General features: G+C 40.2%; 1 long non-coding RNA gene across 2 annotated transcripts; it reads right to left on the bottom strand.

Annotated features, from left to right (window-relative positions):
* Positions 1 to 49,496: 49,496 nt before the first annotated feature.
* LOC134153645 (uncharacterized) lies at positions 49,497 to 108,166 on the bottom strand. Of its 2 annotated transcripts, none has more exons than XR_009961189.1 (6): positions 108,017 to 108,166; positions 100,789 to 100,944; positions 100,185 to 100,256; positions 99,616 to 99,809; positions 96,006 to 96,097; positions 49,497 to 49,912 (listed from the first exon to the last, which is right to left on the bottom strand). It is a non-coding gene; the product is annotated as an uncharacterized LOC134153645 (long non-coding RNA). The 2 variants fall into 2 exon arrangements; XR_009961190.1 differs by lacking the exon at positions 49,497 to 49,912 and adding an exon at positions 60,812 to 61,220.
* Positions 108,167 to 144,179: the final 36,013 nt, after the last annotated feature.

The following is a 144,179-nucleotide window of genomic DNA, read 5'->3' as shown; positions in this document are numbered from 1 at the left end:
CCTCCTCTAAAAGTACATTCAAATTAACAGGCTTAGAATTTCAAGAGAAAAGTGAGGAAAGCTAAGTATTCTACAGTGTCAACCAAACATTGTCACTCTCATAAAAATTTATATATTTCATAAGAGTCTTGACTATGTCGTGGTATAGTTCAGCTTTTGGAAAATCAGTGAGAAATGGCCGAAACAAAGCCATTCCAATACTTTCTTTGTTACATATATTTTTTTATATATATATATATATTTATGTATACACACACACACACACACACACACACACACACGTCTATATTCCCCCCACTACCTTCCAAGCTTTCTAGTGTTTTCCTCTCATGCAGATCAAGTTACATGGGCTGATGAAATGTACCTGTTTTATTTTCCTACAGCTAGTTCACACTTCACAGAACCTCTGCAAAACAAACACAAAACTGAATTCACAGCTGGACATTATGCAGGCTGATTTCTGTGACTGTTTCAAGAACTACATTAAAAGAACTTTTTAAGATTGCAGGGTCAAGCCTACAAGTGTTCAGACAATGCAAGAAAAGATTTATTTGTAGGCCAGCCTTTACAAGCAGGCATGTTGTTAACAGTCATTATGTTGCATACTTTCACTAAATGATCGGTTACTATTTTCTTGCACGTGCCCCATCCTTGTGCATTTGAACCAAGCAGGCTCAGCTAAGGGCAGTCTTCTGTTTTTACTTTCTTTTTTGGAAGTTCAGGGTGGTAACTGACAAGAAAGCAGAGCAATGCTGAGTGGACCCTGGTTGGCCTTTCCCTGGCTATGGCTTGCACATGTCCCAGTAGCAAGCAGCAGTCTCTCAGTGCAGCCAAAGTCTCCAAGAAGACTGCTAGTAAGTTAAGAGGTTTTTGCTGAGTACAGAAAAAACAAAAGCACTGTACCCTGGCCTTTGAAGGAATTTTTCACAGTGTTAGCAGCAGTGCGGGTAGCGTGCCGGCTACAGCAAGGCACACCTGGCGTATGAGAAGAACCTCACCAAAACAAGGAGACACAGGAACTCCTTGAAAGCGTCTGTAAAAACGCTTTCAAAAACATTTGTTATTATGGATGTATATCTTCAGCTAGCATTCTGAAAAACTCTCGAGCACTTTAAAAAAAAATTTAAACGAAAAAAACTTTCAAACAAAGAGACAACATGAAGGAAGTATATGAAACATTGAAAATTTCAAGCCAAACAATTCCTGCTTGGCAAGGTTAAAAGCAACTGACAACAGGGTCTTATGTAAAGATAATATTAGGCAATCTTAACTAGACACTGCTAACTGAACGACCTCTAATTTAAAGCAGAGTTCTGATAAACACCTACTCTACTGCACAAAAGTCAGTTTTACTTGTCTTGCAAACAGCACCAGAAGACTTGCAGAACTCCTTCACTTTGACATTTCATTTTCACTTTGGATAAAAAGATGTCACTTGGTGATGTGACAGCAGTGCCGTGTATTATATCTGCAGCATCACTGGCTTTGTCAAATCAACATGGATAATTCAAGGCAACTGCCTTCCTCTTTTAAAATACTGCTATGTCTAGGTTTAATTTTATTTCTTGCTTACCAAAATATTTCTCTATGGGAAAAGGGATGTTAGGGCCACTGCAAATTTCAGATTTCAGGAGATGCTTGAAGGAGATATTCCTCTGCAAAGTAAGAAAAATGTTTGTGGCTCAACCTTAATTTCTTGATTGTAAAAGAAATACTGCTGAGACACTTGAAAGACATTTTTACCATCATCGTTATTCCAGTAATGGACATTAAATATCATAGATATTATTACTTGTAACAAGCTTGTTTTCTCCACTGTATATCCACAGCATCAACAATTTTCCTTGTATTTTTATCTAAATACTTCCATGGCTTCTATTACTGCAACGTGTGATAACTTCATAACAAAGTATTACCAAATGCTCACCTTTCTTGAGGGAGTGTTGAAGAACAGTGAGATTAAATGACTCCCTAACGGTCACACAAACAGGCTGCCACACCTAAAAGTGAGTGCAGAGTCCCCAGTTCCCATTCCAAAAACCTTACGACAGTATTATCTTTCCTAATTATTATACCTAAAGGTAACATACAGTTTTCCTCTAAAGGTATGTTCTGTGTTTATATTCTAGTATGTCACAGGAGTAACTACCCTAGACTGAGAACTCATTGTGGTAGATTTTGTCCAAAATGAACATGAAAATATATAAAAATATATAGGAGGTCAACAGATGAAGATAGCTACAGTGGGAAAAAGACAAAGAAAAAAATAAAAGATATAAGGAGGAAGGAGAAGAAAACAATACAGCAATGTTGGCAGTTTTCACACATCAGCCGCTCAGCCATCAAAACGGTTCCTGTAGGTACCATGATAAAGAAGAGTTTTAAGTAAAAATTTGTAGAGATGAGGTAGCTGCTAATGGGCAGCTCGTCTCAGGTATATGCAGCTGCACAGGGAAAGCATAAAGGCTCCCTTTTGAAGATTTAAAACACCAAAGGTCTAAGCTGGCAGATTTGGTTGATTAGAGATGGGAGATGTTATCTTAGTGATACATCTTCTCGTGAATGAGAGGTGATGGGTAGAACAGGTCTGAAGGGTCTTGTAAATGAAGGTAAGTAGCTTATATCCAATATGCTAAAGAAGGAGGAATTAGTGGAGTGATACTAACCGAAAGGAGACGCATTCAAAGTGACAGGTAAGAAGGGTGACTGTGAGTGAGACAAGGCAGCCTTTGTACCCACCAAAGAGCAGAATGCCTGCTGTAAGGCACAAGATGTGAAGAGCCTGATCAACAGTTTAGGGTGCATAAATGAACAACGAGAAACATTCATGTAATATATGATGTGAAAAAAATGATCGAGATTAAGTCATAACCTGGAATTAAGTTTGTTAAGAAAGTTGGAGCTAATGCCCACTGCAGTGAGTGGTTTTCTATTGTGATTGACCAAACAGCTAATAGCAGAAGCTCAGTGAATGGTAGGTTTAAGTATTCTGTTTTAGGCACATAGACTCAACCTGAGAACTAGATATCTGCTATGGGATTTCAGAGACAGGCTTAGACCCCAGGTCACAGGGACGGCAATACATGTGGGTCGCAATGTCGATCTACTTGTCCTTAGTATAGAGAACATAGCTGAGTTTGGTCTGCAAAAGAGAAGAGCAAGATGCCAATGAAAATGAAAGCACTAGCTTTCTATTCCATCTATATGCTTGTATATGTGTATCCATAAGAATATTAGATGGCCTTTTGAGTCACACCATCAGTATCCTGTTTCTGGGGAAGGCCAGAAACATATATAATTGGACTTAAATTGGGTTCCTGATCTGAACTCAAACAGAGCATTGGATTACAAGTCCAAAAGGAAGAACTTCCAAGGTGCTTTATGTTGATCTAATTTTACACTGAATTCTACAGTGAATCTTCCTCTGACTTTTATACGAACAGAACTAAAGCAGATTCTACCTTTTAAAAATCGTATCCATCTTGAACTACAAGGTGAGGGAGATATAATGGTAACAAGATATATCAATAGCCTGTTCTTTTCAGGTGCATTAATGTAAATAAGAAGCATGCGCAAAGCTAGTAGAGTTATATATATGAGTAAGAGAAGAATGCAATATACAGGTAATTAATCCATACCCTGCAGTCTTTGAAATCTGATTACCTTCCTCTGAAAATTTATGAAGAAGTTATTTTGGAGTGACATTTTTTAAAAATGATTTTTCCATGGATTTCAGTTACTCTTCAGAGGACTGCAGTATTTTATGATTATATTAGAGAAAATTAGATGAAGATTTACATTAGTGCTCTGCTCCTCCCCTCCCACCCCCCACCACATCCCTTTACTTCCTTTTCCCACACAGCAAAATCTTTGAAACTCCATTCAGAAATACTCAGAAGTTGGCTGGGTATTTTGATTTAAAGCATGGCAGAGTTGTCTGTATATTACACACTGCAGACTTAAGAGGGGGAGCTACAGCCATTGGACAAAGGGCCGTGGCGTCCTAGCAGCAAAAGACTGCTTGTCACTAGTCCAGAGGGCCAAATACTGAGGGGACAAACACTGGCTACTGTCACAAGGTAAACAGCCCTAAGTCCTCCTTAGATGCTCAAGCCTTTATTGATTTATGGGGCTGGCTACATACTTTTTTTAGGGGAACAGCCCACGCCTCCCCTTTATTGCCAATGCAAACATTCCCTTAATGTGTGACTATATATTAGGAACATATAAGCAAATGCCAGTCACATCCAAAAATCTGTCCTGCATATTTCATCAGTTTTAATCAAGGTTTATAAACCCTGCCATGCCACTGAATAGCACCTTAATATGCTGGAAGCTGCATGGAAACCATGAGAACATGTGAGGAATCAGGTGTTACTCACCAAGGCTAAGGGCTCAAGGAGCTGGCTCACTGGAAGTGACTTTGTATTATACCATAAGCTTACATAGATAGGGGAGTCCTCTAGGAAGATCAATAATTTCCACAAGGTACCATAACAGGTTGGTGTTGCTAAACAACTGGACTGTGTTAGCTTAGAGTGTACACAAGCCCTTCAATAAATTAAAGATCATGGTTTTAGCTGTTTATGGTAGATAAAACATAAATCTAATCTAAGCATCTAGGAAATTCCAGCTTTCACTATATCAACATCAGAAAGAGCATTTATGATTGTTGTCACACAAACACACAAAAAGAAAGAAATAGAAGAAGCTCAGCCTCACTAACATTGAGAGACTTAAAGCTTTTATATCCTTCAGTCTTTTTTCCTTTGTGATTTCTGTGGAATTTTCATTTCCAAAGATATTATGCTACTTGCTTTCAAAGGAATTCAATATTTTCATTCAGAAAGTAATTTCACAGCAAAGTAACAGACAGCAATGTCCTGGGTATTCATTTTCTGAGCCAATCTTTCAAAATCAGTTTGTGTTGCAAGAAGCAGAGAAGACATGAAGAGGTATAAATCCTGTACATACGGGCTTCTACAACCCTCCTCCTCCACTCTTCTCCAAGCACAGGCTGCGGTGATGCCTGTGCAGACAGCGTATGAAAAGACGTATGAGGTGTTCAAAGAGGAGAGCTCTGAATTCCTGCAGCTGAATGCAACCTACAGACACTGAGCCTGAGCCCAGCACAGGGTTATGGCTACATCACTCCTACCTGCAGTGAAAGTCACATCACCATCACAATAATTCAGTTTATTTTCTCCTCATTGTTTTAGAAATTAGAGGGGAAAGCTGGGAATCTAAGGTAAAAGGAGATGAGATGACTTACTTCCTTGGTTACTTCTGTGCAGATAAAAAGCTAATCCTGATAAAACCAACTCTGAAATCCTTCCAACCCATGTAAAGTCAAGGTCACATGTTATTAGACAACCAAGGTTAAAGCCACACAATTTTCTGAACCAAAAAAGATGGCCGGGGGGGGGGAGGGGAGGAGGTTATAAGGAGGAAGGATCATCTCCCTCCTCTACCCGCAATCTTCAATGTGTTTCAGGAAAAGAAAAACATTAGAAACCTTCCTTGTTTTTCATGAGAGGTCCAGTGTGCACTGAGAACGAGGTGGACAAATAAGGTCCTGCACACCCCTTTGTTTTGCGAAGCAGACAAGCTCCACGACCTTGAGGATGACAACGCTTGTTCCTCACACAAAGATAAAGCTGGCCAGTGCCTGCGCTTCCCCCCTCCCCTCGCCCAACCACAAGCAGAACAGGCACGGATGCCGAACAAAGAAACAGCACAGAACAGCAACAAGCGTTGTGAGCATTACGTTCGGATTAGAGGACATTCAGAGTCTGCAAAAGTTCCTTTAGAATAAGCACAAGCCCATTTTAAATGAGGAAGGGGTCCTTTCTCTCTCCCTTTTTTGGTTTATATTGTTAATCTTTCTTCCTGGATGACTCCTCACAAATGCTTTTTGTTTTCTTCTGTGGTTTTACGTGCCAGGACTATAAGGAGGAAAGGAGGCCCTTTCTTGGCGAGCTTTCAAATCACTTCCATAGGAGACATACACCCTGTTGCCATCTCTCTAAGGGTATAAATTAAAGGAGTGATGAGCAGTCCAGAGCAATTCAAATGCTGGTAAAGCTTAGGTCCTTCTCTAGCCCCTGGTTACAGTGAACACTCTGGCATCTGCTGCACAGGCTCAGCTTGAGGAATAAAGCCACACACGGGAAGAAGTGGATGAGCAGAAAGCCTGCATTTGCATTGCATCATCCCATGATGAAACAGGAATAGCTAATTATAATACAGCACGTAAGGAGAAAGTAATTACTGACAATTCCCATAGCAACAAGGTTGCCTTTGATATATATGTATACCTATACGTACATACTTTGAGTAAAGCCATTGTTTCAGAGAGGCAGATATTTTATGTTGTTTACAAACCTTTTGCCAGAGTGAGCGTTACTAAGATGACATTTTTTTTCAATTTATCTATTTTCCTCCCTTATACATATTTAGGCAAATAAAAATGATTCTGTACAGACACAGCACACATGCCAGCTTCACATTTTCTGCAGATAACTTGTTTTCATTCAGCTTAAAGTGCACCATATCATTTCCAACCATTTATTCCAAATGAAAAAGTTTTGAAGATGCCTGACATAGTTGCCTGTTTCTAAAATACCTATGGACGTTTCCAAACATCTACCTAAGAAAATCCACAAAATACACAGTAAAAACTTTATATAAAAAACTGCAATTTAAAGTTTTCTTTTTATTTCTCTGATATTTCTAAAACTGTTTCACCTCCTTTCCTGCCTTTTCTTCACAGATTATGCAGTTGCCATGTATCTTGCAACTAGGCATCTCCTAATACCATAAAGTCAAGCTTGTCATTCAGACAAGAGTTAAATTTACATGGGATGAGATTTGGATTCCCAGTTCTAGATGAGAACATCTTCCCTCCAGATGGACACATGGAAAGTAGCTGCCACTGCCAGAAGTCCAAGCTAAAGCCCAACAACAGCTGATCCACCACTTTTCATGAGACCTTGATGAAGCCCCTGATACTTTGCACTACAACTCCAAGAATCAGGATCTGCTGATAATTCCTCTCGTGTTTTATTATTTATTATTATGACTTCTTTCTTATCCACTTATACACAGAGGCCAAAGGCAGTTTGATACCTCATCTCCCTTGACAGGACACAAATACAGGTTTTAACAGTTATGTGAATTGTTTATATACTTATCTTGATTAAATCCAACTAGTTTGTCAAGCTGTCTCCAGATTTATCTCCACCCTATGTGTCCATCACAGTGCATTCATATCAATACAGATAACAGAAGAATTACTTTTCAAAGAAAATAAAATAAATTAGACTTTGAACAAAGTAAATTATTTTGTCAAGATGAAGGCACAAATTCCTGATATACTCTTTGCTGGTTTCTACCATCTTCATCCATACAAATGCCTACATGACTCATGACGAGGAAGAAATTAAATAAATGGCAAAGATCTTCAGAAACTGGCAGTGGCTTGGGATAGCTACATCAAAATGCTGACAGGTACCCTTCCTTTTCTGAAAGCCAGCTGAAAAAAGACCTGAATACTTACTGAAAATCTGACTCTTAAAACATATCTTGATTCAATCACCCCTAAATTGAGGATCCATTAAAGGGGAGGTTCTTTCTTTTCTTTATTTTAAATCTTGATCACATGATTTCTCTGTCATCAATGTGCTCTCAAAACTGGATGTTAGAGTCTTCTCATCATCATCGAAATCCACTTCCATGTACTTAAATGCTACACCTATGCTTCCCTGGAAACCTTTTGACTTCACATTTCTGAAGAATTCCCTTCCCAACATTTTTATTTCTAGGTGGCTGTTGTTGTTTATCAGAGTTTAATGTGTGTTACTAAGCAGAAACAATTACATGAGGGAGGCCAGAAGCATGTTAACTACAAAAAACAGTTGTCATAAACACTCTGCATCTTAATGCAGAGCTTCAGTCTTTACGTAAGATTAATTAAAGAGCAGATGTTCTGTCATACTTTGCATTAGGTATGGTTATCTTTGAGATTCTAGCTCTTCCGTTTGCTGTGTTTTAATTTGCATTATTATGCATTTTAAGCCTGAGGCATGAGTAGTCAAGTGGTAAACATTAGATATACAGAACAATATTTCCAAAATGCACCTTCACTATTAGGATGGCTAATATAATTCTATTCTATTTTAAGCCAGATCCCCCCTCCCTTTTTCATTTCCTTTTGACATGTTACATGGAAAGAAGACAGACCAGTAGAAAAAGACAGACAGACAGACAGACAGATGTATTCTGTATGAGTGCATGCATTTATACATACAAGCAATAGGAACGTGAAGGGCTTTGTGTAAAGCAAGCCATATGTAGGACGTTAACTGTACGTATCAGATAGTGCTGCTGAAATTCTTTATCTTACATATGGAAGAAGCTTCCACTGAATTCTCTGCATTTTTCTAGAGGTTTGCATACCAGCTACATGAAGACACTTCTGCTTTTGTTGTTTTGAATCTGAGGCTCCAAACTGAAGTCTCATTTTCTAAATGCAACTGCTGGAAATTGATGTCTGAAAACTTTTCAAGCAGTGATCAAAGTCTGATGTGAATTAATTTGTCATCATAACAGAGCACTGCTTACAAGTCATTTCAGGCTGGATTTCAGCAAAGGCAATAGATATCTAGGTTGACAATTTCATTTAAAAGGATAGAAAGCCATACACTTTTCTTTCATTGGTATCTTGATTTAATGAACATACAAACACATCATCACCATATGTTCTAAATATCAGCTTCAGTGCTTGTTCTTAAGAAACATCTTGGAAAAATGCCAATGAGAGGAGCTTGGAAGAAGCTTGAAAACGTTTTGAGACATATTGCTGCAGCTTGGGAAAGCAAATCCACTGGTGACTAATTACTCAAGAATTTAATTTGAATAGCAATGTCAATAAATTGCCAATAAATACTTAATAGATATATAATAACAGAGTTCATGTTGAAGATAACAAAGCAGTTAGTGATAGTGACTGGTTTTCCTAATGCCTATGAAACATTAATCTCTATGGCGAGTCATAAATATGTGATGAAAATGTCACACACTTCCTCATTTCACAACACCTAGATAAGGTGTTACCAAAAATAACCCTGCAAGTCACAGAGACCTGTTCTTTATGCCCAGAAAAGTATGTTCCAATGAACTACCCCCCTCTACAACTTCCACCTCTGTTTTTCTCTCACACACACACAACACACACACACACACACACACACACACATATCTCTTCCCACTTTTCCCATCCTTAAGATCTCTGTAGTTTTGGTTCTGCTTTTTCCTGTTTGTGAATGTCCCTTACTTATCATTGATTAGTGTGGCAATTATTTATGTGAAATGACTCATCAACCAAGGCCTCCACTGCTGGCTTTTGCTAACAGGGTCCTTTTAAGCTCCAGCAGTTTTCTTTTTTTAGCCAGTTTTTCTTCCACAGCAGGAAACTCAGTGAGCCTGAAATAAGAAAAGTGCTGACAAAGATGTCAGAACTTAACCAAGGCCCTTAAGACAAGGTAGTCAAATAGTCAAGATATGGTTTTATTTCCAAAGAGCTGTTTCTATTCCTTGGCTGAGACAATAATTATTGAGCAACCCTTCAGGTTCACCCACATTCTGTGCTCTCATGTTTCTTATTTGTTTTTTTCCTTCCATTTGATGTGTACCTGGTTTTTCAGTTAATGATGTGATGGAGGTGGTGGTGGAGTATTAGCAATGAATTTCAATGAAATGCTTTGTTCTAAACAGTAAAATATATTTTAGATGCACTTAGCAGCCTAAGGTGTTGGCAATACGAAACAAAGCCTTATGCCTCTAGGTGGCCAATTCAAAGCCATTCCAGATGAATTATTAATAAAAGCCACAACTCCTGCATGACTGTTCAGGAGACAGCAGGAAGTGGCTTGGGGTTTTTAACACATTAGCCTCTAGTGGACAGGTTAGCAAAACAAATCAAGACACCTAATGCACCACTGACTGCCTTACTGAGGGAAGCCCTGTGTAAACTGACAAGGCATCCCTGACTATTTCTGCCCAGGACTGCTGGTCCTCACTGTTATTTTGTGAAGGTAATTAAAAGCTTTAGACATATCCCTAAGTCAAAGGCTATTCTAGTCCGCAGTGCTAATTGCAGTAATGAACTCCCCCAAAGTATACTTCCTTTTATTTTTCATCTACAAGTGCATCATGGATTAATTTCTGGACCTCACAGTATTTAACAGATGATGTAGGACTCTGTCAGCAGCACCTGAGAATAAAGATTAGAAAGTAAGATACCTTACCACTCAACCAAACTACAGTTCCTTGGGCAGGCATGCGATGCAGTCAGAGATCATTGACACTGGAGAGCATACCATGGCTCTGGAAGTCATCCCAAGAAATTCCCAAGGGCTTCAAGCTCACCCTTCCCTGCCTGTCCTCGGGAGATCAACTTGCTCACAGAAGGAGAACAAACATCAAACAGTTCTGTAGTCAGAGGACCTCTGAGTCTACCTGTGGACAGACTGCTCTGGAAGATAAGTCTTTTCTCTTTTAAGTTCCACTTTGAATAAACACATAAAAAGAGAAAGTAGATGTCAATAGATGTAAAACTAGAAACAGTCAAAACAAGAATAATCATCAGCTTCTGCAATAGCTCTGACAGTGCAACTGGACATGGTAGAAAAGAGGGTGAAAAGCATTTGTGGAATACTTTCTCCTCTGATGTTTAGGTTCCAGGATATTACTTTCAACCAACATAGGATGATTAGGATATTTCTTGCCCAAAACTGTATCCCAAACACCATTTTTGTTTGTTTGTTTTAATAAGCACAGCATGATATCCCAAGAAGGCTGGAGCTCAAGCTCTAGAACTCAAGTTTTAAACAAGCTGAGTCTTTCACATGCAAAAGCAAAGAACATTACACTGCCTTTTGCACTCCGAGCGTGAGTTAAGCTCTGTCTAGACGCTGCATATACTTTAGTCAGACTTGTGCTAGGATCCTTTAAGATCTCAAAAGCCAAAGAGACAGATTAGTACTTGCATGGGAGAACTACTTAAAAGGCTGAGCAGCTCAGCTACAAGTACAATCAAAACAGCTAACTTTTAGTTTAGTTTCTATTACTGGCTCAACAATGTGTTCTGCAGGTTTACTCTCAACATTATTCTTAGGATTTCCTAAGAGAATAAAAGAAGTATTGTAAAAAAGTAAAAAAAAAATAAAAAATAAAAAGTAGGGGAAGGAAAAAAGGAAAAAAGAAAAAGAAAAAAGAAATAAGAAAGAAATGAGAGAAAAATAGGAAATAAAAAAGAAAAGAAAAATAGAAAAAGAAAGAAAGAAGGAAAAAGGAAAAAAGAATAAGGAAAAAAAAGGGAAGGGAGAAAGGGGAGAAGGAAAAGGAGAAAGGGGAAAGGGAAAGGGGAAAGGGGAAATGGGCAATGGGAAAGGAGAAACAGGAAAACAGAAAGGGGAAAAGGGAAGGGGAAGGGGAAGAGAAGAAATGACGATGGAATCATGTTAGCATCTAATTCAAAAGCAAATACCAACCTTGAACTCAGATAAGTCTATCTCAAGGTACTTTTAGGACATGCCATAATCTCACTAATACTTAAAGTTTGCAAAGTGACAGTGCATGCAACAATCTGACAAATGTTCATCCTTTCTAGTACATTTTATCTGGTAAAAATAAGACAGAGAGTGGCTGCGTAGGTAAATGACTGCAAAGTTTTTGCGGTCGAAGAGTCATACAGATGATACTGGGAGGTGAGAACTGCTCATAGTCTTTAGCATTCCGTCATAGCAAAACTATGTCAATTCAGCATTGGAGGGAAAACACACCGTACTGTTACAGCTTTGCCAAGGGAAAAGAACATTCTGGCTTCCCTGAGCCATTTATATGAGCACTTCTCTGCCACAGTTACAGGGGACTGTTGGTGACTTTCCATTTGGGGCCGAGGGGAGGGAGGCAACCAAAGCCTCTTTCCAACAGTGTAGTAGCCTGGCCAAGTTAAACTACGCACTACATCCCAATATACAATAAGCAGCAATCCTGGTTGTTTACCAGTTCCAGTGCTCACTTTGAGAAGTAATTCATTTCAGAAGTGAATGGCACCGCTTGGGCCTCCATTCTCTACTGGAGATCATGGGCTTCTTTTTCTCCTCACAACCCATTTTCAAACCAATAGTTTCATTAAGTGGCTACACTAGTCATATACATACATATATATATATATATTTATATATTTATATATATTTATATATATTTAAGTCAGAACAATCTTTTCTTCATCCTCTATGCCTCATGCAAGAAGTTTTTGAGAGACTGGTTGCAACAGGCATGCTTGTTACAGGAGCTTTCTGAGGTACCAACAGGTATCAGGACATCTCTCTGTCAGACTCAAAGAAGACAGGGGATGAGACAGTCTCAACAAACAAAAAAAAAAAAAAAAAAAAAAAAGAGAGAGAGAGAGAAACAAAGGATGGAAAAACAGTATTGCCACCACTATTATATTTTGGTGGGGAAAAGATGTTTTCAGACAGGAAGAGTGTCCATGAGGTGAGAAAGCTGCACAGAGATAGCTTTGAACAAACCATCTCAGAAATGTGAAACAAGCCATGCTAATGTTGCAAATGTGATAACATATTCCTCATATTGAGCTCAATGGTTTCCCTACTAAAACGATCACACACTACTAGAAGGAAAGGTAGCTTACATACCACCACCCAATGCTGTCTTTGCCAGGAAGACATAGCAGAATGACAGAGCTAAACACTGGGCATTCAGGATATAATAGAGCTGAAAATGATGCCATGTCTGGCAGCTCCACTGTAATGCTTTAACCACAATGTCATTCCTTTTCTCAAATGATTTAAATAGAGAGAAGAAAAGCAAATTACATTCAAAATTTCATGTATGCCCTGTGTGCAGCAAGTGAGAAGGAAAAGATGGTAAGGACAGAGAGAGCGTGAACAGAACTTCATCTTCCTGAAATGTTAGCTGCCCTATTACCTTTTCAAGACCTCTTGATGGAAACAGTAACCTATTATTATACTCTTCTCTGCAGCTATTAATGTAAGCTTGAGCTGACTCATCTCCAATATTTCTCTAGTATCTATTATGTATGTGTAAGAAGCACTCTTAATGTGTAGGAAAAAAAAAAAAGTTGCATTAACTTTCTGTTGAGGAGATTTTACCCTTAGTGATTGCATTAACCTGCAAGAAAGAACAGCAAACTCTATGTGGTCCGCTGGTCCACTCCACTGCTGTAACCCATCCCCATGCTGCCCTGAGAGAGCAAAAGACCACTTGTAACAACTGCAGCAAAAATACGAAGACCAGAGGTATAAATTATTTTGAAGACCACAGATATAAATTATTTTGAAGCTGCTTTCTCCTGGGACCAGGTTGAAAACAGTAAGGAGAGAAAGTCAAGTCATACAGAGCATGTGAGGAAAATGAGTGAGAATCTGAAGCAGGCAGAAGTTTGAAGGGGATGAACTTGTATAGAAGACTATGGGTGGAAGAAAATGTGACAGCTCTGCTGATGTTTAGTAAGGCAGAAGGCCTGACTCAGAGCCAGGTTTTGGTGTTATAAAGGACAGATTCAAAGCCAAGAGGAGAGTAGCAGAAAATACGAGTAACAGGTCTGGTACTCCAGCAGACGTAAAGCATACAGGCATACATCCAGAACCTCATGTAAACTCATTACTAAATCATTAAATTATAGGAGTCATAGAAGAGTTTGACCAGGTGCATCTTCTGAAAAGTTTCTCCTAGCCAAATCTTTAACAATATTTTTACTACAGTGGTATTTTGCCACTTCCGGGAGTAGTGTTTTGCCTCAGAGTGCTCCCTCACAGTTTTTTAAATACTATGGTCAGAAATCCCCAGTATCTTGGGTTTTTTCCAGTTTCTTCAGAGGTTAAAAGACAATTGACTTCACTGAGAGCTGAGGACTTTGAATTTCACAGAGATACTGCAATTTCTACCTGAAGAGGTGATAACTTTTTACATGAAAAGGTCACTATTGCTTTACAAAATGGAAATCAAGGCACAGAGAGATGATGTAATATGCCTCAGGTGACAGAAATGCCACTAAGTAGAGCTAGTAAGAGAATTCAAATCTCCCAGTAGTCTTATGCTCTGACTACTTGCTGTTGCACTCCACTTCCAAGAAAAAAACATATGAATACAAAACACATTGTAACCCACACTTAAGCAAGAGTAAGTGAGAAAGCAATTTTTTTAAGTTCCAGACATATTAAAGCCACAAGACAAGGGAAACTTCTCCCAAATCAGCCATTTTTCTATTGGTGTGAAAGGTTCAAAATTGTCCATGCACTGTTCTGCACAGCAATCCTCACAGCATAGATCGCCTTCAGGTAAATGCTGGACTGATGCCAAGGCACCAGCTTTAGTTAAAACCTGATGAATGACTTCATCAAGAAGAGGAGGTAGCATGTCTGGCTTGGTTGTCCCTTTCTCAACAGGAACCACCTAGTCTCCTTTGTTGTGCTGTTTCCATCTGGGACACACGTGGAGAAATGTGGAAGTCTGGAAGGCTGTTATCTCTCGCATTGGCTTGCTTGATTCTCCTAGTTTCAGTGATGCCCTATTTACTACTTTTTTTCCTCACCCTGGTGATCATTTATTTCTTTTGTTTATGGGCAAAACAGCAGCAGAGTACTCTGAATGATAACACAGCTAATCAAATTTACTGTTAGGCGATCCTGAAATAATACCCTTCACCAAGAGGAGCTGAACAAGTGAATGCACACATAAACATGATGCAACATTTGGGCTGCAGACTGAGTTACATACTTCAGTATAAGTGAAAATCTGGTTTCTAAAATATCATTAAAGGTAAGTTTTTCCAAATTACTCCAAGCTGTGGAAAACTTGTGGAGAGCAGCTTGTGCTTTAGAAGGTAGACAGCGGTGGGTGAGTTTGGGATAGAAGGAAACATGAAATATTTGCATCCAGCTCTCCACTCCCCTATCTTCCTCATGATTACCCAAATGCCAAGAACTGCTGCTGATTCACCCAGTTATTATCTGACACACAGGCATGTGGAGATACATACCTACCCTTCCTTGCTTCAGTGACTGTGTGCTCAAGCCTCAATAGCACTGTAAGTCCGACTTTTGCCATTAAATAATAGGGGTCTGAATAGATAATGAAATTTGTTAGGCTTATCTAAGTCATGTCATGGACATATGCAATTCCCGACATAGCTCAGATGTGTTTCATTTCACTAGGACGTTTCTCTCTATTAAAGAGGAAAAAATCTCACGGCTGGCAACCAGCCAGCTGCACTGCACCTGAGTTCATATGCTAAAGATGATTTGCATACCTTCTCCCTATGTGACTATAGAACTGGATTTGCGGGCCCTTGTGTTTAAATGACCATCCAGTCTTTAGGTCTATGGCAGTTTTAGGGTGCTCCGTTTTGACCACCGTTGGCTATGAAAACACTTCTAAATTCTTTCATTTTGAAAGATTATTACGTACTGGTTAAGTATCTTGGCCCAGAGGGGGGGGGGGGTCTCTAGCTAAGACATCAACTTTTTTTGCCACAGATGTTATGATAGAATTTAGAAACATGGATTAGACTGAAAAAGGACCTTTATATTTTTGAAATATACATCCTGATTTCCATTGATCCTATTATGGATTTTCATAGTCAATTAACACATCATTCAGCTACTGAACCAAGAAAATAAAGCAGAGTGCTATACACAACAAATGCCTATGTGTCAGGAAGTACCACCAGGTTATCTGCTGAGGAGTTCAAACATTAAGAATAAGCAATATTTTCTTAACAAGAAAACATGCACTATGAAGCAGAAGAAGTGCCTTCTGCATCTCCATGTAAGTTGTAAAGAAATATTGCCCATGGCAGGTAGTCATGATGGAAGGAGAGTCAGTCAGTTTTTAACTACTATAGCAATACTGCAGCTATCTTGATTTACACCAGCTGAGGATCTGAACACAGAGATCCCCAAGATCTGCCAAAAGCTCAAACTTCTTTTGTTCTTCCTTCAAAACATTTTTTGTGGGAGAGAAAGGCAGTTTCCAGGCATTTTGCCATAGTAATGGCAAGGGTCCACCAGGAAAAAATTCAGGATGTTGTCCTAGGAGTGCAATCACACTTTTTTCCCTTCCTTTCCTTTCCTTTCCTTTTCTTTTTCTATCTTTTTTTTCTTTTCTTTCTTTCTTTTTTTCTTTTTTCTTTTTTTTTTTTTTTTTTTTTTTTTTTTGCCATTAAATGTTATTTTTGCATGCAGGAATGGCCACAGTAAGCCCAGGATCAGTTTTGGGAACACTCACAGACATGTCAATCTTTGCACATGATTACTCACAGAGTAGGAATGTATTATGTAACTCCTGTCTTTGTCTGAAGTCATTCCGTCCTCTGATTATTTAGTGAAGACTCTCAGATGTCCTTTCTCTTCTCCATTTGCAGTTTCTTTCACCCTTGGACTTCTCTAGCACAACTATGAGCTTTCCAGAGGAAGAAGACCAGGCAGATATTTTTTGGAAGTGATCAGTGTTTATTACTATAGGAGATGGAGAAGTTACTCTTGAGCAAAAAGAGCTGATAGTCTTTGCTTATGAGTTGGTTATATGTTCCTGCAATAATCTTCAGCAGGAAACAAATGCAGGTAAAATCACAGGAAAATCTGCCCTATTTGAGAAGTCTTGTATCAAAACTCTTGTATGAGGTACAGAGGCTTCAGGGAGACAAATTATGTCCAAAAAAGGACAATCATCAGCCATACCACAGCTGTATTCTCAAGCATGGATATCAGCGTGTACATAGTCAGAGGCTTGTTCCTTCTGCAATTCTTAATATTACTGTAAATTAGCATATGGTAATGCTATTTCTCTTATTAGACACTTGTTATGTTTTGCCCTGTAGCTGTGATTAGGGAAAGAAAAGGAGGATGAGCTCAAAACCTGTTTTTCCCCCAACTAGGTTAATGCAAACACCATCCAAGTAGTGCTTAAAAACAAGCCATTTTAGAGCAGGCATAATATTCCATGCCTATTATTAAAATACTCAAGCTCCTGCTGAAGAGATTAATAGGGCTGAACCAGCAAGAAAGAAATCTCATAATGCACTTCTTTGCAGGGATTCTGAATCCACGTCGCATTCTTCATCAAGGCAGGTGAAGAAATTACTTCGTTACAATGCCTTTGTTAAAGCAGCCCCTTTGTTAAACCCTACCCGGTTCTGAATGGTGTGTGTTTAACACATTCACTTGTTTCACACATACAGGCAAACACGTAAGTATAAAGGGAGGAGAACCATTGCAGAGACAGGTGGCCACGTACAAGTATTTATACGAATATCAGCTTCTCTCCAAACAAGTGTCATATCTGTTTCCATAAACACAGTGCAGATTGCTGGTGACTGAAAGTTATTATCTTCCTGAGGCTGCTGGGTAGCAAAAGCATCAATCCAGCTGATGTGAGACAGAGAATATTCAGGCTTACCCGCAGAGGCTGGGAACACAGCATTCCTAAAAAGACATCTTATGTCTCTGCACCCCGTATCTCACCACCACAACTGGAACCCATGTCTGCAGCTTTGGCAAGCCATTTCATTTTTGTTCTGTAGCCAAGGAAGGATTTTGGTCTTGCTATTGCTGTCATGCTAGCAACTTGCATGATCACCCAAGATAGTGCAAATAAATGTAACTTAATATCTCCTCAGGAGATTATTATAGAACTATTATGCTTGAAATTAGGCTCAATGATACATTTTGCATCAGATGCATACAATCAAAGCACAGACTTGTCAGCAAAGCCAGTTTCAGATGAAGCATAGTAATACTGAGCTGGAAAAGCTCTTTTTATCAGCAATCATTTTGTGTGGATAGTGAGATACTCCAGCCAGCCAGCCATATATCATGAACATCAGTTACCACACACACACACACACACACACACACACACACACACACAGAGGAACACACAAACATACACACACACAAACACAGAGCTGACTTGCTAATTGTCTGATAAAATCTGGATAGTTCATAACCAAGTGATTTCAGCAGCTGCCAAAAAAGAAAAATCATACCATTGCAAGATATTTCAGCAGAAAAACAGAGCATGAATAGAAAGCAGGATTCAGCTCAAAAACAAGTAACTTCAAAAGTCCTTCCTTGGATGAAAAATGTGAAGTCTCTTGAAATTACTATCTAAAAACTGCAATTGGAGAAGTTGCATGTCAAGCTTTAGAGAAGTGTAGAAGACAGTAAAACAATTCTGTAAACAACTTGTTTTTGATACTCAGAGAGCCTTTCCTTCCTGACATATCACTACATGTATCACTACATGAAAGTGACTCCAGGCTCTTGCTGTATAGTATATATACCTTGGAGTCCTACCAGATTTCCATGTTGGCTCCAGCTATAGCTTGGAGGTTCATTCAAAGACTAGAGCACATTTTCCTGGCAGCTTGGATAAGAGTTTCTCCCTTGACTGTTATCACCTGATAACCTGCCTTAACCTTACCTTATTTGGAGTTTGTCAGCATTTTTACACCATAGACAATAGCAGAATGGGAGGTGTCTTTAACTAAGTTGGGGAGAGGGCTGGGGAAGGAGAGGGGTGCTAGTTGATTTACTCTGCCTACTAAACTACACATGATGATGGCATGCCAAGTGGCACATCTGCACAGAGAAGTTACAGCTACTGGGAGAGACAGCTCCATCTCTGAGAGCACAAATTGCAAATTCCTAGATACACCCTTGATTAACACCGGTTTCATGTTGCAAATCAAGCATTGAAACACGGAACAGAGTCAGGACAACCTTCATGGAGTAACTTGCAATCTGCATGAGAGCCTGACATAGTTTTCTTCCTAGTTAGATGCACTTAGATGTTAAGCCCTAAGTTTGCCCCACTGCATCTATTTCTCTCTCCAGTGATTCAGAGAATATCTCCCGCCTTCTTGTTGCAAGAGAATTTTGTTCTCAGGGACATTTCTCTACTTTGTAACCACCATTCATTTCCATGCTGGCAAAAAAGTGACTCCATTTTAGTTCTCTCCCTTAATGCCAGATTGGCCTGATATTTTTGTTTTTCTGAAAAGCAGTTTTTTAAAAAATCAGGTTATAGAAAACAATGTCTCTTACACATGTCAGACTGACACATCGTGCTCCACATTGTGACATGTCCCACCCAGTTCCATCAGTCCACTTTACATCACCATTGTCAAGTAATGGGATGTGACTGATAAGAATAGATAAGAGGTTGGGAAATTTCCAAATGCAAGAGGTTTTTTCTCTCTTAACCAAAACATAAAAACTTCAGACCAACCAAACACACAAAAAAAAAGCAGGGAAAAAATCACAACTGAATACCAGCTCCATCTACATAACTATAATTAAAAAAAAAATAAGTAAGAAAGAGGTTCCCTCTTCTTTTTCCACAGTGATCCAGTTTCTCTTAATCTTTGCAAAGACAATTATACAACCCAGTATGAATTCAACCATGCCATGTGCAGCCTGCTTGTCTCACTCACACATATATTAGAAGCAGACCGCTTTGGCATAGCACTAAGTATTCCACAAACTCATCCCATTTGCTAGTTTAATCCTCATCAATACTGCTATCCTCCATGCTCCACCTCCTTCTCTGAAAAGAAATGCAAATGAATGAGATTTATAGCCTGGGATGTTTTCAAGTTTTCAAACAAGGTGGGGCTTCCACGGCTCCTTCTGCCACACTGAATGAGGAGCCTTCAGTCGCAAATTCCTTTGACTGAGCAACTGTGCATGAGTGTCAGTAGTGCTTCCCAGGAGCACCAGCATCCTCCATCCCCTCCTTTGCTGGATTAGTAGCACTTTTCAAAGCCTTCTGGCGATGCTTGGTCCCTTGCTGTGCAACCAAGCGACGCAGGACTCATCTGTAATCAGGACAGACTCTTCTACTTGTGTTAACTTCTGCCTAGATTTACAAACACCACTGTGAGCAAGTGCAAGACAGTCACCTCTTCAAACTCACCCACTCTTCTGTGGTCAAAAGTCCAGTCCCTGCTCAAGCCTCCTCAGAGCGCTCTTTAACTTTTCTTCACTTTCTAGGGTTTCTAGGGACTAGCAACAGCTGGCCTTGTGGTGAGTAGCTCTCAGTCTGTTCGAAAATAACTAAACCACCCTAGCATGACACAAAGATGGTGTTGTAAGTAGAGCTCTCTCTTAAACCTCAAAGGAGATTTTCATGGGTTTCCTCCACTCCTGGGTATCTGGGGCCTTATTACTTTTCTTCCTAGAAGACTGTGGACATGGGGAAGGACAAATAGTCAGTAATATGTCACTGCCTCGACAAACCTCCACAGCTGGTGGGGATGTGTTGCCTGAAATGACCTGGTAAGGTAACACAAACCCAGTGAAACTGTTTCAGGGTGCCAGTACAAATCCCTTAACATAGTCATGAAGATAAACTGTAATCACACAAAGTAAATTTCATGGTCTCCATCCTCTTCAAATGCTCAGATGTCCACATCATAAAAATAAGCAGTGCTAATTGGCACCTACCTCAGCAGCGAGCCCAATGATTAGAAAGACATGGCGAATGAACTCCAAGCTTGAGGTGATACCTCTAGGTCACAGATGAGCAAAAATTGGCAAGGCAAGAGAAACAGCCACTTCTTCTACCTGCTCTGTTGATGAAAAAAGGACTTTATATTCCAAAACTGTCAGTCTAGCTTTTTCCCCCCAGCGGCATGAGTTTCCCTAATAAATAGAAATTAAATTTGTCAAATTTCAAGCTGTTTGGAACGGAGCTTGGCTCTATTTTAATGGCCTCTTTAAAAAGGAGCAAGAGGTATAATGGATAGTCTCGGTGTTACCTTGTTAACAAGCTTCCATTGCTGATAATGGACACCCTCATACACCGTGGAGAACAAAGGGCATCAGGTCCGCACGCACTGGGCAAGGAGAGGGCTGGCGGACTGAAACCTTCCACTTACTTTGCATCCTCTCTTAACTATTTCTACCTGTATTTCCAAGAAACTTTTCAGATGTCAGGAGGCAAAAATGACAGCATACACAGGGAGGGACAAGGAGCAGCATCAGACATAAGTAAAAGGCATTGTAACGAACAAAGGATTTGCTGAATTTTTAGAGAAGAGTAAATGCAAGTTTCATGGAGACGGAACAAAAATGGCTCTAAAGGAGCAGAAGGCATCTTCATATCTGCTTGTCTCAAACAAAGAAAACTAAACCTTGAAGAAATTATGAGGTGGAGTTTCTTAAGAAATTTGTGAGATAACTAGAAACAGGAAAGAGAGGACAGCCGCAGACAATAAACTGTGATGTATTTCAGATGCAAGCAGTTCTCTTACTGTGCCATTACCACTGCAAGGTATGCATCCATAACTTCTGACAGAGTGAAATACAGAGCAGCAATATCACCTCTGAATCCTCTCTTTACTTCTGTTGCAAAATCCACTGAGCACAGCTGTGTCTTTACAGGAGTCATAATCATAACATTGCAGAGGAAGAAAATGGGGAATTTTTGATCAGTGGAAGATCAGAGCCCCAGGAGAACCAAATTACAGCTAAGGTTTAAAGAAACATGCAGTGCAGAAGGACCTCATTAATTGGCAATGACAGAAAGATGAGGTTTGGGGATTATTGGTAACCAGCTAAAAACAAGTGCAAGCCCCACCAATGCCAAGAAGAGAGAGATTTGCATCAGATTCTGTCCCTAGCCTGTGTGGCCACCATTGACAAATATCAGCAGGAAGTCTCAGGTCCTCCACTATTTGAGATGAAAGCTGATGACCGCATCATAAGGCAATTTCAATTATTAAAAATGCAGGTTAGTCTATTATAGATATGTGTTGAGAGACAGAATGAAAAAGCGTAGGTATTGATTAAGCATTTGTAACAGAAATACAGCAGTACCTGAATGCAGCTGACTTCTGGATGAAATAGCATTACTCTCCACTACAGGCCTAATCTTTGTGTTTGTAAGTTCCACAAAATGGTATATGCTTAAATTCATCCCCTTTTTACAAGCTCTTAAGACAGTATTTGTCTTGCAGAGGTGTTGTCTTCAATAGTCATTAGCAGAGCCTTGCATCCGAAAGTTGGCCAGAAATACCAGTGTATTCAAAGAAAACATTTTGATCAATGCAGATTACTCTCTCCTTAATCTGTAAAGGCTTGATTGTGACTTCTGCTTTACTGGGGTGACTCTTGGAGAATCATTTCAGCCAAGCATATAAGAATGAGTACTGCTTATTCAGGAAAGAATTAAAGTAAGCTTCACAGAAATGTATTTAGCTTTTGCCAAGCAGCTATACAGTGCTTTGAGGTGTGAAATTATACCCATTGCAGAGCAGAGCAGGAAGAGAAGGTTTACCCCCTGGGGCAGGTGCAAGGTAGGTAGACCTCAGCCTTTTTTGTCTGGAAGGAAAACAGGACTCAGCCTGCAAGCAAGCAAATGTTATTGTCAGAGGAGAGCAGGGAATGAGAGGGAAGGAAGCAGGAGGGAAGAAAACACTGAAAAGCTAAGCATCAGGGAGAAATTTCCCCCTGACCAGTCAGTCTCCTCAAACCAAGAAAAAGCAACACAAATATCAAACCTATACTGTTCCCCACCCTGTAAAAGAAGATTTCTCGTCCTCATGTTTCTTTTCTTCCAAACTATTTTGCTGCTATGTTCTTCACTCACCTGTTCATCATGCAAAGCTTCGCAGGGCAGGCACGACCAGTTCCAACCAACTTGGAAACAGAGGAGATGCCTTTGATTGATAGAAAATGTTTTCTCTCGAAATTATTATTCTGTTCATCATGCCACAAGGATGCCCCAGTTAGAAGAATGTGCCTGAATAGATCAATGACCAGCTAGGACATTATGGTTAGTGCTCCACAATGCAGGCATTCAAAGCCTCTCAGTGACAACAGAGAACAGACTTGAATTTTCTGATCTAAGCACTCAAACTTTCCTGCTCTCAAATTAAAGGAGAACCTTCACTGCCTGCTAGCTTTGAAGACCCGGGAATGTTGGGAGGAACAGAGCTGTCTGAAAATTTCTTCTACTCACAGCTTGAAATGACTGTGCTGATGAAGCTGGGTCCAGACCCTGCTGGAGAGGGGATCTACATTGCAGGCCAGGGTGTGGTACCCTGTATAGAAAAGATCTGAGGGGCTGGCCAAGAAATACAAAATAAGATACTGTTTGCTCATTTTTTTGGAATAATTCCTGGGCATCACAGCAAAGCCATAAGTTATTTGACCTACTGGTTGTTTCCAAAGAAATCCCAGAAGTATTCTCTACCTCCCTAAATACATGCATCCCTCGACTGGGCCCAGTGGCACAGTATTAGAGATCCATTTACTATGCTAAATTTGACAACAGCCATTCCATTTGCTCCTAAGCTTCCACTCCTTGAAGGATTTTATTGCTAAGAAAGACAATTATACCGTCATTTCTTAATAATCATCATTTTTCCCTGGGTACCACCAGTTTTACTGTGTTTGTTGGTAAGATGATGTTTTCATTGTACGTAACAGTAAACATGGACAGTAGCTATTTTAGAAGTTAGCTCTCTCTGATAGAATATTAAGAGGTCTGTGTAGTTCTACCACACAACCCAAGGTATTTCTCCAAAGCTGCAGAATGGTTAGTAATTTTTTAGATTAGGAGTGACTATAAGCTGTGCGAATAAAATATTTTCCTGTTTACTTTGAAAAATTTTTAAAAACAAACAAGCAAACCTTCAAGTTGGCTGAGTTTGTCAAGTTACTGGAGATCAGTTAGCTGAATGCGAGTCACTGGAAACAGTTGAGTAAATATTTAAGAAGATCAAATGGAGGAACATTTGGTACAGCACAGCTTGCTGAAAGATTGCAAAGATACCAGCATGTTTCAGGAGAGGCAGGTCATGCCTCAGAAAATTGCTGGAATTCTTTGAATGCGCTGTATTGCCACCAGGACAGACAAGGGAAATAGAGTGGACTTCGTTTTTCAAAGTATTTGACAAAGTTCCTTGCTTGAGGTTAATGACCTAAGGAGCCAAGGCACAGAACAGAAGAAAAGTTGCTGGAGTGAAAATTGACTTCAGGGCAAAAACTACAAGGAAACTGTAAATATAATTTGTGAGGTGGGAAGAAAGTTGCTAGTGCGTTAACAGGTGAAAAAATGTAGGGTCCTTGCTGTGTAATTATTGTTATAATAGCCTTCTCTTTTTTTTCTTTTCTCCCTTTTCTTAGTCTAAGTGCCTGCTTAAAAGGTACGGGATTCATAGCCTGTAGTCTGCACAACTCTTCTTTTAATCCGCAGGACAGGTGGTACCTATATACCTGCGAACAAGGCTGCTCCCACGCACCAACCTGGAGCGGGTGTGAGGAGATCTGAAGGGGCTACCTTATTCCCCATGACCGTTCAGCCTCTTCCCTCATGGCTCCATTTGCCATTGGAGGGGCCAGCACCAAATCCAGGTCGGCCCCTGGGTCCCTGGCAGCCCTTCTCAGCCACGTCCTGCAAGAAGTAGGGGTGTCACCTTGCACAGATTGCCCAAAGGTCAGGATTTCTCACAGTGTCCTGCGACAAGTAAGCAGATTGTAGCCCTGATCATATATCATTTTAATTCCAGATTTTCAAAAAATATGTGAGTTTATAGTTAAAAAAGAGAGATGCTCTCAAGCACTTTGTACTTCAAATCAAAAAAACTTGCAAACAATAATGTTTTCACCACTCTCAGTGCGAACTAACAAGCAGCCCACAGATGATTTTCTTCAGAAGAAACGTTGAAAGTACAAAATTATATGAAGCAAACAGGAAAAAAAGAAGACTGGAGACAAATTTCAGTAAATTTGGTAAACAGAGGGGTGTACTGGATATTGAGATATCCATTCCTAAATAGCTCATAAGTGATGAATTGGACATTTTAATGACTTTCAATAGAAGATAACTGGAGAATCAGTTGACACAGATAGCTACTGGACCCAACTGCTTGTATTACATTATAAATGCAATTTCTAACACCACTTGCTGATACAATGATTATACCATTTACAATAGCTTGTTACGTGTGTCTCCAACATGATCTATTAATCCTCTATTAACCATCTAAAATGATTTATAAATGGACCATGAATACTGTGGGAATAACATTGCATTCCTATACTCAATTCCCCTACCCATCACTTCTCAATATCTAGTGCTTTGGGACCTGTGTCCTGACTCCAAAATCAGAGGCAAAACCAGGGACATGAAGAATGCAGACTCATGTCTTTGGTGCAGAAAGACATCTGTTTCTTCTGACTAGCCATACAGGTAATGCATGGAGGGATTTAAAGCACCTGCAGAATGTGGACTGGTAAATTGTAAATGCACCTTAGTCCAGGTATACAGCATATAAACAGAATAATGTCTAGAAGCAAAGAATAAAAAGCATCAATATTCGCTGAAATGGCAATGCTACATTTTATAGTACAGCAGAGAGATTTGGGAGCACTTGAAGAAAAATCCCTCGAGCCCTCAGCCCTATATACAGCACTGTATAGCTGGAGTGAAAAAAAGGCAAATGCAATTCTGTGTTATAGTGCAGGAGCACAATATAAATCAAGGGAGGTGGTAGTAGTGTAAATGTTGTATTTATAATGGAAATGCTGATACAACCCCTAACTTACCCAGGCACTGGCAGAAGCTGCCATAATGTGGCTGGATATCATTTAAGCAGTGTTTGCAGAACTGATCACTGTATCCTAGAAGGAACACCCTGTTCTTGCTCTTGAAGAAGCAAATCGCTGCCTATGAATCAACTTGAATGGCTAAATACATATTGTGTATGCCTAACCTGAAGAGAAAAAAAAATCATTATTCTGATACTGTATTTGTTCTTTACATTTCAAAAGGTGGAGGAAGCAATCAAATCCACAGTAGTTTCTTCTTCTTCAGTAAGTTATATTAAAAAACTCATTTGTTTCAGGATTTATTGATCTGAATTGACAGTGAAGTTCACAAATTCATATAAAAGAGCCCCATGTCATTATAAGGCCATTTAAAGATTCTGTGGTTCAGAATTCATAAAAAAAAATGTTTCCACGGAACATTAAAAAAAATAATGAATAAGAGGGAAAACTTTTGAGAATAGGTAGCACAGATTACTTTTCTCTGGTATCATATGTGATTTACCAGATAGAGCCAGGATTTCTTGTTTTATTTTTTGTAAGAGATGTTGAATATTTGTAGCTTAACAAAATCAGTAAGTATACAATAAGTATTGAGGAGATACGGTAGGTTAGACTAGAATCTATTGATGTTCCTGGAGTTAAATTGTGAATGAGATATGGTTAAATTTGATTCAAGTGAGAATGTTAAAAATAGCTAAAAATAACTTTTGTAACTAAAAATCACAGCATTTTCAACTTAAAATTTAGTATTTTTATTTCCCTGTTAACGATGTAAGGGTTTTCACAAGAAAATCTCTGTGCTATTGAGGAAATCAAGGCATGAAGATTAAAAATCAGATTTCTTTAAAATGATTCAGACACCTAAAGAAAAAGAAGCACCCAGATATATTTTCAGATGTATTTAGGCACCCAATTTGAGAGTAATTATACAGCTGGAGAACTTCAAAAACATCATTATGTGCCTGACATCTATGCAAAAGAAGTCTAGCCCTAAGTTGCTTATCGAAGATCACACAGCAGGTCGAAGGAAGAGCAGAGAATACAACTCAGCGGCTCTGAGATCTCTCCCCTGACTGCAATGGGATGGTCTGTCCAACAGACAGAGAATAGACAGAGAGGATCTAAAAGTTACCATGGAGAGAAAAGCATTAAAACAAAACGGCTTTGTATCTGAGGGACACATTCAACAGTTCACACATTTCAGATAAGGCTTATGGACCCACGGGAAGACAAAAAGCCTGCACCGTGCTGCCTGCATCCAAGGCGTTTCGTTTTCTGGAGCTGTCCCGCAAGGCAACTGCCCTGGCTGGGATGTGGCCCTCAGCTTCATGGCAGTATGTTCCCTGCCCTCCCACGTGGGGCCACCACAGGTCCTGAGCAGCTCTCCTCAGTAAGAGACAACCAGAAGTGTACAGAAATAAAGGGCAGCAGTCAGACAGACTAGCTAACGAGCTGGACCAACACAAGAGTGAATACAAGAACAGAGCTTCTTACAAAGGCAATAAAGTTTGGAGAAGATATTCCCATGAAATCATTAAAAAAAAAAAAAAAAACAATTTAAGGATCAGGTGCAGAAGAGTGTCTGATGGAAGATAACTACCATTCCTATGCTCCTCACTTTCTTTCTCTACCAAATCTAGGGGAAAAAAAAATATCCATATCTCTTGATCTGAACACTAACTGCCCTACCTCTTTCACAAGAACATAAATTCTGCATCCCACTTAGGGACATGAAAAGGCTAGATTAGGTGGTGTTTAGTTTCTCCAGACGTTTCTAAGAACTGAATTAGCACACTGTGGGCTGCAGAATGCAGTGTGGCATGAATGTTGCTGGTGCAAACTTTGTCTCTTCCCATCTGTCCTTAAATTTTACATGAAATGAATGCACTGTAGAAAGAGAAGACCAAAACCACAGGAATTTATCTTAAGCAAAAATGAAGAAAGTGTGAAGAACTCCTTTGCTATAGATGAAGTGCAAAGTCAAAAGACTACCTCCCATCCTTGATTTTACTTCCTGATTTTGTCTTTGATTGAGAAAACCTGCGTTTTCAATGCAGGAACTTAGGGAACAGACTTTGGATCTATGCCATACAGCTTTTCTTTCTTGTCTGCCAGATGTGATCAAGTTTCTTTACAAAAACTCCATAGCAACCCCCAATCATAACATGAGAAGAAAAAAATGTGTAAGAGTTTACAGTCTGACCTAAGATTTCTAGATTTACCAGAAACACTGTGATACCTCCAAGTCGGAGAGGGTTACAGAGTGCTCTAATGAAGGATCAGAGTTCACATAGCTTAGTAGACACTGGGACTACATTCATCCTTAAAGTCAGGGAACTGCTTGTGCATATTACCAAACTAATGCCCAGAGTATTGCTAGGAGACAATTTAACGTGCTGAAGATATAGAAGAACTGAGGTATCACAGCCCATTTTCCATTAAAATTGATCTCTGTCTCTCTCTCTTTTTTTTTTTTTTTTTTTTTTTTTTGCATGGAGGACATTTATGACATCAGTGACTCACAAGAAAACAAGGTCTATGGAGATTATAATGCTCATAAAACAGTAAATCCTCTATTAACAGACAGGAATGGTGATAAATATTGTGCTTAAGTAGCATCTGATTTATACTGGGGAAATTGAGAAGGAAGAATAGAGATATGCAGCTCAGAGTCACTTGAGTTGTAACACAATCTCACAGTAACTGGAAATGTGAACTTCCCGACTGTATTTTCTGAGCTACTCTTGATTTTCACAAAGAAAGCTAGCTCTTAGTGCAGTGGATTGCAGCTCAGCTTTTTGCATAAAAATTCATGAGACAGTATCTATTTCAACTGTGTTATACAGCAGTAAAAGGGAGGGGAAAAAAAAAAAAGTTTAGCCCTACAACTCCGATAGGGTTCATTTTGAGTGATGATTGCAAACCAGCCGTGGAAATTACAGATGCTACTTGGTTCACTATTATTTTGCAGCATCTCCAGTAATCTTCAGTGATCATTTATAACAGCATGTCTGATGACTTTCAAAACGTAACTGGAAAGAATATGTCTGTGGAGAGTATGGCAACTCAAAGGAGAAATCAATCTTTGCTGCTCAGGGAGTCATCTTCATACCGTTGCTATCAGACAGACAGAAATTTCAACACACAGAAATAGGGCTGGGGGTGCTCCAAACCATTTCACCCTATTGTATCCAATGCAGTGGAGCGTATCAAGATAGATCATTCTGCTCCTTCTCTTCCACTGAAAGGTAAACGCAAAAGTGAACCAAGTTTAAAAGCAAACTTAATCAGTTACTTGCTGGTGGAAGAAGTAAATGGGGTTCTGGGTAAAGAGGTTCAGTTAGACCTGTACTATCAGCCTCCAGTGAAATGCAGAAGGTTGCCTTGCACCTGCACAGCGCTTCACTGGCTCCCACAGGTGGAGGGGTCTCTGCATGGTGCCAAGCATAGCGTCAGCTCCTGGGGTCCCTGTCCTTGCAGCCAGACCCTGTGCAATCACTTAGAGCAGCAAATGGAAGTGCTATGTGCAGGATACCAACCATCCGAGCTGCTTAGGACAAGGGCTGCCTTTTTGGGGTGGTCAGTGCACAGATAAAATGGGATCTTGATCTCTGATAGGTGCTGCTAGGCAATCTGGTAATTGCACCAAAACAGTCACATAGGAAAGCCTGAAATTTGGGTGAGGGCTCTTAGGATGGACACATTACCCTTCTTTTCTAAAAAAATGCAAAAGCAAGGCATAACTGTTGGTAACTATAAAACGTAAGCAGCTGTGGCGAATACCTCATCATAGACAGGGAATATCCTAACGTACTATGGTGGAAGTCCCCAGCAAAACAGAATAGAAATAAGTCATGAGTGTCTAGGATAATAAAAGTTGAGGTGACCCAAATAAAAAAAATTAATAATATTCATACAAAATATAATCAAGTAAGCTGTGGGAATGCCCTCCATTTAGGCCAGCTTTAAGAAAATGAAGGTTTAGGAACATGAATGAAAAGGCAAATATGGGGTTTTCTTAGACCAGCAGAGAGTTCACTTAGAACTTGGCACATCCATCAATAAGCAAAGGCAACAACCATGTTCAATCACTATCTGCTGGCTATTCTGTGGCCTGTACAAATGGACAGGGTGATCTCTCCTTCATTCATATTGGATGGATATCAACATCATGTGAGCCTCTGTATCACGCACCTACAGGAACAGCCAAGAGGCGCCAGACTGAACAGGAATGGAGATCTTCTTTCACTTTCAGGACAGAGCTAAAGCAAATATTCTTCTAAAGAGCAGAATAGGTAGCAGCAGTAGAAGAGAGAGGAAAGGACTTTGATAAAACTCACATGGTTGCTTAAGACCGTGGACACTTACATTATTTTCTGAGATTATTTACTTTTCTTTTACTTTTTACATCACTTACAGATGCTTTTTAACATCCAGCTTTACAGCTACAATAGTCTAAAGCCCTTACAACTAAGAAGATAATGAATCAACTTCTTTACTGAGCCAAAACCTTGTAAGATCAACCCCATCTCTCTAGTCCCGTCATCTGCCACATGTTTCTCTTCAGCTATGTCTTACGGTCAGCTTCTACTACAGTTCTGCAACTGACCGTATTTCACCTCCAAAACACCTCACTGAGGTTTGCCCTCTTGCTCTGTACCATAAGCTTGCTCTAAGTCACAGGCTCTGGCCAGATCTATGTCTTTATTTACTGCTTAATGCATCATACACCATATTGCTACTAGCCACTCATGTCCAAGACAAACACACTGTGTGCACACATACACATATCTTTTTCAAAGAATATATGAAGTGCAGGCCTAGCTAAATTGCGAGTTTCAATTTAAAACTAGCAATTTAAATGCACGTGTTTTTGTACCAGCGAACTGTAGCAAAAGTCCTAGCAGGTAGATGTCCTTTCATACAATAGAGTTTAAAAATAGCTTTATAATGCCCTTGTTGTGATGGCAAAAGCTTGGGCAAAGTATTATTAGGGCAGATATTGACAAAAGTTGTAGAGAAAATCTGCATCATACTACAGGAAACTGGAGAGTAGAAGGGCAGAAGAAGTAAAACATTTAACAAAGAAAAACTCCAACTTTTGCTTGCATTTAGACAATGTCTTCAGGAAGGAAAAGACTCTATTCAGGTATTAGTTTCATTTGGTTAAAAATTATTGTAAAAATATGGGAAATAAGGGTAAAAATGGGAAAAAGTATTTTTGGGGGGGAAACTGATTATGATGTTAGACCAAATTCATTCACTCCTTCTGTTTTGTCCTAGATAAGCAACCTTGTGAGACCTCCCAAGTGTAAAGCATTCAACCACAGTTTATTAGGAAGAAAGAGGAATGTGGAGGAGGACATTCAGGAACATCAGCAGGAATTCCTGTTAATTAATCCGTAGGAAAATGCTTTGCCGTTTTGTACAGTGATTACAAGAGAAACAGGATCCCAAATCTGCCATGTATTGATGAGTAGCATAGAGATAGGAATTCTCACTTCCTTCTTCCACACAGCAACTTCAGCCTGAGTTAGCTGGAGTAACTCTGATATTCATTTCCTACAGAAGCTGAATCCAGGATAGAAAAGCACCTGGGCTGATTTAAAGTCTTTTGAAACTCCTCCTGTAGCTCATCCCAGACAAGGTGCTGGAGTTACATCAGTGGAGAGGCTTTGATGCAGCTGCACTTGCAGAACACTAGGTTTGGTGACAGGAAAGCAGTCCTGATTCTGTGTGACTACATCAATGTTGTGGAGCAAGTGCATATGAAAATGCAAGGGCTGGCAAGGAGGGAATGAGCAAAGCCACCTCAGCACAAGCATCAGGAGCCAATTCATAGAAGTTATTGCTGCAATATTCTATGTCTAGTGCAAGAGGGTGCATTGGTTCACATGCAGAGTATGAGGAAGCATTCAAAGGCATATCTGCGTATTCTGTACTCAACAGCTGCATGAAAAGGTCAAATGAAAACTATTTATAGTTGCAGGTACTAAGTGCAGTACCTAATTGTGATGAATGATGGTTAAGAATGCAGATGGATAAAGCAACCATTTCCTGGAATTATGTACTTGTGCTTAATCATTTCTACTCATTGATTTCTTTACCCCACTTCTGTTTCTAAGAAGGTATTCTGCTAATACCTAAACAAGCTGTTTAGCTCCCATTGATGCTGAAACTGGTTTTCTCACCAGGATGTAGAATTTTAAAATTCTCCAGACCCCAAACTGGAGCCCTTACTTTGTGATAAAATTTGTACATCTATGTAAAACTCACTGTTCCCAACACTTCTAAAGCAGCAATGGGTATTATTCCTGGATAATTCTTGAAGGCCCAAAGGGGATATCATGAGGCCAGCCATGTTCAAAATATGTCTACACTGCAACTGGAAATCTGACCTCAACAGAAGGCTCCTAAAGACTCCTAAAGACAGCGTACCAATGCATCAAAAGGACAACAGTTTTAACACTAAATAGTTATCCAACAGCCTTCCCAAATAAAGCAATAAATTTGGAAATGGAATAGACTTATTTGGCTGAACACAAAAAATATATGTTTATACGTTTTGCCAAAGCTGTCCTCTTTATCATTTATCTCATGACATTTGATATTTCCTTGAAGTCTTAGCTCTAGCAGGAATGAAAGAGTTTTCATTTTTCATTAAAAAAAATCTTTCTTGCTTTATGGTCATGAAGAAAAAAATGAAAATAGAAACAGATTGTATTCCTGTACTCTAGGTTCAAGAAACCAGAATCCAAATAAAAAGAATTCTGTTCCATTACTTAAAAAAATAATAATAACAACTTAATATTTAAAGTTATACTGTGATTTTGGAGATCAGATTTATGATTTTGATGTCCTTTTCTGGCAACATTCTACTAGTTATCTGATAAACAAAGATCTAGTTCTAACACCATTTACATCCAAACACTCACACCTGCTCAGTAATTAGTTACTGCTTTAACTCCATCAGAAATGGTATCTGCTCTTGCCTATCTAGCATGCTTTCCAGAAGTATGTTCTTGCAGTCTCTAAACCCCATCCTCTTGCACTGAAGTTACGCAGGATTTAAGACAACAAAACTATTACCTCACTCCTTCTTCATATATCTCTTTAAAAACTCAGCCTGGAAAGCAGCTACTGTCTACGTAGCTGCTGCTCTTTGCCAGGTCTCCTTTCAAGATCCACCAACATCTCACACTCTCTTGTCCACTGACTCATTCTCTCTTATACCACTTAGGGTATGAATAAAAAAGTCACAGTCAAGTTATTACAGCTTAAGGAGTTCTCTCTTGTTAACTGAGACACATTCACCAATGTTATACACACTCGTCCCATAGGCAAGCTGCAATAAAACATTAGTTTAAATGGTCTTCACAGATGGAACTGTACCACGAGTTCTTCCACCTATCCCCTGCACCCTCCTGTTCAGGCAAACTGTTTATGGCATTGCTAGCCTCTGTGTCACATGTGTAAACCTTATTTCCATTCATGACTAGTATCTCTCCGAGCATCTGCAATAAACAGCAAAATAGCAGCTGAGGTATGGCCAGATCTCTCTGAATATGAGCACCCTCACTAAAACATGGAGCACCACCTGCTTGAAGAATATTCAGAAATACTAAAGTATACAAGGCCATGGCCTTAAAACTGATGGGCTTTCTGACAGCAGTAGAACAGAAGCAGAATAAATTCAGAATGTCACAGGCCCTATTGTGCGTCCAAAATTTCATTCCAACGTTCTGTGTTTTTCTGACTGGGCTTAGTATTATTCACATTGTAATTATTCACGCAGTTTGTAGTATATTGTAGACACTCACTGCACCTTGTGTTAATACATTAGCAATGAGACAAAAAAATCATCTTAATATTCATAGATGAACACTACAAGTGAATTGCTGACAGACTGTTTCCTGGGGTGGAAAAAATGGAGAAGTTTCTGTTTTATGGGTTGCCAGAGGGAATAGTTTCTAACGCACTACTCGTGCACTGAAGGAAAATGAAGATAGTCCCAAAAACAACACTCTTAGCTCAAGGTTTTCTGCTATTGAGTTATTGCTTTTATTTTATATACAATGCAAGAAAATGCTGATTATTATGATTCTTACGTTCTCTAAGAGAGACAGTAGCAATAAATAGAGTAGATAGGGAAACAAAGAAGAGACTTGTCACCAAATTTAGATCATAGCATTTCTATGGGTTGGGTAAGATAGGAATGATATTCTTTTGTCGCAGGCACTTAGATATTCCTGGTAACTGATAAGAGACTCAACATTTGACCATTCTGTTTACTCTTCTGTGGCCTTCCTTAAAATCTATAGATGATTTTTACTTTTTTGTAATGATTTTACAACACTTAGAGACTATTTAAAACACTTGAATATACTCCCAAACTAAACTACTCACATAGAGATGATTAAAACTCTGCTGCTGTACCATAGACCAGTCTGTCTTGTTACATCTTACCCATCAAGTGCCACTTTTGGGCAGGGCCATGCCTGAGTCAAGAGTCCTGCGAGATGTTATGGGGCGGCTTGAGACAGTGTCTTTCAGACCAGACAGCAAACTAAGGTCCATGACTACTTGTCATCATTATCGATCTCACTGAATTTTTCATAAGTTTAACTTGTGTTTGTTGTTGTCTTAATTAGCCAGATTCAAATGTGGGCAAAGATGCCCTGCCTGAGCTGATTGCTAAGTCCCATTCAGTGTAACATAGGATCCTAATCTGCTTGGTGGGGGGGAGGAACTTCAAGCAGTTTCCACATCCATTGGGAGGAGACGAGAAAAAGGTAAGGTACTATAACACACTGGAGAGTTTGGCTCACTATGGTGGCAGTTGCATAGCTTTAGTCAAACACTTCTCCATTGGCTTGATATTCTCATGTTTTTTAAAGGGAGCAACATAGCCACTTCTTCTTGCCTTTTCCCTTCAAAGCAGTGGGAACGCCAGATGCTGCCTCCCCAGCCCCCTGAGCTCAGGACTGAACCCAGCTTCCCTAGAAGCTAAACACGGCTCCTACAGAGACCTCTTCTCTGCAAGTAGCATTAAGATCCAGATAAAATAAGAAGCTCAGAAATGCACAATTTGCTGCGTCTGGTGTCTCCTTCCGCGAGCATTTGTGGTCAAAGTCCCAAAAGGATCGTCAGGAACTTCTCTCTACAGCCTGCAGTTTGTCCAGACCACACTGCATGTGCATACGAGCATGTGTGCCTCTGTTTTCCCCCTCCCCAGTCGAGTTTCTTTTGAACTTGGCTGTTCCTGCAGCCGGGAGCAGCTCCCTGCACCATGGAGGCACGTTGCTTTGTTGTTTCCTCTTACCCCCCTGGTCCTTCAACTCCCTCTCTCCCCTCTGTGTCTTTCCTGTAAGGCTCCTTTCAGTTAGTAAGCCCTAACACCAACACCTGGTTTCTTTGTTCTACTCCTGGGAAAATTCCTCCGTTCCTGGCCTCCTGCAGGGCACTTGGAGAAAACTGGCTTTTCCCAAGGCTTCAGCCATCCCATTGTTCTGTCCGGACCATGCCTATTCACCAGTTAATAGCCCTTAACAACTATCTCTTTCAAGAGCAGAGGGGAAGGTGCCACTCCCCTACTTCTTAACACAAGAAGCATGAGGCAGTACAGAGACAGAGATAGTGATTAGACATAAAAATAGACAGTTCATAAAGCTACAGTGGATTTCATAAGCTGCACACAGACAGATTCTCCCAAAGTATCAAAGTGATTATCTTTATTTCAAGTTTTTATTGCTTCATCTTGTTATTCAGTGGAGACTGATGTTTGAGTAAACATTCACAATTGGACATGGCTGAATCATATGAATCCTCCTCTAAACAGCTAAACATTACACAGTAAGAGAGTATACACTAAATCAGAAAGGGAAGTCCTGAGCAGAGGTTCCTGAACTGAACAAGGACATGGGTTATCTGGCTTCAGGTTCCTAGCTGTGCATGACCTTTGTCATTCAATATCTTCATGCTCGAGCTTTCATCTAGGGAAAAGACCTGGAAAAGGAGGAGAAATATATAATGGAGATGGAGAAGAGCAGGGGGGAATCAGAGCTGGTGGTGACACAGGAACATAGGTCAATAGAGTGTGGAAAGGTAGGAATTATAATCTCAAGAACTGATCAGAAAGAAAAGGGTATAGTTTACTTGCAGTTGCTTTGTCTGTCAGCTTGAAATTCTTACAGCTGCAGTTTCTCCTTCATGGAATACAACTTCCCTTTGGCACCATCAGTGGAGGCATCAGCTGGAATTTTCACCAGGGTCTGGCTCATCCAGAAACCGCGAAGAAGCGCTCCATCCATCCACATAGTCACACTCCCAGCTCAACAGAGCAAACTTGGTCCAGTGAATGAGACATCTGTAGCAAAAGCAACTCTAATGAGAAACTCTGTCATAGTCCATATGCTCTGAATGATCCGGGAAGACCATGGATGCAGCCCAAGTCACACAGAGGCAAAGGCAAACCCCACTGTACCAAATTAGCATGAGAGGCTTCAGGCTCATAGCAAATGAAAAAAAGATATGGCATCTGAACTACTGCTTTCCAAGAAACATAAAGCCTAGGTGGGAAGGCAATCAGTGTCGATTTCCCTATGCAAGGAAGATGGCTAAACACCAGGTCAGCTTGCAGCTCTTGACCCACATAAGGCTGTCAAACAACTTCAGGACAGCTTCCCTGACAGGGTTTTGCCCTGTACAAAGGCTATGCTGAAACGGGGCTACCAAGTAACTTGAGTTCACTCCTCTGGGATGCAGCAAGCTATTCAGGCCAATATCATCAGGCTACAGTCAGAGTCAGCTGCATGCCCAGCCCAGGCCCACTCTATAATAGACCCACTGTCACCTCTCTTGTGCCAGCTACTTCAACAGATCTCTGCTCTTCAAGGTGTCTAACTGAGCCCCATGGCTCTTGGTTGGCAGGAAAATAGGTCAGTCTGGAGCTGTTAGAGTGGTCTCGGACTGTGGAGGTCCAGGTTTAAGTCCGTGTCCTATTTTCTCCTGTTAACTTGGGCAGACCTTGTAATTTCTTTGTGCCTCAATTTCTCTATCTGGAAAATGGTGGTTATGACAGCGCTTCCACATCTAATGGAAAGGAGATCATTCAGAAGCACATACATGTACTTTGGGAGGAACTTCTTTGTGACCAAAGCCAATATCACCAAATATGAAAGTATGCCTAACACAAATAAACTTTCTTATGATGATTTGGTGTTAAGAAGAGTATTTTTTCCATGAATTTCTTGGGGTTGTAGAAATAATACATGGCCTTGCTAATCCTTCATAGACTAACTGGAGTGCAAAAATTCAGACTACATTTCAGATCTAGTATATACAGGGAAAATATGTTTCTATTTAAGATATTCATTTCTTTAGCATATCCATGCTAATATAGTATTAGCATTTGTATTAAGGACACCTGAATGCCCCAGCAGAAACCAGGCCCCTATGGTGCTGAGAACTGAATGTACACAGGGTTTAGAAATCACATTGGTTCCTTCTTTAGATGTCTTCAAACCGAATACTCAGAAGAAACATACATTCCCATTTTACAGCTGGGGTACTGAGGTACAAGGATGTTAAAAAATCATCGATGCTGGAAACTGATATGTAGATCTCTGTTTCTTAGTTCCATACTTAAGCAGTAAGTCTCTTCTTTGTCCCATATCTTTCCTTTGAAAGAACTTCAATTTTGTTAATTAGCAATAGGTAAGAATGACTTCAACAGTGATCAGAAAGAATGCACAAGTTATCACTGTAATAAAGGAATGGTGTATTACTCGTTAGCTGTAAAGCATATCTGTGTTTTTTCCCTGTCTTCCCTGTGTGTGGTTTATCAGATGTGTCAATGCATGTGTAGTATGTGTGCACTAACTATGAACTAAAGCCATTGCAGGTGTCATTTGACTAAAGTCATGATTATCTTTCTTTCTTTCTTTCTTTTTTTTTTTTTTTTTTTTGTAAATCATTACCATTTATTTGTAGGACTTAGTTAATAACTTCCTGTTTTCAGAAAGTGGATGCTCAGACTAGAAAAACGATTCCTGAATGTGGAGTTCCCCTCACTAAACAGCTGTGTATATTCCCAGGAAAGATCTTGGCAGATGGAACATGGGTTAGTACCTCCTCTGCAGAAATTTTGAAGTAAGCTGGAACCTGATGCAGCCTGCTCCTAATGGCATCATGATTTTCATGATAGACATATCTAAGTGCATATTGTGTAAATTTGTCTAGAAGCTAGGAACTCTGTCCAAGCTCATAGTGGGAAAAATACAGCTGGATACAGAGTGCAGTGTCTCATTTCTATAGATATTCTGCAAAGTCCAAGAAAAGCAGAGCACAAATGAAGGAAGGGCTTCTCAGTGCCCATCTCAGATTGTTGGGGACATGAGTGGGTGGCAAAAGTAGAGACACTGCAGACGTGAATGAAAACTACTTGTAAAGAGAAATTTCCAATAACTTCAATGGTCATTTGATAAGAAATCAGGAGAGGAGATGATCAGCAAAGACAACATTGTGAAAAAATTCAGAATTTCCTTTCTGTCTCTGTTACATTTTTAGTAATGTACCATAAAGACTGCAGCAGACAGCATTATTTCTTGATTATACAATATCATGTATCTATTTAAACTTTTTTTGTGGAAGACAGCATAGTAAATTATAGAACTATTCATTTTTCTGCTACTTCCAATTTTTTTCCCAGTCTCTCTCAGTTTACTGGTTTCAACGTCCATGATACAAGAACTTCACTTCAGCTTTCATTCAGAGGTTCTCATTAGAGTTCAAAAACAGCAAAAGGAAAAGTTTGGTCATGGGACAAAAATAAAAAGTCTGCAACTGGAATATATTTTGTGATAAAATTAAATCTATCTTTTTTTAAAGAAGTTTTCCCCCACTTTCAGTTTATCCAGAAAATGACAAGGTTTATTTGCTACAGGCTTCCTTCAACACAGGCTTTTTCTAACTGAGATATCAGGCTGTGATACATGACCTACTGTTGTTCAAACCAGGGACACCATCCCAAGATACATGCAAAAGCTGTGAATACATCTTCCAGACAGAGCTTCCTTCCCACAACACTGCTTTTTCCCCTCTCCGTATTGTGCTGCTGACCAAAAAATAGTTGGGAAAAAAAAAAAGCAAGTAATACTTGATTGACCCAGCAGAGGAACAGACCTCCTGGCACTTTTCCAGCAGCCCTGACATTGAGGTTATTACGGAAATCCAATCATATGGTTTACAATTAGGACTTGGGTTATCAAAATTATCGGCTTGTTTTTCACTATGACTCGGGTGAAAGGTGACAGAAAATGGAGAGCTAATAGAGAACCGGTAAATACAATTGGCAAGCATATGGGGCAAACCTCAGCAATTAAGAAATGACCACTGGGATTAGGTTCCTCAAGCCCTGTATTAGACATCTGACAATGGAGTTGAAACATGACTGACAGGATCATGACTGCACTGTTCAGAGCTTGGATCCTGTGAAGCCCCTAGCCAGATCACTGGCACAGAGGTAATTAAATAAATCATGCAGAAAAATGACATGTCCTTCACATCTGTGGCCACAGACATCATGGCATGCATGCAACAATGGGAGAAGATTCATCAAGCAAACCCAAGTCTATCCAACATTATGCAGCTCTAATGTCAGTCGGGCAGACACTAGAAAGTGCTAAAATAGCCCAATACTTCCCTAATCTTGTCTATCTACCTTCTAATTCCATCGTCTGCTGCCAACCAGAAAATCTGAGGTCAAACAACTTGATCATGTCTTCTGTCTGTCACTATTACCCAGGAAATGAGCAGAGTGAGGAGCTAATGAAGTACCTGCAATGTCAGTGAGGGGTGAGACTGCTACACACTTCCACAGGTTGCTCGCTTAGACTGGTCTTTTACAGGAATAGAGCATTCAAGAGTCAAACACCAGAGACATGCAATCACTCCATCAGGGAATATAAAACACTGAGTAAATGAGTGCAAACGTTGTGAGCAATTTGAAGAGGAAAAGAAGGCTGCATCCTCCCAAGTCTAAATTTGGTTTTGTTTGTTATCAACAATTAACTCTGTTCTAATTTACACCCGCTTAAGAACATCCAGGTCACAATCTATCTGCTCTTTGTGTGAGGAACAACATAGTATTCAAGATCCAAGTTTGTTTTTCATTTCTTTAAGCAACAGCTGACATAAACCCTTATTCCAGATTGTCTTTTAACATTCTGTAGAGGGATCATATATTCTGGGCACCAAACCAGCATCAACACTCCTGGGTGGGGGTGGCTGGTGAGAGGAGAAAGACAAGAGGAGGTATGAATATCTCACCAAAACAAAACAGCAGAACTTTCTGGCAGCTTCCCAAACTGCACATTCCTTGGTCTTCTGCAAGGCTGGAGATCCTACCAAAAAAGATTCCTTGAAATCTCAGATTTTCACAAACTCTGTCTTGATTTGATCTGAATACTGTGGAAAAGAATGCTTGTCCTGGTCATATAGAAATGTGTATTTTCATTACCAAGCAGAGGCAGAAGACATATACAGGGAATATGCCACCTATAAAAAAAAAGCTACTCACAATAGTAAGTTGAGCTACTCAGGCAACCCACCTGAGAAGAAATAATACCTTTCTTTGTGCAGAAATACAAAACATATATGGCCACACAGCTGAGATATATTCTTAAGCAAATAGCTATTGAAAAGAAAGCTGTGTAAAAGAATGCAACAGTTGGGCATTGAGGTTAATGTATTTGCCAGGGTTTCTACAGCAACACACTGAATTCAGTTTCAGTCATAATGAAATGGTCTCCTATTTTAACTATGTACAGACATACAGTTTATACGTCTCCTGCTTTCTGGCTTTTTGATTTTTGTTGCTTGTTTTCAGGGGGTATATATTTTACATTTTGCTAAGAAACTTCCTAGCAAAGAGATTAAAGAGGGTATGAGAATCAAACATAGAACTCGGTAACGTCACTAGCAATGTGGCAATGCATGGACTGATCACTCCAATGCATTTGCAACACAATGATTTTCTTCTAAAGGTGAATCAACTGGGCACAATGAGCTTGGAACTGCAAAATAGCAGTCACTTCAACCTCCTTCCTCCGGCCCAAAATCAGGATCTCTAAAGACCAGGTCAAGAGAACACTTCAAGCTGCATTTAACTTCGTGAAGGAACATTGTCCTATCTAAACTTCAGACTTTTTTGATTTCTAGGAATACTCAGCTGCCGTTTCAGACACGCAGTCCACATAAAACCATTCCAGATAAGCAACATATTAGCAGCATGTTTCTGAGATCGGCTGAGCTGAACACCCAACTGTAATCAAACAGGGTTTCCTCAAATACTTAAGGAGAGGTAAGATTATCAACAAAAGCACTACATAGAATGCTGTATCATCTAGAACAGAACCCCAGTAATTCCTTCTTCCTTGCTGCCTCATGCTGTCATGTTCAGTCCATGACACACCTACACACCTGCCTCCACCTCTAAGCTGTCCCACATGTCCCACAAAAATAACATTTTGTGCTGCGTACCTTCCACCAGGCAACACAATGCATCTCCTCCTCCATCTGCTCTTATTCATTATGTGGAGACATGTAACTGGTTACATTAGCACTAGTTCAGTCACACACACACAAATCCCTTTCTCTATTACAATAAATGTCTCATAAAAAATTACATACCCTGAATGGATTCAGCAGCAAAATAGCAGCTGTTGCATAGTTTGAGGGGTTTTATTTTTATCTTATTAATATGCTGATCAGATTCTTGTAATCAGAAGCAAGGGACATTAATCTCATAAAACATGTAAACTGTATTTTATTTGGGCAAAAAAGAAAAGTGTTGTCAAAGCTGTAGCTTCTTTTTTTTCTTGCTTTTTCAGTAGCTCCGACAGCATCTTCAGGTTGAGTCAAAAGTGACAGCAGGTCATACCATAGAATCATAGAATCAGTAAGGTTGGAAGGGACCTCTGGAGATCATCTAGTCCAACCTCCCTGCTCATGCAGGGTCACCTAGAACATGTTAGACAAGGTTGCATCCAGACGGGCCTTGAAGATCTCCAGAGAAGGAGACTCCACAGCCTCTCTGAGCAACCTGGTCCAGCGCTCCGTCACTCTCACAGTGAAGAAATTCCCCCTCACATTCAGGCGGAACTTCCTGTGCTTCAATTTCTGCCCATTGCCTCTTGTCCTGTCACATGGGACAACTGGAAAGAGTTTGTCCCCATCCCCTTGACACCCTCCCTTCAGGTACTTATAAGCCCAGACTGGTACAAGGAAAGGTAAAGGGACAGAGAGCTCTCTTTTAACCTGCTGTCCCATGGTTTGTCTCTTTTCCCAATCTGCAAAGCATTACTTGGTAATGTGAATTGCCTATGTGAATGGAATTGGTGGAAGCCTTTTCAACCACCTCACAAGAATCATCATTACAAAAGGTATCCCTGGTAAACAGAGCCAAACAAGGGATCTAAAAGTTTAGATCAGTGCCTGTCAAAGTGAGTGGAGCCCTTTTTCGCAACTACAAGTAAGGAGTGTATCATACTTTCAGACAAGAAATAGAGAGGCTGACTCCCTTTCATGGAAGATTTTTTCAGATGGTATGCACAGGAGCTTGGCAAGGAAATATGCCATAGCAGGAGCTATTTATTGGCAGGCAAGAGACTTGAGGCTGAGCATCAAGCGTCCAGAGATGGTGAAAACTAAAGCGAAACATTTTAAACAGGCTTGATATGGAGCAGGTAGCTATTTGGCACTTTCTGAAAATCATAACTTCTGCAGAGCAAAATGAACCAGATAGTCCTAGTTATATTAGTCAGTAACTAACCTAGGATAAAATAAAATAAAATAAAAGAATAACTTAAGGAGCCGTGGCTTTTTAAAATTAAATTCAACAAACAATTATATTTTATTGAGCTAAGAATATTGAGTTCTTTAGATGTTTTTACAGTTTAATCAATAATCTTCTTCAGGTTCATTAAAAACAAGAGTGAATATTTTAGAAATATGTATAGAGAGATCAGCAGTACAAGAAATACATGAGTTTTAAAAGTCAGAATGTTTTCCAGTGGTGAAATACAATTAAAGTTAATTAGGTCTTCTTGAGCTTGTCATACACATCTGAGGGAACAGAGCTCTTGCCATCTCTGTTACGGTTAATGAAGAGATGTATTTGCGATGATGATTATATCATCTGGTTTAAACTGATCCAACAGGATTTTTCATCTAATCTTCCATGAATAGATCCACTCACATGAGCGTGTATTTAGTGAGGCCAATTCAGCTGTATTCACAAAAAACAAATAACATTTAAAGAGGCTTGGAGGCAGTAGGTAGTTATGACCTTACTAACAACTGTTGAGCTGATGAAGCTAACAACTAAAACCTATGCTTGTGCTATTCCAAAATAAAGATTTTTTTCAGCTGTTTTTCTGTTTAGTTGATTTGTTGGTTTTGCTTATTTCCACAAGCTTCCATCGCTAAAGGTTGGGTATACATTTTAAGTTTATTGAAAAAATCTAGTCTATTAATCTTGGGCAGGATGGGAGCTTTGATATAGATGCCTCAGGAACCACTAGTTCTTTTTGAGATAAGTGGAGGTTTTTACTTACTTTTTTTTGAAGTACCTATAGCACTGGATTACACCCAAACTTGAGCATGACCTCCAACCATATACATTTTGGAGAACTAAGATTTGCCAGAAGTTAAATGAATGCTTTGGGTAAAAGACCATCCTGCACACACTTTGAGTCTTGACTCTTTCCCTAAGAACCTATTAGCTGTTAGAGGCAAGATACAAGGCTAGGTTTGCCCTCAGTCCTATCTGCCACCTTTACATTGTGTCATGTGAATTCAGACTGTGATTCCTGGTGCCTGATACGGCTGAGTAAGGAGCTCAACCAAAAGGAGAGTTAGGTGCCCCTGAGGACAGCCAAGGTTGTAGAGCTAACCTCGAACTGTAATACAGGTTACAAGACACAACAGCTTCTGCGGTCATAAAACTGTTCAGGTAGCAGACATAAATCTTCATCTGGTGTCAAGGTGTGACAAATCATGACTTTACAGTGAGTCTTTTTAATCATAATGCCTGTGTATTTCTTTTCACTTAACTCCTGAAGATTTAAATCATAGATAATGTAATACTCATTGGAAGCATATGTTGTAGTGCTCTAATTTCAGACTGGTCTCAGTGTCTTTCCTCCACATAAGTGTATATATGCACACACTTAAGTTTGTCTTTTTCTGTACATGTGTTCATCCTAAATAAAGAGTATATATATGCATAACCAGGAATACAAAATTTATTTGAAGTTAAAAATATAGTTTAGGATAGAGAGCAAGAATTAACTACAAGTTGCAGAAGCAGAGCATAGTCACCATTGACTGCCCTACACTGTTCTTTTTTTTTTTTTTTTCTTTCTTTCTTTGAATTACACCTCTAGACACAGAAAAAGAGTAGCTAAAGCTGAAGTAGCAAAATTTGAGCTGGTAAGATTTACTTGTGCATTCCTGTAGAAGCTGTTTTATATGTGATAACCCTGCAGAAAGGTCATTTATCCAAGATGGTCACTGAAATGAAAATTAGATGTTATGTATCACTTCTGTTGCAAATCAGTTATTACTGCTCTTGTTTACATGATGCTGATGAAAATTGCATGGTTAAATACCAATGCTGACCTTAGAAAGACAGTGCACGTTCTTCTTGAATCTCTAAATTATTTGGAAAATCTTGGTAAATCATCAAATAAAGGCCCAGTGATGACAGGTACAAAGGGATTTAAATTCAAACTTTGAGCTGTCACTTGCTACTCATACTGATGAGCACCAAAATTCTTATATGAGACATGATACATCTGAATCATTCCAGCTCAGATATTTGCAGATCTGGAAGACACAGCCTCAACACAGATGTTGAAGCCTTGCTCAAAAAGCTTCAGAGCAGCTAGATAAATCCAAGGCTTACTGATAAGAAAGAGCTTGTCAATCTGTTGACTCAGTTGATCAGTCAGCCTGCCAGATGTTGCTGATGACTATGGAAAACAGAAAAAGAATTGAAACCAGCATAAGATGGTTCCAAGAAGAACGATCTCACAAGTGATCACTTTGCACAGATATTTCATGAATAAATGTCCGTACAGAAACTTAAGAACGGTTTTCAGACATCAGCAGAAAAAAAAAAGGCTAATGAGGAAGTCAGATTCAAAGCAGACAGGAAGTGATTTTGAAACACATTAGATGGAGTTCATAACAGAAAGCTAGACACTAAGCTCTCTTTCCTGGGTGTTGACAGCAGTGGATAGATCATTATAAAAAGAAGAAACGCAGCTGCATGTAGAGGAATATCACTATATACATAGTATTGTGGCCTGCTGAAGCCATCCCTAGGCCACTTCTCTTCTTTCTTGGTGGAATAGTTTTGGTCCAAAGACAAACAAAGACAAAACAAGTGTTGTTTACAAGGCATTTGCAGAGTTTGTGAGATGTGCAAAACATAAAGGTGCAGAAAATCACAGAATTGAAGTAGTGTCCAATTTTTCAGAGATAGGAATAAGTTTCCGAAGGGGCAGGGGAGAATACGCAAACCTTAATTTCCAGAATGCAGTGGCAAATCACACAGTACAACAATCGACAATAATTTTGCATAGCCCAGAAGGAATTCACATTTTAACTTCCTTGGAGACTAGGAAAAAAACAGTTTGTAAAGGTAAATGGTATGACAATGTTCTCTGTATATCATGTATGAGCAGCTCTGCTTCAAATTAAGAATTTAAAATTATCTCATGAACTCCATGCTTGAAATAAAAGATAGTAATCAGTCATAAACACTGCTGAAAACCAGCAAGACCACATTTTGCTGACTATGAAAGAAAGATGGAGCTCTGAATCAGACTCATAAGATCCACTGACTTTTGCGGTGTAGCATAGCATGCTATCTTGGCCTTGACACATGAAGAGTACCAACCAGTCTGCACATCTTTTTGAATTCTATCAGTAGTTTTGCAGGAAAGTGAAAGACAACAGCTTTAAATCCTACACAAAAGCTCTCCAAATCTGGACAAATGTAAGAGCTTTCTTCTAGATCCTTCAGAAATTGCAGGAGTTAGCATACCATCTGGATATCCCTAAAATGCAGCAACAGATACTGAGGACTGCTGTTATCAGTTCTCTGTGCCAAAAAGGCATCTCCAGACTCCAAACTCCAAACAATTCCTTCTATGCAAGGATTGCATATTCCAGTCTTAAGTAAGTGCATTCACACAAGTATTTTGAGATGTGAACCCAGTCCCCTGGGTCTCAGAAGTTTTGATTGGACAACTGCTGCCAAAAAGAATTTGAAAATGCAATTGAACAATTGTATCAGCAGTGCCTAAAGCTGTCCATGGGCTTATGAAATGGAGTGATGTCCATGTCTACTACACCACTGCAGGTGTAGGCACCTGCTATGGGTTCACAAATGCGTGAAGGTATACCAGCTGTGGATCTATTCAAATCAAAGGCCTGAGAAAGAAGAGGAGGGGAGTGTGAACCTTTTCCATGAAGATTTGGAGGAAGAATAAAAATTATCACTATCTTTGAAAAGTACAGTTAGAATGGGCATTATCTGATGCAAATATCTAAAAAAAAAAGACATCACTACCAAAGCAACTATCCTAGTCTTCCTTTGAAAGGCATTTCTAACACGTACAATGTCTCATCCTAAGATAGACATCTAAAGTAGGTCAGTAGATTGTGCCCTAGAAAGACTTATTTCTCTCCGTGGACTATAAAAAGCAACCTAGATGCTTAGCTCAGATTTGGATATTTACAGTTAAGTGAGCTAAGATGCTTTCATCAAAGGAAAGTGCTGTTAGGTGCTTGGTTTTTTTAAACAGGGAAAGAAAGTGTTAGCTTATGGTTATACTAAGTATCTTCCTGACTAGTAAACAGTTAATGTGTTTTAATGAAAAAAACATAGTTTAATTAGATAAAAGGTTGATAAGTAGAATTCCCACTACACAGCTTTCATTGACTGAAAGATATCATATCTGAACAAAGTTTGCAAAAATATGTAATTCTAAGAGTATCACTATAACACAGTACTCAGAATTTGCAAAGATTCACTCATTTCTGTACTTATCGTGTGCTTTTTAAAAACTTTTATCAGAATGGGATTTTGTTTGCACTAATATCTAATGAACAGTAGAGGATGCACAAGGTATATAGGGATTCAACAGCACAAGGTGTCTTGCATAGCATAGGGCTCAACCTTGTGCAAAGTCCGTGTTTCCAGTAACTTGCATATCACACACACAGAGGATCTGTGAGAGGATTGTCCAGTTCACAAACCCGCTGGTGGGAAGGACTGAGACAGGGCACATTGCAGCCCCGTGTCATGGCCATTTGAATACTTTCTGTCATTTCCTCAGCTTTACCGTGCTCTTTTACCATCCAATATCCATACACATAATTGAACATTGGCAAGTTTTCCCTCAATACAAAAACCTGTCTCACGCAACATTAACATATCCTGCTCTCTATCCATTTCTATGGGCTTCTGAGATAGGCACTAAGATGAATTGTGTCGATCAGGCATTATTTGTCATTTTCCTGCTTGTCTGACTGAAATGTGTAAGTCAGAGGTTTCACTAGGAAAAAACTCATAAATGGCTGAAACACAAGCATCACTTTGTTCAACTGCAAAAGCCTGCTGATACCGAGTTTGCAGTGAAGGGCTCTGAAGCAACGAGTGAGCTTAACAGTACAGCATCACTAATGGGTTAAATAAGCAGGCAGGAAAGAAAAGTCTGATTTAATCAAAACTCCAGTAATCCTCAGAAAAGCATCCCTTTTAATAGACAGGTATGCAAAAGATGAATCCTTTTCCATTATTTGATAGCAATGAGGAGGCTAACAAGGGTGTCCAAAAAGAAATTAATATCATGAATTAGCAAGGTGACAGCTGCAGTTAGTATCTTATGCAAGACTGATCATGAACAACCTACAACCTGAAGACCAGAATACAGTTTTTTAAATTCCAACATTATTTCTACTTTGGCATACGGATGTGAAAACTGGAAATCTATCAGAGATAAAGGCAGATGTCTAAACACCTTTGAAAGGAAATGCCTAGAAAAATACTAGATATCAAATGGAATGAATTTATAACAAGTGCTGAGCTTCCTCAAACAGCTCAAGTCTTTTACTCTAAAATTATCAAGAAAGAAAATAGAATATCTGGACTAATCTTGAAACACTGGGGTAAAAAATCACATAAAAAGTGTGTAGGTGGTAAAACTGTCAGAGCAAAGAGGATTTAGAAATTGTAACCCGTCTCCAAAAGGGATGACTGAACATTCTTTACACCACAACTGGTGCTTGATATGGCAAGAAAGATTCAGATTCAAACCATGGAATAAAAATCAGAATCTCCTGAATTAATAGAAAAATGATATACAGATGACAGACAGACAGATAAGGAGAATATCCTCTCAGAAATTTATTCTCATAAGCTTGCTGGCAAACATGAGGGTAAAATATGTTCACAGAGAAATTGATCAGTTCACAAGTCAGTTGTGAATAGAAAAGTAACAAGTCCTTTTTCACAATGAATAATTTGTCTACTTTCAATATAAATCAATGTCTACTTTTTCAAAAACTGTATTATTTGTCCTTTAATTGAATAATGGAAATTGTTTTATAATCTTTTTTTTCTTTTTATTCAAGTAAAACAGCCAGTGAGACTAAATGGTAATGTATAGTAGAGAAAAAAATAGCTCATTGTTCTGATATAGAATGATAATTAATCTAAAATATCAACTCTTATTTCCTCTGAATGCATCACAGATATTAATATTTTGTTCTTTGAGCAGATACTTCTGCATCATTGGCTGCTCTGAAAAAAATAAAATAATCTAACCTTTTCCCTCCCTTCCTAATATAGAGTGTGAAGACATCTCTTTTTTAATTAAATGTTGAAAATATATGAAATCATTGAGATTTATATGGGCAGATTTGGCAGCCTTTTCATATTTACTTGGACTGTGAGGTATATTTTTTATGCCAGCCTCTATCAAAATAAGTATATAAACCATTTGTTATTTTAGTAAGTCATTTTTTATTAGACGTGGATCAGACACAGCTAATGTCAGTGGACCTATTCTCTGGCCATTTATAGTTGTGTAAATTAGGCATAACTCCACTGAAATCAGCAGAGTCACAGTGATGTAAAAACAGCAAGAGGAGAACTGGGTCCAGGTTGTTAATAATAACTGAGGTGTGTGAGTAAAATTACTCCTGTCAGTCAATTTCAGATTGGTCCTGTAAGTTGGGTCGGAATTATATTTTCCTTCTACAGCCTTATATTGTTTTTTCATTGGTAATAAGTTTTACACGCTTAAGTTGTTCCTTTTTAAATGTATTTTTGCCCTGCCAGTTGGCGGAGGGCTTGCACTGCAAAATTCAGATCCAGACCTAAATTCAGCTCATATTCCATTTTGCCCTGAATGAGACTTCTGGCTTGGCCTATCGTATAATTGAGAGTAAACCACAGTGTGTGGATTTGGATGTGGATCCAGCCTCAACTCCCCTGGAGTCTGGGATTCTTCTGATCCAGGGTTTTAGTTTCAAGCTCCTTGTAATTTCTGCTATTTAATATCTGCTAATCTTTTATTTTTATTTCTTTGTTTGTCTCTCATTTTAAACTTTAGAAATGTATTTGGAAAAATAGAAAGAGTCAAACAAATCTTTGCATATTTATTCCAACATCAGCTGACATCCGCAGAAAGATGACAGATAAAAAGTGGGTGGGAAACAGCTGCAGAGTAATTTTAAAATGCCCAGGGCCAAACAAAGGCAGTCAGACATTGCTCTGATGAGAGGAACTCAGCAGCCAGAATTTCCATCCTCAAGACAGCAAAATGCTTCCAGAAACTGTGCAGAACAAAGACATTTTCTGCAGGACGGTGCCAAGGCTGCTCTCCGCCTCCTCGACTTGCCCAAGGGGAGGGGAGTTGTAGAGGCACCAGGCACCTCAAGAAAGCAGTGGAGAAGGAGAGCAGCCCTCTGCCAGCAGGCTGCAACGGTGGTCACGCCTGCTCGGTGGCAGCAGCCACCATGGCTTTCCTAATCCTTTGCCCATAAGCAGGTCTCTGTGCTGCTAGAGGTGTGAGAGGCGCACTACGGCTGGACTGTCTTCTTCTTTCCTCTTTTCGAGAGCCATCTTTGCTTTCCCACAACTCGAAGTTCAGGGAGGTTGTCATAAACTGGAGGTGGTTTGGGGAAGAAAGGTGAGAAAGGGGAAAGCATCAGGAAACGTGCCTCATAGTTAAATAAATAAAGCCTTCCCTCCCCACCCCAAATAAAGACTTTGAGGGGATGGCTTAATCACAGCCCACAGCCACTTATGGGTAATAAAAACATGATTACCAGGGAGTTTCTGGACTAGAGACAAAGTCATAAGTTTAAGGTAGGACAAGGCAGGACAATTAATCACTAGACAAATGTATCAAATCTTGCTTTAAAGATTTCCAGTGAAAATACATTGCAGCTTAAGCAGAAATTTTAGGAAGTTCAACTGCTTATGTTGCAAAGGATTCAACCTGAGAGATTATAACAGGCTCTTCTGTCTTTGGAAATAAGGAGTCCAGTAATAAGTAACTAATATCATATTCCAGGCTCCTAAGGGTACATTTTGCAGGCAGGAACGTGACCTGGCTTTCTGAAGGATGCATGGCAAAACTATGCCCAGACCTGAAAAGACACCCCAACATTCCTGACAGGAACACTCTTTGCCACTGCTGTGTCTCATTCCCTTCTTGTCCTGCTCCTTTCGCACTTTTCTGTTTGCCCCCATGTCCCATTCTTCCTTGGCACTCCTCCTTGATTTCCCTTTTCTCTGCAATTCTTTTGTGGAGCCTTTCCAGTGCTGTGTTGATGTCTTCTGCAGATGCACTGGGATGCTGCATATCCTAAGGTATCAGGCTGCAGACTGCATTTTCCAGGAAAGACTTGGGAATGGTAAAGATTAGGGCCAGCAGCTGCAAGGAGCAGGAAATCTGCACCTGGTCTCGAGGTCAGAAATCAGCACCAAGCACCTGGAGCAGAGAGTCTCTGGAACAAGAGACTGGCTTGATCAGTCATATGACCATATTCATGGTCATAGGGTGAAGAGGGAAAAGTTTCCTGGCTGGTTGCCATTCCCATGGCAGAACATCAGTTGGCAGCAGCATCAAAAACAACCTTGCACAGCTGTCACTCAGAGAGAATGACATGAGGAACAAAGGCTGCCATAAAGCTGCATTTATAGCCTCCTTCTCTGACAATCCAGCTGCCCTGAAGCATCCCCCACAACTGTGGAAGATGTTGTCCCACCACTGACACCAGCTCAATCATTTTACTGTAATACTGCGATGGGAACTTGCCTGTCTGAGCACTTCACAATGCGTAGGAGCAACTTCACCATTGCATCTCATCATTTCCACAGATCATTTTTACCATAATATTCTGCAGTATGTATCTAAAATTTCAACCTTGTCTGTTGCTTTAAACAGTCACTTTTCCTCTATTTCTAAACTCTTAGGTCAGTTCTCTTCAAAGGAAGAACATATTAATAGCAACCTCTATATTCCCTCTAGGATGCTCTCAAGTCTTACTGTGTTTTTAATCTTTGCAGAGCCCAAAAACCAACCACATCACGTGATGTGAATACCAGTTTTTTTCTTTTCTTTATGGATCTGACTGGTTAGGAGTTCTGCAGAGATTAAAAACCCCATTCAATAAAATTATAGATTTGAAAAAGGTGCATCATGATATGATTAACAAGGGATTCAAAAGACAAGATAAAAAGGATACTCCTGAAATCCATAGAGTGGTACAAATCTACAGAATAAGTGGCAGCATTGACCTGCTCTCTAATAACAGTGAGAGATAAAAAAAACAACCTCATCAAAACCTGGAAGGCATTAGCAGCAGAAAGATTAGGCTGACATTTCTGGATTTCCAGCCTGCAAAGAGCTTGTTTAGTAGGTCTGAGACTACAGAATATGTAAAACTGTTAAAGTGGAAATCAATACCGTTTATTCTGGAGACAAGTTGCAGAATAATATTCGTGGTCATAGGGTGAAGAGGGAAAAGTTTCCTTCTGAATTGAGGGAACAAGAAGGACTTATAGCATATGACATTTGGAATTGCAATCTGTAAGCAGAGTGTCATGACTGGTATATCATTTACCATCTCTATCTTTATTTTTCTCAGTTTGCATTAAAGATACATTCAAAACTGACTTCCTAGGTTTTATTTTCATCTTGCTCTTCAAGCATGTTTTTCCTTCCAGCACACAGTAATATTTCTGGTTTGTTATATAACAGAATATTCTACCCTGGGAAAATATTTTTTTCTTCTTTTTATTTGGAAGTTTTCTCTCTTTCCCGTAAAGTTAACTTCTTTAGGGGGAAAACACAGTGAAATAGAAAAAAAAAATGATAGACAGGGCAAGATGCTTATTATTGCACTGCTTGTGTAGTCACAAGACAGTGCAATACTCTTGGTGTGTCACCACAGAAGGTAGCTCAGCCACTTGCTGTGGCTTTTTTCAGGCTAACATATGAGGAAGGCAATTAAGCTCATCAAGAGATGATAATTCTGTTCCATAGAAACTTCCAGTGTTTCAAATTATTTATCTTTTACAAAGGAGCAAGAGGAGAATATTTTCATGAAAGCCTGTAAGTGCCTGCTTTCAGGCATTCCTGATGACTGAAGTCCTCATACAAAGTTATCTCATTTTTATTATTACTCATTCCAGATCACTCAAAGCCAAAGATTTGTTTTCCTTTACTACAGGTGAGACATGATCTTTCTCTCCCACCTAATTTCCACACACACCCCCACCTCCATCTTTTCAGCTGAGACAAAGCAATGTGAATTTTACATCTAGGAGTCACTTTCATCAGACTCAGCTTCGAAACAGAGACTGAAATCCAGCTGTCACTTTACTGTAGCTACTCCTTACTTTTCTCTTTATTGAAACAAAAAAAAATGCAGTTTTATACCACAGTAAGTCCAGTAACTTTATTCCAGTAATTGCCAGACTAAAGCTGCACAAAAGAAAGAAGCATCAGGTGCACTGCACCATCAGTGATCAATATCCACAAGTTGTAGATTGTGGTACATATCTTTTAAAATAAATTAGGGTCTTTGAGCTAAAAGTTATTACATGCAATATTTACTTTGTTCATTCTCTAGTACAATCAAGACACTCTAATAGTCTAATAGTCCCCCATTTGTGTGCTGCATCTCCCACACACATAAGGGCACTCTCTCAAAGCATTAGTTACCATCATCAGCTGTTAATAGGTTATCTTTGTGCACTCATCACCTATAAGGGGGAAAATATCAATCAATACAAGCCCTACTACAGAGTGAGATTTCATCACAACTTTTGTGACACTTTTTAAAAGGGTATATAGTATAAACCAGGTAAATTTATCTTTAACGTGTGATGAATGCTTAGTTTCAAATCAGATCTATTTTAATTGAAGGAGGAGACAACTACAGCATTCCAGTACAGTTTTCCCTGTACTGCCATATCTCATTAACAAGACACAAAATTCTGAAAGCTTGGAACTTCCTTTTTACGGCCACTCAGTATCACACTTGATTGTCCTAGCCAGTTTTGGCTTTCCCAACACTCTGAGACTCTTGCAGTTGAATTACCCAATATTTTCCTGAGTAGCATCTGCAAAGAGGAAATCTTCAGCCTCCAGAAAGACTGGGAAGACAGACTGCTTCCTTACACGTGATTGCTTTTGTCAGCACATAAATCAGGCCCTGAGAGGCCTCAGTGAAGTGGTGTTGGTCCAGATCAAGTGCTTTGATCAGAGAGGAGGGGCCAATCCTTCTCAGTCTGGTTGAGAAAAACAGCAAGCTGGGAAAGCCCCAGGAGCCTGAGACTTTCCATTTTTTACAACTTTAAAGGTGTTTTTTGTCATAGCATAATGTCATCCGCAGACAATTCAATGAGAAATTGCAGAATCGTTTCAGATTGCACTAGTTAACTGCGCAAGATGGACATCACACATTGCAGACACAGCAGAAGGATCCCACAGGAGACTGTACAACGAAGAAATGTGCAATATCAGATAAATCCTCATAGGCAGAGGATTTGCTCTCACGGGATTTGAAAGAACTTTTGTTACTACTTATATTGCAGCAAAATCATTTTTTTTCCAGCTTTCTAGGGAGTCACAAAATATTTCTAATTCTCTGGAACATCCAAGGGTTCCCTTCTATATGTCAGTCAAGGATCGAAGCAATGAGGGAGCAGGTCTGGTGAACATCCTTGGAAGAAAGACCATTTATAGCAGGAAGAAGACAGCTGGTGAAGCACTGGAGGTCAGTCAGTGCACACGTGATTTTCATGTGAAGCTACAGCTGTCCCCTCTCTGAAAAATGGTTTCTTTACTAAAATTCTGCCTGGCTTAACAGGAGTCCTTGCTTTCTGTCAAGGATCATGAGGTAAACTCATGGCGTTTAGCAGGAACACCTCCCCTCCCAGACTTAGCATAAACATCCTCTAGTCCTCACATCTTCCAGTCCAAAGAGAACTGCTTTCAAAAGCTTACTTGACTACCATTTCTAATCAAAGCATATGAGTCCGTGTCAGAAAAGTCAAAGACCTTTGCAGAGTCTCTGGAACAAAAACAGCATTGATTTCACTGTTTTCCTCTTCAGCCTCAAGCTTCTCAGTCTTTCCTTTAGCAGCACCTTCAAGTGGGGCAGCCTTGACTGTCATCAGCTTGCAGGATCCCAGTTTGCCACTTAATTGTGTGGTATTCAGAGGTACTGAGCACCTGGAATTGCAGTGGAATTTAATGAGCGCCGTTGCTACTTCCTCACCTCTGAAAAGTCAGGCCCAGAAGACTTCTTTTGAAGATGTGAATTGCTATCCTCTACTCTGACTTTGTACATTATTTCTAAACAAGCATTTATCACTCCATATGGTCATAGCTTTTGCTTTTGAATGCTAAGTGTCCTGGTAAAAGCTGTCAATTTTAATCCAACTCATTCAATTTTAAAAGGGACAGGAATTATAATACTTCATAATTCCCTCTTAACTTCGTTCTACTCTATATCAGATATGAATTATTGACAGAATCACCCCAATCTGTCACATGTGATGAGGCATGGGATACCATGGGATAAATTAAATGGAGAACATAAGCGTAGAAGCATATGTCAGTGAATCTGAGAGAGAATTAATTTCCAATTCAGTGCATGAAACAAACAACAATGAAGAACATTATTAGGCTTTGTGACCTAATAGTAGTTCTAATACTGAAAGATTTGAATGAGGCATAACAGGGTAAACTAAAGACCCTTGTAAAAGTGTTTAAGAACACCCATACTCAAACATACACTTATATCCCAATAGCAAATATGATTTAAGGACCAGATTCTATGACTTCCAGTCATGCTGAATAGTACCTTCCCATCCATGAATGACTCCATTGAACCAATATGAATATTTGTGGAACAAGGTGCTATTCAGCTCAACTAAAGGAACCAGAATCCAGCCCAACATTAACAGTAAACAGGAAATTCTAGCAGCACACATCATAGTAATCAACATGAAAAAAGTGTGCATTCTCCAGCAGTTAGCATACTAAGATACGATAGCCATCCCTATACACCAGAAAACAACTACAGTATCCCCTATGGTGGTTAGCATATCATCTTCATTACATATTTGCATATAGGTATTGATTAGAGAGTATTAGAGCAAAAAGGGCTCCTGTGCTATGTATATACTACTGGATAGTGCCTGCCCCAAAAAGATCATGATCTAGTAGATTACCAAGATCAAATACATATAGGAGGAGGCCATGTGAAATGGTCATATGGTTAGTATCAGTATGGTTTGCAGGAAGCAAAATCTTCAAAATTTGTGCAGTGTCTAACCGCTCAAACTCCTACCTGTCAAATACCACCACATATTTTATGTGACAACCACCACTACAGCACTTTACAGGTGCTGTACCTCATATTACCAGATGATCAGTTGGGGAATCACCTGGCTTACGAGGTATCCCTCAGGCCTAGGCATTGCAAGTTTATGTTTAAAGACTTTTTGCATGTTGAAGTATTTCACAGTCATTGCCTGATTTGACTCTGGTAGGTGGCTGCCTAACTACTAGGCATTACAGTGTCAGACACACATTCAAGGACACAACACACTTGAAATTGTTAGGCATCAAATTACACTAAGAAAGAAACCAATAGCATAAATTACTGTAAAAGACAAAGAGATGGTTGATAGGTAAAAAAGAAATGAAAGCAAGAAAGAACATGAAAGCAAAAAGGTGTGAATCAGATTAAATTACAAGGGACAAAAGGGTCAAGCGTCCTTTCTCTCTCCAGTCAATCCTTCACTCTGAAAATAAAATATTAGCTCTATAGCCCACTGCTTCTTCTTGGAGTGACTTTGATGAGGGAGGAGATTTTTCACAGTAAAATTAGATGTGATTATAATGCTTTGAGAAAAAAAACATAGAAATGGAATGTATTCAAAAAAATACTATTAATATACAAAGGCTATTGAGGTCCTGGTGTATATATTAATTATAAATTATCATGGGTAATTTGGCTTGCATATTTTAAGAAGGGAAAAGAGAGAACATTGAAACTGGAAGAATATCTCTGAGCTACTGAATTTGTTCCTCTTCTTAGTTTACCTTAAGCTGACTAAGTGGCCTTAATTAACTAAGTGGTAATTAAGAACTTCAGAAAAAAGGTTGTAGTTATAGCTGTGGAGAGGAAAAGCTTATCAACAATTCAAGCAAGATATCTTCACACCCAAGAAAAGCCAGGGTCACTGAACTAGTTGCTGAAACAACAACAGGAACCAACAGTAAATGACAAAAGTAGAGGCAGTGAGCCAGCACACCTGAGATGTGAAAAAAATGACACTGCATACTCCATTGACTGTTAGGAGGAAAGCCAACAATACTGAAGAGTAATTTCATGAGTAAAATTAATTTTATTCCCATTTAAAATGGCAATTATTTCCTTAATGAAAGCAAAAAAAAAAAAAAAAAAAAATCCAAACATTCCAAAAATTTCCAAATAGTGAAATCTGCTTCTACCTTTTGCCAACAGACATGATAAGAATTGATAGACAGACAGACAACCATCCACATAAAGTTTTGTTATTTGACCATGGATGCTAGTAATATTACCTTCCACCAAATTGTAGTCAAAGCAGTGACTCCGATTACTCATGTAAATGATGTTGCAGATGTCCCACTAAGCCATTCAGGTCCCATTGCTGGGTCTCTATCCACCTGACATGCCTTTCAAAGCAATTGAAACTCCTTCCTGTAGAGTGAGATCCAGATAGTGGCCCACAGGCTTCCTGGAAAGCACATGTAGCTGGAAAATAAAGATGTGTGCAATGGTAGTAAAAGGCTATGCCGTGCTCTGAGGCACATGGCCGTTCTAGCTCTGCAGGTCTGTGTGCAGGACAATGTAATATCATACATCACATGTAGTACCAGACTGCAGACCACAACAGGGCATCCTCTTCCAACCAATCCCTCTCAAGTTTTAGATACTTTCTCCTTGAGGAAAATCACTGTGCTGTCCCAGACTTCCACTTCTTTAATAGGCTTCACTGCAGACACTTCAAATTTTTCTAAGGAGTGTGGTAGGGTATCCTTTTTTGTTCCAGTTCTTCAGACCAGAAAGGGAATTATGACATTCACCTTCAGCCACTGGGTTTCACAAGTACCAGAGCAAATGGACTCTGCACAATCCCCTGGCTGCTCCAAGGACATATACAGTTTAGCACGTGAGAGGGGCTCCCTTGCAAGTCCTCACAGAGCTGCTAGCAGCTTTGCCAGCCCCCCCCCCCCCCCCTTCTGTTCTTCAGTTATCTTCAACTCTATCTGGGCCTAAGAAACATTGTTCACTGGCTCACATACTACGGCTAGGTACTCAAAATCTCTGAGAGATTTCACTGTCTGGTCCTCAGCCACGTTGCCACACAAACTATACCATGAACCCTTTCTTCACAACACTTTCAACAGACTTAGAAGACCAAACTTTTTTATATTAAATGTTAAACTCCACTTATTACCTCTGTCAAAGCTCAGTCTACCAGAAGTCTAAACAGACAACAATTTAACTGATATCCCACTGAAGAGATCCATGAAGTTTCATCTGAATGGGTTTCCTCCATTCACTGCTGCTTCTTTTTCCTACCAACAGAGCCACTGAAAGTTATTAGAACTCCTACATGCTCTTCTGTGCTTGCTAAATTTCCTAATTTGGCTATATCTTTTCTCAGGATAGCCCTGTCTCTTTTTCACTAATCCAGGACAGACTTCATTTGAATGAGAAGGGGAAAAAATAATAAAAAAGCTCAGTAACTATGACCCCACCCTTTATTCGAATTTCTCAGCTCATAAAGCTGTGAACACATTTTTGAAAAGGTGACAACCTTTTAAAATTAGCTTTAATTTCTCTTCCGATACAGCAAAAATGACCTAAAGAATCCTTACCTCAGAACTAATTAAACTATACCTATTAATGAACTCTGCATGATACATACATCATGGGCTGCTGACTTTGCCCTATTTCTGATAAGGAGAATGATTACATGTTCTTTCTATGACTCTTCTCTAAATGCATCATATTACAAATAATAGGGTCATGAATTTCTGCTATATAAGTGGATATGAATCACAAGCATATAAGCAAAATGTCCAAACTGGTGTTATATACTCAACAAAAAGTGAGGTTGACCAACACAAGAAATTTACAATCCAAAATTTTAAAAATCTTTATTTACAGCAGAATGGTGACCATTTATTGTGCTTATACATGGTTAAGTACAGTTTTAGGTATACATTATGTGGATACAAAGTATTTATTACCAGATAAATGATCTGATCGCAATATTGTTCATTCATAATTTCACATAGACTAATTTATCAAAACAGGTAACACTAAGGTTGAAAAATACTGGACATCAAATAATGCGTGGTGCAAGTTTTCACCCTCATTGCCACTATATAATATCCAACCCATGATACTGTAAAAAATCTTAATGCAAGCCTTTATAGGAAGGAAAGGTGATTTTCATTAAAAAAAAAAAAAAAAAAAAAAAAGTAAAATGGTTTTCTCTCATTTGTGCTCTGATACTTATGCCTGCTAAGTCTCAAACACTACTAACATGAGTGTCCAGCAGTCACTCAGTAGGAGTTGTGGATCCAGCTGTCAAGCACCAGGGCACATGTAGCGAGATGGTCTCTCCAGACTCCTGGCAATGACACAGAGGACAAGGAACATGCTGAGTCCTGTCCATGCCTTCCAGGTTCTCCTTAGGCTTTGGCTGTGTCTTTTTGTACCTTGTAGGAGCTGACCAGAATCGGTTTCTCCAACCTGTACTGCTTGTCAGTCATCAGGTTTTACCTACTGTCCTTTGTCTCTCAATCTGGGTGGTGTCCTGGCAAGTAGCAAGCAGGAGCATGCTAGGATCTTAATGACATGCTAATTTAGGTGCCATCAACAAACACCCTTCTCCTGCTCTGACATTTTTTCCTTCTGGTGAGTCTGCTCCCAGACATTCCCATCCCTTCCCTCTGTCATTGTTCTTCTGATTCTCTACAGTATCAGTAATTACATACAAAGAGTTTGGGAAACAGCAGTCAGAAATAGAGTACCTGCCTTGTTCCTACCCAAGGGGTCTCTCTCCATAAGAGACTTATCTCTTTTTGCTTGCCTTGACCCATAGTCTAACAGAGCAGTTTTAAGCAATGTTAGGAGAAACTGGGAAAACACTAATATTGTCACTGCCTGATAAGGGTAAAGGAAGCTGGAAGCCTCAAGGTATGTCACGTGGTGGCCAGTCATCACTGAATTTACTCCAGAAAGCAGTGGTCCTGAGTATTTAGGAAAAGTGGAAACAAACTCCAGCAAGGTGGCCTTGAGAAGCTCTCAAGAAGGCAGAGGACCTATTTTAGGGTGAACCCTGGGAACTAGAGGAGTAGGAGTCACTTACTCTTTTGCTTTCCCAAAGTGTGATATAAAAGAGGTTTTCAGAGTCAGCTTCAATCAGCTGTGGACAGCTGTTTCCTCTGCAAAAAGCCTGGCTCCCACACTTTCACATCACATTCTGTAACTTGAATCTGTATTTAATTCATTTTTCCCTTCAGACTAAAGGATATTCAGCCATCTGTGGCATGGTTAGACCAGCTACCAGACTCCCTTCCCTGCCATGAATATTGACAATTCAATAAAGTCCAATTGACGACCTTCCTAAAAGGACCTAGATTAAGAATAATTAGCACACAATTGGGTAACACTCAGAATTCCAGTGATGTAGTGATGTGATCAAATTCAGCGTACCTTAGGGAAAATAGTCTGAGCAGCAGTACAAATAATGATCAGATTTATTTCAAGAAAAACATACAACAGACATTTTATATTTATATGCTCACATTCCTTATTAATTGAAGATTAGCCTTAGGGAAAAAAAAAAGTAGGCATTGTGAGGAAAATGAGGAATGCTTTAATTAATCATGGTTTGGAAAGTAAAGAAAACATTCATACAGTTGAGCATCAAGACAGACATGGATGATAATACCAAAGAAAGAGCTAAGTCACAGATAATACAGTATGTACAGAGAAACAGTATGGATGTACTTACTCAAAGTCTCCTGCATAGGCATTTGTGTGTGTGTGTGTGTGTGTGAGCAAACACACACACTATTAATCATGAATTTCTGTAGAGGGATCTAAGTAGGTAGGGAGGGAGGGAGACTGGCAAGAATAGATGCCTACATTACAGATCAGAAAGAAAAAAATAGCATCTGTAAGCCCATACTGCTATGTACCAATCATCTTTGTTAGAGCTGGCAGGTAGAAGCTGTGGAGAAATGAGGGAGAAGGTCTAACACATCCTGAATACATGTACTGAGAACAATTATCAAGGAAAGTAATGAAATCCTTTCATTACAGTGGAGATTTGCCTTGATGTGGGGTGAGAAGTGCCACCTTGAGTGTTAATACAGAGCTCGCTCTCCAGCCCCTAAGCATTTCCTCAATATCAAAGGACTACATCTTTGCTACATCCCAGCAGGGATGTGGGGGAGTTTAAACCTTATTTTACAGAGGGAGGCTGAGGCATCAGGAAGACTAAGAGACCTCCCTAAAGATGGAGTGTCAACCCATCAAACTGTCCATCCTACATTACGTTGCTACTTTACGACTTTCAACATTTAGCCCATACTGAACATTATTAATGCAATTTATTTCAAACAACATCAGCTCGCCATGATGATGTTCTCATTAAAATATATGGTCACAACAACGCATATACATCACAGGTGGCATGTACCTTCGAACAAAGAAACTCTGTTCTCACTGACAAATTCGCTTCGCTTCAGTAGCGGCAAGAGTCAAGCTAAAGTGGTAAGCAAGCTGTGAATCAGGCTGTGGCCCAGCAATATCTGGATGAATGTCCCTTGTTCTTCATGCTGTAGTAACTGGGGCCACTGAGGAAACACAGGAAATCTGCAAGAGAGATAATCCATCCCTTTTTGGCCATCGGGGAAGGCACAGGAGAGGGGCAGAGCGGCTCCATGTCTGAGCAGCAAGGTGGCTGTGCTGAGCAGGCTCCCCATGACACTCTGCTTTGTGCTGCACACATGAGACCATGAAGCTCTCAGGTCAATGGCTTGGGGTGAGGGGAAGCAGATGGGACTCTCTGGGGAAGACACAGCCTTAGATCAATTAAGAGACTTCAAAATTGAATCAAATCTCTTCTGTCCAAGACTGGAGATGGTAGAAGATCTTTGATCTTAGCCAACAATACCTCAAAAAAATTAGGAATCTGCAATGGGATAGATATGGTGGGATATCTCTCTGCCGGCTCAGCTCTGTGCAAGTGGCTGGACCAGATAATTTCGTAGAGAAGATTCCTTCTCACTTAAGTTATTCTATTATCCTAGATTTCATTCTCTAAAATGCAGAAAGCAGATCAAGAATTGAGCTAGTTTGGGGGGGGATTTGGGGAGGGTTTTTTTTTTTTTTTTTTTTTTTTTCCTGTGGTATAGCTTGTGGGGCTGGTATTTTTAGCATGGAACAGGCAGTAAATGTGTTTCAGATAAGGGAAAATATCTTCCAAGCAGATATGTCCAGTTGATTGAGATGAAAAGCAAGGACAACCTTGTCTCATAGAGGGGAAAAATAATGCATTCATTTCTGGGTAGCAATTAAAATAAGATTTTTTTATTATTTTAGTTAGGCTTTTTTCCTCTTCCAAAAAGTTCACTCAGCATTGTTTCTATTCCTAAGCAGACATGCTTACTGAAATCTGCCAACATAGTTCAGCCCAAATTTAGGTCAAAGAAGATTTATTTTATTTTTAATAATATCTTTTGTAGGTGAAAAGGATAACAATTTTGGTTCCATACTACCACAAATCTTCCATTTGTGATAGCTAATAAAATTTGAAAGATTAGATTACAGAAAAAGCAGCTCTAAATATGCTTCTACCTCTTCACGGGATGTTAATGACAGAATTACTAATGACCTCCCAAAACTTCTTACCCCAGAATTCCCACCAAAATGTTATTTTGCTGCAAAATTCATTATAAATATGTGTAGTGATGTATCTTCTTACCAGCCTAAGCGTATTACAAAGAGGAGTCACTAATTACAGATTTCATTTTCTACATACCATCAGTAAAGCCTCAAAACAATCTTTAGGTGGGACTTAACTGGTGCATGAATTCTTGGTGACGCTTCACCAGAGCCTGAGGGGCTCAGTTCTCGCAAACGCTGATTTGCAAAGGGTAACAGAGAATGTTAAAACTCAGGTAAAGCTAAAGCATGTATACTAAACTCACATGTGAACAGAAATAGAACAGGAGTGAAATAGAGAAGAAGTGGTCAGTAACACTATTACTGGTGGCCTGTAGATACCCATGACCTAGAAAGTACAGCACCATGTGAACGCTGTTTTAGCTCTTCGCACAAACCTGGCTCAGGCACAACTGGCTTGGATGTCTATGGGCGTACAGGAACACCTAGGACACAACTTGGACTAATCCTCTTACAAGTATTTGAGGGCTCACTCTACTCAAAAGCAGGTGCCTAGCGGCTAGTTTATCTACGAAATGTCCCTTTTTCAAGTAAGAAAATATATTCTCCCAGGTTTTGAAGCATGGGAAGAAATCCAGTTTCCAAACCTAGGAGAAAATATATTCACCACCCTGCCAACTGTGCAAAATCTAGCATCCTTGGTCCAGCATCCATTCAGCATCTGCAGGAAAGGGCTTTCCAGAGATGTAAAAGGAAGAATCCTAGTCTCACAGCAAGGTGAAGAATTCTTTTATCACAACCACTGTCTCATAGCCTTTAAGAAAGAGATTCATAAGTTTCTTTTAGGCAAGTAGCACAACAAAAGCAGGCCCATACAGGAGAACACATTCTCTTCTTTGAGTTTTGCTTTGAGGGAGCTTCAACTACAATTCAGAGTGCAAATTCTGCAACTTAATCCCAATTAGGCAGTTCAGAGAACTAATTTAAAACAATGATTTTTCATCCCCTGATCTTGAGTTACAAACCAACATTTAGTGACTAAGATTTCTGGCCTTACAGCCCCTAAGAGGGTCCCACTTCTCACTGCAGTTCAGAGCTAGGTTTGATACATGAGACTCACACAGAAAGCATAATAAGGTGGTACCTAGAATTTGCTGGCTTCTGTCTAGGATCGTCCCATAAATAATACACCACCTCAAACTTATGCCAGTAAAGCCTCATAAAAATACCATCCAGTTTTTCCTATATTTATCATTAAAATAAGGGAGGCATATTTATAAAGCTTCCTTCTCAGACTGTGTAGCTCCACCAAAAATACAAAGAAAAAAAAGAATAGGGCACTTCTTACAAAAACTTATAGTAGCTATTTTCAAAAGGGCTCTTTTACAGTTTTGGGGACTTTTTTCTGTGGTTTTAGGGCCATCCCCGCAAAAGGACATCCGATAAAGTGTCTGGATATATCTATCTCCATAATCTTTCAGATAAGTACGGGATGACCAGTGAATCTTTTCCCTTTTTCAAGGAACAGAAAAGGACAGTAGAAAAAACACAATTTCTTCCAGAAATTCTATGTGGAAAAAGATCTTCTGTTTTTAAAACAGAAGAGGGGATTTTTAGGAGAAGGGTGGAGATTTTTTAAGAACTATGTGCCTGTGCATATGTGCATTAACAATTCTTGTTTGTCTTGTCCATATGAGTATTTCTCTTGACTCAGGTGTATGAAATACCATAAACACTTAGAAATAGAAGTGATGAATTGATGTTAGGTGGACATATCACTGACAGATGTCTGTCTAACCCATTTTAAGGATTTAGAAAGCGGATTCCAGAAAATCCTTAGATATCTTGTTCCAGCTCTGTATGATCCCCACAGGCAGAGAGTTTCTTCTGCCTAGAATATCTCTTGCTTCAGTTTAATCCAACATTTCTTTTTTATACCACTTGTTGGACACAGAGAAGAGATACATTTCCTTTTTTATAATAATTTTGTTTATCTTAAGTCTACTATTCCTCTTTGGCCTCTGTTCTAGATAAACAAATTCAGCTAATTCAGCTTTTCTTCATAGAAGGTGCTTTCAAAGCCTTGTTTTCTAAGCCTGTTTCGGTCAGTGTTCTGACTGAAAAGCCATCTCATGCAGTTTTCCAAATTTTCTGTGTTTTAAAATACAGGTACTATCATGACCAAACACAGTTCAGGCCTCACTACACAGAGCAAAGTAAAATAGTCACCTTCTATTCACTCACAGTATTCCTTCTAACTCATTCTGTCATGGATTTTCCTCTTTATACATCTCCACATTTCTGTATTTCATTTTGTTTGTGCTCCATCCTAAGCCATTCTTCTCAAAACTGCTCCCAAACTAGTTGTTCTCTATTTAATATTGTGTTTGATTTTTCCGTCCTAAAAAGTAATACTTTGCACATGTCTTTATTGAATTTCATCTTACTGATTTCAAAGCATTTCTCCAATTTATCAAGTTCATTTGGAATTCAAATCCTGTTTTCCAGAGTGCTTGCAGCCCCTGTTCATTCAGTATCATCTGCAATTTTTATGAGTTTGCTACATATTCCATCATCAAAGCTGAAAGTGTTGAATAATACTGGACCTATGACAGACTTTTGTGGGATCTTTTTTGATATTTTTCCCCAATTTGACAACATCCACCACTGATAACTGCTTTACCAATAAGTCCAATTTTTCAAACAGTTTTATACCCATCACATAATAACTTAATCTAAACCATATTTCTCTGTTTTACTTATGAAAATGTCACGTGGATGTGCATCAAAAGCCTCACTAAAGTCAAGATCTACCTCATCTGCTGCTTTCCCCTTTTCCACTGGGCCAATTATCCTGTCAAAGAAGGAAATTAGATTGCTTTGATGTAATTTATTCTTGACAAACTCATGCTGGCTGTTTCTTATCACCTTATTTTCCTCTAGATGTTTACAAATTGATTGTTCAATAATTTGCTTCAGTATTGTTCACAGTATCAAAGTCAGGCTGACTAACCTATAATTCCCTGGGTCCCCTTTTCCAAGATAGGTAGGGTGTTTGCCTTCCTCCCATCCTCCAGGACCTCACCTATCCTCCATGACTGCTCAGAGATAATTGCTAATAGTTCAGGGATCACTTCGGCTAGTTTCCGAAGTACTCTAGGGTGAATTTCATCAGGCCCTGCTGACATGAACATATCCAACTTATCTGAATGTTCTTTAACCTGTAGTGGCCTGTGCACTTGCTCTTGTAATTTTAATAACTTTCTACATAGTGAGTACAGTTGTTACACTCTGCAGCAATATTCCTAATACTATAGTTTTAATTTACTTTGATTGGTAAAGCGGTTCTCTTCACTCCACAATGTCAATAAAGAAGAGTGATTGTATCCAGTAAAATGGCTTCTAGGCAGGAAGTAAAATGTTCCTAAATCTAAGCCCATGACATTTCAAAAAATGACTTCTCTTCTGCATCCGCAGACCATGCTCACTGTGAACAGTGAGTACTGAAGGGTTCTCTGTGCTCCCTCAAACCCTTGCAACTCCACAGCTGGTCTAATTGCAGCAGCTCAGACCTTCATCACTTGCCCTTTGCCTAGTCTGAGTGAAATCCAAACATCAGCCAATTCTCCACCTATTTTCCCAAACCTGAAAGTGTTTCCAAAACATGCAACCCATTTACATGACCCAGCTTTGAAGTAAATGCAGCAAAGTCAGCCAGCAGCAAATAAAACAAAATGCATTGACCTAGAGTTACAGATACAGTGCTATTCTGGTTCTCCTCCTCAAATGAGGTTTCTTAAAGTTAGCTAAGGCTGAACAATTACCTTTAGCTATTGTCCTTCCATTTTGCAAGCTCTGGTCGTGTTTACAAAGCAGTCCTTCTCTCTGTGTCTGAAACACACACTTGACATACTTGCTGTACCTGCAATTAGGGCAAGAGAAGCCCACTGTTCACATTTTCTCTTTTGTCTTTTCCACACAAGCATTTCTCACTGGGGACCTTAAAGATAAAATATTGATTTTTTTTTTCTTTTTACTTCTTTTTTTTTTTTCTAAATGGCTTGTTCTTTTTTATTATGTTATCCTTGTGGTTTTAATTTCTTACTGCCTACTTTGATGTAGCAACCTAAAGACAGCCAGAGATGAAGTTCTAACCCTAAGGCCTTGAAACAAAAAATACAGCATCTTCTCTCTGTCCCTCAGAAACAAGAATAAAATGGCTTAGTTGAAAGAAATCTGTAGCAAGGAGGGTGTGAAGAAACCTTTCAATTTCCTTACCTGTCGATTAACACAAAGGCAGTTCCTTGACCGCTGGAATGGCCTTTCTCACAAGCAAGAATCCATCTTTCAGACTATCATAGGCTAGCCTGTTCTCCAGATTCTGATCCCAAAGTGAGCTTTGTACAAGTGCATACCATGAGTATGAGGTGAAGCCCTGGTAGAGTCATCGGGAAGCTATGTGAGTGCAAGATCATCACAGGTCCGGGCTCAGCAGCAGCAAATGAAAGAACTTTGAGTAGTTCTTTTTAGCAACCATTCTTTGCAAGCATTCAAATGTTTCATCCATGACATGACTAGGCATTGCCTGAAAAGCCATATTCTCCTGTTTTATACTAAAGGAAAATAACACCAAGTTAAAGTGTTCTGACTGAAAAATATTTAAAAATACTTAATTGTAAGAAAGAAATGGGGAAAGAAATGCTTCTAGGGTCAAAAACTGCAGAAATAAACCTCCAGTAGGCTTTATCAGTGCTTCAACCAGAATTTATAGAGTGATTCAGACTCACCTCTGATGGTCTCTGGTCCACCCATGTGCAGCAGGGCCAGCCTGAGCTGGGGTTCTCACTGAGGGTGGAGATCCTACAGCCCCTCTGGGCAATCTATTGGGCCACTGCCCTGGGGAGCCAAGGTGCCTTCTTTGCTGTTGGTACTGTGGGCCCTGCATCCTATCAGCATGTACCTCCAGGCATAGCCTGGAGTGTCTCCCCTCACCCTGCCGCCATGGTGACAGTCCTGAGCGCCTACTCATCTGGTCCCCACATCGTTCTCCTCCCACATCAGGCGCTTCAGGCCCCTTGCAATGCCAGGAGCATTGCTGAACTTCATGAGGTTCCTGTCAGCCCATTATTTCAGTCACTATTTACTGTGAGGTTAACAAGTATTCCATCCAGTGTATATGAGGGTACTCATAATACCCAGTTTACAGCTAAAGACCCTACTTCTGCACTGAGATTGGCCAGTAAAGATCCAACAGAGGTACTGACATCCAAGCAGAGAGGGACCTGAAACAGATAGTCCATAAAAAGACTACAAGGTGGAAAATGGGCAGGATAATTGGGGCAATGACAGCGGATGATACAGAGACACATGAAGAACTAGTATGCAACATAATGTCGTTAAGCTGTCATAGATTTAGTCCTTCCAGTCCATGACATGACACCACAAGAGCACTAGTTGCCACTTTTATGATGCTAAACTTTTCTCTTATGCCTAAAATGATCCATCCAGACTAAGGATGACGTCTGCAAATAAGAAGACGTGGAAGAGCACTCACTAAGAGGTTGTAATGCTGTAGAGAGAGGCCTCATTTTTCTTAACTGCCAGTTACTTCTATTCCAAAAAGGAATGAAACAAAAAAATGTTAACTGGAGCCAAAAATCACAGACATAAACCAACAATAAGATTTGAAGATGCTTTTTCATGAAGTAAAAATGATATGGGAAAGAGCAGAAGAATATATTCATATCTGGCTGGATCCATATCTAAGGTTCCTTTGCATTATGAGGAGTGAGGGTTAGAACCTGAGCACAGCTCCAGCAGGACAGAGAAATGAGGAAAATTAAGGAAATTGTGTTCAACTTCAGAAAAGATTAGCGATAAATAGAATGATTTATGAGGTCTAAAAGCAGAGATATCATATTTACTGCAACACATAGAAACACGTAATAATTAGGCAAAAATATGTCTTGTCATAAACACAGACAACCTGCTTCTTAGCATTTGTTGCAGGAGTAGGCGTCCATTAATTCACCTGGAATAAAAGCATGAGCAATTCACAGCCCTTAAAATTGTTCTCGCTATCTGCTTTCTTTGACCAGAGCGGGCTGAGTGTTTTCTGAAACAATGGGACTGTACACAGAAAGACACTTCTGCTCTTCGTTTATAGGCACTTGTACCTCACCTTATTTCCTGTACCTCCTAGTGTCCTCTGAGAAAGACAAAGACTGAAAGGAAGCTAAAAATAGAGCCCCACAGCAGGTGTGTCCTATGTTATTAGCAGACTCACCTCTGATGGTCTCTGGTCCACCCATGTGCAGCAGGGCCAGCCTGAGCTGGGGTTCTCACTGAGGGTGGAGATCCTACAGCCCCTCTGGGCAATCTATTGGGCCACTGCCCTGGGGAGCCAAGGTGCCTTCTTTGCTGTTGGTACTGTGGGCCCTGCATCCTATCAGCATGTACATCCAGGCATAGCCTGGAGTGTCTCCCCTCACCCTGCCACCATGGTGACAGTCCTGAGCACCTACTCATCTGGTCCCCACATCGTTGCAACCAACATCAGTATGTTGCCAAGCTTTGATTTGATTACAGAACTGAAGTTATGCTCTTCTCTTGTGGATCACGATTCACCAAAAAAATTGGTCATCAGTGCATGCTGATCAATACCTTTTTCTTCAATAATGTAGAAGAAGGTGGCAAGGAGAAGGGAAGTTGCTATGTCTGACTCTTAAACATATTTGCCTGAAGAATAGCTTAACAATAAGCCCCTTCTTGCAAAAATGATGCAAGTTAGGCTGCTGTTTTCCTATTACAGTAATAGTCCCTAAGAAGAGCTGCGATGGAGCGCACCGATCAAGCGGTAGCACAGCAGGGAGACGAAAGGTCTGTTCACTGGCTGCAGAGACAAACTTCAGGTAGGAGAGCTAGGGCTTTGTTTCTAGTGCTCAGGTCATCACTATGTTCCTGCAACTCACCTTTCAAACTGAAAACTTCGAGAGATTTTATGAAATCATATGTTGTAGGTCCGATGCAAGAAGATTCTTCTCTTTAAACTGGGCTGAGGTGAGACCTATACGTTCTCCCCCTGGTGATACCAGATGCATCTTAGCTCCTAATTTACCTGAGTTTCAATTCAACCTTATTTCAACTACTGCACTATCTCTGAGCAGGCAGGTTTTGCTGTTTCCTTAACTCCTTTATTTTGCTTAAGGACAACAATTGAAAGCCTGATGAAGCTATCTTTGTGCAGCTACAGGCCAGTTAGTGGGTAGTTTTCTTCCAACATATATTTCAGGGTATATTTTTCAATGTATTCTGGTATGTTTTTCAATGCATTCTTTATTCGTGGTTTGGAATCTGTCCAGGAATCGGCGGAGGTAGTAGGATAGGCAGAGGAAGTATGGACAAGCAAAGGTCTTGTTTGCTGTCCACTTCTGAAGGACTGACTGTGACAGCAAGAGAGGACTGTAGGTCAGGAATGTGCACTTCATCTAGAAATATTATATGAGTAATAGAATAATTCTAAGTTTATTCCAGAGAATCCAAACACAAAATCTGGCCTGAAGAATTTAATGACTGGCTGGAGAACTGACTTAACTCTTTCCTCCAGTTCCTCTGATGCTGGCAAGGAGCAGTCTTTCTTTGGTCCTGAGGAATGCAAGCTTGGCAGGCCAGATGGTGACATAACTTTTCTCAAGTAAGGAGCTAGCAAAAATGGCCACTCCCTCTCTCTGTGTGGCATGGTTGTCCCTTGCCAGTAATGTCAGCGCAACACCAGGCTTTTCCCTCCTCTGCCTTCATGTTCTTTTAGCAGTCTTCAAGCTCATTGTTTCACTCTTTTAACCAAGCAGATGATCTGTGTTAGACAGCCAATGAAATACATTTATCAGCAATCTGAAAAAGGCAACTGGGGCTCAGTCAGACTCTTTTTTTACTTGTTTGGGTTATTTTTCAATGGTACAGCCAGAGTTTTGGAGGCAGCTGGTCAGATCCCCAGCTGATGTAAATCATCACTGCTTTGCTGGCTCTAACAAGCTGTGCTACTTCTGGTCAGGCCCTTACTGCTGTAATTAAGCTGGTAGAGAAACATCAGCAGAAGATCTGTGCTCCCTATGACTATGTGAACGCTAAATAATATCTATCTGGTTTCCCTCCATTGGAGTCAGGATAATGTTACTTTCTCGAGGTGTCATCATGAACAAGGATAAGCTGAAGGGACTTTTAAAATGCTGTCTGAACCAGAGCGAAACAGTGTTTGAAACAAAGGAGATCTGTTTGAGAGTGACAAACTGCGTCTGTAAAATGCAAGGCTGCACTTGTGCACTCAGCTGTTCTGAGGACATGCAAAGGGCAGGCTATATTTGCATACAATTTAAATATGTTGCTGGCATGTAAACACTCCTTTTTTGAACTACATTTAGGTAAGGGAAATCAAATGTGAAAACAATGAGAACTAGTTTTGATGTCTTTCCCTTCCTCTCAGCTCCTCTTCTGTTTCTCAGTCAGACACATTGTTCACACTGAAATGTTAATTCCCAAAGAAGTGTAGATGAACAATATATGCATCCCCTTTGTTATATTTATTTATTTATATATGCCTTAGGATACCATTGCATTTTTCACACGTGTAGTAATAATAATGCCTGTGTCCTGCTCTGACTCCAACTCAGGTAGTTATATCCTGCCTTGCTAATGATCTCCCTAGAGTTTCACTTGGATGTAGGTTTTCTTCCTTAACTTTCAGTCCAAAACAGTCTTTCTTCCTGTGATGCAAAGCTAGTACCTACAACATATCATTTGAGCACTGCCAACAGAAGATTAGGTTTGTATGTTCTCTACTTTTTTAAAAACCTCATAGTGCCAATAAACCTGTGAGGGAATTTCTGAGTAAAGTGACTTATTTGTAAAGACAGACCTCCAAATTTGCATTTGATTTCAGTGTAAAGTCTTCCCCATCTGCACCTAGGAAAGTTAATCCCAGGAGGAAAAGGACGCAGGAACAAAACTTCTTCATCATACATAGACAAAAAAACCTCTTCCCCTCAGAGCTACACCATAAAGATCAGATTAGCTCCCGAGAGGCATCTTCAGACACCGCAAAAGAATGATAAACTTTAAAACCAAGTATTAGTTTCTCTTGAAGACAATGCCATGTGTTTTCCCCCCTCTCCGCTGCTCCTTTCCCCTATTGCTGATTCTCTGGCACAAGTCCACTCTAATCAGGTCTGGGGTGGTAAAGTCTGCTAAGCAGACTTTGCACAACTTGTGCTTTGGGGCTGCTAAATAAAGAGGGAAGTGTTTGGCTTCCCATAGTCATTTCCATGGCTCTGAGGTTCCTGACATACTAAGGTGAGCTTATTGCCTGTTGATCAGCGACGTTCCCTTCCTTGGCTAAACGGACCATGTATGCAGCCTCCTTTCATGCAATGCCTTGGACTGATCTCAAGTTCGAATGATTTTACAGGACCTTCAGAAGGTCAAAATTCCTTGCATTTATTTAAACACATACAGGGCCTGATAGAAAGCTCTCCTGTGGCAAAGGGAAATGTTTCTAGATTCCATCCTATGGAGCAAAGGAAAAAGAATGATTCTATTCACCTGCGATTGGTATCACTAGCTACTGTAATTCCCTACCACAGGGTGAAGATAAATGCAGACTTGGAACACAAGTTCCTGGAGGCTACTGTCTTGTCTGTGTTACACTGGAAGCCAGATAATATTGGCCTTGCAGTCCTTAATGCTACTCCACATTACCTTTTAACCCTCATTCCCCTTTGACAACGTCTCCTGGGAGAAAACAAAAAAGCAAGTTACAAGTGGTGTGTGACAAACAGCAACAGATAACCCAGCCAAGAATTCTTTAAAGAAAAAATGGATAAAAAGGTGGAAGTGAGCTGGATAATGTCCAGGTGTTCCTTTCTACCCTGTCACATGGTAGAGACAAATCTGCAAGCCAAGGCATTAGAGAGCAAGAAAGAAAATGTTTTAATGAGACCCGTGGTTGTATTCCCACTTGTGGAGGCCACTTGCCCCTCATTTGCAGTTTTTCTGTAACAATAATGCCTTCATGGCTATAAACAATGCTTTGGCTATTTTAACAGGAAAAAGCACACTGAATTTTGTTCAAAACTGTATATTATAAGGAAATTTGTCAAATAGAAATTTTGAGGATGGAAGAAAGAAATCAGCTTTTTCAACCACTTCCAAAAATAACATTATAAAATTAGTAGACTGACCTCAGTATTTATTGCGTATATGGACAGCTTCCATGGATTAGGAAGAAAATGCTCTGTCTTGTGTCACAGTTTGACACAACTGCCTAATTGCATTGTGGAGATTTTGCCCTCCACATATTCATTTGCTGTTAGACTCTATAAGAATCAGAATGAAAACAACTGGTGCACTGATCTAGCATGGCTACACTATGCCTGCAAGTTTTTATAAGATACTGAACTTTGCAGAGAACTGGGATTTTAAAGCTCACCCCAAGTGTCACTTCCCTCTTCCTAAGCACTGAGAACCTACCAAATAACAAAGACTTCTTCTGAAAGCTATGACCAGCATGGTAACTAACCACAATGAGTTCAGACTGAGGAAAGGAAATGGGGACTCTTCCTACACACAGAGACAATTTGACAGATAATTACTCCTGTGAGTCATTCATGAAATAGACTTCCTCTGATAAGAAGCAAATTTCCATCCTTCTTGCTTTTGTTCCTTCCTTAGGTTCATCACTGAGACTGCTGCAGAGTGTGTGTGTGTTGGGGGGGAGTGACAGGAAATGCTCTGTGGTCACCAGCTGGTTGAGCAAATAGGCAGAGGCTTAGACTTTTAGGCTCACAGGTGTTCAATAAGCAGCATGAAATGTTTTAAAAAGAGAGTTTCTGACCTCTCTAGAATTACCAGACCTTTGTCAAAAAGCAGTGACAGGAAACTAGTTTGTCCTCCAGCATGCTTGGTATTGGTTTTGTTTCCACAGTAGGATAATTGACAGCTTCAGGACCTGCATTATTCTGATCAAGACACATATGATATTTCTCTGCATTTTTGCGTTAATGCTGTCTCATTCATTTGGTAGCTTTAGTGGTAAAGATGTAATACATGAAACCTTAAATATGTTTGATTTAACACAATCATACTCTACTCTAGATATACTAGAAACTATGACTGTCTCAAACCTTGTCTCATGGTGAACTCCAGGAAATTGTCCTTAAAGACCATAAAACAATTCCTGTTGTATTCACAGGCTGTGTGATTCAGATCCATGAGAATAAGTTGCAAAGTTTTAATAGCATACAGTAATTGTTCCTCAGATTCCAACGATTCTGAAATTCTGGCTGTTATCACAGTTGCTACACTCAGCTCCAACCAGGAGAGTCAGGTAAGGGGAAAGGTTGTAACAGCCTTCAGTTACTGCTTTGCTCACATGTTCTCCAGTTCTCAGTCACTGGTCCCTCAGTAAGAAGCAAGCACCAATCAGCAAGGATGAGCATGATGTAAGGAATGCAAAGCACTTAATAAAAGGAAGATGAGCGTCTCTGAAGTGCAGAAAGACACTAACATTTGATTATCCAGGAAGACACTCAAGGGAGAAATTCATGACCACAGAAGATAGTTTCCAAATTAAATACGGTACGATGCAAGAATTCAAAACCAGATGCAAACTGTGTAAAATAGATTTTTCCAAAAGAGCATCAAATTGTGAATTTAACACTAAACTGCAGTGGGGTCTGACTCTCCATTAATTGGAGCTTTCTTCAGCCATTTACACCCAAGCAAAACATGTCACAGCTACCATCAATTAGAGCAATGTCTGCTTCCCATTGCGGTAGAAGTAAAGAGAAAGATATCAGCAAATAAGGTGCAGAGAAAAGGAAGAAAGTCAGACCAGTTCTATTCTTCCCACATTGCAGCAAAAACACAAGGTTACAGAGAGGAACAAAAATTGTTTAAAGGTCTATAATAAACCCTGAGCGAAAAATGAAATCTGATGGGACTGTTCAGTACATTTACTCCACACAGTCGCTTGAGGTTGATTCAAGCACTGCAGACAGCAAGACATACAGCTTTAGAGCAAGGCTACTGTCTCGCTAGGCAAGTCCTTCAAATCACTGTACTGCTCTTTCTGACTCAACTGCAAGAGGCAGAGATTACGGTTAGAGATGAGAGCTACCCAGACAATCACAGACGTTATTCACATCATCAAATATTTAGTCTGTGAATTGAAAGCCCACCAAACTCACCGCGAGCCTTCGCATTGGTTTTGGGGGGGGGGGGAGGGAGGTTGGATCTGCTGGTAATCCAGCAAGTTTTAGGATGGGATTTCCTCTCTTCAGGTACACTCTTAAGCAGATACCTTTTTCATTCCTTTATAGACGAATAGAAGAACATCAGTCAGATTTGCTGGGGGAAGGGGCAGGGGGATAGAATATATTTCCTGAAACTGTTTAAGTAATATACTAAAATCATTCACTTTATTTATAGTATATACAGCAGCTGCCAGTGTTACCTGCCATCACTGCTGGTGATCTCTACTATAAAAACTCAGTGGGGGCAGCCCTTGCCCCAGCGTCATTCTGGATCCTCCCAGCATGAAAGAAGAGAGAAAAACTGCTTCATTTCATGTTGATGTTTAGAGTGAGCTGCATAACATTATCTTTATGTCCTAGTTCCTGAGAGTGGAACAAACTGAAGCGACTCAAAACAGCTTTTTGACCAAAACAAGTTTACACCTCATTCTGTGCCAGCTGGGGCTGCTGGATCCCCTTTCTACTCACTCCATGCCCACTTCTCCATTATCATCCTAGCAGCTGCAACACTGCTAAGTAAATATGGAGCAGAGATATAGTCTTCACCCCCCTTGCACAGCTCCACTGGAAATTGAGTATAATCTGGTGTTTCCAGATGATGTTATCTGAGTTCTGTTTTATTGTGTGAGGAACCTCAGTTTAGACACATGACAGAATATGACTAACGCTGAGGCAGAGAGTGAGCAGGCTTTGTCAACAAAACCATATAAACAACCACATTTACAAGTACACTCTGTGTTTGCGTGTGTGCATGTGTGCGTATCAGAAAATACCTGCTGTGACTGCATGCTGCTGTTTCTTTCACCAACTAACCCAGAAGAAATAATTATGAGACAAGATGGAAGAAAAAATTGAAAAACTTTTCACAAGATAGTAATGTTTCAGTTTTAGGAAATAACTTTCAAGTACTTTCCGGTATCAGTGTTGCAGGCACCCTGCAGCCTAATCTAATCCCCTTTTGCAGCCAACAGATCTCTGTCTATTCATTTCAATCAGCCTAATCCAGGGCCCATATATGTGGCTGATCAACGTTATCTTTAATCCCACTAGCTGATGGTTTTATTTGCAGATTCAAAAAGAAAAGTCAAATGGACTAAAGTAGTATCAGTGTGGCATTTTCAATCTAGCCTTCAAAGTAGGACCTAGTAGACATGAATGCATGTGAAACAGGTGACAGAGCTGCTTCTGAACCTGCAGAAGGACACAACACCGCACCTCTGAGATTGCAGGTCTGCTAACCTCAACCCCAGGAAAATTACGCAGGTGTCGCGCTGGGGAGCACAACCAGCATCGCCACTTCCAGAAACACACGTCTCCACAGAGCGTATTGAAGCACGGGCAGATAAGCCAAATGGGGGTTACAAAGAGGCCCCACCTTCAGGGGCGAGGGGAAAGGATGAGATCCGAGCGTGTGTCGGTGTCCAACAACAGCTGAACTGAGCAGGAGCGTCGGGGTGCAAAAAATGTCAAGCAACGCTAGAGGGCAAATAGGGGAGGAGTCAGAAGAGAAGAAAAGTCGTTTGCTGCAGTACGTGAGCTACGTTATTCCTACAAATAGTTCAGCTAGACATCCCACCAGGGCAGCAGTACAGGCAGACACGAACCTTTGCATTATAAGCAGAACATGGTGTACTTGGGACGAGTTAATGCTTTCCACTGCAGCTAAAGCAGCTTGTCCAGGAAAAGCCTATCAATTTAATCCTGCCTAGAGAGCTCCAGGGCTGTCATTTCCCACCTGTGCGACAGAACTACTTGTGTATATTCATGAACAGTGGTCTTATTACTAAGAATACACCTAATGTGTATTTCAGTGTAACAGGAGACAAGTTACAACAACCCTATTAAAAGAAATCATGGAGATCAGAGAATTGACGCATTCTTTTTAAAGGCAGCCACACTTACATTTGATTGCACAACTAGAGACAAGTTTGTTATGCACCTCATCTTTCATGAATGCTCATATTTACTAGTTTAAAACATAAGATGAAAGGAAGCCAGCTGTATTTTGGTAAAGGAATAGGGGGCAATATCAAGCAATAAACTAGGCATATTTATAGGTATAAACAGGTCTAGAAAAAGAAGATTTAGATATAATAAAAACTCATTGCCAAGGGGCAAACTCTGTGAGACCTGAAAGCAAAAAGTACCCAAGAACTTATAACATCAAAACTATTAATTATAAGATCTTATCAGGCAAATGAAAAATGAGCAACAAATAAGTACATTGAAGAAAAGAACAGCCATATTAATATTTTGATCACTGGCACAGAATGAGTGTTTTACAATGGAACATCACACAACGGATTAGGTAATTATTTGTAAATGCTGATCATTTTGACAGTAAATATTATTTAGCTGGTCCATACTAGGGAAGACATGCTGCTGTTCAGTGAATCTTATGATTTTGGAAAAGTGAGATAATGCACCAGGATTCATTTACAGGGAACACTTCATTGATAGTAGCAGATTAGGGTCACACATTCAGGTGATATAATACTTTCAGAATTTTAAAAGAGAATAGAACTTGAAAGTCAAAGAAGCATCATTGGTTGTTACCACATGTAGGAAGGTTTAGTAGAAATGGTTTAAAGACTCAAAAGCAAATTATATAAGGCCATTAAGTGGCCTTTTTTTCTTAAGAAAAAGAAGACAGACATAATAGAAAAGGAACACAGACTGAAGCATGTTAATGTCAGCAATAGAGACAGCCTGGGAAACTATTTTAAGAGATCAAGTGGAAAAATATTTAGAAAAGCATGAGTTGATTAAGAACAGGCAGTGTGAATATCTAGAAAAGGAGATCAAGTCTTCTTTGTTGGAATTCACTAGAAGTACCACCCAGGTCCATCATGGCCTATTTGCAACAGCTGTGAGGTCTGCTCTCATCTCCACAGAAACTCATGCACACTCTAAACCAGCTCATAACTTTTTCCTACGAGCAGAGCAAAGACTTCCCAGCTCTTGTAGGAAGAAAATCACACACTGAAGAGCTTGATTCTGTGGCTAGAAAATCCTTTCTGAATTAAACCCAGAGAGCAAGAAGAATCTACCTCGAAATGCTTTAATGCTCTTTGATGCACAGCCGGAGATCATTCTCTTCTTCAGATTTCTAGCACATTTAGTTCTAGTGTGTTCAGTTCTGCATTTTTCACATAAGTGGTCCTTGTAAATGAAGGGAAGACTGTAACTACTGCTGTTCAGGCAGGCGCTAGTATGACTGCAGAAGCAGCATATCTGGCTTGTAGGGAAAAATCATGTATGCTTCATTTGCCTGCTAACAAACATGCAAGGAGCCCGATAGGTAAGAAGTACAGCTATAGCATCCTTCTCAAATGACAGTGAGCTCTGCTATAGCTCATGCAAATCAGTGCAGCTCCATTTATTTTAATCCAGTTGTGCCCAGGCAGGGAACAAGGACATGACAAGCAACTGGCACAGGTAGACTGAAATCATGAACTTGGGAAAGTAACATCAGCTGCAGACCTTGTTTGGTGAGGAAACCAGGATAATGCTACCTGAGTCATTTAAAATCTTACAAAAGAACTTCCTAGCAGACTCCAATGTCCATAGCCAGAAGCTGTTCAAAAATGATAAGACTTTGCAAAAAGAAAAAAGAAATTCAGAAAAGTTTGTCCTTTCTGCTAACAGGACACTGGCAAGAGATGAGTCTCTGCTTAGCTTTGGGAGCCAGCAGAAGGAATCTTCTCCACAGTCCAGGTACTGCTGCTCAGTAGATCTTTTTTCCTCTTCTCAAGTACAGGCCTGACTCAAGGTCCAGCAGTGATGGTTGCACCAGTCTAGAAGAAGACAGTACAGTAGGAGTGGTACAGCAGAAACTGGCCATTCATGGGCTACCGTGGATGCTTGAATGGGGACCCATTAGAAAGGAACACGTAAAGGGAATCATCTGCAGTTCACTTGTGCCTGGATGCCCCTGAGCACAGGTACACAGGAACCAGAGCTGCAGTTCATCCAGATTATTGCCCTTTCCAGAACTTGTTTCAGGGAGAAGTGCCAGATTATATCCAGGAATCTATAACCTCTCCATTCAAACATCCTGTAACGTTCAACAGACAGCATTGGGGCAGGAATCTTCCCTAAGCCACTCACTATTTTGTAACCCTCTACCTTGTGTTCCTTTTATCTCCTCCTCTTCTCAGTCAATCAGTCCTGACTTTTCCATCAACCCACTTGCAGCTGATGGCTTTTCTAAGTCCATGAATGCAGCAAACTCCCTGCAGCTGGAATATGTTTGCATTTGAGAGGAATGTTGCAGCATACTCGAGTTAGGGAAGAAGTTCACACCCTTCTTGAAGGAGAAAAGAATTAGGAACCAGATGGTCTGGTGCTGATGTAATTCAGGGGTAGCTTGCGTACAGAGGGAGGAAAAGGGGAGACAGTGCTCTTGTGGAGAACAGGGACAGGTGGGGTCTGTATACCAGCACTGCTATCTCAGATTCCTGTAGAGAAGAAACAATAAATACTAGATAAAGTGCTTTAAGGGTTAAGAACTTCAAGGGGATAGCCTGCACAGTCTCAAAGAAGAGATAATAAAGAGCCTGTAACACTAGATCCAGCCTCTATGTAAAGATAATCTACTCGATGGGGGCTTAATCCTGGCAAAGGCTCTATAAAGTCTGGGAAAAAAGGGGGTATAGAGTGAACCCTGAATAGTCTAATTGATCCCAAAAATAGAGTCCCTTTTTATATGTAAATCTGCCATCTCTCTTCAACCTCTTGAACATTCAGAGTCTAATCAAGGAGTTTCCAAAAAGACATCTGCTGTCAGGAGGAAAAGCCATCCCCTTGCTTTTATGAGAAAGCTCTTCTCTCTCAACCAAGGTTTGAAGCTGTGACTCCCTCATGCCACTTTAGTCTCAAAAGATAATGCTGCTGACACGGACATCCTTTGGAGCAGGTGATGGGGGTTTCAGTACAGACAAGGGGAACTCTGCACATCACTCCATGGCCCCAGCAGGTGCAGCAGGAAGAGAGGCAAAGCTGAGGGGCACAAGAGATCTCCCAGGATTGCTTCAAGATGTTATTTTTGTGCACTTCCTTCTACTGAAAAAGGCAGAAGTCAGTTTGCCAGAAGCCATTTTAAACAAAGGTTTTACTCTTGCTTTGCCAGCTGCCCATTTTTATTGTAGAACCAAGAAAAATTACCTGGTACAGCTTTCTGATGGAAAGGTGATGGAAAATAGCATAACTATCCTCACAGCTCTGGTATTTCAGAGAGTTCAAGAAGAGGCAGAAGAGACTGGCAGAAAGAACTGGGCAAAACCTACTAAGCAGACAAGAACTTTCAGATATTCTCAGCCTAAGAAGTCACAGCCCACGAGGCTCACTCCAACAGCTGGGATCATCACCAGGCAAGCAGCAATGTCAAGCTGGTGGTGATGCTGCCTCTTCTCCAACCCACCCCACTGGTGAAGAAACATGGCCAGATGGGTCACAGGATGTTCAGACAGAAGCACAACACCTAGAGCTATTCAGTGACAACAGCCTCCTGGCATGGGAAGCGTGGAGGAGACACCCAGCAGACACCAGTGGGACTGGGGGGAACAGATTCTCTATTTCCTGGAAGTTAAGTTCTCTTTTTGTCAGACTGTCACTTGGGCCATGCACTCCTGCTCCTCCTGCGGAAACAGGAGATCTGAAGGCAGTTCTCTGCTTCAGAGAGCTAGGAAGGGCAGTCAAAAAGGCATGAGAGGGGTTCCTCACCACAGGAGAACCTTTTTCACTAGTTTCTTACTAGCTTTTGCTCACTCATCAGCTCATTTAGCTTCCCTCTTTATGCTGGAGGAAGAAGCAAACTTAGAGAACGGGAAGCTCCAGAGACATACCTGAAAGCCAGAGTAAGAGCCAGTCCCATCGGGCACCCATTCTTTGCACAGGAAAAGGCAAAAAGTTAGCAGGTAAAATTAGCAAATTCTGCACACCAAGGCCAGATCAAAAGCTCAGTGAAGACTGCTCACATTAATCAGCCTTTTCCCTTGCTTCCTTTCAGCAGCTTAGTTAGTAAAGCAAAAGAAAACCATATAGCAAGAGATTGACTTTACTTATTCTGTGAAAACAAAACAGCAGAACAGCAAACGAAACAGATGTGATTGACCGAACAGCCTCTCCTTGTTCTGAAGAGGTCTCACAGCATATCCCTATTACTTGCATTATAGATGTATGTGCTTTTCTTACAAATTGCATTATTACTGTATATTTTCTTGTCTGAAAAATTTCCTTCACTCAGATGAAAATGCTCTAGCTGATACTTGGAATGATGTGGCCCCAACACACGAACACACACACATCTGTTGTCAGAACTTTTCTGCCTTTCTTTTTCTTTCTTTTTAATACAAGTCTGGAATCCACTGAGTGTTCTTCAAGTCTAAGCTCCAAACATTTCAAACGGCACAAAAGGTATGACAAGATGAAAGAAAATGTCCACAAATAGACAGCTAGACAACTAGTTAGCAGCTGTCTGCTTTTCTTCAGTTTTTCTCTCTCTTTTTTTTTTTTTTTTTTTTTTCTTTTTCCTGCAGGGGAAAAAAAAAAACTTTATTTTTCATTCTTGAAGGAGCTGACTGCAGATTCCTTTGTGCTGGCAAGACTCCAACCTTGTTTAGAGCTGGAAGAGGGGGAGGAGGTGAACTCCTTACGATGCCATGTGTAACCTTGAATTTCAGAATGAATTGTCTAACACTGTATGTGTACAGTTGCAATAGTTTAAATGGCATTGCTCATTTTACATCTTTTGTAGTGCACCAATTGTAGTTTAATGAAGTTTTGGTGTTCTATCAAGTCAGGGCATTTATGTAGTAAAAGGAACCAAAAAGAGCAGGTTTTGATTAAAAAATATGCATGGGCTTTAGGGACCTGGTTTAAATATTTCAGATCTTGAGCAAGCATGGAGCTTGCAGTTGAAGTTATTTATCTTCTCCTCAGACAAATCTGGCTGGGGGGAAGGGTGGTAATGCTTAAATCCTTGATTTTAATTACTACTGTTGTTTGCAAGTATTTTTCTTCTGTCACTTATGTTCTCTTTCTCCCTCTAAACAGATGATAAGCAGACAACATGGACTCCTGTCTCATTTGCAAATTTATTTTGGAAACCTGAGCATCCAACGCAAATATGAAACACAAGCTGCAGTTAGATTCTCCTGCAAATCTCTACTGTTCACTCAGTGATTTCGCTCATCCCTCTTGTGAGGTATTATGTGAGGCTGAAAAACTTCCCCTCCTCACCTCCTTCTGGGTCTCTTTGAATGCACATAAATGAATGTGTGTGTATATATGCATGCACGGAAGTCGGCATGCCAGACAGCATTCCACAGCAGATGATAATTCCGCTTTCTCCCTTTATTTGCACATTTAACATGAGTTGCATTCTCCCGGTACCTGCTGAAAGGGTGAAGAAATGCTATCCAAGCCTGGGCTACAGCAGATGCATGGCAAGAACCTCCCTTGCCTGGATACCATCCATAAGCAGAAACAACAGAGTTTCCATCCCATAGAAATAAACATGTTTGACAACAGTTAGCTCTACAGCCCTTTCCACTGACAGCTTCCAAGCCCTTTTGCTTCTTTTTGCTCCTTCACCCATTATCTACCTTGTCTTTTTAGATCATAAGCTCTTCAAGAGAGAGCGCTTTTTTACCGTGTTTGTACAGCACCCATTACAATAGGATTAGTAGAGTGGGACACTGCATTTAGACCACATCAGCATTTTGACTAGCGTTCATACAAATAATAAATAAGGTCAGGCTAGCACAAGATTTGGATGGTCGGCACAAAAGTTTCAGGGGAAATGTTACAGTCTTATGCACATGGGTACTTTGACAGGAGCTCGCCAGAGAGAACTGACTAGTTTGCATCTCACTTGAAGTATGGGAGATGTTTTCCTTTGCATGGATAAGCCTGGATCCTGAGCTAGGACTGTAGGCAGCAGTGTGGATTTATAGTGTACAACTTGCTCCACCACAACTGAGCAACAGTTGACACATTGTCAATGAGGCTACTTGAAATTTAAACAATAGCTTTTCTGGTCTGGCTACAGATCTTGGGTTCAACTGTTTCCCCTCACATCAGCCAAAAAGCTATTGGGGTTTTACTCCAGCAGCCCTGTATAAACTGCATTATTCTTAACAATTACTAGCATGTCTCTCTGGGGAAACAGTAACAACTGACTTTTGATTAAGGCAGCTACTCACCAGACTGAACCACGGAGAAAACTCAGAAGGGTAGCTCCTCAAAAGAGGTAAATCACTGGACTTTCAACAAGATAAAGGTGCCTGTATCAACTTGTTCTGAGGGATCCCTTCCCTGTATTTCTGCTTGTCCTTGCCACTTCTTCCCTTACTGGGAAAGCCAACAAAAATTCTTTTACTCAGTGAGGACTTTCTAAAGCAGAGAAGGCAGCAGAGCACCAAACTTTCATTACACAGAAGTCCTACCTCGTGCTTGTTGATGTATCTCTACAAATACCCTCCAGTGAGGAGAGCTCTTGAAGCTTTTCTTCCCAACTGCAGCCCTCACAGAATGTGAACAAGACATACCAACAGGAGCAAAAGGCCAGATTTTCCATTGTGTAATGTAATTCCTGAACGAGGGTTCATAGACACAAGGAGCGTTACAAGGCCATGAGCTCCAGGGAAAGTCTACTAAAGAAGTGCGGCTCACAAGCACAAGTGAGGCCACAGGTGGGGTTGCCAGGGAAATAGTTCTCATACCACCTTGCATTTACACAAGGGTAAGAAGTATGGCATGGTGGGACATTACTCCAGCATCTTTCTAGCATTGCAGAGGCATGAGCAATTGAATTAGCCATGGAGGAATGGAGAATCAGTTCATGGACTAACAGAACGTTAAAATGACAGTGCAAATAAAACCTCTCTTTCAACACTGAGAACATCACAGTTCAAGGCCAAAAGCTTCATTCTCTTTCTGCGCCTAATTTTAAACATGAACCAGAGAACTAACATGGAGACACTGCTGTCAATATTCACTTTCCTAAGTGTACCTTGTTTAACTAGATGGTTTTGATGATAGGGGAATGAATTTATAAATAAGTAAGGGAAAAGAACTACTGCTTTCCTTTTTTTTTTTCCCAACAAGGAAGAAATAAAGAAAGAGACTCAACAAAAACTAACAGAGAAGAAAGAAACAGATGGACAATAAGCAAAAGAAAATTAAATAAACACATACACATACACAATAAAAAGTACATACCTAACACCAATGGCTTGCAATTAGGAGAACTTCTCCCTACACCCCAAGCATCCCCACTAATACCAGCCGCTGATTTAGGGTCACACCACTGGGAGAGATCAGCTTGTAACTGTAACCTTTGGGAAGTCAATCCTGCCACTGCAATCCCACCAGACAGCAGCCAGACCTCAACATGGAGGGACTAGAACTCGTTTAATTAGTTCAGTATAACCAGATCCTTTTCCATACCACTTTTAATTCCCCAGAGTACAGAAAAACTTCAGCAATTTCAGGCTGCCAAAATATTTCTTTACAGAAGTGCCTGAAAGTCCCTTTTTACTTCAGTCCTCATCAAGTTATGATAAATTAGAAAGTCAAAATCTGCTGGATCTGTAGCAGATGTTTGTTACCTATTTCCTGTGTAGACACACAGTTACCACTGATATCAAGGAACGAGGAGCTCAAACACATCTGAGCCTTAGAGCACAAGGCAAATACATGGGACGGAAACATGTATTTGAGTGTTTCCTCTAAAACTGAGAGTAGAGAGCTGCTTCACAGCCTCCAGGCAGTTCTAAATTAGATGAAGTCACTGGTCCAGCACTAAGCCAGCCCTCTGGAGATGCTTCAGCAGACCTTACCTCTGCTGCTGTGCAGCCTCACCGAGGGCATCCACAGGGAGCTCCCAAAGAAAGACTCTGTTTATGCAAAATATGCGTTGCTCCACAAGATCCAGAAGAGAGGATCCAAAATTTTCCAATACTTCTTTCTGCCTGGACCATTTATCATGTTACCGAGAGGCCTTCTAAGCATAGATGGAAAGCTCACTGATTGGTGTAGCCATACAGGAAGAAGAAAATGTGACACTTTGGGCATTTATTTAAGCCATAAATGTCTATCATGCATTTGGGTGTCTGCTGGTGCCAACACTAGTCCTGCTAGTGGAAGAGGTACAGCTTCTGTCAAGGGAAGCAGAAGAATAAAAATAGGGAGAGCACAAGTGAAAAGGAGGGAGCCTCGAACGACAGGCAGAAATGGTAGCTCTACAGGTCAGAGGGTTTTTAGTGCAATGCATGTGCTGCAATCCTTTAAGCAGTATAATGTAGTTCAGAGGATTCAGAGTACAGAATAGCATCTCCAGTGTATTGCTCTGCTGGAAGCCAGACATTGAATGTTGTTTTTCCAAATTAGGAAGAAGAAAGAGAAATAAAACAGTGAAGAAATCAGCAAAATATATATATATATATATATATATGTACATATATAGATATATAGATATATATAGCATGTCTCTATATCTATATATACACATATATACCTATATATATCTATATATAGATATATATATGCCTCCATATTTAAATGCAATGTAAATTATATAAAACTGTCCTTCTGTCCAGGCCTACTAGCAATATTCAGCAGATCTGTATGCTGCAAATGCTAGATACCAAAGGGTAATTCAGGTAGATGAAGGTTTTTGCTAGGTTGTGGTTAAATGCCCGGCTGGGCTTTGCTGATGAACTATAGGGCTGACGTTATGAGCTACTTGTTTGGTATATTAGTGCAGATAATAAACAATTTCTTATGTAGGAATCATTCAAAATAAGTATTTATACTTTTAGTAACACTGACATAAAAGTGACAAATTAAAGAGGAAATAAAGTGTTCTTTCTAGTCACATTACCCCTTGAGGAGTTTTTCTGTCCCCTTTTTACAGTAATGCACAGTAATAGACAATCATGCCCTCAGCTGATCATTAAACTGTTCAGTAATCCAGGCTTACAAACTCTAATTTTTCCAACCTTTTTCACAGATATATCTTTATATGTGGCCACAATCACATCAGGGCAGCTACCTTTGGATGTACTACTGTGTAAAGTGACAGCATTGGTAGCCAACAGCAACATAATCAGCTGTTCACATGACTTACAGAATATGTGATTTTTATCTGCAAAAAAGTATAGAAGTGGACAGGACTGACTAATGAAAGTGCAGAAGACACATGTATGTATACGAGACGTTTGCCTCAGGATGAGGAAGTATTGCATTGTCTGAATCGTGGCATACTCTGAAACCTTCCCTCACTGCTATTCGGTGTCCTTCAAGAAATGATTCCCACCAACAAAGCATTGAATGGACTTTTACAGGGGGTTCATTTACTGAGGCTTCAAGACATCTGAAGTATTTAGTATAGGCCCAGGTAAGTGAAGGGATTAAATTATATTTCTATTTGCTAAGCTATCGTTTACCCAAGTATGTTCCCAAGTAAACTGTCTTTTACCCAAGCCATCTTTTTACCCAGGTATAAATTGCAATGGGTGCACACTGCAAACTGTACCGCTTTGTGAGGAAGGAAAAAAAGAGGTAATCATGACAAATTATACTTTTTCCAAGTTATCATCATCTTGCTCTGTCTCTGTCAAATTGTTCCTCAAACACAGCAGTCTGCAAAGCCACCTGATTCCTTTCTCTTTTTTTTCTTTATCCCTTTGTACTATTTATACCTCTTGGATAAAACATGTACTTTTGCATATCTCAGCCATTTCAAGGGCTGAGATGATGAACTGCACTGTTTAGTCCTTTCCATCACAGTGTCACTAGTGGTCATGTCCCTGATTATCTTTAAGGACAATGCATTCAATAATCACTTCAATCCAAATCTGTCTATAATTATGATCGAGGATGATATGCTAAGCTATATATGTGAAGGAATGGTTCATTTTTCAAGACTACATGTTGTTTTCCTAATTCTTCGTAGCTGCAACATAACCTTGGTCTGCAACTTCACCAAAGAGTGAGTGTGACTTTCTCTCTCTGTCTCTCTCTCTCTCAAAAAAAAAAAAAAAAAAAAAAAAAAAAAAAAAAAAGAGAGAGAGAAGAAAGAAAGAAAGAAAGAAAGAAAGAAAGAAAGAAACACCCTTCCCTCCCCACTTAAGATTTACCATTTTTTAATCAGTTTACCATTTCTGGGCAGTTGGTTTTCTCTTGGGCTTTTGACAAGACAAATCCAGCTCCCTGTAAAGCTCAGTCAGTATCTGTAGTGGACTTGTGGGTGAAGGCGGCAAAAGAAAAAGGAAAATTTGTTCTGAAAAGGGAAGTCCTGCTTTTATAAGTTAATTCTGGGCTCAGGACTCCTGTGATGGTTCAGAAAGGCAGGTAGAGCTCAGCTATCGTGTGCTTGGACTTTTAAAATTCTCTTCTGCTTCTTGCCTCTGCTGGGAGCAATTTCACTGCAATTACTGAAACGAAGCCCCTATTCCACTCTGTAGCTATTCACATGACCCTCCGTCCTTTGGACTTGATTTTCCTCCAGTTTTCTCCACAACAGGAACAGTCGTGAGGAAATTTTCCTCAGGCAGTGGCTTCAGGTTTCTATTAAAAACTTTTGCTACTTACAACACTTCTCAAAACCTTTAAAAAACAAACCTTACATTGGAATTATTCAATCAAACAGTATTAAAAGCGCAGATTATGCTTTAGAAACCACTTACAAAGAAGGTTTTTACAGATCAGTGAGGACGCTAGCGAGGAGGGGCCCCTGATATGAATGGAAACGTTTGTTTCGATTCTCATTTATCTCAAGGCCCGGGTGCTTTCTGGACAGTGAAACATTCTTCTCCTCCGTGTGTTTGGAAAAGTGAGGATCGAGTTGCGAGAGAGTGCCCTTGAATGCTCAAGCAAAGAATTTGCTAAGTGGCCTTCTCCGCCAACACAACTCCCATGCAACGGTGGCTTCCCAATCCTCTGCCTTTGACTGCAGGATTACCCAGCTCTGGCCACCCATCTTTTCTCATCAAGAGGCAGCAAAGCCCTGGGGATTATACCTAATTACCAAATCAGGACCGTTTCTCACGATGAAATGTTTGCAATTTCTCCACATTCTTGAAATGTTAATCGAGCCTTGGTAAACACACAAAACATACAGTTTTATGAAGGTCCTAGAGATCTGAATTTTCCCTGGGCTGCTCAGGGATCTTGGTCGCTGGGTGTGTATGGGGCTGCTCCTATCTGCCTCAATTCGAGCCATCCCTGCAATATATGTGTTAACTAAAGAGTAATAGAATACCACTGTAACTGAGATCATATTGATATGGAAGGCAGCTATATTTAAGGAAAACATGAGGAAAAGTGGATTTGGGGGTTATCTTTTATATAAGCAATAGATGGGTTAAATGTATCTTTGGCTGTATAATGTACTCAGAGCAAAAATGCGGCCCTGCCTGGTCCCTACTGAAATCAGCAGCGAAGTTCTTTAATAGAAGCCGAACTCATCCCTTAGCAAGGCAGTGACTCGTACAACTATATCAGAAACAAAATCTGCAGCCTCAATCTCAAACCCAGCTTGCACTGACAGCAGTGGAAGTTTGGCCAGAGCAGAGCGCAGCGTTTGTCCCATAACTTGCATAGCTAAACTCAAGCTTTTCTTCTTCCTGCCATCCAAAGCTTCTTGGGATTAGTCAGGACTGATATTGATGTATGAACATCTTAAAAGGACTGTACATAGCTCCCAGGCTGAAGACTAAACATTGCTGCCTAAAACAGAATTTGGCAGTGATTCTATAGGATGAATCTAATCAGAGCAGACAGATTACAATACATGGTAAAGGCACAGAGTAGAAAAGAAAAAAGGACTTGCTCTGTAGCATTGCATAATATATTCTGGAGAAACTAGAAAACCTTTCAGAGCTGCTGGGACAGAGGGAAATGAACCATTTGTTCCTATGTGAAATAAACAAAAGAAGGAAATGCTCCAGTCTGTCTCCAAACTAGGAAAGGAATGGCAGCGAGAGAAGTGACCAGAAACTGAACTAAAAGAATTTGGAGCTTTTCACATTGTCCAGTTCCTGACGGTAGCTGCATGTGAAGTGTAAGGAACAGCCCTCTGCGCACCACCTCTTCCTCTGGCCGGTCCTGACCAGCCGCAGACCGCTGTGTGGAAACACAGCCTTTGGCAGACAGCCCCAGATGCCTGCGCTCCAGTGCCAATAGGCAATAGAGCAGCTCTATTTTTGAGCCCTGGTATGCCGCTTGATAAAGGGAAAATCAAAGCAATCCCATATTGCACCAGATCTTGTGTGCAGCATGCTACGTGCCAAAGGGCTCCCCTTCCAGACACAAGTGATGAGATTATTTTCCAGAGCAACAGTCCTTTTCAGTAAGGGGATCTGCACTAGCAAATTCATGCAAAGAATGGAAGGACTTGGAATTTGGAAGACAAAACCCAGAACAGTGTTCATTGCAAAATACTCAGCACAGCCTTCCTTGCTTTTTGTCACTAAAGCTTCATTTGTGTGATTTTTGTTTTTAGACGGCAGCCAATTCACTTAATCAGGAAAAAGCACACAAAATTTACTTCTGCTGTCCTCTTCATTACTGTATAAGATCTCCAAATCACCACTCACCTTCATGAAGTTAGGAACTACTCTAAAGTTTTGATTCATGTAGGAAAACCATTAACTAGGATTTCAGAGCATTAAGTGAAGCCAAGGAACTGTGTTGTCCAGACTTGTTCCCTTACTGGATTTCTCAAGATTTTACATTTCCCTTCTGAAGAAAGCCAGAAATGCCAGCGCTCTTTATCCTTCTAAGCAGAACCCAAACAAGATTCTTGTTTAAGTAAATATGACCATGACTCAGTCTGCAACTGTGATCACACCGCCTTTCTATGGACACCTTATTAAATACTTAAGAGATGAGTTGCCCACTCTTTTAAACAGCCTTATATATCACATTCACAGCTACAGAATTAATGCAGACAGCCAGTGTTCTCGTCTCACTCATAGATCCTGATTTACGTTTCTGGAGCCCACTTCTCAGCTCAGACAAAAAGCTCAATTTCCAAGCTGAACAGTTAGTCCATATGACATCCCCAAGGGGACGTATCTGGAGCCCTCGTGACCAACTACATACAGCCATGTCATATAAGGCCTTATGCAAAATATCAGGCTCTGTCTTAACCTTCCCCAGTGCACACTTCTCCCTGCTGGGAGACTGCTCCAGAACATCCTTCTTCTAGTAGTTAAGGATCTTCACCTAATTTCCAGACAAAAATGCTTCTGCAGAAATCTTTTATCTATTTGATCTTATGACAGCTCTGTTCTTTAATTTAATATTTCTCCCCTAAGTGTTCTCCCTACTTCAGTATATTTATAATCCAAGAATCATCTTTCCTCTTGCTTATCATCCTATAAAGCTAAACAGATATAGCTTCCTTAGTTTCCAGTGTTACAGCAAAATGCATATCCTGAGCTGTATACAGCTGTATATAAATGAGCAAAATCAAACTGGTGGATATACCTCTATATGAGCTTCACAGCACATCTGATGGCTCTGTTTAGACCTTGGTCTGCTGTAGTAATTCACTGAATGGGGGTATTTCATTTCACAGGTTCTTGTGCCAAGATCAAGGGAGAAGGTAAACACCTTTCAGCGGCTGGAGATGTCAGATCCTTCTTGACTCTGCGCCTCCAGGCTGAGACTACGGACTCTTCTGCTTCCCCAGCTTCCCACATTTTTCTTCCTTTCATAAGGAACTAGTAGGGGCTTAGGGATCCAAGAGAGGCATTTGGAGGAGGAACAAACGGAAGAGGGTTTCGTGGTGCTGATGCTTCCCAAGTGAGAGAAGTCAGGCCTGGGAAACAGGAACTCCACTCCAGTGCTGTTGCTGAGAAGATTTCTATTTCCAATTTAAATGTAATTTTAAGAGCTCTTTGTAGCAGTGAGAGTTCACTGCAAGAACCCAAAGGCTTAGTGCACAAACTGTGTCAGGCCTTAGAAAGGGTCCCATCAATTTCAGTGTGGCATGCCTTAGCAACATAAGCTCTTATGCTGCAATCAGGAATGAGGGAGCACTTTAAAAATGCTGGGCTCTGTAATATTTATAGACTCCTACTTCCTGTATCATTCAGTTCTTTCACTTGGCCGTTTGGGCAGCTCCAAGAATTGTTCATCTGTAGCTTGTGATGCTTGGTTTCCCCTCATGGAAAGCAAGAGAGAAACAGGCAGGGAGACCTTACAAATATGGAAAGAAGGGACAATCTGTATTACCAGTTTAAAAGTCATAGATTGATTCACAATAAATAAAGAAAAAAATGAATGGCTGAGTATAAAATAACAGACTACACACATATGCAACACACTATGATCTGACACACCATAGTTCCTGTAGCTCTCACAAGGTAAATATGTGCCCATCACACAATGTTTACAAATCGTCACTAGTGTTTTTCACAGTGATTAATTAGGCTGAAAAATCAGATGGACAAATAAGGAGAGGATTTTTATTCTGGAAGGACAATTCATTGGCCAAAAGGAGAAGAAGATTAAACACTGTGCAGACTTTTCAGCTTCAAATATCAACAAAGTTCTTCTAAGTAAATTTAGCAATGGGGAAGAAAGACAGGCAGTTCTGAGAAAATGCTCCCTCCAAAAAGTGCTTGAAGGGAATCCAGTCTGGAGAGCGGAGAACTCTCCGAAGCCAGAAATGGTAAATTGTGACTCAAGTCATGCCCCAGTTTTGCCCATATACAGTAGCATTCATTCAATTTCCATAGAATATCAAGTAGCTGAAGCTATATTCATAACACATACCTCCAAACTACTTAAAGCACAGCAGAATTTCTGAACTCTAAATCATGTAGATAGGAACTCTAAAAGTAGATACGGCATTCTTCTGCCATATCAATGTTCAGGATAGTCCATGACTGCAACCAGAAAATGTTCAGAAAACATGTATAAATGCAGAATGCCATATCTGTTTTTACTGTTGGCATTAGACCTGCAAAATCCAGATATATGAAAGCAAAGCATGAGGCTGTGTTTCAGTTTCTTTGCAGCCGTATGAAAACCTTGGTTTTCTCGAAGAGCCACTCAAGGGGATAACTTACTTTTTCTTCAAACATTTTTCTATGTTTTTATTACTAAAGGAGAAGTGCTGCAGGACTTATTTAGGGAGTGATAGTGGATGACAGATTAAATATGAGCTCACAGTGAGAGACTGTAGCACAAAGAGGCAAATACCATACTGAGATGTGGAGCAGAATTATTTGCAAGACTACAGAGGTAATAATTCCTCTGTACACAGCCCTGGTGAGGCCCCTCTTGGAAAACTGTGATCAGTTTTGGGCAACTCAATATAAAGAGGATAGCAATAAAATAGAGCGAATACAAAGAGCAGTGATAAAGATAAGCGAGTTGGAAGGTATGATGTATGAGTAAAAGGTAGAGGAACCTAACCCACTATACATAGCTGAAAAAGAAAGGGCAGGAGAGGAAGGGCATGATAATGCCATAGTATTCCTGGGTGGGTAAAAGGCTTGCCTATGTGTGTAAATATATTCCAGAAATACCTATCAAAATGGTAGTTTTCATGGAAATTCAAAAACAAAAAAATCCTCTTCTCCTCCTCAGTTTATAGATATATTTGGGTAGTGAAAAGGAGAAAAGGAATTTATTGAGAAAAGGAGGAACATTTGGGAAAGAAAATAAAATTTCTTTTTAGAGAAGAAAAACAAATGAGAACACACACATGCACATAAAGGCATGTATACACACACACACATAGAAGTTCTCCTAAAGAAAGCTTTTTAAGGAAGCATTATTAGCCAGCTCTAATCAAAGGCTCATGTTCAAACTTCAGTCTGTTCTTGAAGAAAAGCAACGAGACAACCATGAAAAGGATAAAATGCCTCCTTTTAGGATGGAATAATGGAAATGAAAAAAAAAAGATATTTTTCTGGGTAACTTTATCTCATTCCAGCCTGTTGTTCGTGCAGTCTCTTTCCCTTCAGCAGAAAAATGTCCATCATTGTAAAATGGCAGCACTACGTTTGCAAAGACGTCCTTCTGGATGAGTTGGATGGATGATCTCCTTCAAGATTGGTGGTCAGAGAAGAGCAGCTGGCATTGCTCCAAAACAAGAGCTCTTAGATTTCAGACTGTTGAAGCCTCGACTTGCTTGGGTATCTCCAAGCACTCAGGCAAGCGTGATTAATAACAAGGTGGCTGAGCCAGCTGGGGTGGAGGTAGCAACGGAAGCCAGAGTAGGGGAAGACTGTCAAAGTCAGCACTGCTGAATTCAGACAAAGCTGCTATAAGGGAGGGGAAGGAAGGGGAGGGGGGATAAAATATGCTACTGCAGTGTTGATTCCCACTTACAGCTTAGCATTAGCTCAGCTGCACACCTGTAATTAATACATGAAATTGTCTTCTTTAGACATTCTGTTTTATGACGTTGTTTGCATAATCCTTTCACTAGTCTGTCTGTTTCCTGGCAATTTGTGACTTTCCTTCAACTTTCTAATAACTTTACTGGAAAAAAAAAAATAGAAGAAGAAGAAGAAAGAAAGAAAAAAAAAGAAGAAGAAGAAGAAGCCACTAGAACCAAATGAGCTGTTTAACCTATTTCTTTCTTTTTCTCTCCCTCCTTTATTTTTTCCAGGACAACTAACAGAGCTGAAGCCTCTCATTTTGACTCAGAAATAGATGTCTCTTTCCAACTATTCTGCATTTGACTGGCAGAGTGTCCTGCTTGTAAATCTTCTACAAAAATTGGTGCTTGCTTTTCAAACCTTCAGCTCCAAATATGAGTCAGCCTTTGAATTTATTAGATTGTGTTTATTTTCCCTGTATATTCTTCTAAATTATAGTGGCCATCTTTCCAGTTCCTCTTCTCTCTGTTTTCTCCTGAAAATATATTTCTTGTTGTTGTTAAATAGGCCCTCAACTCTGAAACAGTCTTCTCATTCACTTTCTTCTCGGCTTTCTTGCCTAACAATTACAGTAGAAGTTGAATCCAGACCACGAGAGTTTGTTGAGGAGAGAGAGGTTGTTGTTTTAGGGTGGAGAAGATTGGGAAAAGACAGACATTTTCATGTATTTAAAATTAACTGCTCGGTGCACGACAAGTCAATAGGATGCATCCACTGCATGGTGAGCTATGATTAACCAGGAGCCTGACATATATGAAACACGGAGGCACTGAGAATCCCAGAGGAAAATCTCACTCTATTACAGCCTTCTGAGCCATGTACCAATATCACAGCTTCAGTTGTCATCCACAATACCTGTGTCTTGTCTTCCACAGGAGATATTCAGCATGTGAGACCGTAGGCACCTAACCACTGCTGAGAAAAATTGAGCAATAGTTTCACAGCAGGATGAGTCCCAAATTATTCCTTGTGAAATTACACACTTCTAACCTGCAAAAATGTATAATTTGGACATGAGTGTGTTTTTCTGCAATAGTTAGAGTTGCTTTTATGTACCCTAAAGAACTGAGGCTGAAAGAAAGTGTTGCCACCTTTAAGTACTTGGGAGGGGAGCTATAGCAGGCCTCCTGCTACGATGGAAGCATTGTGCGGGATACATGTCCTTTTCCTGGGAATTCTCACGTGTTCTTACAGCACAGCCTAATGAAAAGGACATCTGCCAACATTCAGTCCAAACCAGACATCCCAAAAGAGATATTTTGTCTGCATCCACAGAGATGAGAAACTTTGAAACATCTTCCTTCACAGATACATAGAAAATTCACTTTAGCATTCTTGACCTGTTGAGATGTTCTAGGTCTGTAAAAACCTTTATGTTAGAGATTCAAACCTCCACCTGGACTTTGAACCCAATGTCATCTTTTCCACAGTATGCTCCACCAAGAGTCTTTATTTTTGTGCCGACACCCATTTCTGATGTGCAAACATCCACCTAAATTGTATCTAATCTGGGTCCACACTTGCTTATAGTTGCTGCTAAATGAAGCTTTATTTGCATAAAATTCAACCTCTCACTCGCTGCAATTCCACAAAGGGTAAATTCATTTAAAAAAGAAAACTTTAAGAAAGGTGCAAGTCTGATGTGAATTCAATTGAGAACCTCCACCTCACCTAATGCTGGATGTGACTCACATCAAAAGCCACTATAAATAATTTAGATATTGTTGATCAGTACAAGCGCTACCTGACCAAGGGTCATTTCCCCTTTCTAACCCCCATTGGTAACCACCTACTTATGTTACCAAGACAGCTTCTCATGTTAAAAATATTTGTATTGATTTGCTTTCCACAGAACAAGCAATTAAACCCTGCAAAACTGTCAACACTGAATCAGGCAATGCAGAAGTCAGAACTTTCTTTGAGAAATTAACCCACATCCCCCACTTGGTGTGGATGCAAAGTTTGAGCTCCTATGCTGAGATATTGCTAAAGCATTTCAGCCCAGGTCTATGCATTTACTTTAGGTACATATTAAATGAGGAGCTTCAGAATTAGGTCATCACATGCTTGCCTGGAAGTCCAGCACGAGTGCTGAGAATACATAGAGGAGTTTGACATATATCCTAGTACTGATACCCTTTAAGATATTATATACTTCCATTCCATTCAAAACTATACTGCTTAGCTGAAAACACCCAGCTGGATGTTCAGAGCAACCCCTTTACACCTATAAATACTCTTCCAGCTCCCTCGCTCTAGCCCTGGGAAGAAAGAAACTCTCTCTCCAACAACCACAGTAATCACCTCCAGAGAAACACGTGCAGTTGGCACAGAACGTTTTTGAGTCACCGGCCCATTAGCATTCAGGTCAGGACAAAGGTTATTAAGCAGAGCTCCAGCCTGGTAGCACTATGGAGCCTTCATGCCTCGGGGGAATATTCTCATAATGAGGTGGCCTCATGGTGGAGGGGATGTGCACCTGCTACTTTTAGCCTCATGATGTCAAAATGGCAGAATCATTACTTCCCATCTCCTAGCCTCCCGTAGAGCTGCCAGCAACACCCAAAATGTAGACAAGGGACTGCCACTTTGCTTTAACCCACACGTGGGCCATAAGAAGGCAGGGCTAATGAAAGACAGAGCTTTTCCTTCTCCTCCCTTGATATCCAGTGGCAGGAAAATGGTCAGGCACAAGTTAGAGCTTGCAAATTTAGATATTCAAAGGAGTGGGAAGGGGGATGAGGGGCAAGGGATCCCTATAAATGGTCGTGAGAGATATAAACATTTACAGGGACATCAATCACCAGCTAGGTGAAACTTGCTTCTCTTTTACCTTCAGAAATCCCAATGGACAGGCTGAGAGGGGCTTAGGTAGAAAGAAAGTTTCGTCAGTTACCTTGACGAAGCAAAATCACTTGCCTCAGAACAGCTCCACAGAGAGCTCACCAAGAAATGATGTACCAGGCAAAAACTCAGTGTTCTTGAGCAATGTTTGAGACAAAGCCAGATCAGATCAAATCTGTTTACCCACTTACCTTTTACGAGCAGCCAACACAGGGATACAGATAAGGAAGACTGTCCTTTCTCATCCGTCACATAAGTCCATGGGTAGGAAGCAGAAGTCAACCTGAGAAACAGCAGCAAGGTGGAAGCTCAGCAAGGCTCTGCTATTGGAAGAGTTGTGCTGTGGCAAAGTAGGGCATTAACTCTGCTGCCCCTTCCCCTTCAAACTATTCATTGTCCAGGCTGTCCTAAGAGGAACACAGCTTTTGCAGAAGCTTAAGCTCACCCTGGGTAAGAGCCATTCCTTGTTTACAGCTACATGTATCCAAAAATTGCTTCTTTGATGTCTAGAGTCTGAGAGAGATTAATTATGCACAACTTACACAGATGCACTATCCTAGTTCCTGCTGCTTAAGGGCTCGGGGTTATTCACTTCCTCAAAAGGTCATTAGTTAATGGCCCTGTAATCTAGCCTACATTGACTGAAACCAGATCCCATCAACTAGTTTTAAACTTGGTAAGACGACTCAGAATTACAACAAAAATTGAAAGTCTCTGCAAGAGTTTCCAGATGTCACTCAGCCACCAGGCATCATACTGAGCTTGCACATTTGCTGAAGAAAGCCTATTTCTATAGAAATAGCTGAAACCATCCATGGACTGAGGAAGGAAACCCCAAACAGTAACCCTACAGAGGAAAAATGTTAGTTGACAATCAGCCCAGTGCATACACACTTCCCAGAAGACAGGACTCCTTTAAAAATTATAATGGCAATTTATTCATCAGTGGCATTGCAATTCTTTGATTAAAGGACCAGCATTCCTTTTACTGAAGTCACTAGCCTCTGCTTTTGACTCTAGCAGCAAAAGGAGGATCAAAGCAGACTAGAAAAATATGCAGCTCAAAATGACCTCCCCTCCCACTTGAAAACTAGTCTAAGGATACTATAAATGCTCATACTTCAAGGCTTAAGATGATCTCTGACAACATGGAATTAGGACAAAAATCTCCTTAGAAACAATTCTCTCTTACCTTTCTACTTCAGAACTTACTAAATTTTGGAACTTCTTCGAGCACAAGAAACCAGTGAGAAGATGTCAGACCAGATCGACCAGGTCTCTCTGGCCCGGTGTCAAATGATTCCTCCATGCTGCTAAATTTTTGGGTTGCTAAATACTGTCTACAATTAACTTGGTTTATAATTATTGGCTTTGTTTATCATTTCTAGCTTTAAAAGGGGACTGATGTGAAGAGGTGGAGGTGGCATGCTCATGCTGATAGTCTGGGTTCCTTAATTAATATATCTTTATAGCTCAAGTCTATAATCCTAGGTATGTTTTAGCTGTAGAAAACATGTCCAAGGTCATTTAGAGATTCTATGGGAAATTAGGGAAAAAAATTTAGATAGTCTCAACTCTGTTGCAGTGACCTGAACCCAAGACCATTCATCTTCTCTCTATAGACCCTGACGGAACATTCTGTTATTTCTAGTGCACTTTAATGTTTTATTTTGTTTGGGGAGTTCTTCACTACTCGTAGATTTTCTTTGTGTTATTATTCAAGCCCCAGGTTGAGTTTATTTATTTATTTTTGGGTGCACTAGCACAGATTTGAAGGAAATATGTAGGTGGGGAACATAATGCTTCCAACTGAACTACACTGGGAAGTACACACTACAGTAGTTTAAAGATTAGAAATAGGATCATTTGGATGCCTGGATTTGAATATGATTTATGGATCACTTCCAAAGACATTATTGTTGCTTATCATTCAGACGACTGTGAAACTGAAGACTATGTGGGAAATCATGCAAGAGATACATTGCCTATAGAATGGGGAAAATATTAAATCTTAAAGTGGCTGATGCAGCAATTAATATTGCAACCTTCACTGCCTATGCACAGAAGAAAAGGGTAAGATTGCCAAGATGTCTATTTCTCATAAATAACTGATCTCCAGACTTAAAGGGAGAGAAGAGCTTAAATGTATATTATATACCACAGTCCCTCTTACTTTTGCCTTGGAGGAAGTGCTTAAAATATTAGTCACTGGCTAACCAGGAATTCATATGCAGATATAGGATTCAGATATCCTAGATTGCCCCAGCAGTGCTTGATTGAACAGAGTGCAAAACATCAGGAGAAACAACATCTTTGGCTCCTGCTGTGGTGGCCGAGTGCAAGGAGGAAAACTCTAATCTACCCTGTGTGCATGGAGTGTCATAGCATCCCATAATAAAAATTCAGAGGCAATTATTTAGAAATGTACATGATATTTTTTATCTAGAGGATTTTTTTCTTTTGTTGTCTTGATCACCTACCCAAAGAATAGGTGCCAAATAGAAACACTGATACAACACTCAAATGCCCAGCTCTCCCAAGTCTGTTTTGAACAGTGGGATATATCTACTGGTTTCAGCAAAGCACCTCCTGATTTACAATGGCATAAGTGAGACAAGGTTCGTGTTGTTTGTATTTTATGCCCATCATCAAGAGGACAAACAAGAACATCTATCTGGCCAAACTGCCCGAAATCAGACCTTTGTTTTGTCACGTACACTTTGTGACAGCAAACAATCAAAGATGCGTCTCAGCACATTTATTCCTCAAAGTAACTGATGTGTGAACATCTCAACTCCACACAGAACCAAATACATTTAAATTCACATGCAAACAGTTTCCAGAAGGAAATCTTATAAACATTCGGTCAGCATCTCCATGTCCTTCCCATACCTGTTTCATAGATCCTACTTTGCTCAGAAAGTTATGGATTTTTACCTCATGACCAATCATGACTACACATGAAAAAGCAAACTTTTTTACGTACTAATTCATAAGATTAAAATGGGGCTTTTTCTCTGCTTTGTACTTTTGTTAAGTTATTTGAGAGTTGCTTGATAAAAATAATTATCAATATTCTTTGTCTGGCAGCTGGGGTAGAAGTTTAAACTCTTTGGTTAATGAAGAAAAATTATGAATGTTCTTTGAGAAACTGTTTCTTTACATTTTGAGATATATCAAGATGACTGAAAAATAAATGAGTATTTCTGAATAAAACTCTCAGAAATGAAAACCAATGAGAGAGGGAAACAGACTTTGCACGAAACCAGCAACCAGTTCTACTACAGCCGTTCTTTGCAGGCTGCTTCAAAACCAGCTGTGAAGGTCAGTAACTATTATGGGGGGCACATTTCCAAGCTTTTAATTAAAGGGGCTGGAGGCCAGTGTGCTAAGAGGTTAATCTATGAGTGAAAAATAATAATAAACCTAATTCAACCTCACTATAGTTTTCCATTGGTGTAATTGATTTAGAAGACTCAGACATGGACATACAGAATGAGAGCACGAAGTGTATTATAAAAAAAAATTACATATCAAAGGGTCATATCAAGAGTGTATATATTAACAGCATATATAGTGTCACACAAATATGCCAAATCTTTCTCCAGAGGCCTTACTCACTGGCAACAGTGCAGCGCTAATATAGCCCAAATATTGCCTTCTGAAATGGTTCTTCCATTCACCAGCAAGACCAGGTTCAGCAACACATCAGTAATGTAGTGAATTTGGTAATGAGAGGGAAGATTAAACACATCACATTTTCCTGAGCTCTTGAAACCTAAGTTCAGGATAGCCACTCACCTGCACAGAGTGTGAGGAAAGCAGGGCAGTTCTAGCTGCTGGGTTCTTCCCAGAGAAGGAAAAGCAAGCAGCATCCTCCAGACCTCCAATATTCATTATCCATATCCAAGGTACATCAGTCCCAGTGTCTGTGTGATGAAACTGATGGCTCATCCTTGGTCTTCCAGGCACATTTTCCTATGTTCTTATTCCAGCTGAAACAAAATAAACTATTGATCTTAACAAAAAGACCCAAGAGTCTTATTTGAATGAAGACTGAAAAGGCTTGACCAACTGGAGGCAAGTTCACACATGGTGAAGGGCTATACATCCAGCACAGAGAACACTCAACCATCAGGAAGACATTTTTTCCTTAAAAAAGGGGGGGGGGGGGAGGAGAAAGAAAAAAAAAAGAAAAGGGGAAATACAGTATGGAAAAGTCCTAGTTAGTTCAATTAATTATCCACTGGCCATTTACTTAAGGGACCTAGTTACAAATGTATTCTCATCACAATGACAGGAAATCTATCTGAAAAGTCTGCGAAAAGGCTATTAATGAAGAGATTTTTAATGCCTGTAAGCTGAAATACCTTTTCACTCCTTTTGCCAGTAGTTCCTGTGGGTCATTTCTGGGGTCAGCAGTGGTGTGCAGAGTAAAGACTCTGCCAGTGTTGGAGAAGAAAAAAAAAGAAGAAAAAGAAGTACTTCAGTATTGTCAATCTTTTATCCTTGAACGGTACACTAGAGGCTGACATTTAATACCCTAAGGATATAGATGTTTGAAAGCTGGTTATTGTAACAAAGGAAACCATCCAAACTCTGCAAGACCGAATGGATCAGATAAAGCTGACACTGAGATAAATCTGTTTTACATCCATTCTTGCAAAAGTTTTGCTAATCTATGTAGTTATAGCTTTCCTGGAGCAAAAGAAGAGGGAAAAAAAAAAAAAGAACCCTACATTACAGCAAGTCAACATCTTGCCCTTATTTGTAATCTCCAAAGTGTAACATGCTAGTCAGAGAACATTTTTCTCCTGGATCTTGGATGAACTCTATTAAATAGAGAAAGATAAAGGAAAAACTGAAAAACAGACATAGAGTGAGAGAGGACATGAACATGAACATGCAAGTTATTTCTGGTTGAACTTCCATGTTAACATAGATTCTGTTTGTTTGTTTAAGATATTAATTTACCTCCTTCATAGACACAGACTCATCTCCCAATCAGTCAGAAACTTTAACACCTACTCTTCATTATCCAGTATTTATACCGCCAGATTGGACTTTCATATGGAAGCCTGGAGCAATACTGGTACAGATGGCAAGATGACTCTCATGAGATTGATGACTCTAAAGAAATATACAGTATTAAGTCAGAAGGTGCAAATGTTAACATTCCAGTGCAGAAAAGAACTATTCCTTGCATACACTTCTTAGGTTTGTTTTCTCATGCATTACAAAGAGAAAGAAAAAGCCCTCGACACACCTCGTAGCTGGCAAACGAATGATAAATTTACTTTATTTTCTTTTGTATGTCAACTGTTCATGCCTCAGGTACTTAACCTTTACTTTAAAAACATGGTTCAGATCCTAGCCTTGAAGGTGGGTGGGGAGGGGGGATGGTGTTCCTGTAAATGTTTCATTTAACAAAGGCAGTACTATAAGAAGGTTCAGTGGTGAGACTCTGAATGGTATTTATTGTTTCAGATTTCAGGGCTTCCATACATCTGCTGCCTGTCAAAGGCAGATACCACATTCATAAAACAAGTGCCCTGTCTGAAAAAGAGGGAAAAAAGGACTCTTCTCTGTTGCTCAGCCTCCAGGATTATGCAAGATGGGAAGCTATGGGAAGCAATAGTTCTTATTTGCTGTAAAGGTGATCAAGAAAATCTTTTATTATAAGAGGACATGGAAATATGACTTTTAGGACTTTTTTTTTTTTTTAACCTTTTAGAGGCCCTGATTCTGCAAAGCTCTTTAACAACAGTCACAAGAAAGGCTCTTAAGCATGATCTTATACCTCTCCATACTCAATAAAGTACTTAAGAACCTGTTTGGTTGAAGTAGAGCCTTAAAGAAGAACCGTTTATATTTACACTAACTAAGCAGCTCATTTTACCAGGCCCATTACATGATTTACATACTTTATTAGGTCTGGAATGTATATTTCACCCATGGTGAGAAACATGCTCATTCATTTCTTATGATATCATAGTCTTCTCCATGGTAATCTGGTGCTATGTGAGGAAAAACAATAGAAGAGAAAACTTTTCATGCCGAGATGAAGACGGATAAGGAATTATGTTCAGCCGGGTGGGAGAAGAAGAACAAAAACACAGAGCCCCTGATTCTGAGGATCTGATTTATTTAGTATCTGGCATTGGCCATAAAGTGTGGGCAATGAAAAGAGGAGCTGACCTCAGTGCCTCCTAAGCAGCAATCAGAAATCCATTTCAGTGTGTGAGCATTTAATTAGCTTCACTGAGTTTACAAGACCTTCACTCATTTTAAGATACTCCAGGCAACTACCCCATGCATAAGATTACTCTGAATCTGGAATGCCAGCCACTTAGGAAGAATGTCTGGAGAGTTTTAATTGAAGGGTACTCCTTTGTTTTTATATCCGTTTGATGTGCCATCATGTTTCCTTCACCACAAATTTACATCAAGGGATGCAACCAGTCCAAACAATGGGTTTAATCCGTAAATTACAGCAAGCCTTTGAGAAAGTTTAAGGTTGTTCTGTGTCTAGGAAAATTCAAATAGAATCATAAAATTTTTAGCACTAATCTAATTGTTACATAGTGCAGTCACTGCATCACTTCAGGCATTTTGGGAGAGTCATCACTTCCCCTTCTTCAGGAGGACCTGCAGTATATTTTCTACATGCATTTATTGCATGCATACAATAAATATATATGAAGTAGGATTAACCACTAGGAGGCAATTATTAATTTTATTATGGCTTCATGAGGTTTGTGTATCAAGCTCCTCTCCCTGGCAAGGATGAGGCATTGCTAAATACAGTTAATTTCTGGGTTGATCTTATATACTGGACACTAATCCCTTTCATATATCTCATGTGGTTCTTTCTTCTCAGAGATACTGTCCCTCAGTGACCTTCTCTGAGCATTTCATTAAATGTCTTCAGCCTCAGTAAATTACAGCACTTTAAAAACATTGAGTTTAGCATATAAAAAGAGAGAGAGTTTCTGCACATTGCCATGGGATAAGGTGCAGTGAAAATCCCATACAAGCTGAACTGTACTTCCTAATCAAATGGGTGTAACAGATGGCTGCTAGAGCAAGCCATCACAATGGAAATATCTGCAGTTCTCATGGTAACGGAATCTGCCAGGTCTGAGGGATTTGCTGTTTTCCAGGACATCTGAGCTGCAATCTCTTTCGAGCTGTCTAGCAGTCTCAGTCTCTCTCTCTCACTCTCTCAGCATGATGGAGATAGAGTTGAAAGGTGGAGCCTGATTTTGCATTCCAGCTGTGATTAAAGACATGCACACACACACATGCACACACTCAGAATCAATAGCACTGCATATTCATTATGCTATCTAGAACCTCATTAACTGTTCAGAAAGAACAGCAAGGAAATTTTAATATGCCTTCTTCTTTAGGGAGGAAAAGAAAGAAGGATAATGGGGGAGAGGGGGGAGAGAGGAGGATAGCATGTACATGGGGAATTAAGATGCATGAGATGTACCTTTTAATAAAGATATGGAGCAATGTTAAAACTAGCAGTTATTTTCATTTTATGGCAGTATGTCAAGATGACTTAACATAGCAGGATGAAACATCTGGCCTGAAAAAAAAAATCATGATGTCAAATTTCCAAAACATAATATAGAATCTATGGAAGAACAAGAAGAAGAAGGGAAAAAAAGGGCAACTGTGTACCTTCTTACTAAATGAAAGCATGTGACAGACCTCCTGGTACTGTGTAATTAGAAAGATGATCCTTCTCATAAGGTGTAGGATAGCATAAAGACAATGAGCTTTAATTATATATCTAAAGAACTGGGTTTAAACCCATAGAATTCTGTTAAAAGGTTCTTATATTTCTGCATGCAATTCAGAATCATCAGGAAGAAAATAATCATTCATGAGACTGTTTTATTAAAGTCTTTTCCTTCAAATTCCTATCAGTTTAAAGAAATAAGAAGTATACTGCCTTCTTTGCTGTACTACCTGCTAGCAAGCACACAGAGGGTTGATTCACAGCTGCCTGTTCTCTTGGGCATTTGAGCCTGAAGATCAGACAACATATAAGAATTCAGCTGTGGCTCAAAATGGAAACAAAGAGGACCATTCTTAAGCAATGTGAAATGAAAAGCTACAGGCTGTAGACCGTAGCCCTTAGCATGCTGATCCACAATATTGTCCTTGAGGGCACTACAGCTAAATACATACGACAGCCAAAGAGATGGGGAGAATGCTTTCCAGAGTAAAATGACTAGGTCTCCTTTTTTTCATGATGAAGAATAAGCCACGCAATGTGAGCTCCTAAAGTGCCCTCTCAAGAACTCAGTATTGTAAGATGGTATTGTCTACCTATCATGCAGCATTCAAGAACATTTTATATGACCTTTTCTAAAGCCTGGACTGCTTTTACCACAACTGTATTCTCCTGAAATAAGGGTCATGATGATTTCTGGATGACAAATTTAATTCTAAAGTTGGTTGGTTAGTTTCAAACAGATGTGTAGAGCTCATTTACAATAGCTCTGCATTATACCTTCAGAGACCTCCAAACATGTTAAATAGTTCAGAAATTACTGCTGTTGCCAAGCAAAGGTATCTGCAACAGCAACAGCATAATAGTGATGATAGTTTGCATTTATATTGAGCCTTAAGCACCAAAAGATTTAACAATATGAGGGACACAGTTGGCCACCTCCACTCAGAGTATGCAGTGCCCTGATTCATGAGCAGTTCCTCTAAGTTCAATACAGCAGATTCTGCGGCAAGGTGCAAGGCTGCACAGCAATAGTAAGTAGTGCCCAAATTCATGTCTGCTTTCTGCCACACTTGTGTAAACTAAACAGCGCATTGACTCCTTCACCTGATCATGAAAGGCAGCCACTTCTGGAGTGAACTTGGTCTTTTCAAAAGAATGCCACATTCAGCTGAAGCAATAGAAGATTTTTGAGATCTTTTCTTAAAATATAGCCATTCTAATCAGAAAGGTAGTACATAATTTTATCTTTTAGCAGAGAAAAAGCAGCTCTGGATAAGAGTAAGGTGACAGAGAAGAGCATGAAGGGGTGGTTCAGTTCATCATCTCATTATCCAGCGTACTACACGCCTGGATTTCCCCATAATGCCAATTCAGACTGTTGAAGCCATGGGCACACATACCATACTTCTTTAATTTGCAGTCAGCTCTATGTGCACAAGCATTCTGCAAACACAATCAATATGGTTGGTCAAAAATTATTGTTTACTCAACTTGGAATATATCCACAGTTAACACTGTAATTCCTGTAGCAATCAAGCCAGCTTCTACAATGACATAAGCAATCAGGAAATTCATTTGTACATTTTTGTCTGATAAAGCAACACCTCAAGAAACAGGCTGTTCCACGCTGCACCGCTGTTGATTCTGATTAAGATATTGGAGTGTCCCTTACTTAACAGTTCATTGCAAGCTATGATTCAGACTAGATTCTTACGAAAGTGGAAACAACTGCTGCACACTGTGATCTACGGAGCTCCTAGCCTTTTCCTTTATGCTTTGAATTTACCCATTCTCATGGTCTTTTTTCTCCTCAAACAACTAACCTTAGTTCACACAGAACACAAACATATCTGCAAAGATCTCTTTTTCCTGGGGTACCATTCCCTCCCATTCAGGACACTTCTGCTTCAGTTTGTCAGCATCTCCTGCCCACTGCCCCCAGTCGGTCCACTTGTTTGGCTCACCTTGCAATGCCATGTGTCTGCTTATCCTTGTTTTACAGCCTAGGTCCCTAAGCCCTATTGCTTCACCAGGCCACCTGGACTACTCATTTCTGTCATACTTCTCCCACATGACAGCATTCTTCCTTGGAGATCAGGACAGCAAGAAAATATCCCCTGACTGTTTCCAAGGCAATAGTCCAAGAAAGTGTCACTTCCCCTGTCAGAATAGCTGTATGTATGAGGTTCAACATTAGCAAGCTGTCCCAGAATCCCAGGACATCTGGGAAGCCTTAGCAGGTTCTCCTGTATTCAGCTTTAACCATGCCTTCCTAAACTGTTGTCCATGCTTGAGTCCTGACACGCGCTTCTCAACTCCCACATGTTATTTCAGGTACATGTGACCTAACGGCTCCAACAGACCTCATGGTCTCTAACAAAGCTCAGACACTCTTCAGTCTGACTCACTGGTGGTCCTTATTCTTCCCCAGGCTAGATTAGATCTTTGTCTTTCCACTTTAGGGTGTGTTTATTTCTTAGAAGCTGAAGATCCAGGAAGCGCTCCATTAGGTACACAGTTTCTGTCAATCCAAGCTTAACTGTGGTCCCCAACCAGTCTCAGCACAGACAGAAAAATCACCAGGACTTAGATTAGTAAGGTGATGCAAGCTAGTATCATGAAACTCTGAAATAGACCCTCATGCTATTTCAGTTCTAATGGGACACATTTCTGCCTGGTTGGCAGACACTTTTCAATCAATTGCTGTTTTTGTGCTGACAGCACTGGATTACAGGAGTTGCTCTTGTCATTTATTTGACCTCCATCTTCCATTATTCTTGCTTTCTGCACAGGAGCTGAGGGACCTAATTTCTAACACTAACATCTATGAAACCGGGAAGGAATCCTCCCCTACCCAACAGGCTTGGATTTCCAGCTGCGATAGAAAGCATGCCATAAACCTATGCCAGCACACATTCACTGAGGATCTGACCTACTGTATTTACCTTCTGAGGGATCCCTGGGATTTGGCATTTTAATGATAACAAAGGGGAAAAAAACAAAACTAAACATCCTCTTTTACTTAAGGTTGGTTCTTCCTAGCAGTTTCCTGCAGAGCCTCTAGACCTCAAATTCCTCAGCCAGAGAGCCTTTCCCACCCCTGCAGGGACTTAATACACTTCACATACCACAGTGAATCTGCTCCAGTCAATCAACTCCTGCACCTCCCTGCAGGCTTCCAACACCTGCTAACAGGATGGGACAACAGAAGAGCCCTGCCCCACCCATTCACACATAGTATTGCCTTATTCTTCAAAAATATTGCTCAGAGCATGACGTTCTATTACAGGATGCTCCTATAAATACACTGCACTTTCAGCAGGAGGAAGCAAGCATGCTCTAGTAAATATTTTAGCAATGAGGTGGCATGGGGTTCTTAATGCTTGTCATTTTTCAATATAAGAAGCTCTCTATCAGAAGGTGCTTTATACTCAAGGGAGGGAATGTGAATTCTAACAATAACAGGAGAGCCAGCGGCCAACACCTTATCAGTATTAGCTTTCCTTGAAAACATGTTTGGTTCTTCCTCCACTCTACCAGCTAATGTTCAGGAAGCAGTTGATTTAATATGAAGGTTCATAATGTCAAGTTACAGACACCAAGATAGGGAAAGCTGGGAAGGTATAATTGGCAAACCAACAAATTAAAAAAAAATCTAAGTAATCTCCAAGACCAAAAAAAAAACAACTTTTCTCCGTCTGTCTGTTTAGCTGTGTGACAGCAGGGGAGTGGTGGGAGGACTAAGGTAGAATGGAGCAGAGTACAGTGCTGAGGCCAGTGTGCCAGCAGGGGGTGGGGGGATGTGGGCTTTAGAGATGACTCTGCTGCCACTAACCTAAATTTTATGGGGACAATATTGACTACTGAGCACAGAAATGCAGTAACTGGGACTACCTAAAACGGGGGCAAAGAGAAGGACCTTATTTTACAGCATGCCTCAGCCCAGGAGGAAGAGCTCCATGGCAACATGCAGGGATCTGTTATTCTTCCATTTATGCTCAACCACAGCTCCTGGCATTGATGTGATCTCTATGCCATGATAGCAAAAAAGATCTTCATTCCTCTTTCCATACAAATAGTGAAATATCTTTCCTAAAACTTCTTCACCACAGTGGCAGGGACAAAAGCGTTTACAAGGCTTTGCAAAACTTGTCTGGATGACTTACTATTTTGCAAGGTATGGGAGCTCAACAGACTGATTTCTACATGGCTTTGAAAACTGTTTTCTGTTGCAGATGATGAACATACCAAACCCTGCACTGTGCAAAGACTTGCGCAAAGATTAAATTTCATGCATGTGACTTTTTCTAGAAACTAGACATTTCACAGACACACTCACATACACAAAAAGAACAAATCATGGTGCAAAAATGATCCCATTCCACACACCTTCTCTTTCACCAGCTAAAAACTAAAACTCCATTGCAATGACTGGGACAAAGATCATACCGTATTTCCTTTAGATAATTGAAGAGAAGAACAAAATTAGGACCATGGCAAGTGCAATATTTCATTCTTTCCCTTACATACTCAGCAGACTTTGTAATCACGCTTCCTCACTTGACAACACCCTTCCTGCAAGTATGGAAATGGGCAGCGGCTGTTTCTGGGATTTGTGAAATGTCATCTTATCAATGCTACTATAAAAGAGAGAGGACAGACTGTCACCTGACTACAAAATGGGAGATACGTTCTGTTGCTTTCCTCTAGAGGTGACCTTGGACCCCTCTCTCATTTCCAAAGCTTATCATTTAGATGCTCAGCTCATAGGAGGAGCAGAGAAGCATTTTTTACCGTATGTAGAGTGTAAGCACAATGACTCCATCTCAGGTGAGGTAATCTGTCTGTATAAAAACTTTCCTTTTTTTAATGTGAAGCTTAAAACATCTGCAAAGACATCAAAAGAGGAATGAGCGTGCTGCGTAGTAACACAGTGCAGCTGACAACTAATTGATCTAAGATTGCTTGAAGTTCCCTTGCAAGCTGTTTGTCCCATTGCTCATCCATAATGTCATTTGGTCAAATTCTAAATAAATGTGGCACAATGCAAAACAAACAGCTGTGGTTCAAAGAGAACATGCAAGGCACAGGTCCTCCAAGGGATGCCCAGAGGAGATGCAGAAAAGGGCCATTTCCAGTAGGAAGTGTGAAGGACTCATATGATTACAAGATCTACAGTTTTGCCTTTCAAATCTAAGGAACAATAAGGAGCAAGACAGCACACTGAAAGATACATACCCCCCCCCCCCCTTTTTTTTTTTTTTTTTGCATATCCTTTACAATAAATAAACCTTCCTATTTCAATATTTGGCAGAGTGACAGAGTCTAAAAAGGAGTAGGAGAGACAATTGATAGGGACAGTAGAAGAGACTGCAGTTTAAAACAGGCAAAGACTGCTCCATAAACGATAGATTCATACTGAGAAAGACTATCACCAAGACCTTGAGGTTTAAACCTGAAATCAAATCATCCTGAATTAATAATGTCAACATTATGCGGGGGGGGGGGGGGGAGGGGAACAACACTGTTGTAGATCTTAGTTTTGGGATTATGGAGAAACAAGATTTGTTTCTGACTTCGCTTTTTGTCAGTTTAAATCAACAAAGAGATCATGGTTTACTCTTGGTAAGTTTAGCTTTCCATAACAGCAAATTTTTTCCGTGTACTTTAATGTTCTTCTGCTCTTAACTGGAAGAGGATGCTGGATTGTTTAGAAACAGGCTTCCTCCAGGTCTTGGTTCCTGTTGTGCATAGTTATTTTCCAGAGGTCTTAATATACATTCACCCTACACAGAGACAACAAAAGGAAAACACTTTTCACCTGAACAAGAGGATCTGAAGGAACAAAGCCGTCTGGAACAGAGCTTAAAATCCAGTCCTCAGAACAGTTTGCACTTCTGGTCCAATTTATCGGGCATGCTTAAGTATTTACATTTCCCATCTGAATAACTGTCCACATTGTTGTAGCTCACAGGAGGGTTTTTGGCTTCTGCCAATTTAAATAGAATGATTCAAAACTGAATCATTTCCTGCAATTTAATTTCATAGCTGAATGCAAACTATAGCAAGATAAGGTCACAAACACATGGAACAATCTCCAGAAAGCTATCTCTCTCTCTGGGCTGCTTCAAGTGGAATCCCTAACTGACTACAGTAGGCTTTGTTATTATTGTAACATGGAAATTGTCCTGCAGGAGATGGGCAATGACCACTGGCAGCTGAGCCAGTGCAGCAATCATACGGCAAGTGGGTTTTCCACTGATTGCCAGAGAAGAAAGGAATGCTTCCCAGGCTCTATCTTAGATCTTTTAACTGAGGATCAATATCACAGATACAGAGACAGAGGGGGGGAGAGAGAGAGAGAGAGAGAGACAAACAACCAGAGAAGGGAGAAGCAACTGCAGCCTGCCACATTCGCAGCAAAGGGAGATAAAAGCCTGCCGCACTCTCAAATCTAACATGCCAAGTCACCTGGAATGAGTGTCTTCTGAAAAGGGCAAGCCTGCCCAGCATCCTCAGCCCACCCCCTTCCAGAAATGAGGCATCAGTACCTTAGTCTTATTAAACTCATTAAAAGCTAACCGGCATTTACAGCTCACGTCAAGATGAGGTGTCAGCAGAAGCGAGAACCCTGTAAAATATGCGTATAACCAATGTGCTTCAGAGCAGTCTCCATTTTCCAGGAGACATACGCTATCTACATTAGATTAAGGGTAGATGAGGGATGCATTGTCTTATCCTCCACATGCAGAACCTGAACTAAAAAGCAGGTTTGGGGTGCTGGAGAATTTATTGAGAAAGCAACCACCAAACATCACAGCAGTAATAAGATCTGTCAGAAGGCTGAAGTTTCAGTCCAATGTAATGTGCCTTTAAAAAGTACCATGTCTACACTACTGTATTGCTTACTTTCTGAAGCTAAGCCAGAGGGATGTACATAGTAAGATCTTTGTCTCATTTCAGGGAGGATACAGGATAAAGATTCTGTGCCAGTAATCTTCCCTGGATTAATGGTTTCTCTTTTATCTGCTGTATTTCTGCTCAGATGTCTTTGCTCTGAATGAGTCAGTGGAATGCAAATGATGGGTACAGTCAGTCTGAAAATATTTAAATCTAGCTTTGCACCGCACTGCAGGTTTGTAGGAAAAAAAAAAACATATATATAAATATACATGCTGGAGAAAGAGTGGATGAAAATTACAGATATATCAATAATGCAAAAAATAACATGGTGGGTCAAATTGACAAGAGATCCATTTTTCTGTTTCTTCTTTTCATTTTTTTTCAAAAAGATCAGCATTTAGATGCTTGCTATGAATGGGAGAGGAAAAATCTGCAAGGCTTCTTTTCAGAAGACATCAGACACCAGACAAAAATGCACCTGTGGGAAAAGGAACCTGATTTTATTTAGGCTGCTAAGTGCCCAATCTTCATTACCCTAACTAGTGTGCTCCTAAAGATAGCACTCTTTTAATCGTGAAAAAGAAGAAACAAGACATTCCAGCCATGGTTTGTTTGGATTTTCTCCCTTTCCCTTTTCAATGATCTACTTCAAATCTTTCATTTTGTTGGAATATATTTGCATTCCCTTTCTGTTTAAATTATACGATTTTCACTAAGAAGCAATTGTAATCCAGAGGCAAATCAAAATGGGGGGCTAGAACTGCCGCCCTGTTTGAGAACCCAGGAGGGAACCCATGGGTCCTTAGCATGGACTTCAGCAGGAACAGTCCTCCACGGACAGAGTTTTTACAGATTATGCATACCTAAATGACAGGATGGAAGTTCTGCAAAAGCTTTTGTGTACTGCAATAGGACGATGGAAGGAGGAAAGGGAAGGGAAGGAGCAATGTATTAAGTTTAGGAATGGCTGGATAACTTCCTGGGCTTAAGCAATTTCTGTGGGAGTTGGCTTTGATACACTGTGCACATTCAGTAAGGGACCTGTTCTGGAATGAGGAGCAGCATTCTGATTACAGGCATTAGAAACAGTAAAATCCACAGGAAGAAAGAAAACACCACCATTGACCTGGTAACTACTACTTAACAATACATGAAACAGCATCCCTGTAAACTGGGCAATCAAGATAATTTGCAACAGGGTATTAAGCCCTCTAGCCTATCATAAGAAAATCTACCTCTTGAAGAGGTTCTTGCCTATAAACCCAGCTGCAGCAAAACAGGCAAGCAAAACAAAGACTTGTATCCAGTCCATATGGGACTTGAGAATTAGTTAACAGAAGGTTTCTCCTTAAAAAAAAAAAAAAAAAAAAAAAAAAAGAGAGAAAGAAAGAAAAGAAGAAGAAGTTATTTCTATTTTGCTGGCGGTAAAATTGACATTTTCTCTTAATTTTTCCATAAATTTTAATTGTTGTATATTTACATTGAATTTTTAAAAAATCTTTATTTTAACATAGTCTTGCTTTCCAAGATAGAAAAATATTTTAGTTTTCAGTTAGATTTTAGTAAAAAAAAAAAAAAAAAAAATTAAAAAGTAAATCTCCTGAAGAATGGAAGCTTCCTGCATCAGCTGTTCTTCAAAACACTTTTTAAATGGTCTCTTATTGACAAAAATTAACTTTTTAGAGGAAATCTTCAGCAGTTTCATAAAAGAAGCCACTTTATTATTGTTTTCTTTCAATTTCAGGCAAAAAAAGTACATCTGCTCCAGTGAGAGCAGATTCTTTCAGTGAAGCATAAGCCTACTTATAGGCTGTTTGTGCACCTGCTGTTGTATGGAACACAAATGGCAGTAGGTACATGATAAGAGAGGTTGTGGGGAGCTGGTCCATTACTGCACGGTCCCCACATGATGACTCAATAGATTCATACAAGGAAATGTGAAACTATCCTCACCTCTCATTATGCTGTGATTGATGGTTACCTAGTGATGTCCATAATTTCCCCCAGCCCTATGTGAATGATCTATAACTGAGGTACTTCTGGCAATTGCTAAAACTTCCACAGACGTTCGTGTGAACCTCAGGAACAGGATAGCTTGGGCAGAGAGACAATATGAGATCAAAACATCTTTGCTCACAATACCACTGCCTTGCAGTGGAACAATATAGCTGCTCTATAAAGGCATTAATAAAAGGAAGAAGTCTCTGCGGCCATTTGTTCATTAAAGACAACCCATCAATGACTGTCCTCCACAGCTAGCAGCATTGCACTGCACAGACATGCCATCAGTTTTGCCATGAAAGCTCCTCATAGGCAAGGGGCTCAGGACCCAGCTGTGATTATATACTAAAGCTCAGTGGTCCCACAACAGGTACACCTATCTCTTTGGAAAGACTGCATGCATTTTCCTGCCTGAGATCGTCTTCTCTGGGGCTTATTTAAAATGAAACCACTATGTTCTGAAAACATGCCTTCAGCATGAGAACTGAGTATTCTTTGTCTTGGCCATAATAAAAATCAATAAATTATGTTCCTATAACTATATACTTTTCCTGCATGCTTCTCTCTCTTTCCTATATAAATAAAAAGCCTGAAAGGTGATAGATTTCAAAATCATTGTATGGCATGAGAAGATATTTAAAGCACAACAAGCACACAACAGAGCTACTATACAAATGTGCCCAAACAAACACAAAATTAACCTTTCATGGCTAGGAGAACATATTTTTAGTCCAGTTTTCAACATAATCATTTTGCTACAGGAAAAGCAACCTATATCCCAATAGGCTGATCCTGAAGTCCTGGGTCAAACAAAGTGGGAAATGAATGTGTCCACTCATGCTTCAAACAGGGTAATTCTGCTAAAGCTGATGCTGACGGCATTAAGGAACAGTGATGGAGGAGTCTGGCCTTGTTGTCATTCTAATTGTGACCATGAGTGACAAAAAACATGTAAACTTTGCCAGTGGACTAAGCTTTCAGATTTATAAAATCTAAACTGTGTTCATGTTCCTTGAAATTCAAAGGAGAGGAAATTCTCACACTTAGGTACACGCTTTCTTTGATCTGGCAGTATCTTTGGCACAGCAAAAAGCGAGGCAGATTCAGTAACTCTAATGAAGTAGAATGAGAAGAAAGATGGTATTGTGGCAAGAAATTGACATGGGGTCCTACCCTTTTACTACTTTGGTAGCTCTGCTACCAAATTCCTCTGTGACCCTAGAATAACCACCTAATCTCCATACACCATGGTCCATGACTGCATTAGTGAGCATAGCCTTCTATTCAGATAGAGTTAGTATGAAAACAGTCTTTTGGCATGAGTCTGTATGTTCCTCATTCTGTGAAGTTCCAGCATGAAAAGGATTCTCCAGAAGAAGTTTCACTGCAGGACAAATAACAAAAATAAACAAAGTAAAAAAAAAAACTAAAATAGTTATCATAAAGAATCAAGAAAACTGTCATGGACTAAACTCTGTTCTCACTTACAGTGGTATCTCCCTCTCATCCCTTGTTTGAGATCAAGCTAAGTATCAAAGAAGCATTTTTCTCACCCAAATAGAATGCCATCTTCCTGAGAAAAGGGAAAGAACTAAATTCAATGAATTAAACAGTATCTTTCATAATAACAAAGGGAAATTAGTATCCCCACTAACTTTCTTCTTCAGCAGGGCAAGGTAGGGATTTCACCCCATACAGACGACTGAAACAGTTCCCATACGTATTTCCTACACCACTCCTTCAGACACACCATATTAAAAATAAACTAATGCTGTAGGCAGCTTTGGAAAATGACTTCAATGGTATTTATTGCTTTGATAGGGTCAGTGCACAGTAGGTGCATGTTGCCTTTTAAACATATGTTTCAGGCAAAGAATCAAAGCTAATTTCAGTGTGTGAAAAGCAAGCAGATTTCATTACTGATTGTGACTTAAACTTCAAAATGATAAGGACACTAGATGTAGGTTCTCAAAACTGAATGTCCAAATGGGAATTTATGATGTAGAACTTCAGCTTTATCATCCATGGGCTTCAATACAGAGAGAAGAAAGAAATTCTTTGCTAGCAGGAATCTCACAGTTAACCTATAAGCCAGCTGCCTACTTTTCCCTCTCCTCTAATTCTCCCAGCAGCTATTTCCTCTCCATAACAAGTTGAAGCAAGAATGGCCATTGGCACTAATCATTTTTGGCATCCAAGTAGTGGATATGAAAGAGATCTGAAATTTTTTCTACCACCACAATACGGCCCCACTCTGACTCCTTGCAGAAGTGTCAGCAGAATTCGTAACAAACTCAATGCAATCTAAGTCACAAAGTGTAATAAAAGGCTTGCTACTGAGTTGTTTTTTTTTTTTTTTTTTTTTTTTTTTTTTTTTTTTTTTTTAATGAGGATTCCTCTCATATTATTGCATCAGATCTAGCTTCCAACTTCAGGAGGCCGTCTGTACTAATAACCTTTCTTATAAGGTATATAGAAAGAGGTAGACCTCTAGAATTATTAAAAGGCTGCAGGCACAAGAGCAAGAAGTGAGTGATTCAGGATTTTACCTGATGTTTTTCACAAAAATAATTTCAGGATAGATTATCAGTGGTAGTAGAAGTCAGAAGGTGTCAACCTAATAGCCTAAAGATAGATCTCTAATCCAGGCTTAGGCACCTAAAGAACATATACACCCTACAAGATACTTTGAGTGCACATCTAACTTTAAAAACAAATGTAGATCATATACTACTGAAGTTAAAGTGCTTAAATATCTGTAAAAGAGCATAAATGTTTACATAGAAATAAAAATAAATGTATAATTACCTAAGTAAATATATGTATGTATATACATATACATGCTTATGAATGCTACTGAATCAAGGCCCAAAGGAACCTAATTAGCACAAGAGGTAACCATCCCCATCTTCACTGTGAGTCAATGAAAAATGAAAGATTTTTTCCCAAATAATCAAGAAACTTCCTCTTCAGCTTCTGGCAACAGATACAGATGCGCACTGACTATTTTGTTAGGCTTTGTCCAGGTCTATTTAACTGCATTGCAGTTCAGACGACACCTTTAAAACAACTGAAGCAGTAAATCACGGTTCCTTATTATCATCTTAACAAAAATGGTAACAACCTCCTCTGCTTGGTGAAACACTCGTGGGAAATTCACTCAATTACATGAGGATAACATATCTTTCATGACTTTAGCTGGCTGTCTACAGTTTCCATTGTACACTTGGTAGTCAGTCACAACAGAGACAATCTGCTGAAGGAAAATGCATAGACAAGGGGTTAGCCATCTCAAGAGTGGAGAAATGAGGTAGAAATCGAAGGAATAACGGAAAGGATGACACAGTACAATTGCTCAGCTTACTCGCACAGCTGCTTAAACAACTGAATAGCAATCAATGGGTTAGTATTCAATCCAAGTTTAGATCACACTGAAATCTATTAGAATACTGCATATAATGAATGAGTCTTACTTATTTGGTATTCTATCTTGGAATTAATCAGCTCAGTTGTTGGGTAGACAGGCCCAAAAAACAAGAAAACAACCACCTTGATTTCCCTGGTGGTTAACAGCCTGACAGTACTCTACAACACATCCTGAAATTGAACACTGCAAGAAACAACGTAAGTTAGGTTTCTCGGCTGTTGGGGCAACAGCATGGTTTGCGTGTCTGCGCTGCTTGCCCTGTCCCCTCCCTTTCAGACTCTCCTGCGGTACTCAAAGGGTTGTACCATCTGCTGGAGCACAATTCAGAGGTAGCTTTAAAATGATGCTAGCTCTGGGAAATGATAATCACTGTGTCATAGAAAGCTGTACTGCAGCGTATAAATAAGATAACTGAAAGTGCTGAGCGGAGCATATTTGCATTATGAAATGTATTTTCCTTTTTCCTGTATAAAACCTGTCTTTAAAGCATGAGGAATGCAGCAGGATTGAAAAACAGAAGGAAAGCAACACTGCCCCAGAAGCTGCACAAAGGAGGAGGGGGATGGAGGAATGGTAGGCTGTAGTATTATTGACTGAGGAATGATAAAAGAGGAAGGAATTCAACAGTTACATCTATTTCACTTGGTGCAATGGAATGAGATCAAAGGCTTACTTTCACATTAACCCAGAATAATGCATACTCTATAAATGATGCAAAGCAAGGCCACATTCCTGAGATGTGACAATGCCTTAAGATGCCCTTCTACTAAGTTCAGGTCAAGGCAACAGGCTCCTGCATATGGAATTCTTTTTCAAAGCACACATATGTAGATAAACCATTGGGCTTGGAAACTTGCGACACTCAGTACAGCCATGGTGTTCTCTGTTGGCTTCTGCATTGCCACAGAAGGCACTGCAAATTTAGCCAATTTTTATTCACTTGCAGGTTTTTTTCCAGTCTCTTCTGATCATTCTCAAACTGTCCACTCTAACAAAAACAAAAGCTCAGTCCAAGAAATTTAAAAATAAATAAATAAATAAATAAAAATAAAAGGTTCAGAGAGGAACGCATCAGAAGGGTCAGAAGGTACTCAAGTTGAACTCCGTAGATGTGGCTTGGTCCCATCTCTGTATTGGCAACCTCTCCAAACTCAGCTCATCTGGGACAGTGCCAAGAACAGTGTTAAAAGGTATTTTAAACCCCAGAGATACATCTGTCAGAGTACTAAAGATTCAGAGCATTGCTGGGGTTTCCTTAGTTTTTGTGAGAGCTAGGTATTGTGGATGCCTTAAAGAAAACACTACCAGGACTTATCAACATCTAAACTGCATTAAGAAATCTTAACTTCTAGGACTTTGTTCTCTATTCCTTAAATGGAAATAAATAATTATTTTCCCTCACCTTTTATAGTTTGGTTAGTGCGGGGATGTGTTGCCATACCAACAACAATGCAGCTCTGCGCAGGACAGGGCTGGAAGTGTGGAGGTGCAGACTTCTCAGAGGGAGCAAAAAAAATATCTCCTTTTGGTCCCTCCCTCCCTGCTCTGCCTTCATGGAAGAGAAGTAGCTTCTCTTTGTGAGAGAAAGGACAAAGGGGAAGAAAGAAAAGGAATTGTCCATCAAGCTCAGCAGAGCCTCGGGGGCTTTCAGCAGAGGATGCCACAGCTAAGGAGAGCAAGGCATACCGAAGCCAGATTTTAAAAGAACAGTTCAGCCCTAGCTACACTGAACTGCCTCCAGCAGTCCCCAGCCTAGGAGGAACATGCAGCACCAAAAGACTCATTGATATTTTCATGTGTTTTGCTTTCCACAGACAGGCACAGCTTCAGACTAACAGAGACACTAACGAGAGAGAACAGGGTTATTCACAGCGCACTGTTTGCTCCATGCTGCTGCCCAGGCTCAGGGAGGGCAGCTTAGATGATGCACCCCCAGAAGCCAAACCATCCCGAGGAGTGGGTCTGGTGGATCTTCTTGGTCCTTCTGTATATGCCAAAAACATGAGCTGATCTGCAAATATCTTCAGAGAAGCTGTCACAGATACATTCATTCACTGCCAGAGTCTGTAGATGCTCCAGATCCAAATAAGAGGTCTAACTTGGCCAGGAGGGAAATTAACTGTATATTTTAATGTCAAACATTCTGCCCATTCCAAACATCCTTCTCAAGACATCCAGCCAAAAAGGGACTGGCAATGAACAAGGAGCTCATGAGAGGAGATTGAAAAGAATGTAAGAGAGCCTCAGAAATGACTAAACTATAGACACAGTAAAGGTGGATATAGGAATATGGGTATGTTTTTATGTATGTGTGTGTATGTATGTACGTATATATACAATAATTAATGATATGGGGAAACAGAATAGGAATTTCTAGTCACTTTTTCTCATAATATAAGAACAAGAGGAGAATGAGTGAAACTAAAAGGGAACAAATTCAAAACCACTGCAAACTTACCGTGAACACAGCCATGAGATACTTCAGGCTATCTTATCCCACTGAGACCACATATTTTATCATGCTCAAAAACAAAATTAGAGATATTTGAATATCTAGAGGTACAATTATCTATTTAAACTGAACAAGCCGTAGAAAAACATAAAAACACTTGTGGTGCAGGAGGAGGAGAAAACATCCATTTATCAGAGGGAAAGATGAGTCATCTTATAACTGTGAAATGAGGACTCTTCAAGTAAATTCTGGAGCATCAGTAATCAAGAGCTTCTGAAGTGCTTTTACCATGTGAAAGACTAGGTCTTTACAGGCCTGAACCTATAGATGTCTTTGCAGACAAAGAAATGTCAAACATGGAGCATCAAAACTGAGAAAAGTGAGGAGAAAAATGGAAATGGATGATACTAGGACTATTGCTCTAGTTTAAAGTCTTCCTCTACCCACCCCAGATTTTTCAGTTGTTTTATGCTAATAAGTAAAACCATAAACCACAGCCCAGTGCAAGAGCACTGCAGTCTGTTCCGAAGAATGCGTGAAATCCCTTGGAAGCTGCTAACACGTCGTCCCAGAAACTGCACATGGAAGAAAGGCCAGATAACGCAGAGAGAGAAGCAGGTATCTACTCAGGCTGGGTAGTGCCACTGCTGTGACACAGGCCGATCGTACGGTAACAGCATCAGGTTCCAAAAGCTGTAAGAAGATTGCCACAAGCATTCAACGTGCAATTTTGCCTGAAGAATTCAGGCATCTCCTCCTCTTCGGCCTGAGCCCAGCTGCACAAGCCATGGAAAAGGAGTTCTTTCTACTTACAGAGCCCTTTCCTGAGATTTTCATCGTACTCTCCCTCTTGCTAAAATCAAGCTCAAGGAGCAAAAGTCATATGCTGAATCTGACATATCTCCCCTTTTTGTAGGTAGTGTGACCAGCTCACAGAAACCAACCACAATTGTAGCTGTCACTCCCAGCTTGCGCTCAAGCAGCAGGCTGGCTCGGTGTCACCTCCCACATCAGCTCTTCGGGTGACACCGTTCACTGAGCCTTTCCTCCTCCATTGCCCTGCTCCCCACACCTGCAGCCATCGATGGCAAGGGAGGAGCCCCTTTGCCTGGCACTTCTGTCCTTCCCTTCTCTCCTCACATGCTGGGCTGCCTCAGTGTCTACTATTTACAGTACCCTTCCCAGATCCTCCCCATGTCTTTTTCCAGCCTTAGCTTCCTTTTGTAGCTGTTTTTTCCCTCTTTACAGTCTAGTGTTCAGACCCCAAATTTCAAAACCATTCAGAAAGGGAGCCTCCCCATCTTGTCACCCGAGCTAACACAGCTTTCCACTCTCTGCTCATTTCTCACAGCACTTTCCCTTCAGCTCTCTATGACTTGAGATGTTTTCTATATCTCTGTTTTCCACTCACCTGACAGACCTCCTTCCATTTTCTGTGATTCTTGATCTGTATGAACAATCTCCATCCTCCTCTCCTTTGGTCCTACTCTGTTGAATGTCTTCATCCTTGGACTCAATTGATGAGAAGTAGGAAAGATTTTGATAAAGCTAATGCATGAAAGTTAGATCCACAGAGAAATAGTTATATGCCTAAATAATTTTTGGACTGGACGTTTACCCATACTTGCTCTTATGACCAAAAGACTCTTCTACCCTGCTCCCCCAAGGATCTTTCTGGAGAACTATACCTCCATTTCTTGGAAACCTCCAGAGCTATGATGAGAAGAGCAGGTTTAGCACCTCCTTTGAGATCTTTTTATTGGGATGGTTGTTCCACATTTAGAGGCTAACCTTGTTAACAACTGTGAGGTTTGGTTGTCTGGGAACATGTCCACTCACTTCCACAAAATTGTCATGAATGTGGAAAAAGCTGGATTTTCTGAACTAAGCCAAAGAGATTTAGGGAAGAACTAGATGAGCAAATGCAGATCAGGCATAGACTCCAGCTGTTTTTTGTGCAGCTATGTTTAAGTGAATTCCCTTCACCAGTAATAATGAAATGGGCATCTATGATGGCATCTGGAAGCAATTTCTCAATGTGCTTGAATAAGAGTAAATGCAATAAAGGTAGATGACTTGTATTATGGGAAGATGCAGCAGCAGAGAGGTGGGAGAGCATGGAGGCCTCAATTAGGGGAAAAGGAGTATGAGAAGGAAGAATGAGCAGCAGCAGCCAGCCCTAATGACAAAATAGGGAAGCACTGCTACAGATCACATGCTATTTATAATCGTACCAGCCTGCTAAATTTTATTTCTGTGCAGGAATTACACTGGGAGCACAGTTGTTATTCCCTGGACTTAAAAACTTGAATTGTTAAGTTAAAATGAGGGGGAGTAAAATATTGTTATAATGAATGAAAATAAAAGGTTCTTGATCAAGTACCATTACCAAAAGAGATGAATGGTTAAACAACAGCCCTAGCTATATCAGGACAATTTCCATCTCCAATTTTTGCTCCCCCCCCCCAACGCTGTACATTTAGCAAATAATAGTTATGAAGCTTTTCTAAGAGTAGTATTAACTGCTGTTTCATATTGATGCAAAAATATAATAGATTAATACTTTGTCACTGTATTTTCTTCAGCTACATGCTTAAATATCAATAAAAGCTCTAAGGATGTATGCCAGGTAATTACTTCCTTGGAAAGTCCATTAGAGTTCTGATGCTTTTATGCCACAGAAGAAACATTGAAAGAGAGGTTATAGACCCAGTTTCTCATGTAAAAGCTCATTTCTCCTCTACCCTTTCAAAGTAAAAAATGTCTTCAGGGAGCAAATAAATAGCAATTATGCTGCTAAAACCATAGGAAAGTTCCTTAGTGAAGAAGACAATCAGTTCCTTAGTATTCTCATGTCATCACTTTCTTACAGACATACCAGAGATGTGCACCACAGAAAATGACCGCAGATCTATCTGCAGTAATTTTGCCATAGCTCCAGGTCCCATCCTCACCTCTCCAAGCCTTCTGGAAATGCACATTCTGCACAGTGACGGGTAGTTTGATGACCTCACTTTAAAATGGGTCAGCCAGCTTTGGCCTCCCATGTATGGCCCTGCCACTGTCAGCACAGAGTGCTTTGGCACTTCACAACATCGTAAGACCAACTACACCTTGCCACTCTGTGTACAGGTTTAACGGTTTCAAGGGGACATGCCTCAGGTTGCTATTCAGCGTGTAGGTCCTTTTGGAATGAGTGGCGAGTTTGAGCCCCCTGCTCTCTCCTAATGGCAGGGTTGGTTTACCCTGCTCACAAATTCTGTTCCCTTCTTGCATTAGCTCAGTTCTACTGAGTGTTACCTGATATTGCTCTCTGCACAACCATGTTAGCTTCTTTCTTGAAAGAAATGCTCCTGAATAATTCTGATTCTCCTAACTTGTGTCTTCTGCAAGGCATGCCTATTGCTTCTGCACACTGAGGAGTGATCTGAGCACAGTATAAAATTCTGGATGGGGTGCAAAGCAGTGCTTCTCAGTTCGTATTTTATTCCCTAGCACTCTGCCTGCCTTTTCCACCGTCCGTGGTGATGACTTGGAAGGCATCCTCGGTGTTGTCTTTCTAGATCTCCAGCAAATATACTCCATCCCACACAGAATGCTCTTTTTATTGATCACAAGTTTCATTGATTTATCACTGCCTGCATTTTCTGCTTGGGTTATTTGCTGTCTGACTGACAGAGAGAGTCAAAATCATGCAGCTTCTCTTTATAATGCTGCTACAAAGAATTACTTGCATCAGTGGATGCTGGTTCTTTATTTTTATTGGTCTCAATTAAACTGATTAGTTTCACGTATCAAGCTAGAAGTGTGGGTGGGGAACTTTGAAACCCAATGCAACTTAATATCAGCACAGCAGTTTGTCAAAAACAGTGTGGCCTTGGAGACTGTCCTCACCCAAAACAAGCACCAGTTTGATAGGAAGTAGTGTCAGAGGAGACCTCCTCTGATGTCCCAACATGGACACAAAGGAGTTTCACCTCCTGAAGAGGCACCAAAGGAAAGAAATGGTTCCTGAAAATCTAACTGGCAATACAAATAAATAGATACAATTTTGCAGTCACTGCCTGCTTTTCTTTGAGACAAGGGCTGATAGGGCCTGCTCTGACTGATAGTCCCCAAGTTCCTCTGGAAACCTGCGTGCTCCAGTCCCTCTGTAAGTCCCTGCCTCCAGTACATACCTTCTTTGCAGGGCATGTAGAAATGTTCAAGAAAAGGGATAGTAAAGACAGGAGGAAGTTCACACACACAAACTCCCTGTCTTCTGCGTTTACTCTTAATGCATTTACTCACACTGAAGTATATCCAGCTCGACCAGAAACAGTGCTCACGTCTCCTCAGACAGCCTCGCACCAACAGCCTTGTCTCTGTGCAGTCTGGGTGGGATGTCCGTGGTCACTGGGTCTGATCACTTCTTACTTCTGCCTGTTTTTCAGACAGGGGCTGTATTCAGCACGTGAGCTGGCAGGTCTCACTTCTGCTTTATGGTGAGGCCAGGTTCAGAGCTTGTGCAAAGCGTTCCTGCCCCTCCCTTGCAGCATCTCTGCAAAGAGCAGGCTGGCAGTATGAGTCCCACTATGCAATAAGCCTCAAAGATCTTTCATGGTAGTCTTTTTCCATTTAGAGTTATTATAGCACCAGAGACTTTTACACTCTATCGTGACAGAGCTTCTCGAAGCGCTTTACAGAAATATTAAAATTAAAGTCTGTCTCTGACAGAGTTAAAGATTAACTGAAATCCGAGAAAATCAAGCAAAAATATACAGATATACAGATACATAGCTATACTGATGCATGTATATACATATTTTTAAAATATATACAACCTTTAGGCTGAAATGAGTGAAAAATGGAAGAGCTCTCCAAAGTAAAGAAGTTATTTGCTTTTGAGAGGTAAAACTTGCCCTAATTGAACATACAAACACTCATCTTCCACAACAGAAGGTTCAAATGAGTCTTCAGCCAAACAGTTTTCTCCAGTGAAGCTCTGACTTCTGCAATATCCTCTAAAGTTCTCCTGACGAGTGCAAATATTACTACGGATTTCAACGAGCTCCAGAACAAGCCTAAGCTCCTCTCTTTAAAAGTGCTTTTGGAAATCAGCTCATGCACCTGAGCCAAGGTCTGGCTGTGCTGTTTATTCCCTTTTTTATTTTTATATTTAATAATGAGTATCTTAGACTTCCAGATACACATTTGAGATGTCAGTTTAGGCTGCTCTTATTTTAGAAATGGCGAGCAGTTTCAGGGCTAGGGAGCTACCGGAAGCAATTCAGTCTGCCTGTCTTCTTGAAAACCATGGTCCTAATAAGCAATACAAGACTTTATCAGCTCTGCATGTGCATAAAGTCACAGTATATACACAGGCAAACCCCCAGAGGCTGGTAAATGGAGGGGCACTGTGGCAGCTGGTCCTAGACAAAAAGTACTGAATGGAGCAGCATCGGCATTACCGTGACAAAGGGAGGTAATTCCACTTTCACTTGCATCTCTGTCCACATGATGGAAATCCAGTCCACTCTGGTCTACCCATCTCGATTTTTAGCATCATACCTAACAGTAGAATCAAGCCCAAAAGAAGTTCAGGACTTTGCTCTCAGAAAATATAAGATGAGGAATCTGAACATGTTTGTAAATCCTTTCTAATTGCCATGTATAGACAGTGATGTATTCGTAGACTTTCACAGATGCCCATCCTCCCTCCTCAGACTGACTCTAGCAGATCCATATAATGTATGCAGAAGGCTTCGTTCTCACCAACAGAAACAGGAAGGAAGATTTGCTGTGGGAAAATCTATTTTTTTCTGTGAATATTAATCATTTCAGCTTTGATAGTGAAGTGATACAAGTAAAAAAGCCAAGAATTGCTCCAGGGCTCCACACAGATGACTATTGTAGCAAAGACATTTGCTGGAGATAACACTGCTTAAGCTCAGAATCATTATACAGCATACCGTTAACTCAAATCAACCTGCTTGCTCCCCAAGTTTTATACAGAATTAATGTGACATCCCAGCTGAAACTGGAACTCAACAACTCAGAAAATAAAAGTGACAAATTAAAGCAAGTTCCATATGTGTTTTAATCTTAAATGGCAGAAAAGAAAACCATTATGCCAGATGATAGGAGAGCAATATGGTCCCCATACACTGTTCAACTCCTTAACAGCTTTAAATAATGTTTGGTATTCTTTGCAATAAGAAAAGTATGGGGACTGCTCTAAAAAATTTCCATAAATAAGATGAAGGTCATCATTTTCAGGCTAGAAAGTCAAATGAGATTTTGTACCAGGCAGTACCTGATAACTGAATATGCTGGATATTTGGTCATCTTTATAAATTTCCATAACATTCTAAAAATTTTCATGTTTTAAACTAAATAAAATATCTTTGATTAAAAATCAGATAAATTCATACTTTTCTTTGAGAATTGGTTAGCCATTATTTTAAAGGGAAACCCATGTTACTCCAACAAAATTTTTCTTCCAGTATTATTCACACTATAGCAACATTTTACAGCTTCGTGAAGGTCACAGTTCTTAATGGTAACCCATGCAAGGAACAGTTTGCAAGGTAAGTAAACAAAGGAAATATTACCAGCCCCTTTTGAATTGATGAGGACTGAGGCACACATAGGCTGTAAGTGAGACACCTAAGGCCATCCAGAACATCTGTGATAGCTCTGGGAACTGATGGTATCAGTCTTCTTCCCCCAACTTCAATGCACATGTAGGCTTCAAACAGGTGGAAGACTATTAGCTCCAAAAAGAAGAGATGAAAGACCACAGCAGTGCAACCAAGAGAACATGCATTAGCCATTGGTTTATGCTTTTGTGCACTTTGTGAGAAAGCATTAATGGATAAACAAAGATGGATGGTCAAAATGTGCAGTAACAATTGACTATTGCACCTAGCTGGAAAGATTGACTGCTCTTGGAGTAAAGGCAATGCTATAAATTATCTTAAACACATAATGAACTTAAAAAAAACTTCTTTAATTGATGCTAAATATCCTTCTACTGTGAAAAATAGTTCTATGTGAAATATAGCATGGCATAAGACATAGGTCTTTTTATTCAAAACAGTTGTGGTTATTTTCTCCTTCCATCTTCCAGCCACATCATTCTTCTTCTATTTCTCATCCTCCCTATCTCACAGATCATCTTCTCTTTCTCCTTTTACCTAACCATTTTCCCTTTTCTTGCTAATTTACTGTACTAGAAGCAGCAGCAGAATTTTTCTGTTCATCAACAAAGAGGTCTGAGCTGCTCTGGGAACTGAAGTATATTTACAATATCATCGGGAAAGCTCAGTCACCATGTTGATTTGGGCAGTTTGCACTCTGACAGCTCTAAAGTAATCAAACAACACTGCTTAAAGCTTCAAAGCTTCAAACACTCTTCCAAGTTTTACCTAATCCACACTTTCTGGAGAGGTTTTAAAAAAGGAGAGAAGAAAACCCTAAAAATGAAAAATGCTTTGGAAACTTCTAATTATCATTTTCTGTGCATTATAAGCAATAAATGCTAGCAAAATGTACTGTATAAACAAAGGCATAATGAGACTGATAAAATGAAAACTCAGAAAGAAAGAATATCTTCTTACACACATATGAAGCCTTTCACCTGGAAAAAATTTACAGCCTACAGTTAAAACTCCACTAGCTTGTGCTACTCTGAAATTAATTTTGACCTGACCTAGTTTTTTTTTTTTTATTATTGTTTTACATTATAACATATAATATGAAACTAAAAAATCAAAACATAGATTTTTTCCTCCCTTTTGAAGCACCGATACATTTCATTCTGACAGCATCAGGACATTTTGATATTTGTCAAAAGTTTTTGATTATTCTGCCATCCCCAAATTAACCTGGGTGAAACTATCATGGCTTCAAGACAGATATAAAATGTAACAATGATTAATATGTTCCCCCAAAAATGATACTACATGGGTAGTTGATGAAGGCAGTATGTGGCAGCAGAAATAGGAACATGTCCAGAATACCCAGCCTAATTTTCTAAGCTTCACTGTGGATATTTTAACCTTCTCTAGACCTTATTAGGTGTATCACACTGACTATTTATTTACACTGAATGGTCAGATCAGATTATTTTATGTTAATCAGCTCATTTTATGTTAAAAATCAAACAGGATTACACATCAGGAGATCATGTCTTAGCTAAAGCCATACACTTTTCAGGGCAGAAGAGCCTCAAACCAGTACCAAGGTCTTCAATAAAGCTGGAGCAGCACCAAGGTAATGAAGCCCCGTACTTCACTGGACATGTATATGCAGCAAATAGATGCCACCTCCAAGCTGCATTTCACATAACAGAGAATGAGGTTAAATTCCATATTTAGGCTTGGATATGGAATAACATCCGACACACCAAAGTTTGAATAGCAGAATGGATGAAGAAACTGTACCAACCTGTAGGAGTGGCATAAAAAAAAGGCAAGAATGAAATAAAAGCGACAGGAACAAAAATCATGTTAAGAAAGACTATAATCCCACCAATCAAATGGTACTTGAGGCTACTAGGTTAATGATATGGCCTCCTTCCTCATCAATGGTAGTTCCTTTAAGACGTTATTATAGCAGCTTCTTTGATAAATCATTGCTAAATCCAGAGGGAAAAAATAGCAATTCTTTTGGAAGTAATACGGGAAATAGAACATAATTCATGGGCAAAGAAAGGTATTAGGAAGAATATTTGTACATAAATATTTCAAAGAACCATAAGGAATCAGTACCAATATATTCAGGAAACAATGCTTCAAAAGGTAAACACAAAAAAGTACAGCATAACTGAACATACTCCTGGTCTGGTCCACATCCCCATTACATCAGCTATCCTCAGTTTCAACTTTATGTTCATATGACCTCACGTAGGCCACCTATACTACTGCATTCCTCTCAGGAAGATTTCTTTTGAAAAACAATTCATTTTACCTTCCAAATTGCTTCCATGCCACAGCAGTCTGGATAGCCTTCCTTTTCTGCTGTTGAAATTCCTTTGCACCCCAACTAGTGACTGCTAAAGTGGAGACAACAGGCAGTTGTTACAGCTAAGGGGAGAAGTTCATGGTGTCCCAGGTTTCCAAAAAGTTTCCTCTCTTTGCAGCTCTGCACTCTGGATCTGAGTTATACAGTGAGATCTATCTCTGGGCTTTAGAGCACAGAAAAGCATAATTTCCACCTCTCACAATTAATGCTTAATGAAAAAACAGCAGCCACAACAACTCTATACCAAGGTTTGAGACCATCTGTTACTGCCTTGTTAGTGTACGCTTTATGGAGTGACCAATCTACTTCATACCAACAGCGTGGTATACATCTGTTAAAGAAATATTTTACTGCTCAGGCTCTGGATGGATTTCTGATGTGGGGAAAAGATGCAAGGAAAGCCAAAATAAACACTGGCTTGATTATTTTAAGATGTATCTCTTACCCAAGCACATGTAAATAGATCTCACCCAAGACACACGAAGGTGGAGTTACTCCAGAGAATGCTTTGGCTTGTCTTGGGAAGGCTACTAAGAACGATTAGCATGTTTCAGTTTAACTATTTTTTTAGTGACCTATCCATTCACCCCACCCTTCACTTTCTCTAAGATGGTGTCAAGATACTACACTCAGTCCAGCATGCACAGAAAGGATGGATTTGTTTACAATACATTTGAAAAAAAAAAGCATCTGCACTGTTGTGTGTCAATACTGATCCAAATGTGCCCGTCTGATATTTTACTGACAGAACTGAAAATATGTTTGAATTTCAAACTTGTCGAGATGGTGAGAATGCAGGGATTATTTTCCCCTGAGGGCAGATAAACAAGATGGATGGGCTAAACTCCGAATCGCCTAATGATCAAAATGCAAGGTAAGCTGTCATAGAGAGGGTTCTTCTCATCCTTGCTGACAGCATGAATTCTGCTGAATTATTTCTAGTCTTTCTGATTAATGGACCTACTGACTAATTAGTTCATGAATCTTGCTCACAAACGGCACTTTGATTGCTGCCTAACGTTCACTTTGAGAGAAACTCCACTGATGTGAGCTGGAGATGTGCTCTCCAACAAAACCTGTTCCTGGGTGATCCCACACCAGGCAGTGGCTGCAGAGATACAGCCGTGCCCTCACAGTGGAGTTACAGCCTCAGTTTGAAATTTGGATTGATGCTGCCCCACAGCACAGAGGAAGGGTACACTGCACCTAGCCTTTCTCTCCAGGCTGAGACTTGTCTTGTCGCTAGCCCAGTGTTACCCATGGGACTGCCGTGAGGAGTAAACACATTTCAGATGGGATAATATCTTCCTTGTGCAGAATAATAGTGAAAAATCTCTCATAAAGGGTGAAATTAATGGATCCTGGAAAAAGAGATGTAATGCGCTCCTAGTACCTGGGGGATGTCTTCTTCCCCTTAACCCTATGCTGTTCTCCGCCTGTCCAGAGGTCACCAAAGCAACAGGCCAGGCAGCACAACTAGGCCAACCTCTAGCAGCACCACACTGCCCTTAGAGAAAACAGAAGCAGACATGAGAGGCCCAGACAAGCTTCTACTTGTCAAAACCCACCACTGGTTAAGGCACACTTTACTGTGCCAGAAGTAAAATGTGCTCATTAGATATTACTTTGGAGAGTACTTCATCAAAAGAATTGTTGGGCCATCTCATCATTCCCAGTTTCTCCTTTCTTCCTTGCCTTGGGCAACACTAGAATCAGTCTGCTTTGCTGCTACATCATAAGGAAAATTTCTTCCATGAGTTTTTAAGAGACCGTTGTTCTCTCCAAATGTTTCCAGCTATGATGTTTCAGGGTTAGGTTCTCTCCTCCATTTCACCACAGTTACTCTACTGAATGCCAGTGATGTTGGCATGGATTCCTACACGTGTAGTGACCTCAGAATCTGCACCTATGGAGAAAAGTACATATGCTTTGGCTCCCTACCTCTTCCAAGACACCAGTGGTGTGTTGGTAGCTCGTCTTAATGTAAAACAACATTTGGGGATTTCATTTTTGGGGGAGGGGCCTTTGAAGGGGGAGGTGATTCAGCTACAAGATGTGTTGAAGTACTGCATTACTAAGTAGTGCTTGCTCTAATATGACTAGGAGCATGTAGTGCAATGGTAGACGTGCTTGACATGATGAATATTATTTCTTCTAAAAAGAAAATTGAAATAAGCAGTGCCACTCTCAGAGCTGTTCCTCTGCTCACAGGGAACACTGGTTGCACTCAGTGTTCCCAAATATATTAATTCCCAGTCACAGCTCTGGCCCTAAGCTCAGCATCTCCATGGCTAAGAAGCACTCAGGATGTTCCCTGTAGTGTCCCCAAGTCCCCAGGAGAACTTTTTCACTCCAGGTAAAATGTGAATAATGCTTAGAGAGCCTATCAAGAGCTACAGATGACATAGATGTAGGCTCTCTCATCTCTGACATCAACACTTTGTGATCTGAGATATATTTCCACACAGATCTCCCAACATTTAATTCTGAAAGTATGTCCCTGGATGCCATATCCTGTGGAGTCACAAATGCATAGTCAGAGGGAAGACAGCACAAGATCCTGTACAGTCAGTTGACTTCTTCTCATTAACACTATGTATGTTGAAATGGGTTACTTCAATAAAGGCTGAACCATGTGCGTTTTCTCTCCTCTGTGGTCTAGGATTCACCTGCTTGAGCCACCTGTAACTGAGGCTGATCCCCCATCTTTAAACAGGTGTGAAACACTGTTCTGTCTTGTCATCAGGCCACAGACTTCCCACATGTTTCTCCTTAAGTTACTGTAAGAAGAGACTGTAAAATGGGAAGAAGTTTGCATGTCATAGTGCTCCTTCTCCAAGATGTCCTCTGTGTGACTGGGTAACACTGTCTGCTGGAGACTATTGCAAAGGCAGCTCCCATCAAGAAAGACAGATGCTTGCAGGGAAGGTACAGACTGTCCTAAACCCTAACTTCATAGTCAAATATCTGGGGAGTCTGCTTCCCTATCAGAAGACCATAAGCAGATCTCCCAGACAGACGATTGACGTGCTATCACCCGAACACAAACTGAGTAGATTGTCTATGCCAAGATTAGCACCTTCAAGACCAGCAAGCTAGGTCTGCACAAAGGATGAGTTCAAAAAGCTGTCAGACTGATATACAACTTGCTTACTCTTCCTCTTCTGCTCAAATGGCAAAAGCACATTCAGACCACAGAGACCACCACTCTGTACAAAGACTGGCAAAATGTAGCTCCCAGCACAGCTTATCTGACCAGCGAATCTTCCATTTAAAAAGAGTTTCACATGAAAAAAATAATAATTGTGCATGAAATTCATACAGAATATTGTAGAGTTCAAACTAACTCCAGAAAAAGGAAAATGAAATGATTAACAGCTCTTCAGCTTCCACTAAAGTAGCTGTGTCAGGTGTTGCTCTTGCTACTTTTCAGCTGTAGTAGCTTGATGCAACTGAGTAGCTGTGTCAGCTTCCGATATCAAGTTTCATGTGTGTTTACTTCTTCTTTATGGTCTGCAAGTCCTTGTCATTCCTATTTGTGACATACAGACTGCTGGAAGGAACCATTCTGACAGCCCAGGGTGAGTCCATCCAAACTGCATAAATAATTAGATACGTCCAGGTGATTTAAGAAAAGGTCAACCTTTGAAAAAAAGAATGGAGCCTTCTTCTAGCTAGCCACAAACATGTCTGCATTTGCAAAAGCTGTAATAAAACCCAAGCCAAAGATTCTTTCCAGCTTTAAGTCTGGTTAGATGACTCTGCAAGAGTGCTGAAGATGAATTCCGTGAATTCTGGTGTAAGGAACACTCCTCAGCTGAAAGAATTTCAGACAGGTAGAGAAATGTACTGTTCAGCTCAGTTCTGCTTTGATGGCTTGTTCAGCTTGGCAGCTGTATTGCAAAAGGTAAACAGGTTTCTAACCATAATCTTGTTGTCTCTGAGCAGCAATCCATCTGTCTCTCATTTATAGTATTGTCTAGTGGTGTGTCTTCTACCCAGGTGACACCCTCTTCAGATTCTATTTTAATACCATTGAAGGCAGACGAAACCCCAGATTTGCCTAAGCAAATTTAAAAGAGCTATTTAAAGATAAAGATGCAGCAAAGCTGAAGTTAATTCAGTAAAGATGCCTCGGGAGGGTTCCTAAACGGGGAAATTACTGAGAAAGAAAATAATTCACCCGAAAGCTATACCAAATATAATGAAGGGGAGCAGCTTCTAGGTAGGATATTATAGCAAGTATCCTTTATATATGCATATAAAGATATCATGTTATTGTAAATTTCATTCCTAAGAGGCTTTAGTCTACTGGTGATAGATTTAAGTTTGTCTCTAGTCTTTCATAGAAATATCTAATGCCCAATCTAGAAACCTCTCAGGAGCCTGAAGCTTGTGCTGTTTTTCGACGCCCAGAAGACAAGAAAGTTTGAACATCATGACACAGACATGCTGTAAAACAGTTATTAATAAGACAACGCCTGGAAACTCAAAAGACCAGTGCCATGACCTGAGAATGTATGGTAAGTGGTGATTTTGCAGACTCCAAATTCTGTTATGAACATGGAGGTTATCTGTCCTCTTTTTAAAGCAATAATTACCCATTCCATTATACAAAGAAATGGCTATTGTTGAGATGAACCAGTTTTTCAAGTCTTAACAAATAGATCACCTCCTGAGGGTGTATGGATTGTCTGATTAGACTAACCAAGAATCCCCTTGACAAAGAGGACTTACAACTACAAAAGAAAAAAAAGGGGCTTCTCACTGGCCATTTTAGATTAAGAGTGAAAAGGTAGGAAAAAAATGACTTCAGGAATGTGAGGAGACTAGACTGGAGAAGCAGGCATCTGCAAGGATACTGAGGATACTGAGGAACAAGAAAGATCCTGGACTTATTAAAAAGGTCTGATCAAAGCTCAAAGAACAGTCGACGATGAGCAAAGTGAAACAAAAGTTACATATATGCAGATGTTTCACTGCTCAATCTTAATTTGTATATGATCCCTTGGACTACTCAAGTGAAGAGTAAATTTGTCTAAAAGGCTTTGTGATGCCTACATGTTAACGCTTGAAAAGGTAAACAGAAATAAAAAATGCATGCAAAGGTAGAACACTGGAAGAGAATATACTTAGATGACGTGGATGTCTCCAGATGTCAGCTCTGGTCCAAAGGCAGAAGGAGGTCCTGGCCCTGTGTCTGAACAGGGGTTGATTAACTGCCAGTATGAAGAAAGTAGAAAGAATAGTGTTTGCAGCCTAATGAAAACAAGAGTGACTTCATAACACGTTGCACCAGCTTGGTGTAAGTAAAATACAGCATCAATGCCCAACTGACAGGACTCCAGGAGGGCCACCAGGCTAACGGACAGTGATCTGACCTCTGTAGGACATCCCTTCCTCAGCAACCCACTAGATAACAGCAACCTAGTGCATCTGGCACAAAAACGTCCCAGCACAGGAAACACATCATGTCGTGCAGGTGCCGTTCTGCTGTATAGGCTCCCACAAACTCAGCACACCTCCCCTCTCCTATTTTCACTGGTATGGCTTCTTACAGAATAGAGTCAAATATAAGCCCTGTACCCAAGTCCTCAGTGTCCAGGGTCCCTAGCAGATTACCTGACCCTCCAGCATGTCATTTCTCAGGTGAGCTATCTACACGTGGGAGGGCTTTTCCAGTCTGCAAGACAAACTTGCCTGCAAAAGAAATGTGAAGATGGGCTAAGAACTGCCTCAGCCTGCAACGTCCTGGTGCGAAGTGCCTTTCTCTGACCTTGCAACTGCTGGCACACACAAAGAGTACAGGAATCAATAAGGAAATGTGTATAAAAACCTCCCTCATGAAGCTTGTGAATTTTTCTCTTTGAAAAGAAAAAGATAGATAACTGCACACAATGAGTACTAATCGCATCACTTAATGTACTTCTGGAAGATAACAGAGTGATAAAGGGTGTCCTGAAAAAAACTGAGTACAGCAAACCTCTCTGATATTTATTCCTTCACCCCGTCCTTCATCGGTCTTGTCTCCACTGAATGCGAGCTCGTAGGTACAAAGAACATCTAATATGCTCCGTCTGTACAGCACCTTGCACAATAGAGTGAAATTTCAATCAAAGCCTCTAGGCATTTACTTAAGACAAGGAGTTCATAGCAAATGCTAAATGCATGAAATGACAGTGATTTCCACATAAATCTCATGGTGGAGGGATATTTTGAAAGGCACATATGCATTGAGTCATTCATGTTAATACTTCAACCACTGCAAACACCAAAGTGAATGGCAAAGAGTCAGCTAGATGAGCCATGTTATGATGCCTTGCTTGTGAGATGATAGTAGTGAAGAAACTGTCCAAGCCATTCAAAGAGGTTGCTGTCCATTCATGCCAAATCTAAACCATCACAAAATCACTTGATTTTCAGGTATTCAGCACTCTTTCAGAAAGCAGGTCTTTTAGGGACCTTTAAAGGACTTTTAATATTTTTAGACTAAGATCCCCTCACATCACTGGCTTCTTCTGAAAGTATTTTAGGCCTCTTATGTTTGTTTTTGTAGTGCACCAGAAGTAAGGAGAAGATCTGAAACATCATTCTTTTTTTTTTTTTTTTTAACTTTTACTTTTTTTATTATTTTTACTTCTGGACAACTATTTTTGGAATGCTTCATGCAACACTTAGGACATATCACTATTTTTAAGCATTTATCTGCAGTTTGTTCTAAATACATATGCAGAGGGCAGACAGGTCTTAATATTACCTGTCAACTTTACGGTTGTCTTCCCATCAAAACTTGCAGAAATGTCCAGAACGTTTGTATGATGAAACAACCCCTGCCAAAATGTGGACTGGGAATCATGGAGGGTTGTATTTTATTTCTGGACAAAAGGATGAAGTTCTAACTGGTGCACAATACAAACATTTTATGGGAAAAGTAGACCAGACTCATGAAGAACATGAAGGATTCTTTATCACCTGGAGTCATCACAGGAAGACCTTTCCAATAAGTACACGCTCTAGCAGCAATTTCTGAATCAAACTGGAGTCAGGAGTCATGAGCATGTAGTCTGATGAGTTTTATTCATGAGGTTATACTACACAGCTCCTCAGCACTCTGGAGTTTATAAGAGTGGGGCTTGAGAAAGAAAAGTAAGATTTGCAACAAAAATCTGTCTTTAACTGTCTTAATAAACCAAAACACTTACAAAAAAAAAGGCTTTATGAGCCATTAAAGTAGCTTTAAGCTAAGCCAAATACAGCAAGAGAGACCACGGAGGTGGATATTAAAGTCTATTCATCTAAAAAGAAAGGAAAAAAAAGAATATGCCAAGTTTATTTTGACCAGGCACAAGTAACCGGAGTCTAAAACTATAGAGGTCTGGCAGTTAGAGATTAGACAGGAAAACCTCACGCCTTAAATATTCATTCAAACCCAAACCAAACTGCGGCTGGGGAAGTAACTGTACCATTTCTTGACTGTTTGGCAAGGCAGGTTGGAGACCTGCATTTTTTGCCTCGACACCCACGTCGTGGAGCACCTAGTGCTCGATAATCCTGGTCCTGGAGAGGAGGTTCAAGCCTTGGCAGTGTCAGCATCAAGCCCCAGCTGAGCCTGGTGCTGGAGACTGGCATCACAGGGTGAGAAATGGACAGCAGCAGCCTCCCTGACCAAGCCATGCCTGTTCAGCGAACAAGCAACCTGGGTCTCCCCAGCTAAAGCTTCTTGCAAGGAGGAAAATTGGAGGGTTTTTTTCCCCCCCCTCAGCTTTGAAAGAACCATGGTTCCAAATTGCCATGATAAAAACCTCAATGTCTTTTAAAGTAGTTACAAGCAGGCTTGTACAATTCAGCTGTGATCATATCCTCTTCCAGATGCCTATTAGAGAAAAAAAAAATACACAGGAGATTGCTATACACAGAGAAATGGAGAGAAAGAGAGTGAAAAAAATCATATATATGTAAAAAATACAGGACACATCACTTTTGCATACAAATTTTATCTACATATCTGAATTACTGAGCATCAATAAGATAAAAAGTTTAAAATATCTAAATGTAAATATCCTAAACCACAGACAACCAAGGCTTTCCTCGTGTCTAATTCTTAAATAAAGCATTTCAGAACATGATTGAGGTATAATATCTTCTCTCACAAAGGCTGTGTATTAAATTCCTCACTGGTAAAGGAATTTTTATGGAAGGTTAATGCTTCCTGTAACATTTATCCTGGATAGTGTGGCTTCTCAAATAATTTTGTGGGCTTTATTTCCTGCACTGTTATAAAGCTTTATCTTCACTGTAATAGTTTTACAAATACCACATCTTCTGCCAATACAAAAGCAGTAGTTATTTCTCAATCCCACCACACAAGTTAATTAAACACAAAAATCCAAGTTAAAACGACACGTAGAGTGGACGTAAAACCCAGAAAGCAAAGAAGCATTGAGTTGAGGATGTCATGCCCAATGCCACTTGCAGAGCTAAAACTCTGCTCTCAGGTGCACCTATTATCTGGAGTAGCTGCCTGTCAGCCTGGCCTGACTGTCCTCTCACACGCTGGAGAACGGGTATTCGCTCATCTGCAGCTAAGAGCAGGACGCTGGCAGCAGAAAAGCGCTGGCGGCTGGGGCTCTACAACCACTGCAGACTATTCTGGCCCAGAGTCACGAGTCACATATTGGGGGGGTACGAGGGAGGCCTGCAAGTTTCTAGCCAGAAAACAGGTGTAAATGGCAAAACAACATCAATTGCACTAATTGGGGATTCAGTTGTTGTGTAAAATGAGTACAGCTGGCATGCTGAGGTGTCAGACAGGACTGTAGCAGAATAGCAGCTTAGAGTAGACTGAAAAATATAGCAAGAAACACGCATGCAGTTACGTCTTACACCCTCGTGTTAGATGATACTTGAAGTTAGGTAGATTTTTTAAAGCACGATGCCCCCTTAACAGGCAGAACTAGCATTTCCAGTCAGGGGTTATTTGTGACATATGATGAGACACAGACCCCTGGGAAGCACTACCCCAAAATACAGCTATTCCCATATCTCCATACCTCAGCCAATGCTGTGGGGCAATACTGGGGAGTGGACAAGCACGCGGTGGATGCACGCATGCAGTTCATTGAGATAAATGACCCAAGCCACAGGGTCATTTCTGTTTGTCATGTGAATGGAAGAGCTTTGCAGGAACCAGCTCAGCATGTTTTAAACAAAAAACAAACAAACAAAAAAAAGTAAGAAATCATATATGCCCACAAAAATATTGGGTTTTTTTTAATTGGCTTTCATGATTCTTTCCACACATATTCAACTCTAACATCAACCTAATGATTGCACTAGTAACCACTCTTTCAACCAGGATAGCAGTCCCATCAGATCATCTTTCTATATAACCTAGTTCCAGTCTCAATAGCAAGAAGCTCCACAGCTAGGACATACTCCATTCTCCAGTTAATATAATGGATGCTAACTCTACACATACGTGCCACCATCATGTAGAATTCCCAGAGCCCAGACAAGGGTCATGTTGTGGTAAGGGCTATATGTAATCCAGGGTAGTACCAGTTCAGAGACCTGGAAATCTGCCACTCCTCACAAATCCAGCAAAACACTGCCAATGCAAGTTTGAATGTAAGTATGGTATGTCCCCTGCCTTAAACACCATCACAGGTGCATTTTTAGAAACACAATTTAGGCAAATATGCATGCATACATATATGACAGGCAGGAGGAAGAGGCCAGCGGGCCCCCACAATGCCCAGCATGGACAAATGCTCACCCTACCCCAGGACAGCAGTCTCACTCTCAGAAGGGTTATAACTCTCTGTGAGATAGGTGTGAAGAATTGCACCCTGTTTTGGGCCCTTGGTGTAGGAGGGATATCAAAACTGGGAGCTAGTCCAGAGATGCCGATAAACTGTGGGGCTGGAGCTATTGCCCCATGAAGAAAGGTTGTAGGGATGGATTGGGTCACTTGGAGCAGGGACAAGTTTGGGGCACCTCGCAGCAGCCCCAGCACGGAAGGGGAATGCAGCAAGGAGACAGAACTGTGTACTCCCCATGACAGTGCTTGGTGGGAAGGCAAGAGAGAGTGGGCAGAAGCTGAAAGAGAGATTCAGGCTGCAGGTGGGGAAACATTTTTTCTCCGAGAACTGCCAAGCTTTGGAAGCAGGTTGGCCGAAGGGGTTGCACAGTCTTGGAGTTCATCCTTGGAGGTTTTTGAGATGCAACTTGACAAAGCCCTGAATAAGCTGGTCTAACCCCACAGCTGATCCTGCCGGAGCAGGCCATTCATCTACGGACTCTCCCACTAGGAGCTATCCCATGATCTTACGCTATAAATAAACATATAATTACAGATGTAGATGTACACAATGTGCAACTGTAGATTCCCACACATATCTATGTGTACGTGTGCACATGCCATTCCGTCCTGTTGTAACACATAGCTCTCTCCAACTACCTCTGAGAAAGTCATTGTGCAGACATTGATTTTTGTTTGCTTATTTTTTGTAGAAATTTCAGCAGAAGTTGGTTTTGAAAGACATTTGACCCCAAAATTCTCCTTTCTTTCAGCTCACATACCCCTCCTCTCCTCTTGTTACACAGAGTTTTCCTAGCGTTTGAGGGACTTAGGAAGACAGGCTGAAGGAAGTGAGGAGAGTACAAGAAGGTGAATAACTGTACTGTAGGTGTGACTGATTATCTGTCTAAACATATGGGATGCCCTTGGTTCTTATTGGTAAAATGTTCACATACAGGATACATATCTGCTATTACATCTCTAGAATACAAGTAAAATAAAATCACGTAAATTTGGCACCTATCGGTGACGTAATATAATATCTGAGCAAAGCCTCATGCTACTAGGGAAAAATTACATCTGATTTTTTTTAACAATTAGTGCCTCTAGTCAATAGAACTAAAAACACAAATAAAGCACAACCAACAAAATCATCAGTTATGCTCACACTGTGCTATATAAGTCTTGATTCAGAGCAGAATTAGCCCTACTCTGTCTAACATCTATGTTAAACGTGTTACCATTGCCCCATACATGCAATTGAATTTGATAAAAAAAACAATGCAGTCACTTTTCTTGCTTATTTGTCCCGCTATTGGAGCTTTCTGAATAGCTTCACTACAGTGTAGGTTAGAAGGTGACTCACTGGGTCAATGTCTCAGGAAGGAAACACTGCTTCTCACCACATTACATTCCTAAAATTCACCACATTTCAAGCAGTTTTTTCCTTGTGTTTTAAAAGATTAGACTCTTATTGGAAGGGAGTGGATGAAAAAAAAAAAAAGACAAGAGTTTGCTCTGTCATTTTATAGCAACTCCCACTGGCAGAAGATGTCCACATTTGGCTTAATCCTGAGTTTCTTGATTAAGAAGTCATTCTGGGAAAAGCCTGGTTTTGACCAGTTTCAACAAAAAGTACAGCAACCTGTATTGACCCAGGTCAAATCCCAGAGGGTCATTGTTTTAAAAGTAAAATAAGATAGCACTGGCATGAGTAATGCCACTCATAGCACTGTGAGAGAAGTACGAATGAGCTAATAGAAGGACAAACAGGTGCCAGGTGAGGAGTGTTGCAGTCTATCTCCTCCAGGAGTATTGAAGACCTGAGGTGGAGGAGGAGGGGGCACCTACCAGGGTTGCTACAAAGTCAGCTTTACTGCCACTGCCTTTATGACAACAATATAAAGTAACTCCCACAACACAGTGAAGATAAGCTCTTTAAAGAAAATATAAAAGCATTAGCTTGGCAATTCATCCGAACCTCATCATGCATCGTAGACATTTTTGAAGTTTAACAAAGAAAAGCACATCATTAAAGAATACTGCTCTATCACCATTCTTATGCAAATCCTTTCAGATAGTTGGGTGGAAAATTCCATCTAACATGCAGTGAGAAATAAATGTTTCAGGGTGGAAATTTCAGCTATACCGAGTGCATCTATCACTTGTATAATCCAAACTACTGTATGTGCCCTGACTACAGAATTAGTATTGATCCATTCACCATGTAAACATCAAGTACTTTCTATTATTACTTGAAATAGCAGGCTATCACAATTTCTATTTCCTCCCTCTATCTTAAATAGAAGTATTGCACATTAGCTCTTCCCTTCATGTACTTTTTTGCACAGCTATCTAACTACAGTGTTCAAGGCTGTGCTGGGTTTCCTGCAGACATCTGCAGTGTTACCATCAAAGTACTTTATTTTCAAGTCATCTCTGATGGAAGGCAATACAACTATCATTTACACTGAAACCTGTTACTGTGGCTTGTCTTGGTAAAACACACAGAGTCCTTTGTTTCAAGATCACTGTTGTGACTACCATTACAAATGACCACATCAAACAGCTTTCCCAAATGTTATTCACACACCTCTTGAGTACCACTAAGGTAAGAGTGGACTGCAAGAGCCTGGAGTCTGCAATGTCATCTGAGCGTAAGTGTGAAAAAAAATCATGACTTCCATCTAACTTGTCTCATCAGAAAAAGCTGATGTGGCTAAAAGAGCTTTGGAAACTGATGAGAGACACTGAGACGCGTAACAACTCACCTGTTAGAATCACCCTCTTTCTCTGAATAGAGACAAAGATGGAAAGGTAAGGGTTTGTATCCAGAAAAATTCTAAAATTTTTGACTCAAGAGTTGGTTCTAAAATCTAGAGAATTCAGCTAGACAGCAATGCTCTCCTAGAGCTGTGTAGCATTGGACATGTGTTGACTATTTATCCAGTAACTTACGTCCCATGTATTTTGCATTCTGGGTGCTGGGTCACACCATCAGCAATATTTCATCCTCATTTTTCAGTGCACAAATGAAGTGTCTTCAGTCTCTTGTAGTCAAGGAAGAATTTGATTCACAGATGATTTATAGATTGCAGCTGAGACTCCTTCCTAAATGAATGAATGAAGTTTGGTGCCTACAGCTTACTGCAACCTCAGTGGTAGTTGAGCCCTTAACTCTGTTAATAGTTTGAAAAGCCCCTATCTGCACCTGCTGATAACATTCACAGTTCCTCCTTGCGCTCTGTGCTGGTGTCCCTATGTATAAATAATGCATTCTGCTGAAACTTCAGCCCAAGTTCAAGACGCTACAAAAATAGAAATGCAGTGACACCCTATCCAGACTAAACCTACAAGGACTACAGTCCTTCCAGGTAGCTGAAAAGAAAACATAGCCTGTAGGCCAACAAGGTTGCAGGTCAGTTGAAAATATTTCATTAATAATGCCCTGCTGCATCCTTTCCTGAGCTTAGGAGCCACTGATTGAAGTCCTTGTCTGAGCTTGGACACTGCATCACATGGCTGAGATCATGTCTCCATGGCAGCCAGACCCCAAACCATTCAAAGCTTTATATGTCAAAAGAGACTTCATGGATTGCATCAGGGAGTCTTGTAGCCTCCAGAAAAGAAGTGCCACACATTGCCCAGAGAAAACCCCTATGTGACCGTTCACCCCTCTAAAATGAGAGTGGTGATAAAAATCTCATGTAGTACTTCTGAAAAGCTCTCCTGACGAAGGAGTATCCATCAGGAGAAGGTGGCACATATAGAAGTCAGTGGTCTCCTCTGCTTGGGAAATGCAAGAAATGATATGGTTTGCTCCCTCAGTTAGAAGTGGGTAACTCTATTCATCCATACCCGTCCCTGGCCAGACAGAGCGAAAATGTTATGGGCCATTGCAGTCTGTACTTCTGCACTGGGTAATCTTCTACCCTGTGCAGACTGAAGAAACACATCCCTGCTGCTCGGGTCCACTCTTTATGCAAGCACCAAATACACAAGCACCCAGGCCTTTCTGTTTCCTGTTGGCCACCCAAAACGGCAGCACAACCCCACCAGGAGCCCTTGTGAAGTGAGCTTCCCACCTACATGTGACGCTGCCATGGACTATCAAAAAAATGCACGCTCACTAATCTCACAAAATGCAAGGGACCCAAAGAACTAATAATCTTACAAGCATACTGCCAATAAAGCTCGTCATCTTGAAAAAAAGATGTTGAGCAGGGAAGAACTCTTTATTTCCAAGAAAATAACCACATACCTTCCAAAATATTTCCCTCTCACAAGTCAGCACAATAAAGCCTCCAGCCTTAGAGGTTACAAAGGCACTTTTTACCATATTTCATGCTGGCTACCTGATGCTGCAACACACTGGCATGTTCGCTGTAATCAAATTTCCAGTACAGCTAATCCCAGACACATTGAGACAGCAGTCTCAAGCCATGTAAAAGTCAAAGGAAAAAGCGCAGGGCAAATACGACCAAGGAGGAGGAGAAATAGCTGCAACTGCTGCACACTCATGCACCTTCCCTTAGAGCTCATTTCCCTCAGCAGTCCTGCAGTGTCTCCTAGAGAGACCAAGGTAGACTACAAAGAGCCAGAGCATTACCTAGTATGGGTCAGGTATTCACTTCTGGCCTCAGTGCAACGGTACTGATTTATGCCAGCTGATAATCTGATCCTCACGCACTGGGGTGCTGGTTGCTTTTCTTTCCCACCTAACAGAGAAAAAAATAAGAAATTCCTGTTTCTAAGCAAAGGATGTCGATTCAGATCAGGCATGTGATTCCAAGTAACTTTTGATTGCCATCTTCTGAGTGTGACTCTTTTGGAACAATTCAGCTAAAAATGAGACAGCTCATCTCAGAAAACTGAACAAGGTTCCTGGAATATACCAAGGATTATCAGAGATGAACCCCAGGAGAAAGACAGATGACTGCTTCCAACTTTTGTCAGACCTTGACACAAGCATCTCTCCTTGGACCTACAGCTATCAATTTGATCTCAAAAACAACACAAACAAGAGGTCCTGCAAGAGTTTCACCAGGCTTTCTCTGAGCTCTAATCCTGCTGGGAATTTTAGGTACAAGTGCAATGCCAACATCAACTGCCCTCTCATCCAGACTTAGCTATAGGTACAGCAATAAGAAGGAAGCTGCTGACAGACCTTGAAAATGAAACTGATAGCCCAGCAGCAGCAGCTGAGGGCAAGAGAAACCCAACAACTCTTAAAAAGTCAGGGTGGGATTTTCAAGCACTTTGAAATTCATTGTTAGCTGGGCAGGTATCTCTCTTTAGGCTCCCAGAAAATCCTGGTCTTTGGAAAAGAGATGACCAGAGATAAGTGTGCTTAGTAAGTGCATCATGGGATGAAGAAGGAGCTGGAAATGGAGAGGCCACAGGGAGAGAAAAGAGAAGAAACAGAAGATGCATATGGAAGATAGAAACTTTGGCTGCAGGGAGATGCAGAGGGGTAAGAGCATCATGAACACATAGTCAGCAGCTATGAACAGAGCTAGGCTTTACTGCCATTGCAAAAAACTAACAGCAAGGGTGTGTGTGTGTGTGTGTGTGTGTGTGTGTGTGTGTGTGTGTATGTGTGTGTGTGTGTGTGTGTGTGTGTGTGTGTGTGTGTGTGTGTGTGTTGCTAGCCTACCATTGCCAGTTTGGTCTTTGAACTATTCTTCTCATATCTTCCAAGCTACTCTAATCATCATCTCAAGATGCTCCTAACTATTGCCTCCGAGCCCTCCGACCATTGCTCTCTCTGCCAGACCATCACCTTTCTTTAATTTCCCGGATACATTTCAGTTGCCACAGATCTCAGTAGCAGAGACCACGAGACTATCCTTTGCAATTTAAGTTTGTCTGTTTGTTTATTTAAAGCTGTGTTATAAAACATGCTGAAGTGTTCTTTTTTAATTAAGCGATTTAAAAAAGGAAACTGTGCTATCAGAAATGACTTAGTAAGTCTTCCTGTTAATCTCTCACAACTGCTAATTATATGGTCATAAAACCATTCCTCTCCCATTTAGGCTAAAATACTCAAGTCTAACACATAACCAGGTACCAAAGAAGCAATTAATACTCTTTCAATTACTTCTAGCTCATCTTCATCAATATCTGCTGTCTGAATCATGAAAAAGGTTGGCAGAGGAACACTCACACCGCACTGCTTTTCCTAACATTATGGCTGGAGTCTCTCAAGGGTAAAAGAGGAAAAGCCTCAGTGCTTTCTGTGCCACTTAGGAACGTTGCATACGATAGTAGTTGTATGTACAAAAAAGAAATAGAAGAGACACTGAACCAGCTTGGTGGTTAGATAGTTTCCCGCATTACAATCACTTCCTCTGGCCATGCATGCTGCTGCTCCCTGCAGCTCTTGCCTTTCAGGAGAGACAGGGCATCACACATCAGGTGAGTGGTTCTGCCACCTCAGGGCCAGGAAAACTTGGACTTTGGGGTGTCTCACTGCCCAGGGGTCTGGACATTTGACTTGAAGCAGCCCTTGAGTCCTCTCTTGGTTCCAAGCCTGGTGCACATCCCTGCTCCAAGCAGACCTGCAGTACTGGAAGAAGTGGTCATTCTCTCTTTTTGGCCATGCATGTCGCTCTTCGGCTGACACTCTCGGCTGTGCTCTCTCCTTCTTCCATACACAGGTCCTGGCATTGGGGCTTTGAAGGTGTGAAATCCACCTGCACAGTCATGACACCAGCAAAATATCATTCGATCCCACCAATCACCAAGCCATCTCAATCATTACCAGGGTGTTAATTAAGGTGCATTTTCTGTGGGGACAGTTTCTGTACTGCAGACTTGTCATAGGCATGTGTCTACACGAAGCCTTTCCCTGGGAATCTCTATGAGGTTATTCAGGGTAGAATAACTAGCCTATATCTGCTCTAAAAAATCAGGAAAAAGGGGCAAACAGCATGCATTAGGTAGGTCCTTTTCCTAGGACACACACATAGGTCAATTCATTCAGTACAGGTCACAGCATGTATCCAGAAAATAATAAAGAGCT

Source organism: Rhea pennata, chromosome Z, assembly GCF_028389875.1.
Source record: "Rhea pennata isolate bPtePen1 chromosome Z, bPtePen1.pri, whole genome shotgun sequence".
In the NCBI taxonomy this organism is placed as follows: domain Eukaryota; kingdom Metazoa; phylum Chordata; class Aves; order Rheiformes; family Rheidae; genus Rhea; species Rhea pennata.
Note: the sequence above shows the minus strand (reverse complement) of the source record. Positions and strands in the feature narration are given on the sequence as shown.